This window comes from Ovis aries, chromosome 15 (genome assembly GCF_016772045.2).
Source record: "Ovis aries strain OAR_USU_Benz2616 breed Rambouillet chromosome 15, ARS-UI_Ramb_v3.0, whole genome shotgun sequence".
Lineage (NCBI taxonomy): Eukaryota > Metazoa > Chordata > Mammalia > Artiodactyla > Bovidae > Ovis > Ovis aries.
In genome coordinates this window covers 41,693,761-41,837,418 of record NC_056068.1, presented here as the reverse complement: position 1 = coordinate 41,837,418, position 143,658 = coordinate 41,693,761, and the positions used below count along the sequence as shown (strand labels likewise).

General features: G+C 46.4%; 2 protein-coding genes across 11 annotated transcripts; both read right to left on the bottom strand.

Moving 5' to 3' along the window:
• Positions 1-3,756: 3,756 nt before the first annotated feature.
• On the bottom strand, positions 3,757-18,329 carry LYVE1 (lymphatic vessel endothelial hyaluronan receptor 1). Of its 2 annotated transcripts, XM_015101033.3 has the most exons (6): positions 18,178-18,329; positions 14,383-14,554; positions 14,137-14,276; positions 6,959-7,264; positions 5,721-5,799; positions 3,757-5,179 (listed from the first exon to the last, which is right to left on the bottom strand). In XM_015101033.3, the coding sequence occupies exons 1-6, from the start codon at positions 18,260-18,262 to the stop codon at positions 4,993-4,995; spliced, it is 969 nt and encodes a 322-aa protein (XP_014956519.3). In that variant the 5' UTR covers positions 18,263-18,329; the 3' UTR covers positions 3,757-4,992. The 2 variants fall into 2 exon arrangements, with proteins under 2 accessions (XP_014956519.3, XP_060255893.1); XM_060399910.1 differs by having other exon boundaries at positions 3,757-5,799.
• Positions 18,330-23,490: 5,161 nt separating this feature from the next.
• IRAG1 (inositol 1,4,5-triphosphate receptor associated 1) lies at positions 23,491-142,462 on the bottom strand. Of its 9 annotated transcripts, none has more exons than XM_027979395.3 (21): positions 142,047-142,462; positions 96,529-96,686; positions 81,546-81,646; positions 80,270-80,340; positions 77,653-77,826; positions 76,299-76,376; positions 75,568-75,620; positions 75,318-75,365; positions 73,294-73,911; positions 71,380-71,458; positions 65,010-65,133; positions 57,118-57,148; positions 54,632-54,772; positions 54,042-54,173; positions 51,519-51,660; positions 44,964-45,013; positions 43,825-43,932; positions 42,425-42,489; positions 34,407-34,526; positions 32,940-33,074; positions 23,491-27,035 (listed from the first exon to the last, which is right to left on the bottom strand). In XM_027979395.3, exons 1-21 carry the CDS (start codon positions 142,111-142,113, stop codon positions 26,792-26,794), a joined length of 2,739 nt encoding a protein of 912 aa, XP_027835196.2. In that variant the 5' UTR covers positions 142,114-142,462; the 3' UTR covers positions 23,491-26,791. The 9 variants fall into 9 exon arrangements, 8 of the variants coding, with proteins under 8 accessions (XP_027835196.2, XP_042088994.1, XP_011951164.2 ...); XM_042233060.2 differs by having other exon boundaries at positions 75,318-75,362; XM_012095774.5 differs by having other exon boundaries at positions 141,974-142,097.
• Between the last annotated feature and the right edge of the window lie 1,196 nt (positions 142,463-143,658).

The following is a 143,658-nucleotide window of genomic DNA, read 5'->3' as shown; positions in this document are numbered from 1 at the left end:
AATACAGCCCTGGCTGACGCTGCAGCTCTGAGAGAGCCCTGAAGCAAAGGACCCAGTTGGCCTTGTCCAGATTGCTGACAGACAGCAACTCTAGATAACAAGTGTTACTACTAGTCATTAAGGTTAGGCTTAATACTTTGGCCATGTGATGCGAAGAACCAGCTCATTGGAACAGACCCTGATGCTAGGAGAGATTAAAGGCAGGAGAAGAGGATGACAGAAGATGAGATGGTTGGATGGCATCACTGACTCAATGGACATGAGTTTGAGCAAACTCCAGGAGACAGTAAAGGACAGGGAGGCCTGGCGTGCTACAACCCATAGGGTCTCATGGAGTCGGACATGACTGAGCAACTGAACAATAACAACAACAAGGTTAGGGGTAATTTGTTATGCAGCAACAGATAATAAAAAATACAATTGGGAAAAAAAGCAAAGGTATTTGAAACAGAAGGAACGGCACTTGCACAGATGAGAGGTCATGACGCTAAGTACATTCCTGAATAGCCCTGACCTGCCTCTTGAGAAAATGGGACCGGATGCCATGATCTTCGTTTTCTGAATATTGAGCTTTAAGCCAACTTTTTCACTCTCCTCTTTCACTTTCATCAAGAGGCTTTTTAGCTCCTCTTCACGTTCTGCCATAAGGGTGGTGTCATCTGCATATCTGAGGTTATTGATATTTCTCCTGGCAATCTTGATTCCAGCTTGTGCTTCATCCAGCCCAGCGTTTCTCATGATGTACTCTGCATATAAGTTAAATAAGCAGGATGACAATATACAGCCTTGATGTACTCATTTCCCTATTTGGAACCAGTCTGTTGTTCCATGTCCAGTTCTAACTGTTGCTTCCTGACCTGCATACAGATTTCTCAAATGCCCTGAGGTCAAACCTGACCTTGCATATAGACTGTTATGGGGTAAGCAACTAAATTTTATTTGCATTGAACTAGGAGATTGAACTGACAAATAATTGCTTTTTTTCCTGTTTGGATACCTAAACCTTTTCTTTTCAGTGTGTGAGTGACTCTCCCATTCCTTAGGAAGAGTTTATTTACTTGCATATTATTATTATTGTCTTTAGAAATTTGTTCTCCCCCAGAGCAACTGATTTTGCTTTGGGCACTAGCTAAAGGTCTAGAGAAGTACAATAAAATGTAAAAATGTAGCATTCTTTGGCTTGAAAGTCAATATGGTTCAATTCTGTTCAAGCCAATGGATATTTAGAAACTCCCACTACATGCAAACATGTGCTGGGTCTCAAGCCATCTGCTTTACTCCAGTTTTCTACATCTGGAAATCAGCTTGTCTTCATTGGACCCACATTGGCGTGTTAATATCAGACAGATGGCCTGGACTTTATAAGTAGGCAGTTTTACAGAGGACTCCTTCCCAAGACAGAGTAACTTTGTCCAAAGGGGTGCATCTATAGCATTTGAGCCTGTGAGACAGGCTTGGAGAAGTCATTTCTGGGCAGGGAAATCCTTTGCATCACCTGCAAATGTAATCACATGGCTATCTACCAGCTTCTTTCTAAAACTGGCTTTGGCAGGCTGGCCTGTAGATCTGACATGGGATGCCCCTTCACATTCTTCCAATTTCTCTTTGTTCGGTGGAGAATAAAGAGAATCTGACTAGGAAAGAGGAAACGGCTAGACCAGGATCTACTTCTAGTTGGTTGTGACATTGGGCTCCATTTCTTTTTTTTTTAACTATGGAAAAAGAGTTTAGAGAAGCTTATCTTGGGTCCTTCTGAGCCTTACATTTTCCGACTCTATGAACTGAATCAGGTTAAGTCTTTGCTGAGGTCGGTATCTGCCTCAAGAGAGGAGCAGTTCTCAAAGTCTTTTAGTGCTCCTCTTTTCCCCTTGTTATTGCAATGGATTTTAAGAAAAATTCCCTGAGGTTGGGACAGGAATCCTGAGTTGTTTTTCTTATTTCACTTCTGTGTTTTTTGGCAAGTGACTGATTTCAACCTTGCATGTTGGAATGGTTTACATCCCTACATTGTCATTTGCAAGGCAAGTCCATTGTTGTAGGGGAAGGAGGGTGGGCTCTGTGGTCATTCTGACCTGGAATTGAACCCTACCTTCACCACTTAACTAGGCCTGTGATCTCAGAAAAGCGACTAAACTCCTTTGAAAATCCAACTTCCTAATAATAGGAAATGACAGTAATAATCCTTCTCAGGGAAGATGTGGCAATTAAACAGAACAACATAAGAAAATGACTGTCACTTAGTAGGTGCTCAATAAATGATAGTTTCCTCCCTTCCTCCCTCCCTCCCTTCTTTCTTTTCTTATTTCCTTTCTTCCATAATGGTGGAAATTACACATTTTCATCAGTATTTTTGCAATTGACATTTGGACTAGCAGTTATATGCGGCTGGGTAGAGTTTTAGTCTCTCTTCCTCCCTCCTCCTGAGTAGGACATAGTCTTGTCTAAATTAATACAAGATCCTGTATGGAGAATGGGCCCTGGTGGCTCAGTGGTAAAGAATCCACCTGCCAAGCAGGAGATGTGGGTCCCTGGGTTGAGAAGATTTGATCCCTGGGTTGAGCAGATTCCCTGGAGAAGGAAATGGCAACCCACTCTAGTATTGTTGCCTGGGGAATCCCATGGATAGAGGAGCCTGGTGGGCTATAGTCCATGAGATTGCAAAGAGTTGGACACGACTTAGCAACTAAAGCCACAAGTGTGGTAGGTACTCATGGATGGAAGACCTAGTGTAGAAGAGCTGATTATTTTCCAGCTAAACACCGCAGATGGAAGACCCCCACTGAGGCTTTTCTCCCCTTTCCTTCTTCACTTCTTGTGAACTGGTTGAGGCTGATTAAGCTTTGTCGTTGTTGTTGTTTATTCACTAAGTCGTGTCTGACTCTTCATGACCCTATGGACCCTGGGATTTCCCAGGCAGGAATACTGGAGTGGGTTGCCATGTCCTTCTCCATGATTAAGCTTAAAGACTGACAAACCAGGGTTTTAAATTCGTAGACCTCAGGGCCAGCCAGGCATGTTGTCAATGAATGAAATGGACTGGGTGTGAAAAACAAAAAGGCAAGAATACTATAAGATTCATAGGAAATGGCACCTTTACTTTGGTGCAAGGTTGCAGTCGGGAATGGTGAGGACTGCGGTGAGGTGCAGAGAGCATCATCCACTTAAGGGGCAGCCACAGCTCAGGATCAGCAACTACGGAAACTATAAGGCAGTAAGCATTCTGCAGTTTCAGATCTTGCCAGCTTTCAAGGGAACAGAAGTATAAGCATGAAATCTCTTGATGTTAAATTCTTGGCAATTAAACATAATTTTAAGAGAATACTCTGTGGGCCAACCATAAAAGACTACGCCAACAGGTTATGGTCTCTGAGCTGAAAGGATCATGGAATTGTGGGGTTACTGATGAGGGGAAGAAGATATTAGCAGTCTAAGAGAGAAAGACTGGAGAGAGAGAGAGAGAGAGAGAGAAATTTAGAGACACAGGACAAATGAGAGGTCCTGAATCCCCAGTGTCCTGTGACTCTGAAACATATTGGAATGTAGGACCTGAATACTAAGTAAAGGACTGATTTATGTGTGTATAATTGACCTACTTAAAATAAGCCCATCAGAAGCAAGTAAAGTCCCACATGGTGACGTAGGTTCTATTGGCTTTGCAGATATATTTCAACAACCAAAGTTGTTTACTTTTACAAACAACAGGCTACTTCATTGCATGGAAGGTATAAGGCCTCAGTGTAAATAAGAGAGCAAAGAAACTTTATAAATGCTTTTATTTTTTCAGCACAATTATTTCTGCACCTCCCAGGCTTCTTTTGCTGGAAGAAGGAGAGCTAGCGATACATTTGGTAGTGACATCTAAAAAGCGTATAGAGGTAATGATGTATTTTTCAGGCATGTTAATAATAAATTAAGGCTTAATGGTTGCCATATTAATGAGAAGATAATGAGTAGGTTAGTATCCGAAAAAAATAACTGGGTTTTGGAAGTAGACAAGCTGGGATATTAACAGTGAAAAAATTGTCTTCATATATTCTACTATACAAAAATTTTGGTGAATAATATTCAATTATGGAATGTAAGAACTTGCACAGCACCTGACATAGAGTAGGCATTCAGCAAATGTTTATTAAACTTTACTGCTTTTTAACACAGTAATTTTATTCACTAATAATTTCTGTAATTTGGATTAAAATAGAAATTTGTAAGAGTTTTTTTTTTGGGGGGGAGGCAGGTTCTTAAAACAGTATATTCTTCTAGAGAAACTAGCAGCAGCTCAAGAGAGAAAAGTAAGTGTGTGTAGCTTCTGATAAGTGATTTCAATTCAAATTATTCAGAGATAAACATTTGCTCTGTCTGTATTTATAGTCCCTACTGACAAATGCTCCCAACATCCCCAGCCTCGTTCTTTTTCTCTGTTTATTTTCGCTTTACAGAGATTAGGTCTCACATCATGGGAATCTATGTCTTTTAGTTACTAAACTTTTTCTTCCTTCTCTCACTCTTGCCTGGCTCAGAACATGCCAAGTGGTAAAAGTGTTTCCTTTCCAGAGCTGAAGAAACAATCTGGGTTGTAGAGTCAAATCAATAGACAAAGCCTTGATGTCAGTGGTTTCTTGACTCTCAACTCACCTATTCTCAGGCAGCATAAAAGCCACTTGACAAAAATGTTCTGCTTAGCTGTTTAGGTCCTGGTGTTTTGCACAAGCTCCTTTCTCCCACTGGGATATTATTAGGACGTAACCAGGCTAGAAAGGCTGTAGGAAGCTTTGGAGGTAGGAGGGTAGGATCCAGAAAGGACTGCAGTAAGAAAAAGGGAATTTCCTTTGGTGTACGCCAGAGTTGAAAGGTAGCCCTGAGTTGACTCTAGTCAGGAACCAAGGGTAAACTTGCTTGCTTGGTTCTCTGGTCCTTTTAGGCTCCCCATCTGGGACCAGGATGTGTATCAGGAAGGAAATAAGCCTGAGGTGTGTCCTTTCATTTCTTGCTCATCTAAACTTCGGCTTCCAGGCATCGCACTGTGGTTTTGGGTGGACTCTTGGGCTCCTCTGGTTTTTTATTCATTTTCTTTGATTCCTCATTAGGGTTGCTATCATCGGCCTTCTCCTCTTTTACTACTTTAGTTTCTATCATTTCCTTCTGTTGGTTCTTATTTGTAAAAGGGAATGCCTTCACATACCTGTAGGCATAAACACGAAATTAAAACAAGAGACTTCTATACAACACATAGAACAACAGATAACACTCTGTAAAGACCTACACTGGCATAGTACACTGGGTTCCTTTATTTCAGAGAGATGCTAACACATGCATGCATGCTCAAATACCTTCACCTACCCTGACCCGAATGGATTCACTTAGATGGGATGGTAGGTTCACAGGCCAAACTTTAGCCTGGTCTCAAAACCCTCTCATCAAAAGCAAAGAATTGAAAATCAAATAAAGCATATCCATTTCCTCCTAGATGCCAGTCTTTTCATTTCTTGATATTCAAAGGGACAGCTGTTGAGCTATATCTTCAAGCTGGATAACACGCATGTGCTGGAATAGTAGGGAAGTTTGGGTGGTAGGGAGGACGAGTGAGGTGAGGGGGAACATGTTCAGTGTGTGAGGACTGCCATCTCCATTTGGAAAAGGGAAATGCTAATAGCGACCTTGGATAAACAAAAGATAAAGATGCGACAAAAATGATGAGACCGACCATGTACCAATAACCCCACCTTTTGACGTAGCAGACTGCAAGGCCAGCTGCGGCAGCAAAGAAGAGGAGCGCGAGCACCAGCAGGGCTGTGGGAACACCTGGGGAGACAGAGACAGGGCTTGTCGGTCTTCACACAGACATTGCTGCGGGCTGGTCTTCTCACGACTCACCCGTACACATGATGGAGACCACAGTCAGAGCAGGGGAAGAGCCTCCTCTGTGACCACACAGGGGCCACTTAGGGTGTTAGGCCCACATGCACTTCTTTCTTTCTTGCCTATGGAATCCTTGGTCTTGTCTCTCTCACACTCTCTACTCAGTTGCAATATGACAGAGTCCGATTCCTGTCTGTGGCCTTGAAGATGATAAGTTTGGAGCAAATTAAGTGCAAGACCCTTCCTTTTAAATAGGAAAACCCACTTACTGGTCATAGGCATTTAAGGTGTCTGGATATATTTTTAAAACTTCTGCATATGAATAGATAGTAATTTATTCTGAAAAGTCTTTATATTTTAAAAGTGAAGCTATCTTATTTTATTTTTTTAAATGTAGATTTTTATTACATATCATTCTTGTACATGTATAAGAAGAAAAATAATTGGTTAAGGTCCCCCCAAACCTTCTTCATATTTGGAGTCCATTTGTTTTTCTCAAAATCATTGATATCTGAATATCTCATACAATACAATTCCATGAAAACTTAGGGGATATATATACTTCTTAGAAAAGTGCTTTGCTGTTGTCACTAGAATTTTATTCCAAGCTACTGAAAAGTAAATCTATTTTAGACTCGTGGTGATGGTGGTTTCACTAAGTGGTGTTCAACTCTTCGACCCCATGGACTTTAGCCCCTCAGGCTCCGCTGTCCATGGAATTTTCCAGGCAAGAATACTGAAGTGGGTTACCATTTCTTTCACCATGGGATCTTCCTGACCCAGGAATCAAATCTGCATCTCTTGCAATGCAGGTAGATTCTCTATTGCTGAGTCACCAGGGATTCCCTTTAGACTCATGATTTTTAGTTTAATCATTAACGTTCTCTAGAGACCTCAAGTTCTATGACTACATGAAATTTGAATTTGCGTCAAGATTTTATTTGCATTAATATTTGTCAGGTCCTGAGTGCCTAATCTGGATACAGGCTAGTTTCAATGTATTGTCGGTTATATGTGCGTGCACACAGACACACACAGACACACACAGACACACACACACACACACACACACACATGCACAATACAGACAGAAAGTTTTTACCTCCAAACCCAACAGCTTCATTCTTGAAGGCTGGTCTATTTTGAATATCTGATTCTTTTTCTGTAGCTGTGGTGCTAGTTTCCATAAAAGCTTCTGTTATGCAAATTAATTTTCTTTTCCGGGGAGTAGAAGTGGAAGCCAGAGGGGGAGCCACAGTCGTTGTAACATAGTCAGGACCGTCAGTAGACAATGCTAAGTGTGTACTGTCACTGACCGTCATTTTTGTTGTGTATATTTCAGTTTCAGTGTTGAATAAGGGATCATCGGTGGTGATAATTTCTGGAAAGCATGAGTTAATCCAAGTATCTGTCCAGGGAGGGAAAAGTGAAATAAGAAGTGCATATTGAAATAGCCTCCTAAGTGGTCTGTCTGCATCTAGTCTTAACTTTCCTCCATTCTCTTTATACTGTAACAGGAATGGTCTTACAAAAATGTGAATCGAATCATATCACTTTCTCTTTGGAATCCTTCCCTCACTATACTGCTCGGCCTATGAAGTCCTTCATGACCAGAGCCTGCTGACATGGCCTGCCTCACTTGATCAATCTTTCTCTCATTCCCCTTGCCATAATGGAGTTCCTTCAGTTCTTTGATGTGCTTTTTCTCACAGTCAAGTCTTTGACCAGGATGCTTTCTTCACCTGTAAGAACCCACTTTTTATTAAGCTTTTCTTGTCCTTCAGGTCTCAAACTGACTATTTCTTAGACAGACTTGAAGTCCAGTCTGGATCCCTTGACTTGCAGGCTTGTACCTCCTGGTATTTCCTCTGCCATGGTTCTCTCTCTCTACACTGCTCCCCACTGGACCCATGGTTCTCTCTACACTGCTCCCCACTGGACCCACAGTTCTCACTACACTGCTCCCCACTGGACCCATGGTTCTCTCTACACTGCTCCCACTGGTCCCATGGTTCTCACTACACTGCTCCCCACTGGACCCATGGTTCTCTCTCTCTACACTGCTCCCCACTGGACCCATGGTTCTCTCTCTCTACACTGCTCCCCACTGGACCCATGGTTCTCTCTACACTGCTCCCCACTGGACCCATGGTTCTCACTACACTGCTCCCACTGGACCCATGGTTCTCTCTCACTACACTGCTCCCACTGGACCCATGGTTCTCACTACACTGCTCCCCACTGGACCCATGGTTCTCTCTCACTACACTGCTCCCCACTGGACCCATGGTTCTCACTACACTGCTCCCCACTGGACCCATGGTTCTCACTACACTGCTCCCCACTGGACCCATGGTTCTCTCTCACTACACTGCTCCCCACTGGACCCATGGTTCTCTCTCACTACACTGCTCCCCACTGGACCTGTGGTTCTCTCTACACTGCTCCCACTGGACCCATGGTTCTCTCTACACTGCTCCCCACTGGACCCATGGCTCTCTTTACACTGCTCCCCACTGGACCCATGGTTCTCTCTCACTACACTGCTCCCCACTGGACCCATGGTTCTCTCTCACTACACTGCTCCCACTGGACCCATGGTTCTCTCTCACTACACTGCTCCCCACTGGACCCACTGTTCTCTCTACACTGCTGCCCACTGGACCCATGGTTCTCTCTCACTACACTGCTCCCCCTGGACCCATGGCTCTCTCTACACTGCTCCCCACTGGACCCATGGCTCTCTCTACACTGCTCCCACTGGACCATGAGCTCCTGGAACAGGCCTCCCGTCTGTCCTGGTCACCGTGGTCTGTGCACTCTGCCTGGCACGTAGCACATGCTCAACATTTGATGATTAAAGGAAGGAAGGAAATGTGAAATGAAGGAAGGAGTAGATGGGGAGGCCAGATATGCATACCTGACACCTCTTCAGGACAAAGATCCACTAAAACCAGACTGTTCCTTGGTCATTGAAAAAAAAAATGTTTTTAAAGGAGGTGGGGGACAGAGGAGGGATGTTGGTTTTCTCTCCAATCTGTTGAATGTGGTAGAGAGGAAACTAGCATGTGATGAATATCTTACTCTTGAGTCAACCATGGTACTTCATTTACAATTTTATAAAACCCTCATTTGTATAGGAGAAACTGAAATTCAGAGAAATTGAACACCTTTTAAGTGTTAGAGCCATGCAATATATTCCAACATGCATTTGTATCTCTTAAATCCCTAGTTATTTGTGAGAGTGGGTAGCATGGGCTGGAATTTTAGCCATAAAGGAAAAGTTATTCTATTTTTTTTTTTAAATTAAGTAAAAATTACCAGTCGAGTCTGTGGTGAGTGTGATAAAACATTTTGACCCCACATGCGTTCAGTCAGTGTTTTATACTATTCTTTTTACTTTGAAAAGACCTCTATTCAAATAGGCATCATCCTTGACCTCTGCCCTGGACTTGGGAAGGCAGCTCTGCTCACCACTATACCAGTTATGCTGTCCTGGACTTTAAGCTACATTTTCTATTCTTGAGCACATGCTAAGTTCTTCCTTCAAAAAATGAACATTTTTAAATATCAGGAGGAAAAGCATACTGAACACGATATACTGTGTTTGGAACTGAAAATACAGAATCAAATAAGGGGGGATTCCTGTTTCCTGGAGAGGCATTTTGATGAGAGTAGGGGGAGATAACTGGGGATTCACAGATGAGATGGTATGAACAGCATGTGGAGGGTTAATGTACTCATTCAACAAATATTTAATAAGCTCCAACTCTGTACTAGGCACTAGGGACATAGTGCAAAGAAGACAAAGTGCTTGTTCATAAGGGGCTTATATGTTACTGGAAAGAAGGATATAGATAATAATAAAAAAAAAAACACAAAATAAGCTAGAAATTTCCAAAGATGATAATTGAGAGGATAATTAAACAGGGTCAAACTAGAAGAGGCAGGAATGGGAACAGATACTTTGGATAAGGTGATAAAAGTGAGTCTCCTTGGGGAGGTGATACTTAAGCTGGAACCTGAACGTTAAAAGTAGTGTGTCATTGACGATCTCAGGCAGCAGCATTCCAAGTGAAGAGAACAGGAAGTTCAAGAACCAGAAAGTGAATAATCTCGGCATGTTTGATGATAAGAAGGCCAGTATGGCTGGGATAGAGCTCCAGCTTCTGTAATATGGAAGAGGATATCCCAGTCAGTCAAAATGGCGTGACCCAAGATTCCAGAAATTTGAAAGTGTAGGCATGTCAGAAAATGACAGGGCACACAATGTGGCTGGCGTGCAGGGTGTGTCTATGCTGGGAGCATGAAAGACTGCAAGGGGGAGATGAGACTGGCAAGATAGGCGGGAGAGTATTAAGAGTTAAAACTGCCATGGTGAAGAATTTGGAATTTGTTCCATAGGAGAAGAAATTTTCAACTGGAGTCAGCAAATTTTCCAACTGATAGATGTGCTCATGTACATCCAGTTTTATGTGAAAAAAGTCTTCATAGTTCACATTAGATTCTCAGGTGAAAAGCCAACCCAAAGCTCTGGAGCAGAGGAGGATGTGTGTGGAGGATGAAACAGATGAGAGAGTAAACACGGTCATTGTTACTTAATTTTCAGGAGCCAACAAAGAGGTTATTGCAACTGCACAGAAATAGGAGAATCCAGAGTATCTGGAATTCTAGAACTTATGTCTTAGAGATCTTGGCGAGAGAGACAGTTCTCAACTCTGACTGCAGGTTAGAATTATCTGGGGAACTTTGAAGACATGTTCATTCAAAGGACCCACCCTGGGCCTGGAATGTTACTGTCACGTGGTAATCACCAGGAAAGGTAACGACGAAGTCACCCAAGGCCCAAGATTTAAATCCTAGCTCTGCCCCTTAGAGACTGTTAACACAGCAGAGCACACTTGAGTTACTTCTCCTGGAAAGTGGTAGTGGTACCCTTGTGTGATTCCACCGAGGAGCAGTGAGACAGCAAGTGTGTAGGGCCTAGCATCATCTATGACACGATCTGTAAAATCTATAAGAATTGGTTTCCTTTGACTCCCTGCTCATTAAGGTTAGGCAAAGGCTGCCATGTGAGGGAGCAGCGGCAATCCGGTTCCTTACCGGTTGAGGGCACAGTGTGTCTCACCCGGAAGTGATAGGACCTGGGTCTTCTTCCCTCCAAACAGTAAATATAGTTTCTCTAGAATATGCCAAATCCTTTGATAGATTATTAAACACAGTGTGGTTGGTGTACAAGAGGAAAGATTAGGAATCAGGGGTACAGAAAGTCTTCCTGAAGAAGGAAGTCTTTATTCAGACTTGAACAAAGAATACAAGTCAGTTAGGTGATGAGAGGATAAGCATTGCGGCAGAGGGAACAGCGTGAGCCCATGGTGCATGCCAAGCATTAAAAGCACTTTGGTCTGATTCCCAAAGCTCACAAAGACAGCAGTAAGAAGATAGCGTCCAGAGTCAGGTTTCAGGTTACTCTGATCCTCAGAGCCTGTAAGATAGCAATAAAAAAGAAAGCTACAAAAACAAGGAAGCATAAGATTAATCCAGGTCAGTGGTAAGAGGAGGGCTAGGGTAACTCTAATCCTCACAAAGATGGCAAACAGAAGCAAGTGAACTGAATTTATTTTAAAAGGGTAGCAAATTCTCTCAAGTCACTTGTATATATAATTCTCTGACAGTACATTCTCAGAGAGATACCTTCTGAGGACTAAAAATGCAAATGAACTGCGAATTCCATTCAGTAGGTTTATTATCTTAATAATGTTGTTTTTATAATTTTGAAAATATTATAGGATAAGAAAATATATTAAGATTATTTATTGAAAACAATAATTTTCCATGTAAGAGAAAAAAGATGCCAGTGTGTATACATATGCACATATATATTCCTAGTTGCCCACTAAAAAGGGCTGAGAAGCAATGAAAATGAGAGTATTAATTAGAACAAATTGCATGCAGATTTTGGTTTCGAATTAACCTCCCGCATTAAAAAGGTCTCTTGGAGAAATAGCTATAAATGGCTGATTCCATGTCTAGGATAGAGGAAGTACAAAGTGAACCTGTGACATGTTGTTATGACAGAAAGCAATGACTTGCTCAAATACTAATGGGATGAAGGACACAAAAGTCAGCTAGCAGGGTTTCCACTTGCCAAATGTGGAACAATTTGAGCATCAAAAAGAATAAAGTAATAATAACTGTAAAATTGATGACAACATATTTAACACACAGACTAAGCAAAATGCTATGCATCCATGTGATTACAGTATTAGTACCATATGAATTATAGTATTAGGGGAGGGAGAAGACGTGCGTGTGTGTGAAAGAGAAAGATTCTTCTTTATCAAAGAATGCCAGCTAATAGATGTAGAAGAAAGAATGTATTTAGAAGATTCACATTTTGTAGCCCTGCATCTAACTGATTCCAGCAAGGATCATCAATGTCTGCTTGAACTATTAGGTAAAATGTGATTAGGGGTATGCATGGTGCCAAAATATCACACTAGAGGTTCCTTCCTCATTGCCAAAGGGAAAACAAATCTGAGTTCATTAGGGAGGTCCAGCACTCACCATCTTATTCAGATGATCAAAGCCAGCATGTTAACAGTGCGATATACTGACATTCAGTGCCTTTTGTTAGGATATGATCTAAAGTACACAATATCTAACCTATCAAGTATTTTCGCCCAAACTAGTCACTGTGTGTCTAATCAAGCCTCTATACTTAACTCTAAGAATATAGAAAGCGTAGATAATGGAAGCATAAGTTAAATGAAACCATGAGGAAACACGCAAACCTGAGTCATCTCCCTGGACTTCTTTTCGTTTAGTCCAGAGGACTGGGTGTTTGTTTATCACACTGACAGCTGGCAGGAAGGGCGGGCATTTGAAAGGCCAGGCCCTCTGACAGACGTGCACTGGCTGTCACATAAGCAGGCAAACAAACCACCAATTCCCCAGCCAAAAGTGATAGGTGGATGAGGTGGGGAGAGGAGGATCGCGAAAAAAGTGGTAAGAAGCTTATGCTCTAGTCTTTACATAGCTGGGAGCTCTGACTTTGAACAAGACAAACCTCCATTCTGAGCTAGAGTCATTTTATCTGTGAAGTAAGGGAAGTGAAAAATCTCAAGACTTTTTGAGGCCAAGGCCCCATAGTTCATAGAATCGCTTGGATCTAATTGCTGCCTTTGGGCAACAGAACATTGCTGGTGCAATTTTACCTCCTGGATCTTAGAGAATGACCACTGAGCCACTGACCTTTAGAAGGTCAGATTTATGAGTATGTGTGAAAAGTAATAAACGAGACAGAGGTTCTTATGATAAGTGGAGAACAGTGTTTAGTCAAAAGCTTTCTCAGAAGTTACTTAGGTAAAGCACTTGGGCTAAGGCAGCCAAGGTTTTCCAACAAGGTTAAAGGGATGACCGTGAGCAAATCAGTTCTGTTTTCTAGTTTCAATTCCTTCCTTCATAAAATGAAAATCGGGTCTTGTTCTTAAAAACATCTAATGTAGCATTTGAACTTCCACTCCTGTAAAGGAATGTGGGATAAACAAAGGAGATCTGTGTGTGAGTCTTCATAGTAAGGAAATCTTAGATCATGTACTTACGTCCTCTAACCTAAGCTTTTTCATTTGCAAAATAGGGATGATAAAGCATACCTCCTATGGACATTGTCAAGGTTTAGTGAGATAAATTAGTATATTGCTTTGTCCATTGGGTGTTTCCTTCCCTTCTTCCTGTTTATCTTGTGGGATGAGAGGAGGGGATGGAGCCTCTAGGGGTACCCTCTCCCTATATTGCCAATCTGTCATGTTTCCCCTAAATTTTTCCTCTGAGGGGGACACTGCCACCTCTAGCGTTGTCAAAGAGGCAGTCTTGGGAGGATTCAATGGCCATCACCGAGACTGCCTCTGTAGCCTTGTCAAAGAGGCAGTCTTGGGAGGATTCAGTGGACATCACCGAGACTGCTTCTGCAGCTGCTCAGGCTTACTCTTCTCAGACTGGTCATGGTGGTGGTGGTTTAGTTGCTATCATGTCCAACTCGTGTGACTCCATGGACCGAAGCCTGCCAGGCTCCTCTGTCCATGGGATTTCCCAGGAAAAAATACTGGAGTGAGTTGCCGTTTCCTTTGCCAGGGGATCTTCCCAACCTTGGGATCAAACCTGCGTCTCCTGCTTTGCAGGCAGATTCTTTACCTCTGAGCCACCAGAGAAGTCCTGGTTATAGAGCTACTGAAATCCAGACGAAACACACCATGTGGAGAGACCGCACATCTAACTCACCAGATGAGTTGTGACAATAGGCCCTGTGCCTACTGCCGAGTGAACTTCTCCAAATCACGACGCCTACCCCACTCTTCCCACACTTGGGGTTGGAGATAATTCGAGGGATGACCACGAACTGATTTTTAACCCATCCATAGCTGTAACAGAATATGCAAGAATTGAATGGATACATAGATCTCTTGTTGCTGAACAGGAACACAGAGCCAGCAAAGCTCCCACAGTGATTGTGAGTGTGTTTCTCACCTGCAAGTCTCAAAGCCAAATTTCCGCGCTTCTTCAACCTGGTCTTGGCTGGCCAAAGTGAGTCCCACAAGCCTACAGGCCTGCTGGGCTTCTGTGAAATTCAGAAGCGGCTGTGTCTTTTTGGTCACTAGGGTGACCCCCATGATTCTGCATGGTCCTGAGACGGAAAGTTCTGCAAAGGAATCACAAAGCCCCTCAGTGTGCTGTGTCCTTGTCTCAGCCCTCGGGCTCTCCTTCTGAGTAGAGCCTCACTGTCAATACGGCAGCTGGGACTAGAGTTCAGAAATAACAGGACACAGATAAGGCAGGTAGGTGCTAGCCTGGATCCATGCTGTACCTCTCACCGGGTCCAAGTCCATCCCCCCTCACTGAGCTCAGGTGCCTTGTTCATTACATGGAGACTTTGGCTCCTAGTTCCTGGGCAAAGGCAAGTCTTGGGGATGCAGCTGCTGCAAACCTTTTTGGAGTCTATAAAATGAGGGGTCTGAGACTCTGAGAAAGATGAAATCCAGGGCTCTGCGTAAACACGATAGCAGTACTCCCAACTAGTGTGGGTTGGAGACAGCACTATTTCTGAGATGGGCTGAAACATGTACTTGTTATAATAGAATGTGAGCTTTCTCAGTCCCAGGTCGTCTCTGACCATTGGAGGGCAGGCTTACGCAGAAGTTCCTGGAGGAGTCAGCTCGTAAAGCTTGCATGGCAGAGAAACTAAATAAAGGAAATGGAGTTTTAGAGTCAGACCTGGATTTGAATCTAGCATAGATTGCTTGTCAGCTCTGTGAGTTTAGGCTGGTTACTTCATGTGTTTGAGCCTCAGTTTCCATATTGAGAAAACTGAAAGAACAGTATCTACTGTATAAGGCGGTGGTGGTTTAGACACTAAGTTGTGTCCGACTCTTGTGGCTCCATTGACTGTAGCCCACTAGGCTCCTCTGTCCATGAGATTCTCCAGGCAAGAATGCTGGAGTGAGTGGGTTGCCATTTCTTTCTCCAGGGGATCTTCCCAACCCAGGAATCAAACCTGGGTCTCCTGGATTACAGGCAGATTCTTTACCAACTGAGCTACAAGAGAAGCCCACAACATAAGGTGGTGAAAGTTAAATGAGTTAACTCAAATAAAAGTGCTTAGCACAGTGCCTGTCACATAGTAGGTGCTCAATAAATAATAACATAGTTTCATTATGTCATCTTGAAAGCACTCTAGTTTTAGTTTGCTGATGATTGATCTCCCTAGGGAAGCTGAGGCAGTCGAACAGTTAAGATGTGAATAATATCTTACTCAAAATCTAATGAATCTGAGAGTTCTGTTGATCCCTTTTCTCTGGATTCTGGGATTTATAGACCTGTATGAAGTTGCAAACTTGCATTGCATTCAGGTACTTTATTCCTACTGGGCATCACCCTCGAAAGTTCATGAAAGGGCATTTCCTGAGTAATTACTTAAACACAGATCTGTGCGTTGGATGCCTAGTCAAATGTTTGACCACCGTCTAAGTTGGTGTTTAAAGGAAGTTTCTTCTTGCAAACATGCAAAGAGCATTTCTAAGTACTTCAGGCGAACTTACTGTGGAGCAGGGGACTGGGGGAAAGGAAATTAATATGATGTATGGCATTTGTGGATAACCTTATTTGCTTCCAGACTCTGCTCTTGCGGAAAAGAGAGACTAGAGAGCCAACACCCATTATGAGCGTTTGTGACAGAACAGCTTCTTATGACTGTGTTCACTAATGCTAATACCTATACCAACATTGATATTAATACTAAAGCCAATGTTAATTCCAACTTCTATCATCTGTATATGACACTCTGTGCCAAACCCTGACTCTTCTGACAGAAAATTGAATTTCAGGGAGATAAGCAACTTTCTCAACCCAAGGATATAGAGCATTTAGGTGGAAGTTTGGAGGCACAAATCCAACCATGATTGATACAAAAATCTCAGTTCTTAACTAGGACACTGTTCTGCTTCTCGCTGTGCAATGGGGAGAAGATACACACACACAGAGCTAGAGCTGAACTCTTGCAACACACCATTTGTCCTGGAATTTGGCTCATTTAACTCATAAGCTTGCTTATAGCAGTGTCTTTGGGAATACTTATAGAGAAGGTACTAATTATACTGTAAAGTGGTCTTGATGCTCTCTCATCACACATCATTTTTACTCTAAATATTATTGTTATGAGTAACGACAGTAGACCTAGCTTTGACCATTTCTTCTCTTGCTAATTGGCTGTGTAACCTTGGGGAAGTGTTCTCAGCTGTAAAAGGGGGGTGGTTATATCTTTACAGAATATTTGTCAGAATTTTTAAATATATAACTTGTACCTAGTGGAGGCTGGGTGCATAAGTGGGCAGTTGACAAATATTTGTAGATTTTATGCTTTCCTATGTAAGGACAAAAACAGGGAGCTGGAAACTAAGGGATCCTCCAGTAACCCCTTCCTTAAGTTTTCTTAGAAAATTGCAAGTGTTGTAGAAAGAGTATATACCTAGGAATCAGACAGAGCTGAATTCAGACCCAAGCTTTATTATTTACTGATTTTACGACATTAGGCAAGTTGCTTGGCCTCACTGAGCCAGTTCCTTCATCTATAAAATGTATTCTTAAGAAATATATATGCATAAATTTCTTTTATATATATTTTACATACTGTATACGCAATATACAAAAATAGGCCCTCAAAAATACTAGTGCCCACTCCCATCCACTTACCTTCATCAAGCACCTCCTCTCTAATCATGGCTCTGGATAACTTTCAGTTGTTTACAAAATTTTAATTTCCTTAGGAAAATTTTGCCATTATTGAGGATGGTCCAAAGAGTGTGATGAATCAGGGTCAAAGGACAATTTCCATAATAGTTTGAGTATTAATGGCAGTATTTTGGGGAAAAGTGAAGAGTCTCCCCAGGGGGATGTCAAATAAGTTTGTTACTTTCTAACTTATTTGAAAGTAACATATTCTGGCATTTGAAAAAAAAATCAATCCTATAACTCTAACCTTTATGAAATGGAATGCAACAATATCTAAATCAAGTCTGGAGGTCTGTTCCCAACATATTTTATACTTCAGAACATCTCCCAACAGAGGAACACATAATTTTCCTGTTAAAGTGCTCATATTTTCATTTGCCCAGAGCTGTAATGAGTGATTTGTGGTCAAGTTTTTATTTTTATTTTTTTGCCTACAGTGCAGAGTGAAGTTACCAGTTAGGCATCTCAAAAGCCCAGAAATCATTTAAGTCATTCCTTTGGTAGGGAGCTGATAGCTAACTTTCAAACCTGTATTTTTTTTCAGGTTCTTTTTTGTTGTTGTTAATTTGGTGTTTATTGCATATTAAAGATGTATGCATCCCATGACAGTGTAGTAAAGCTAAAATTAAAACAATCACACTGACACTTCCAAAGACATAAAACAGGCCAATATTCTGTGAAGGTTAACCATTTCCCAGGCTTCATGATTGCTGAAAGGTTTTCACAATCATTCTTTGCTCCTTCAATGAAGCACTTTTAAAATCAAGTGATCTCTCTTCATTGTGTCAAAATATTTTCATTAAAAATATCCCATAGCCAAAAATAAAAGTCAAGATAACATAAAGGTAAGTGAGAATCATTTTGGTGAAGCTGACAATATGGTGAAAACATTTCTGCCAGGACAATCCTACCAATGAGATCTTCTATTGACACCAAGGGCCACCCCCACCCCAGAAATTCAACGAAGAAGTTAGTAGACTTTGGACAATATGCAGCATCTTGCTTTGCCTCAGGCTGGCCATCTAGTAAGAAACCTACCTTCTGAGCGGAGAGAGCCTTGGACCAGGAGCCTTGTGGTCCAGATGGAGGCAAGAAGCAACCCCAGACTGAAGAATTTGGCCATTGTGCCAGCACCTTCAGAGCCAGAGAAGTAGGTCAGATGAGCACTGGTAGTATCAAAGGCAGACAATAATCACGAGTGGATGGAGACTTCTGGAAACATGTGGGGCCCCCACTGCTCTGCTTCATAACCGAGACATCCGGATTTCCCTGCTTTCAAGCTTCTGACTTGTCAAGGTCACTAGGGGGAAATGAGTGACGTCCTTGAAAGCCCAGGCTGTACTTTGTGGAAGGCTTTCTGGAAAATTTAGCTAATGCTGACTCAGAAAACACACAAATGAGGAAGCCAGATAGCACAGGGTGAACTGCTGGAGGTTTCCCCAATTCTCATATCCCCTGCCACCACCCATGTCCCCCACCAGCTCAGTTCCTACCTGGTTCATTGTTACTGTCTGTGTAGCTGCTCATTTATATCCTTGTAGGAATGTCTCTGTCTCTAAAGGGGACAGAACATGAATTATGCTTCTTTTCCTCCTACGATCAGTGGGGTTTTTATTTAATTTTTTTAATCCCCCAACTGCATATCCTTGTGATCTGTAGGGAAATGAGGCTAAGACTCATGAAAACAAATGATTATTTAAATACCAAGGACGGAATCCTCATACTCCCTTTCGAGATTTCTTTATCATTTGAAATGTCTACCCCACCATAGGTGATTCCTGCTTCAAAGAAATCAGACACATTGAAGATTCATACAAAACATGACTAGGGTGGCAATTTATAAAATGAGTAATACTTTACAATAGTAATCACCACAGAGGTCCTGTATATAACTTTCTCTTTAATAACTTCTCGTATTCTGGTAGGTGAAAATTCAACTCAGACTTCCCCTTCTTCGTTTGATGAGTATGAGGCTTTTCTGCATGTGTACGAGCAGTCTGAATGCTCTCTTTTCCCAGCTAGGGTTTCAGTGGTTTGTCTTCCATGGTAATTATGGGATTCTGGTTTGAGGGTAATGCCTTGAGCAAAAGGTTATTAGTTTTCTCCAAAAGGAGTGTCATTTTCAGGAACAGTGTATACGGACGTCCCTGGTGGTTCCAGTGTTTAAGATACCACGCTTCCGATGCAGGGGATGAGGGTTGGATCTTTGGTTGGGGAACTAAGACCCCATGTGACTCGAGTGTGGCAAAAAAAGAAGAGGAGTATATGGGTAACTGCTGAAGCCTGGCTTGGAGAATTTTGAGCATTACTTTACTAGCGTGTGAGATGAGGGCAATTGTGCGGGAGTTTGAGCAGTCTTTGGCATTGCCTTTCTTTGGGATTGGAATGAAAACTGACCTTTTCCAGTCCTGTGGCCACTGCTGAGTTTTCCAAATTTGCTGGCATATTGAGTGCAGCACTTTCACAGCATCATCTTCCAGGATTTGAAATAGCTCAACTGGAATTCCATCACCTCCACTAGGTCTGTTCAGAGTGATGCTTTCTAAGGCCCACTTGACTTCCAATTCCAGGATGTCTGGCTCTAGATTAGTGATCACACCATCATGATTATCTGGGTCGTGAAGCTCTTTTTTGTACAGTTATTCTGTGTATTCTTGCCACCTCTTCTTAATATCTTCTGCTTCTGTTAGGTCCATACCATTTCTGTCCTTTATCAAGCCCATCTTTGCATGAAATGTTCCCTTGGTATCTCTGATTTTCTCGAAGAGATCTCTAGTCTTTCCCATTCTGTTGTTTTTCTCTATTTCTTTGCACTGATCACTGAGGAAGACTTTCTTATCTCTCCTTGCTGTTCTTTGTAACTCTGCATTCAGATGCTTAGAACTGTGAACTTCCAGATGTTCAAGCTGGTTTTAGAAAAGGCAGAGGAACTAGAGATCAAATTGCCAACATCCCCCGGATCACCGAAAAAGCAAGAGAGTTCCAGAAAAACATCTATTTCTGCTTTATTGACTATACCAAAGCTTTTGACTGTGTGGATCACAATAAACTGTGGAAAATTCTGAAAGAGATGGGAATACCAGACCACCTGACCTGCCTCTTGAGAAACCTATATGCAGATCAGGAAGCAACAGTTAGAACTGGACATGGAACAACAGACTGGTTCCAAATAGGAAAGGAGTACGTCAAGGCTGTATATTGTCACCCTGCTTATTTAACTTCTGTGCAGAGTACATCATGAGAAATGCTGGACTGGAAGAAACACAAGCTGGAATCAAGATTGCCAGGAGGAATATCAATAACCTCAGATATGCAGATGACACCACCTTTATGGCAGAAAGTGAAGAGGAACTAAAGAGCTTCTTGATGAAAGTGAAAGAGGAGAGTGAAAAAGTTGGCTTAAAGCTGAACATTCATAAAATGAAGATCATGGCATCTGGTCCCATCACTTCATGGGAAATAGAAGGGGAAACAGTGGAAACAGCGTCAGACTTTATTTTGGGGGGCTCCAAAATCACTGCAGATGGTGATTGCAACCATGAAACTAAAAGACGCTTACTCCTTGGAAGAAAAGTTATGACCAATCTAGATAGTATATTCAAAAGCAGAGATATTACTTTGCCAACAAAAGTCCGTCTAGTCAAGGCTATGGTTTTTCCTGTGGTCATGTATGGATATGAGAGTTGGACTGTGAAGAAGGCTGAGCACCGAAGAATTGATGCTTTTGAACTGTGGTGTTGGAGAAGACTCTTGAGAGTCCCTTGGACTGCAAGGAGATCCAACCAGTCCATTCTAAAGAAGATCAGTCCTGGGTGTTCTTTGGAAGGACTGATGTTGAAGCTGAAACTCCAATACTTTGGCCACCTCATGCAAAGAGCTGACTCATTGGAAAAGACCCTGATGCTGGGAGGGATTGGGGGTAGGAGGAGAAGGGACAACGGAGGATGAGATGGCTGGATGGCATCACTGACTCGATGGACATGAGTTTGAGTGAACACTGGGAGTTGGTGATGGACAGGGAGGCCTGGCATGCTATGATTCATGGGGTCACAAACAGTGGGACACGACTGAGTGACTGAACTGAACTGACATGGGTAACTAGTTCTTTCCTCTACAAATGGTATTGGTCATGAAGTTAGATATTGGTGTGGAAGATACCAATATGAAAGGAGAATCTGCTCTGCACAGGCATAGAGCACTTCTACATAAATAGGGTTTGTTTGTGCTCACTCAGTCATGTTGGACTCTTTGCAGCCCCATGGACTGTAGCCTGCCAGGTTCTTCTGTGCATGGAATTTTCCAGGCAAGAATATTGGGGTGGGTTGCCATGCCTCCTCCAGGGCATCTTCCTGACCCAGGGATCCAACCAGTATCTCTTACATCTCCTGCATTGGCTGGTGGATTCTTTACCACTAGCACCACCTGAGAAGCCCAGAGACCAGGGGACTTACCTTAATACACCTTAAATAGCTGTAGTTTAGACCTCATTACTCGGGTGAGCACAAGACCTACGCTACAGGGACCTCAGAAACAAAATGACTCTATCACCATGGAGCCAGGGAGACAGGAAAACAGGAATTGTGTCCTCTTCATCATTATCCTTAAAGCTAGCATCACACCTGAAAGAGAGTTAGCCTTCAAGCACCTGATAAAGTATTACAAAGAAGAAGGAAGGGAGGAAGACAGGAAAGGAAAAGAGAATTAGGAAAGGATCTCCCCATTCAAGGTCAACTGCACTATGCAAAATAACAGGAGTGATGTCTCACATTCAAAGTTCCGGGGAGTGAGGTGTAGGGGAGGTGCTTTAGACATTCTGTCAACCATAGTTCCCTACCTTCATTTAGATCCTGATTCTGCTTCCTAGGCGAAAGGCCCACGTCCCATGTCCACTGTTCTCTGTAGCTCTTCATTGGATAGAATCTTCCTTGGCCACATTTGTAGTGGGAATTGCAAATTCCTCCAAGGCTTCTTGTGGGTAGCACAGCTTGTACCGTCTGCTTTCTGCTGATGTAAGCTTAGGATGCCAAAAGTTGTTTTCTAACTTAACAATTGAAGGACTTTTTAGTCGTGGCTCGTATCTCTTTGTAAATACTACTCCTTCCCAAACTTAGGATTCTGGTCTATTTGCTTCCGTTTGATTTCATGTGCCAGTAATCATACCCCAAATCCTTTCCCAGTCACAATTCTCAAATGTTTCTTTTTTTTTTTTTTTTATCTCAGCCCCATGCCCCTCTCTAATTTAGTGGTGGCTATTGAAGTTCATTTGAAAGCACAGATGGAAGGACCATATTCTGACTCTGACCTTTACCGTAGGGCTGGTCTGATCTGAATTCAACTGAAAAGTTCTACTTGTTCTTTTTCACTCAAAGCTCTTTTCAGTCTAATTGGGTTTTAGAAGCAGTCAGGGTGTCTAAGTCTTCAGTTTAGGAACTCTGTATCTTTTTCCCTTTCTGTTTCAATTTATCCACTTCTTTCCCAAGTACTTCTTTTTCTTGCAATCTCTCTCAAAAGTTAGCCAAAAAGGGTTCACATACTTCAATACTCTGATTCTTTTCAGCCACTTCTCCTAGAGCTATAGCTTGCCCATGGACTGTCTTTTAAGTTATCATGGGTAAGCCTTTACCTATTATTTTTGTTCTATTCACAGCACAGGTCACCATATTTCCAGTCCCTGATATCAGTGTTCTGGTTTCCTGCCACTTGACTGCTAAGTCAGTGTCTCCTATGTTGAAAATTTGTTCTTGAAGTTCCCTATTTCTGCTTCTGTATGTGTTAGTCAGGGTAGGCTAACTGCTATAACAAACATTCCTGAATTTCTGTGGCTTAATATGCTAAACTCTTATTTCTTGCTTATGTCAGTTGAATTCTGTGAGCGCCCATAAGAAGACTCAGCTTCTACTTAGTGGGGCTGGCAACTTCTTGGACCTCAGGTTCTAAACTGAATGCCCTGAATCTGGCAGGCAGAAAGGGGACTGCAGGGAATGCAAGGTACTAGGCAGGAGAGTCTGTTTAGGAAACTGGATCTGGAAGGTTCACATTGGCCTGCCCCTCGCTGCAAGAAAAGATGAAAAAAGATTGTCTAACCGTAGAAATCAGATTGGTGAAAACGTAGCAGTCTCTATCACAGAAAAATGTATCAAAAAAACCAACACATAGACCAGGAAGATATGGGAAACTAGGGTCAGGAATGAGGATGAGAAGCAGAGGAATTGATTGAGGCCCCTGGAAGGGATCTGGTGACCCAAGGACTGGGGACCTGGGAGGCACTGTCGCCCAAGGTAGATTCTAGTTCAGGGTTGGGCAAGGTTCTGACTCAGCTCCACAAAATGAGGAGGCATTCGGCTGCTGCCAAAGGTTTGGAAATGTGCTTTTATTTTCAAACTCAGGTACGTGACACTCTATAGTTCAATGCTAGCACACCTGTGTGAGGTTTAACAACATTAGGAACTGCCAGCCAGTGATACATAAACCCCGCGTCTCCCTCTCCTCTTACTCCGCCAGGCTGTACGCGGGAGTGACACAGAAAGTGAAGGTCCTTTAGGAGGGGACATCGCGGCACCAACAACAGAGTCCTAGGGCCAAGCAGAAATGTCAGACCCCAGAGGCATGGTGAAGGAAGGGAGCTTTATTTCTGATCAATATCACTCACTGTTGGACATACAGGGCCTGTTTCTCTCCATTTCACTGCTGCTTTGGCAACAGTTCCAATTGCATTAGGTCCATCTTTGCTTTTAAGAAATACCGAGGAGTCCTGCTTCAGGAATGCCCTTGGTAATGTGATTACTCGTTTGCTCCTTCTGGTCACTTCTTGTCCTTGACCTCCCTTACTCATAAAGTCGTCTGGCTGAGGGCCTGATCTGGAAGCATTCTTGCAGGCCTTTCTATGAAGCAGCTGGGGGCTCAAGAGCTCACTGCAGCTCCTCTCCTGGCCTTTGTCTCAACTGGAAACAAAGGTGGGAACCCTGTGGCCAAGCGGGCAATGGGTCAGCTTGGCCCAGTCCTTCTTCAAGGCAGGCTGAGACTGGCCAGCCCAGAGTCCTGCGGCACAGCCACACTCTCCAGAGCTCTGTTTACACCCTGCCTTTGGCTCTGAGGGCCTAAAGCTCCTTCGTGTGTCTGCTCCCCCTTGAAGAGGTAGGGCAGATCATCCATCCGTGAATCCAATGTCTGTCTGCCTTGATCTGCGCCTCTTTACCTTAATGGCACATCCTTGGTCAACCCTGGCTTGGACTTCTCTTGCAGTAGTTTTCTTGCCACTGAAAAGGGTGCCACCTTCCCCGCTCCAAAAAAAAAAAAAAAAAAATCAAGCTGTTTTACCAGGGGTCCTGATCTAAGTCGGTCTTTCTGAAAGAAGTGATTGCTTCAAGCCCAACCCTTTAGTTTGGAAATGATGTTGTTAGGTCACAGAGTAGATTGAAAAAATAATAGAATAAGTTGAGGCTAATAAAGATGTGATTTCTCTCACTCACCATTTGAGATGGTGGTGGTGAGGATGCTGGTGCTGGGAAGTATGCAAAACGTCAGCTGTTCCCAGACTGCTCTCCACCACCTTGCACACTCATTCTTCTGACCAACATTAAATGACACCCTCCCAAGCATCAGCCACCATGCTAGGCACTTACCCAGAGAATGGGTAAGACATGGTTCTTGTCTTTGAGGAAAAACGCTTGGAAAGACAGACACATAAATAAGTTATTAATATTATGATACACTATAGTAGTAATGTTCATTAGTAGTAGTAATGAAAATGTTTTAAAAGTGCTGGAAAGTACAGAGAAGGGTATGACCTATTAATGTGGTCTGGTGTGGAGTTGGAGGGAGGCCACTAAAGCTGCATGGAGCGGGTGATTTTTGCACTTGGTCCTGAAGAGTGACTGGAAGGAAAGAGGATTGCAGCAGAAGAAAAATGAGCGTGAGAAAGCAGTCTGGTTTGGGAACCAGAAATGACTTGGAGTAGCTGAAGGGCTACCTGGAGGTGTGGGGCTGAAACAGAACATGTCTAGATAGAAGACCTTTGGAAAAGGCAATTTAGCGGAGGGTTAAGAGCATAGCCTCTGGGACCAGCCTGGCTGGGTTTACCTTCCAACCCCATGGGTATCCTTGGCAAGTTACTTGTGTTTTTGTGCTTCAGTTTCCTTATGTGAAAATGGGCAGAGTCATAGCTTTTTCCTTTTTCTTGAGGACACAGTAAATGAATCCTTATATAATACCAGTGTTTGGCTCATAGTAAGTTCTACATAGGGTCAGCAACAAAAGCAAAGAAACCACCATAAACGCCACACAGAAACCAGCACTCCCCAGATCTGATGTGGTAAGAAGGCAGGCAGTGGCTATCCAGGGGGAGCAAGAAGTCAAGCTGCAGGTGGGATTTGCTGTTTTCTGCTAAATAATGGGAAAGCTCCAAGACCTTCACTTGCATTGGGAATCCCACCAAAACTGGAGCCTTGTGGAAGAGATGCACGCTTGCACGTGGGCACAGCGAAGTTGAAGCACACCCTGTTTCCTCCTTTCCCAGAGAGAGCAAAGTGGGGGTAGACCATGCCGTAAGCATGCACGTGCGCTCAGCTGTGTCTGACTCTCTGTGACCCCATGGAGTATAGCCTGCAGGCTCCTCTGTCCATGGGATTTTCCAGGCAAGAATACTGGAGTGGGTTGCCATTTCCTCCTCCAGGGGGTCTTCCCAACCCAGGGATTGAACCTGTGTCTCCTGCATCGGCAGGTGGATTCTTTACCACTGAGTCACCTGGGAAGCCCCCACCATGCTGTATAGCAGCTTAGAATTAACACTGGAAATGGAGACCAGCAAGTTCACCACGCAAGTCATGAGTTTTCAGTGTTTCTCAAACATCGTAAATCCATGTGGAGAGCTCACTGAATAGGTAAGTGCCTGGTGACTGCCCCACACGTGAAAATCTGTGGGTTGGCTTTATGCCCAACACACACCCAGAGCACACAGTTGGAGAACAGTTGACTTCATGCACGTGTGTGCTTTGTGTGTGTGGATCTCTGTGTGTGTATGTGTCTGTGTGTGTGTGTTGCATGTGTACAGAGGCATATGTATTAATTTACATCTTCCCATTTCATTTCAAGCACTGAGCTAAAATCAGCCTAAATATTTTTCTGAGAAACCTTTCCATCTTCTGTAAAGAGCAACTGTGATTGCAATGAGGAGGCAGCGAGGCTGAAGGAGAGTCAGTAAGAATGAGATGTGAAATGGGAAGATACTCATGTTGCTATTCCAAATTCCAGGTCTGATCCTCAGGGCAGAGTTAGCCCTTAGGCACAGTCGTGCCTGATTTCCGATCAGTTGTAGAGAGGAAAACCAGGGAGAGTGGGCTTTTCATGTTTGCCTGTGAGGAAGGTATTTTGTTTCTCCCCAGCCATCCGAACTGGCGCGGCCGCATTCCCTTCTTCTCTTCAAGTCCCCTGGTGATGGCTACTTCTTTGTCCACTGATGCTTTTTGTCGATCCTCCAGGAACATCAGCTACTGTGTGTGAATAGCTCCCGCAGGGGTGCCGAGTGTGAAGGAACCCCTGCTTGCTCCCCTGATGGCAGCAGTGGCATGCCCACGCCCAGGCCTGACGCATCTCGCTTGAGGAAAGGGCGACAGGCTGTGTGCTGGAGCAGGGCACGGCCTGAGTGTTGGGTTTTCTACTGCTCTGTAGGCTGCTCATGCTGGAGTCCCGAGCTCCACCAGGAGTCCCGCTGGGCTGCCGAGCATGTGGATTTCCCAAGGGACCCATCGGCCTGCTCTACGCAAGAGCTGTGGGAACCGTAGAGCCCCAGCACGACAGTCAAGACCAGCATCGCCGCGGCCATCATCCAGATGACTTGCCAATGCTGACACAGTTTGGGATACATGACTTGTAAGAAACGAACCAGTTCTTCAAGTTTGCTGTCAAATGAAAAAAACAGGTGGCGGGTTTAGTATATTGGACACATATAAGATGCCCCGACCCATACTTCTGTCTGGAATACTTTCCAAGTTGTCTTGAGCCGTGGTTCTCAAACTTACCCGTGCAGAATTGCTTAGCAGTAATTATTCAAAATACCCCAGGACTACAGACTAAGAATCTTCAAAGCTACGGTCTAAGAGTCCACTGTTTAAACATTTCCCCAGGTGATTCTGATGCTAACCGTCCACATGCCCTCATCCATTCATGAGATGGCCATTGACATCTGAGCTCCCCCAGGGCCCGAGATCCAGGCTGGCTGACCCAGACTCCCATGCATCCATGCGGGCCCAGCATCTTTTCTGTACTTGGTGTCACAACCTGTCCCCTGCCTCCATGTTCAGAGGCATAATTTGTTGTGCTCAGTTCCACATGTGACCATGTCCAGAGTGGAAGGACTGTGACGAACTCCTAGAAGACTCCTGACGTTGAATAATAAACGACACAGAACCAGGAACCTCAAGAGCTCACTTCAGACCATCCCAGGGGCTTCCAGAGAACTCCTAGCTCTGGCAACCTCAGGGTGACTTATTCAAGTATTTTCTCAGTCCTAGTAATCCTCCTTCCCAGTAAAATAGAGAGCCAACAGAATTTGCTGTATGGCGCAGGAGACTCAAATGGGGACTCTGTATCAACCTAGAGGAGTGGGATGGGGAGATGAGAGGGGATACATGTATACCTATGGCTGATTCATGTTGAGGTTTGACAGAAAACAACAAAATTCTACAAAGAAATTATCCTTCAATTAAAAAAATATATATATAAATTTAAAATAAATCTTCCTTCCCAAATATCTCTTCCTCCACTTTCTCTGGTCTCTCCACACTTTTCTCTCTTCTCTCCTTGCCATTCATCCCCTCACCTCTGCTTCTTGCCTGTGTCCCCCCACCCTGCACCCTTGGCTTCCCAGGTAGCTCAGACGGTAAAGCATCTGCCTGCAGTGCGGGAGACCCGGGTTCAATCCCTGGGTTGGGAAGCTCCCCTGGAGAAGGAAATGTCAACCCACTCCAGTACTCTTGCCTGGAAAATTCCATGGACGGAGGAGCCTGGTAGGCTACAGTCCATTGGGTTGGAAAGAGTTGGACACGACTGAGTGATTGAATTGAAAAGACATTTGGTCAGATGGTCCACTTGGCAGAGTCCCTTCTTAAAGCTCTCTGGAGAAGCCCCGGACGCATTCATTAAGCTAGAATTTCTTCCCACCTCCCCTTTCTTCCCCCCACCCTACCTTTTCCTTCTTCTTTTCCTGACTGCCTTTCAACTTTTCCACTCTTTTTGTGGCACAGTTAAAAGATGATTGAATGGCATCACTGACTCGATGGACCTGAGTTTAAGCAAGCCCTGGGAGTTGGTGATGGACAGGGAAATCTGGCGTGCTGCAGTCTATGGGGTCGCAAAGAGTTGGACATGACTGAGTGACTGTACTGAAAAGACATTTGGTCAGATGGCCCACTTGGAAGAGTCCATTCTTAAAGCTCTCTGGAGAAGCCCGGACACGTTCATTAAGCTGGAATTTCTTCCTGTTTCTAATCCCAGATTGATTGATTGATCGATTGATCTAAAACTGAGAATACTGAACATCACCAAATGGAGGAGGTGAGAAGTGGCAGGAGGGCCTTCTCCAGATCCTGAGGCTCACATAGACCCTCACATAGCAAGTGGCCTTGCTGAGAAGTAGACAGTTCTAGACGTCTTACAATGGGTAAGAAGATTAAACAAATACCCTCTGTACAAAGGGATTAGATGCTCAGAGTATCTGTCTTGGATGTTAAAGCATTGGTTGATTTCTTTTCCACATGGGAAACCACTGATAATTGTTTCAGAAGCAGTTAAGCAAAGCAAAACAGTGAGCACATGAGCCAAGGTGGAAAATTATTGGCTACTTTCATAACTGTAGGGGGAGAGAGAATTTGGAAATGGAAGCTTGTTTTCTTTTGGCACCATTTTGATTCTTTAACTTCTATTTAGATACAGTTAGATGCTATGGCACAGTCTTTCTTTTGGGCTGTATTTTTCTGGGCCCCAGAACAAGCTGCTGGAGCTGGAAGAATCCCACTCTCACTCCATCCTTTAGAGGGGTTGGGAAGGAGGAGGGTAAGATAGGCTTTGTGACCCTCAGCTGGTTACCCATTTAAAGTCTATAAAAATGGTTAGAAATAGAATTATTGATTAGAAATAGAATTCCTTCGGAAATCAATTTTTGGTTGTTCTGAGTTCTGCCTACTCCTCCACTGGGAGGAGTGAGGTTGCTCCCCGTCACCTAGGCCAGGAGATGCTCAGTACCTTGCCATTTGGGCACATGGTGAGTGGGCTGATGTGCGACCCCCACCTGAGGGATCTGAAGAATGAGAAGCTTGCGGAACTGCTTGATGCCATCAGAACATGGGGCCATGAGACCGAGAACCGTCCTCCCACCACTAGTGGGCCAGAGATGCGTATTTCACTTTGACTGGGCATAGGCAGGAGAGGGAGAGCTGGCGCAGGGTGGCATAGACCTGGAAACGCTGCCCAGAAGCTGAGCACAGAGGTACACTTCCAGCTGCCCAAGGACTGAGAGAGAGATTGTAAGCAGCTAGCCAGAAGAGCTGCATTTGACCTCACAAAGGGAATTGCAGTTGAGAGATCCTCAGTAATGGTGTGGGTGTGTGTGGGGGGTGGGGAGGGTGGTGTGGGATTCTCTGAAGGTTCCATACAACACCACACTGAACAAAACCAGAGAGTCAGGGGACTTCCCTTGTCCAGTGGCTAAGATCCTGAGCTCCCGATGCAGGGGGCCCGGGTTCAATTGCTGGTCCAGGAAACAGATCCCACATGCCACAATTAAGACCTGGCACAACCAAATAAATTAGTAAAAATAAATTTTAAAAAATCAGCCTTAAATCCCTGCTAAGGCCTGGAGCCCGCTCACAAGAAGACCAGCGAGTTAATACCTTTCCTACCCTTAATCTCTGTCCCCTTTCCCAGCCCTGGAGAGGTCAGGTGCTGCATTAACTAAGCTCAGTGGAGGGCATGAGTGACAGAGAGCAAGAAGTAGTCAACTCTGTCCCCACTATCGGCTTCCTTCCTGAGGCAGAGCCAAGCTGACTGGAGGCAGGAAAGGATGGGTAGAAAGTTGAACTTTTTAAGTTCGGGATTTTGACTATTTCAGGGATCTAGCCATTTACACGGAGAAGGCACTGGCACCACACTCCAGTACTCTTGCCTGGAAACTCCCATGGACAGAGGAGCCTGGTGGGCTGCAGTCTGTGGGGTTGCTAAGAGTAGGACACAACTGAGCAACTTCGCTTTCACTTTAAACTTTGATGCATTGGAGGAGAAAATGGCAACCCACTCCAGTGTTCTTGTCTGGAGAATCCCAGGGGTGGAGGAGCCTGATGGGCTGCTGTCTATGGGGTCACACAGAGTCGGACACGACTGAAGCGACTTAGCAGCAGCAGCAGCAGCAGCCATTTACATGACTGAAATGAGGTTATCCTTGGGACTTAAAATTGACCAGAAGACTTCTATTTTCTGAGAGTTATTGGAAAAGTAAAGGAGTCTGCCTAATATCATCTTAACCCCATGGAGCAGTTCTGAAGACACACTGGGAGCCAAGACAATAGTTTTCTGTCCCATCTTATGAGTCTCATTCAGTGCATTACGTAAATGTCAGAAGAGCTATGTTCTCTCTTTTAATATAGTTAAGATCTTGGGTTGATTCACCCAATAAGTTCATTGAAGCTGATCCTCCAGAAAGTAATATTGAGAACAGATTATATTATTATAATAGAGGAGAGATTCAGTGTTTGAGGTTGAATGTCTTCAATAAAGGGTTGGCTGCTGGGGTGATCCTAGTGTTTTTCAAATGCGCTAAATAGGACATGGAACTTTTCACAACTTCAGACCTTGCTTGTTAGTGAGATGCCAAAATTTCATGGTGGGAATTGTGGTTGAGTAGAGGTGCCTGCAGGCAACTGTGTGTGTTAGGGACTTGGGGATGAATGGATTGTCTGGCATTCAAGACAATGGCTCTTGGGATTGGTCTGGGTTGGGTGACGGGTGAGGAAGGGATCCTGTGACTGTGAGTGGGCAGTTTCTCTGAGAACAGTGTCAGTCGTTATGGAGAAGATGATGCCACACTGCTGAGCCTGAACAAGTGAAGCTGTACCATGTGCTAAGGACCCTTCTGAGGGTGTGCTGATGCCTGGTATCCATCCCCTGAGGTCCAGGCATGTTCTTAAGATCAGAAAGTGAATCTAGAGGGAGCAGGGATTGGGAGAGAGAACAAGGCCTTTCAGGATCAGTAGGACCGAGAACACTCTTGGACAATGGATGTGAAGGGCAACCATTGCCACGCACTGCTGACCAAGAGCTGGACAGACGGAGAGCTGGGCACAGCCTCTCTTCTGCTGGGATTCCATGAATTAGGAGGGAGCTGCCAATGGCCCAAGATCAAACCAGCTAGATAAGGATTCTAGCCCTGTACTTTGTAAACCAGTGTGTTTATATTCCATGTACTCTCTGTGTTCTGTTCCTTTTGTTCTTTCCTGGTGTTTGGAAGGGTTAGAAGTCCCAGCCTGTCTTTTTTTTGAAGGGAGCCAAAGAAAGGGCTGTTGTCAGGCCTGGGCTTGACTGCGTTAAAGGAGAGGAGATAGAGTGGTGGCCCACAAAATGAGAGCAGAGGACCCCCAGGAGAGCCAGAAGACCGAGAAAGACAGGACCCAGTCGCTCAGGGCAGGGACTGTGCTTTGATTGTGAACACTGGGCTTCTCTCCCTAGCAGAGGTAGTGCATCCTAGCACACATTTGTTTCCAACTGTGAAACACTTTCTCTTCCCATGAACACTGGACTTGACTCATGCAGGCTAACGCCTCTTACTCTGGTTGAATCTGCCAACTGGGCTCTGCTGCTTGTTCTTATGTGCTTTGAAGCATATCCATCTCACTTCGAATCTGCATTTTATTACATGATTCATTGCATGCATATGGTTTCCAGAGTCTGCTAGCAATGAGGCATAGACAACATACCCCATCCCAAATGAAGCAGCTGATTAGATTAATTGATCATTTTTGACTAAAGTCATTCTGGACTAAAGGTAGCCTGGGAGTCTAAAAGCAGTAATTTTGGTGAAGTGTTCCAAGTTAGCTGTAACTACATTTTAAAAATCCAAAACTCAAGACTTCTAGTTTAAATGTGCTAATAGAGATAATAGGGCTGGATATACAAAATTGGGGCCCTCTGTTAAAATCCAGGATGTCAATTTGTCACTAGATCCATAGGGCACAGGTAGGGCAAAATGCCGGATCTATATTACCTTTATCTGCATGTTACATAGGTTTTTCAGGATTTTGTGGAAAATGCACTTAAAATATGAAGTATATTTAAAAAGAAAAATCTGAGTATTTCCAGTCCAAAGTAAAAACAATGTCCAGACGACCAAATTTGTTTGGTCACCATGGAAGGAACCTTTTGGAGACTCATGTTTGCCACAAAGTTGAGTTGTCCCCTATCTCCACGTGTTCCTCCACCCTCATCCTCCTCTAGGGCTTCAGGCCAACTCCCTTGACCTTGGATCTCTCATGGGGATGGCTGGGCAGTGAGTTAACTGTGGTCCCTTGCATTTTCCCAGCTCTTAGGAACTCCTGACCCCACCCTTGGCCATCACTGACCCCTAAACCCTTGCAAACAGCCCCTTGTTAACTACTTGGACTCTTGGGGATTCCCTCTGCTTCCTCCTCCGACATGAGTTCCCTCTTGGTTTCTGTTGGCTGCTCACTTGGGCCCTGGACGCCTTGGACTGGCCCCTCCAGGGATGCTGTGCAGTGAAAGAGACTGAGGCCCATGTTAGCAACTGTGAGGGCTACAACCTGCTTCTCCGCTCCTTCTCCTCTTCCTCAGTTTCTGCCACCTCTTCCGGCTCCTCCGGGCTCTCACTCTTCTGTTCTTCTTCCTCCTCCTTCAGGTCTTGAAGCTCCTTGGTTTTCTTTAGACCTTCCTGGTATCTGGAAGGCAACAATGAACAACTGAGTCTGGAAAGGCCAGCAGATGCAGAGCATCCTTCCCCAAGTTGCTAGAGGAGGGGCTCTGAGCACTTGCTGGGATTCTGCACTCACTTCCTGTGGCTCCACACAATAGGGAAAAGCCACCACATCCCACGGCGGCTCATATCAGGACGATTTCCCTTCACCCCCAGTCATCCTTCCTGTTTATGTGAAAGTGTGACAAAACAGATGGGGAAAAAAATGTGGGTGCAGTCTCCTGGCTAGATTCTTCTCCAACAAACCATTTGGGAGGGCTAAGGACTGCGTCTGCTCTCTGTGTGGCCTTGGAGCCTCGGCCACTCCCCTGTGAGAAGGAGGGGCTGGCACCCATTGCACAGGTGATGGAACATTTTGAGAAAGTGACAAGAGTATAGCTTGGCCTAGGGAAGGTGGGGCTCATACACAGGCTTGTTGGGAAGCTTTGTGGAAGTGAAATGCACACAAGTTCTCTGTAAATGGTCGCAAAGCCAATGGAAGCATTCACTCCCCTCCATTCTAAGTACAGAGGACAGGCATGGGTGAAAAGACAGGCTTTTCAAGAGAAATCTTCTGACTTCCTTCTCCCTGGATTGATATTACCCTGAGCATACTTTTTGCTCGTCTAACAACCGAGTGTTTAAGGCCAGCACAGTTGGGCCGGGGCAAACCCCGCTATGGTTGTAGGTACCACCACACCAAAGCCCATAGGTTCCATGTCAGAGAGAGGCTGCAGCTCCCTCAGGGGCTACAGGGCAAGAAGCCCAGGATGCAGTGCCTGGTCAGAGGTAATTCTTTACCTGGCTGGGCAGGGGCCCTGCTCAGTATTCTGCCCCATCAGTGACTGACAACAGGCCAAAGGTGCTACTGAAGCTCAACTGGAGAAGGGAGTGGCTAGAAGTTGAGGGGACTCCTGCGGCAAGAAGAAGGGATGACTGAAGCAGTTTTGGGAAGTGGGGCTGCAGCTGCTCCAGAACACTGCTGGCAGCGGCGTGACTGCTCTGGGCATGTGTCAGGAAGCCTCAGGCACCACCAAGAGGAACCCACCCAGGGCCTTTGACTTCCAGATCATTCTGGTGGCTTTATGCCTAAAAAGAGGGCAGTCTGGTTATTATCTAACCACACCCTTCTGCCCCATTTCCTCCTGTCTTTCCTGTGGAACAGTACTGCTCTTTCCTATGTAATTCCTTACTCAGGCAAGGAGGTCCTGGGGCCAAGAGTTGCTTCCCTAAATCCTTTAAGAAACAGGAAAGGTCTGTGGGAAGGTATCTTGTGAGACATACCAGGTGACCTCAGGGCTGCTGACAGCTGACTCACCCCTTGTTGTAAGCTTCTTCCTCCATCCTGGCCTTAGCATCCTGGCTGATCCCCTCCAGGCAGCTTGGAGTCAGCACAGAAGCAGAGGCTTCACAATCTGGGTCCCCATTTGTCTTTCCACTAGTGAGAAGACAAGTACAGGACATCCTTTCAGGGACAGATAGGGCATCTGAAAACCAAACCATGTCTTTGGCCTGTTCCTGCACAGAAGTGAGGAAGCTCATTCTGGTTGAATCTATTTCAATCTTTCTATCTTGAGATAAGATTCTTTTTTTTTTTTTTACAGGCTCTGGTCCATGAATCCTCCCTAGACCACCCCCAAACATCCAGTACTGTACCAGTTCCCCTTTTCCCTCCTGCTCTCAAACCCACTTTCGTTCTTATTCCAGGAGATGCTGTGAGTAGACAGACAGCTATTGGGAGCTCCAGGGCACTAAGAGGAAGGAGATGGGGGTGGACCAAATGTTCAGAGTCATCCCATCCCTGTGGTCCATCTTCTGCTTCATTCATTTAAATATCTACCCAGGATTAAGTCACAGGCACCTTGTAATGTGCTGGGGAGACATTAGGAAACAAAAGAAAAGTCTTAGCCAACATGGAGCACAGCAGGAGAAAATGCCCAAAAAAGTCAAGGAAAAATATTAAATTAATTACAAATTGTGATGACTTTTATGAGAGAAATAAACTCTGTGCAATGACAGAAAATAACAAGGGAAGAATCTGCTTAGATTGAATGGCTACAAAAGACCTCTTGGAAATGGAATAACAGACCTGAAAGATGAGAAGCCAGCCACATCTATGGCAGAGGGAAGATCATCCCAGGTAGAGGATTCAGATGTGTGAAGACCTTGAGGTACAAAAGACGTGAAGTTTGAGGGACTGAAGAGAGGCAATGAAGTAAGAGTTAACTTCTGGATAAGATGTATCTTTGATGCCTGCAAGGTTATCCAGCTGGAGATGCCAAGTTGGCAGTTGCATGTACCGTAGTGCGTAAGAGGAGAACTCTAGACTGGAGACATTCAGGAGGAAGCTGGGGTTTAATGCCAGAGGAGTGGGAAAGAATGTCTGGGGACAAGTGTGAGGGAAGATGAGAAGATGACCCAGGACCGAGCCACGTGCATGTCCACCCTTAGCTCAGGTGGAGAAGGAGGAGCCTGCGGAGGAGCTGAGAAGTAGCAGGCAGAGAGGTGAGAGGAGAACCAGAGAGTGAGGAGTCCTGGGAGCTGAGAAAATGTAAGCAGCTCTTTGTGGGAAACCTCCTTCAGAAGGAAGCCCCTTCCTTGCCACTTTAGCAAAGCTATATTGAAACTAACCATTCATTCATGCCATACAGCATATAGGATCTTAGTTCCTTGACCAGGAATCAACCTACTTCACTCCACCCCACCCCACCCCATCCCACCCTGTGTTGGAAGCTCAGAGTCTTAACTACTGGTCTGCCAAGAAAGTCCCTGTAACTAATTTTTAAACCAGGCACCACCATGCTCTACTTATCTCTGGCGCAAGCACAACTTGCCTAACTTTCTGGTTCCTCCTATAGATCAAAAAGGTAGAAATGAAGAATAAGTTAACAGATGACCAGGTCTATTCCCTAGCTCCCCATTCAGTCATCTCCCAGACAAACCATGTGACCAAACTGTGTGAACAATATAACATCTAGAGTCAATGAGACTACACGCAGTGGGGGGACAGTGACAACTCTGACCTGCATCCCATTGATTAACTGAGATGACTTCCCTCCTTCTGCTTAAAGGTTTCCTGGCCATGCAGGATCTTTGGAGGTGGTTTTGGGGGACAGTGAGTCCACCATCTTCACAGACTACCAGCATTCCAATTAAAGGAATTTTCCTTTCTACCACTTTATTGATTTTATAAGCAGCGAGCAATAGGACCCTCTGCCCCTGCCTGCCCCGAACATGGAAAGCGTGTCAAGGAGGGAGCATTGTCTCACATACGCACAAACTTCTGAGAATCTGACTCAGATGTGTATAGGAGAAGTGACTCTTGGACTGGATACCGTGGAGGTCAAGAAGAGCTCTGGTGACACGGCCGGAGCCAAAGACAGATTGGAAAGGGCTGAGTGAAGACTGGGAGGTGAGAAAGGTGAAGACATAGACACAGGAAACTGACAAGGACAGGGAGTGGGGGAATGTGCAGCTGAAGCAGTGGGTCAAAGGACAGAAGCACACGTTAATGTGCATAGAATGGTTCAGTGGCGGGGATGAGAGGAAAGGGAGGACCGAAGAAATACACCCTTTGAAAAGGAAAGTAGGGGCAGACCTTAGAAAGGTAGAGAAACTTCTCCTTAGTCATAACAAAGGCAGGAAGGCGATGGAGATGGGGGGCTGGGAATCTGGCAAAGGAAGATGAGAGGAATCTTCTCATCCAAGAGCTTAAATTTTCTTTATAAAATGGAAAAACAAGGTCATCTACTAAAAGTGAGAAGTAGGGAGGCTAGGCAATCTTGAGGAGGGAAGAGGAGGCGTACGCATCATGAGGTGGAGGTAAGGGGGCCAAACGTGCTAGATTAAAGCAGGATAGCTGATGGTGCCAGGAGTCCATTTGAGGTATGAAATCACGAGTTGAAAGGAAATAGCCTGATGGCCGTGCCTTCCCTATGTATCCTGCAGCTCACCTAGGGGCCTGGAATTCCAATGAGAGTCTTGTCATGGAGGAGACCACAAACAAGGCAGACCAGTGACTAGAGCTTTGCAGCCAGGACTCTGAAGCTCACAGCAGCTACCCCCACTGACCTCTCAGCCCTGACCACCTCATAAGTGAGTCTCCTCATTCTCAGCATCAGTTTCCTTGTTTTAGTTTCCTTCAGGCCTTGTAAAATTTACATTTCATCAGGTTGGAAACCAAAACCCATCGTGAACAAGAAAGAACACTCTAAAAATATCAGCTATTCATAACATTTCTCCTTTTTAAAATCACATTATCCCCTCCCTTCTATGTGACCTCTGCCGAATGTACAATTTTCTTATTTTTCCAAATGATTGGAAAAAGAGCAGAAAAACAGAGCGACAGCCCAGGGCAGGGAAAGCCATTCTTGTACAAAATGTGGTGGTGGTGTAGTTACTGAGTCGTGTCCGACTCTTGCGACCCCATGGACTGTAGCCCACCAGGCTCCTCTGTCCATGGAATTCTTCAGGCAAGAATACTGGAGTGGGTTGCCATTTCCCTCTCCAGGGGATCTTCCCAACCCAGGAATTGAACCCAGGTCTCTGCATTGCAGGCAGATTATTTACTGACTGAGCTATGGGAAGACTTTACAAAATATGGTAGGGTGTAAAATGTTTGCAGTTATTTCCTGACCCCTAGACTGAGCCTGTGTGTGTGTTAGTTGCTCATTTGTGTCTGACTCTTTGCAACCCCATGGACTGTTGCCCACCAGGCTCCTCTGTCCATAGAATTCTCCAAGCAAGAATACTGGAGCGGGTAGCCATTTGTTTCTCCGGGGGTTCTTCTCAACTCAGAGATTGAACCCAGGTTTCTTTCACTGCAGACAGATTTTTTACCATCTGAGCCACCAGGGAAGCCCCTAGACTGAGCTTATAGTTCCTAAAATATCTTCTCCAACTATCTGGAATCTTCTCCCCATGCACTTCAAAGGATTTGTTCAAATATATTTTCCTCTGTGGAACTCTTGCTAATGTTTTCCTCTCTCTCACACCCTCTGGTTAAAGTTGATCTCTCCCTTTATATTCTCAGGAAACCTCTTTTACAGCATAACTCAGAGCTATGGCACTTTATACACATGCTCTTCCTTCTGTATGACTGTGATTGCAGAGAAAGGCTGTGTTTCAGTTTGAATGATGCTTAGCACATGGGAAGTGCCTTTAAGTGTTTGCTGAGCTGTATTGCCTTCTCTGTGGCTCATCCCCTACCGGTTAATCTTACAAAATGGGCAGGTCCTCTATGTAAATGACTCTTTCCTGAGAAGTCAGTGTTTGGACTGAGCTGAAGGAACCCCTATGCATGGTTGTAAACTTGGAGCTGAGCACAGCCAGTGCCCACCTTGAGATTTCTGGGCCAGACACTCATGGATCTTGGCATCTGTCCCCAGTTCATAATCTTGTGTGCTTTCTTCCTGAGATGACTGATTAGAATGAGGCTCATTGTTCTCTCACGTCCACTGGGTCAAAAATGTTTGTCATTGTGCTTAGCTCAGTAATGTGAAGAGATATTTAGTCAAAATGTGTTGTTTGACCTGCAGATATATTAGATTCTATTTTTCCCACGTGGTCAACAGTATTTGAAGGCGACTCCAGTGCTTTCCCATGGACAGATCTTACCTTCTCGGGCTCAGCTATGTCTGAAAGCCACCCCCATTACCAAGGTTCCCTCAGACAAGTCCAGCCTGGGGGACCTTGGCTACAAGAACTCCCTTAGTCTCGGTTACTCAGTCCCAGGTTCCTGGAGTTTACTAATAGGTTGCTTGAGGGCTAATCTATTTCAGAATACTATCAGCAAAGGGGAACTGTTTCACTACATATATTTAATGTGATATAAAACCTTTAAGCAATTATCTTGACTGCTTCAAAAATGTAGAAAATGGTTATTTTACAGATTAAAGAGGAAATTGCTCTGTGCTATAGCAATCTAATGGCCCCTTTTATGAAACCAGCCCTGTGCACCATCCGCATTTATGATGGTGCTGATCCTTCAGTGAACGGCTCTGTGTGCACTTTGCACCCCCATCCACTCCACCCTCCACTCCACGCCCGGTCACCAAGTTCTTTCACAATAGCTCACAGGAGCTTTTTCAAAAATAGCTCTTAAATCCACTCTCTTCTTTCGTGTCACACTGAATGTCTTCCCATTTTTCCAGCTGGAGTGTCTATTAAGAGGTTAAGCGCATGAGATTTATTATCTACTAGCTGTATATCCTCAGGCATGTGATGGTTTCTCTGAGTTTCAGTGTCCCCATCTATAAGACAAAAATATTCATAGTATACCTTCCTCATGGTATTATTATAAGGATTAAAGGAGATCATTAATGCAAAGCAATTAGAACAGAACTTGGCATCAAGTAAGCATGCAGTAAATAATAAGAGTAATTCTCATTATCTTCAATATTATTCCTTGATTACTCCATACTTTATTGCCTTAGTGCCTGGAATGTTATTAACCTCCTAGTTACCTGGTTAACTATTATAACCTTCAGGTTTCACTTTTAACATAAATTGCTAGAGGAAATGTTTGCTAAGCAACCCCAATTACCAAAACTGGGTGATGTGCTCATTTTCTTGTGTGTTGTTTGCTTATAACCTGTTCTTCCTTCTGATATCACTCATCACACTATATTACAATAGGCTGTTTTCCATCTGTCTTTCCCATTATACTGTGAGCTCGTTGAGTGCATTCCAGGTGCCTGGGTCTTGGTCATTAATTGGTGAAGAAATGAAAGACTATGAATAAATAGATTTTTCAAGTTAAACTGAAACTGTTTCAAGTTAAAATGAAACTGTTCTTGAGCCTTATTCTATTTTAATCTTTAATACTAATTTAAAATATTACTCTATTTTTCTCTCAGTCTACAGGTTCCTAGACCCTTGTTGAGTGAAAAACGGGTTTCTATGAAGTCATCTGGAAGAACAAGGCTCAGAATTCTTTCAAGTTATTATCGGGAGTGCAGTCTGTGATCAGGTATTTGCTTGTGAACTATCCACAGGCAATATGATATTCTCATCATCTTTCTTGTGCTTAGCCAACTCCCTTCCTGCTCAATCACTGTATGCTTAGGGAAATGTGAGATCATTTAAACACAACAATCTAGGTAGTAATACCTATGAACTGATAATGCATTGTTTCTCTTTAACAGTATGGAAAAGGCAGTTATAAACAACCATGTTTCTGTTAGAATGGAAATTATGAATTCATTTTCACTCACAGATTGTCTCATTGCCGATCTCTTGGCAATCTATCAGATATTTCCAGTTCCATAAATTTAGATCAAAATTACTTTGCATCTTTTAGAAATCCAGAATGGAGAGTTGTTGTTAATCTGAATCCCTCCTCCTTTGAATAGACCCTCCCCTTTTTGCAGTCATCTTTATAGACTGGGTGTATTCCCAACAGGCAAGTCAACCACAGCATGGGTAATGTATCACGGTGGTCTTTTTGAATAGCCCATAAGAATGAGCAGCATGCAGTTGCTTCTTTAGGGTTTCTTGCTCGACGAGGTTCAGTCCTCACTCTGTCTGGGTCTCTCTTGGTTCTATACCCTTGGAGTGGTGCTGCCACCATCGATCCTCATTCGTTGCCGCTCCTGATTCAGGGCTGCTGCCTACTGTCCCAGTTTTGTACCTCACTTTCTCCTGCTTAAGGATAGTTGAGATCCTTGATGATCTCTGATGCCTCAGATGGAAGCTGTCAGCTGGCCTGAGCATTCGTTCTACAGAGTACAGGCCCTGCCGCGTCCTGAAAGTCTGCTGGGGAGAAAGGGGATATAGATCTTCTGCCTTGACTGGCTCTACAGGCTGAGGGTTGAGAATGGAGCCTTGTCAGGGCCCTCTTGGAAAAGGGGTTGGTGTGTCCTAAGGTGGGACCTGGGGGGAGAATTTTAGCATGCTTCTCACTCAGGGCATCAGATGACCGTTTCTGGAGAGATTCAGAGACCATGGCCTGGACACTATGACTCTAGGGACTTGGCAAGATTCTGTAGGCTCTGTTAGCTCCACATGGTTGTGAGTCTATCACCCCTTTACAATGTCCCTGAAGTGATCAAAAAAACAAGGAAACAAACAAAACACCCTACTCAACATGAAGGATCTCTAAGCTTTCTCTGGGTAAGGTGGCAAGGTGAAGAATTGCTAGCCAACTTCAAGATTAATGGGCAGAGAATGAATCACTGAGTGATAGGTTGGTGGCTGCATATACTGAGAAGTGAGGAAAACAGGCTGAGTCTGGGGTGAGGAGCTGGGAGCTTGCCTGTACTAAAAAAAGGCACACGACACAGACCTTCCTTGCCAGGTCAAACAAAACTATTCTAATAGCAATGAAAAATGAAGTACTAAAGCTGTCTCAAGGCAAGGAAGAAGGAAGAATAGAGGTGTATGTTCTACCAAATGAAGAAAGACACAGGGGAAAGCTCTGAGAGGTGGCAGCTGTGATCCAGATGTTTCCAGCAAGTAAATGAAAGAATTGGAAAAGCAAGTTATAAACTTCTCTGAGTATGTAGAAATAGCCTGCCTTGCTTCAGCTAAGGATGAAAAGAACTGCAAATAGCATAGATGCCTAGAAAAGTTACATGTAGCAGAAACTGTTTGTTGCCAACCCATTATTCATTCTTCCTCCTGTTTCCTAACAGCAACGTGATTTATGCCTGGGAATTTACTCTTCTTCATGGATCCATTTGCTCCATGGGAAGCTGATCTTCTCTTCCCATCTCCAGGGTATAGTTTAAAGCTATGATGACAGTCTCATTGTCAATCACATCGCCTGTGATTGGTTTAGAAAGGGACCATATTCCAAATCTGCTAACAAGATAAAAAGGAAGACTGAAAGGCTGGTCCCTAAGAAACAAGCATGGGACAAGATGGTCCCTTTCTTCCTCAAGATGTTGTCATGTCTGGATGAAACACCTGGCATTAGCCATTTGTCACAAATCTGCTGATGAAGTCAACATGCAAAGTGGGGAGAGACAAGGAAACTATAGAGGCTGAGCTGGGGCCCTGCCATACCAGGAAAAGCCTCACCTACTATTTAAACACCTTTGATTTGGGGCTTTCTTGTACCTGTAGCTCAAAGGATCCTAATGAATAAAGAAGGCTTCTGTCTCCTCTGGGCTCTTCTAGGATTGAGGCACACTTGCACTCATCTACAGCATCTTCCTTGTCCAGAAATTTTGCAAACTGGGTCTGAAATCTTTGTGGGTCTCAGAGTACCATTCATTTTCCCCTAGAACTTAATTTGCCTCCCACTGCATTTTGTGAGTGAGGATGGGAGGAAAGTGAGCTGGAGAACTTTTCCTCCGAGATCCCCAAAGTTAAGAAGAAAATGGACATACTCACTTTTCCAAAAGTGCAGGCAGTGCTGAGGAGACAGGTGGGTTGCCTTTTCCATTGGATGATTCTGACTGAATGGAAAACAGGAGATATTGAATTGAGGATGAGCTAGGAAGGGAGAAGCCAGGGCTGACCAGTCTCTGAATCCTGGGGTAGGGCCTAGGCATTGAATGTTCTAGAAGCATCCTGTGTGATTTTGATGGACAGCCCTGATTGCCAATCCCTTTAGTATAGTTTGTGAAATAGTCTCTGTTAAAACATACTAATTAGTACTCCTGAAGCTCCTTTTCAAAAATTTTTTTTCAAATTGCTTTATTTTAGTGAGTGATTTGGGAGTTTACAGTGATCTCATGGATGATTGAAATGCTCAAGATCGGAAGTGAAAGAAGTTTTAGAGTTATTTCTACCTATTAGTACAGTAAAGCTTTTTATTGCTTATACAGTCAGATGGGCTCTTTGTAGAATGGTGCTGATCATGAACAGGGCATAGAGAAACAACTGGAGAAATAATTAAAGAGTTTTAAATAGGATTAACCAGATTCACAAAGTTCTGGGAACAGTTTATAGGAGCTGTTTATAGGAACAGTCTTTGTTTTAAAAAAATTGAAATGAATTTTTTTCTAATTATAAGTAATACAGCTTTACTATAGACATATAAAAAGGGATCAAAAAATTAAAATTACCTGGGTTTTTCCCACTGCCCGGAAATAAATATTAGTAGTAGTTCCATAGATATTATTTCAGAATATTCTATGTCTACACATAGATATTCTATGTCTACACTTTTTTAAAACTAAAAAACAGAGTTACACTGTAAATACTGGGGTTTTGCTTTTTGTTTGTAATAAATTATGGACTTTCTTCATGCCAATAAATAAAAATTTACATTTTAATCATTATATTTAGCAACTGCACAGAAACTCCTTATTGGGCTATTCATAATTTACTTAAATAGATCTCTTATTAATGGAAATCCTGGTTATGTCCAGTCTTTCAATGTTGTAAACAGTGCAGTAATGAATCAAGGCAGGGTAACATCAGGCTGAAGAACTCGGGCTCTGGAATCAGAGTACCTAGGGTTCAAAGCTCAGCTTACCACTTACTCCACACTGCAACTTTCAGCTGTTTAAACACACTGTAGAGTGGAGGGTTCTGGTTTAAGCATGAAGAGAGATACACTTTGTAAGGAACACTCTCTGAGTGGCCAGCACCTTGTTCAGGGATACTATGTCTTCTTCTCTGGGCAGTGCAATACATGGGGCCTGGTCTATGCTGAGGTTTCTCAGCCTATAGCTATAGCACGGAATCTGTGCTGTGAATTTCCCCACTTCTTTGATGCTGCCCCATCCAGGTCACCCCCACAGTTGTGAGCCTGAGGCCTGGGAGGCAAGCATCATGATACTCACCAGGGCTGGTAAGGAGGGGATGGGGGATGAGCTGGCTGACTGGCCCGGCAGGTTCAGGATATTAAACTTGGGCACCACGGCAACGCTGACCCTCCGGCGGGGCATGTTCTGTGGGAAGAGAATGGATCCACTGTCACAGAGGAAGCACCTAAAGTTCAGGAAGGCCTGGGAAATGCCTACTAATTCCTAATGCTGTATTCATTGGCTATTCTGGCTTTAAGGTAATGATGGTGGAGGTTGGGGTGGAGAGAGTGGCCCAAATTAACACATTTCTTTATTAGTGAGGAGTGATTTCTCAACATCTTCTGATTTTTTAAAGGTTTTCTTTTTTAATGTGAATCATTTCTAAAGTCTTCATTGAATTTGTTACAATATTGATTCAGTTTCATGATTTGTTTTTTTTGACCATGAGGCATGTGGGTTCTTGGCTCCCTGAAAAGTGAAAGTGTTTCAGTTGTGTCTGACTCTTTGTGACCCCATGGACTAAATAGTCCATGGAATTCTCCAGGCCAGAATACTGGGATGAGTAGTCTTTCCCTTCTCCAGGGGATCTTCCCAACCCAGGGATCGAACTCAGGTCTCCTGCATTGCAGGCAGATTCTTTACCAGCTGAGCCACAAGGGAAGCCCAGGAACACTGGAGTGGGTAGCCTTTCCCTTTTCCAGGGGATCTTCCCAACCCAGGAATTGACCTGGGGTCTCCTGCATTGCAGGCAGATTCTTTACCAACTGAGCTATGAGGGAACCAGGGATCAAATCCACACCCTCTGCACTGGAAGGCGGTTTCCCAACCACTGGACTGCCAGGGAAGTCCCAATTCTGATTTTAATCAATCAGATCCTAAAGAAGTGGAACAAAAATGACCTGTAGTCATTGGACAGTGTATGAAACCTGACTAGCACAAGAGAACTATCTATGACAATAGCAAAGTGCATGCATCATTTCATGTTCCTTAAAGAGGTGGTACAGTCTGGGAAGCCACAAGCAAGGGAAGGTTGCAGGGTGAGCTAGCAAGTGTGGGAAGTTGCATGAGAGGCTCTGTCCAGAGGTTCTCTGGCACCTGCGGATCCGAGAATGAATGATTTCCTGGTTGACTGTAGACATTTCTGTCTCTCCCCAGTTTTCCTTGAATATGCATACCTTTCCCAGCGAGAGGGACATGGATCGCGCTGTGCGAGGGACTCCATCTTCTGCAGGAGGAGGAAACAGAAGAGAAGCCAGGTAAGTTTTCAGAGTAGGCTCCAGCAGGAAGAAGATCACAGAAACGGAGCCAAGGTATCTATGGACCAGAACTGACCCTCAAGGGATTCCCCAAGGGCCTAGGTGCCGAGGTCATTGACTTTGACACTTGACTCTTTGAGACAGTCACCTGCAGAGAGGGGTTTCTAGGGGACAGAACCTTCATCCTAACGCCTCTGGACACTATGAGAAGTCTCGGTCTGGCCCCTCTGGTCTCCACCGACTGCACCACCTCTGGATTACGCCCTGGTGAGTGTGTGAGGATTCCTCATAGCAATACCAGGGTTTATTGGATCATCTTGCTCATTTAAGGGGTGAACAGTCAAGGAAATTATGAGCAAGGAAGGTGTGGTGTCAATAAAAAATGGAAACTTGACAACAGTAATTTTAATATGTCATCTACAAAATAATTTTGAACAAAGGAAACCAGCATACTCAGATTTTCTTCTGCTTAGTACATGTATTAAGTGATAAAATTTGTGTTAAATATTTAGCACCACATATGGATAATACCTAGATAGTATATTCAAAAGCAGAGACATTACTTTGCTGACTAAGGTCCATCTAGTCAAGGCTATGGTTTTTCCTGTGGTCACGTATGGATGTGAGAGTTGGACTGTGAAGAAGGCTGAGCGCTGAAGAATTGATGCTTTTGAACTGTGGTGTTGGAGAAGACTCTTGAGAGTCCCTTGGACTGCAAGGAGATCCAACCAGTCCATTCTGAAGGAGATCAGTCCTGGGATTTCTTTGGAAGGAATGATGCTAAAGCTGAAACTCCAGTACTTTGGCCACCTCATGTGAAGAGTTGACTCACTGGAAAAGACTCTGATCTGAGAGGGATTGGGGTCAGGAGGAGAAGGGGACGACTGAGGATGAGATGGCTGGATGGCATCACAGACTTGATGGACGTGAATCTGAGTGAACTCCAGGAGACGGTGATGAACAGGGAGGCCTGGCGTGCTGTGATTCATGGGGTCGCAAAGAGTCGGACACGACTGAGCGACTGGACTGAACTGAACTGAACTGATGGATAATACTGCCACTAGAAAACACAAATATGTGTAGAGAAAGGTTTTCAACAGCTCAGTTCAGTTTGCTTCAGCTTGTATGGTTGTCTATTTCTCACATTCATGTATTTTAGGTGTGTCTCTTGAAAAGCACATAATTAAACACATTTTTCTTAATCTAATCTGAGGTTTTCTATTAACCAACAGTTCTAAGCTGTTTATATTTCTTGCAGTTGATATATGTCTACCACCTTATTTTGTATTTTCTAAATGCCTTGCTTCATAAATCAAATTTATTCTAACTGCCCCCTCCCTAAAATTGATTTGGAATTTATATATTTTAGTTGTAACCTTTAGTGTGCCCCCTTAAATTTTTAACATGTTATTTGACTTTAGATTTAAATAAATCAAGATCTCTATTCTTCCTGAATTGTCCTTAAAACAGCAATCGTGCCTTCAAATCTTATATTGGTTTTCAATATTTTTACTTCACTCTGTTTTTGTCATCTCAAGTTATTGTGACCGTTGTTCTACATAGTGGCTATTTGTTTAGATTTAGTTCAGTGCAGTGGCTCAGTCGTGTCCATCTCTTCGCGACCCCATGAATCGCAGCGCGCCTTTGGTTACCATCTCTTCTTGCAGCCAACCTTCTTTCGATCTCAATTTTTCAGTCGTTCTTTTGGTAAGGGGCTGTGAGAGGTAAATTTTCTCAGTTTTTCTCATAAAGTGTCTTTCCATAGCCCTTATGCTTGCATGACACTTTAGCTGGTAGTATTATCTCTAGGCTAAGAGTTATTTTCTCTCAGCTCTTTCAATACTTTACTTCATTGTCTCCTGGTGCTGGTGGTGGTTGTGGGAACTGTCACTCCTTTGTGGATAATCTGTCTTCTCTCTCTGGTTACTTTTAAGATCTTCATTTTGCCCTTGGGGTTCTAAAGTTTCTCTTTGATGTGTTTTTCTTTCTTTTGCTTGGGATTCTCTGTACTTTCTAAATGCAATGATTCGTGTCTTTCTTTAGTTCTGAAAAATTCTCTGTTCCTGGGAAATTCCTTTGAATATTTTCTCTCCTGATGTATATCCTAACAAGTGTATTTCAAATCTTTTTAAATTTTATATCCTATGTCACATATAACATTTTTTCATATTTTAAATTAATGTATCCCTCTGAACCACACGGTGGCTGACTTCCTCAAATCTGCATTCTGGTTAACAAATTTTTTCCTCAACTATTCCTAATCTGATGTAAATGTTATACCAATCAGGATAAGCAAGGTTATGCTACAATAATAAACAACCACAAAGTCTCAGTGGCTTATAACAACTAAGAGTAATTACTTGCTTTTGCTACATTGCTTATGAGTCAGCAACAGGCTCTGCTCTGCATTTCCTCACTCAGGACTCAGGCTGATGGAGCTTCTACTATTCTGGAGCAGGGATGATTATCAAGTCTGGTGGAAGGAGACACAGGGCAAATTGCAGACTAGTCTTAGGGATCTCAGATCAAATGTGATACACGTCCTTCCACTGACATTTAACGCCAAATCACGTTGCTCACCTAACTTCAAGGGGATGGAGAAGTGTGCCCAGGAGGAGATGTGAATACTGAGAAACAGCTTCAACTATAGGAACTACCAAAGAGTCCAACTACCAAAGAGCCGTACACCACTGAGCAACTGAACAGCTGAACTAAAAGGAACCACCGCTCCTAAACAACTGAGTTTTATTTTCATGCCTCTATTCCTCATATCTAGGATTATATTTTTTATAATTGTATTCTTTATTTGCATATTTTTTTATTTTTTTATGCTTCTAATTTTATACACATCTTGAAAAAATAAGATTGCTTTATTATCTGCTGTGTTTAGGATACAGTCCTATTGTTTGGGTGTCTGATGATTCTCATTGATGGTAGACTGTTTAATTTTATAATTCTATATTGTCAACTCATCTCCTGTGAAGTTTTACTTAGAGGATTCTGTGTCTCCTGGGCACAGGGTGTGTCTCTCCAGAGTGGTTTATACTTATTTCCAATAGTGTTCCTAGTAACACCATTGTGATGTTCTTTTCAGAATCTCTGTGTATTGCATCATCTCTTCTGTTATAGCATGTACTTTGTGGGTTTGCAGTTTTCCTATGAGGAAGGAGAAAGTTTTTTTTCTATCAGAGTCCAGGGCGAAGCAGATAAACTTCCTTGATTTGTTCCATTGTGACTTGGTGATTGTATCAAAGATGCAGTCCTTGAAAAGTCTTCACTTGCTATAGGAGGCTCAGAGTCAGCTCCCTGCCTTGGGGCCTCTGAGGCCTCATCTCACATTGCGTGCGAGTGCAAAAGCCCAGAGTCCAGAGAGCTGAGGCTGACTCTTATCCCCAAGGAAGCTGCAGGGTCAGCTTGGTTTCAGTTCTCTTTTCTTTTCTTGTATCTGAGTATTTCCATTTCTTTTCTTGTGGATTCAGCTATTCCTTTAGGCTAATGTTTGATTCACTTTATCCAGCAGAAATTTCTAAGTATTTGTAGTCAAAGGATTTTCAAGTTTTCCAGTCAGCCAAAATAGCAGCACCAGAAAATATTCTTTGTATATGAAGAGTTCATGCAATTAATGAAATACCAATCTCACAAGAGGGGCAAAGAATTAAAGAATTTACACAAGTAGAAATACAAAGGCCCAACAAACATTTGAAAATGGCTGTCAAGAAATACAAATTAAAACTATGAGAAGAGGTACAATATTGGTTCAAAGTCAAAAATATTTTTAAAAAGAAAAGAAAAAAAAAGACAGGACTGTCCATGGTATGATAAATTGAGCATTACTGTTACCCATTAAATGGAAATATCGATGAGTTATCTGGAGATAATTTGCTTTAAGAGCCTTTTAAATATTCCTTTCCCCTGAGCCAGTATTTACACTTCTGGAAATCTACCTTAATCCAAAATGCAGACAACTGTCATGTTTCACACTCAGAAAAAAATAGATGTTATTTTTCTCTTTTGAATGTGTATCAGCTTTCTTGAAATTCGAGATATTTTTCTTGCCCTGTAGTCTTCAGAGTCTCAGGCACAGAGAAGGATTACATATGTAACAAAGAAGTCATATAAAAGCTTAAGGAACAAGCGCCATCAGGGAATGGTCACGGGGCAGCTGATGGGCACGTCTGGCCCCTCTGTACCAGCCCAAACTGAAGTGTAGCTTGGAGAAACAGTGGAGTGGAACCAGATTGTGAAAACCGCACATTCACCATTCAGCGCTCAGCCACCCGCTCCCGTCTTAATGTAAGCACTTCCTTGTGTCCCCAGGCTGAACGTGGGACTCTGCCATGTGCGCCCCGTAAAGTCTGCTTCCTTCGGTCATGGCACCACTTACGCCGCCCTGCCTCACCCCAGGTTGGGAGCTCCCTTGGGTCAGGCACAGGCTTCCCGTCACCTCTCTAGTCCAGTATCACAAGGCACACATCTGAGGTGCTCAGTTAATGTCTGTAGAACTAACGGCTGAGACTCATGGGCAGCTGTGCTCGTTCCACAAATCGTGGGTAAGGTGGCATGCAAGAGGCCCTGCTCCTTGCAGAACAATAACGCAAAAGCCCGCGTGTTAGGATGTCTTTGGTGGCAGCTTCTCTAACTTCTAACTCTGACAGAGAGAGGTTTGTTAGAGGCCCAGATGCATGTGGGTCAGAAGCCTTGCTGCCAAGATCCAAAACAGACGGTCTGGAGTGAGTGTGCGCTGCCTTCGGACTCTGGGAAGTATCACTGATATTCCCCAGGAAACTTGTGAAACCTCCTGTTTATAAAGGTTTCTCCATCTGTTATACTTTCCCTCCTCCTGCTCTTGGTAATACGGATGTTTGCATTCCCTAGGGATTCCTGTCACTGAAAGGTCTGTTTTCTCCGGCTAACACCACCCTCATCAGCCAGAGCTCAAACCCTGGCAGCTCCCAAGGACAGATCCTGGCCCAAAGCACCATCCTCCTCCCCGTGGACTGCGGCAAAGCCTCCAAACGCATCTCTCCACTCCTAATACATCATCCACTCTGAAGGCAGAGCAATGTTCTAAAACTAAGGTCTGACTGTGGCAGCTGGGGTGAACTCACTGGTGTTTCCTCACTGCCCGTGGGGCAGGCGCCCAGATTGCTCTCAGGGCCTGGCGCGTGGCCCTGGCCTCACAAGGCTTACCTTCAGCCCGTCACTGTCACGCTCCAACCCCGCAACCAAACGGAAGACAGTTTGTTTCAGAGTCTTCTCACCCCAACCTCCACATCTTTGCACATGCTGTTTCCTCCACCTGGGATGTATTTCCCCCTCTAGTCTGGAAAACTCCTATTCTTACTTTAAAACATAGCAACTCTCTTACTGCATAGCACAGGGAACTACATTCAAAATCCTGTGATAAACCATAGTGGAAAAGAAAACGGAAAGGAATGTGTGTACGTATGTATGCAAACTGAGTCACTTTGCTGTACAGCAGTAATGAACACAACATTGTGTATTAACTGTACTTCAATGAAAGATAAAAAAACACACTGCAGTTCAGTATCAAGTGAAATCAGCTGGCCCTCTCTCTGGTTCTATAGAAATCTCTCTAGAACTTAAAATTTAAAAAAAAAAAAAAAAAGAGTCTTTCTTTAAAGCACTTGTCTTGCCCACAGTTCTGCTGGTTATCTTAGCAGTAACTCCTTTAGCCAGGCTCTCACTCCACCCCCACTGCCCGGACTCCCCCACTCATCTGGACTCCTGTAATAGCCGGCTCGTGGGTTTCCCTGCCTCTGTCTTTACCCCAGTGATGTAACTGTCACACTATTGCCAGAGGGAATCTTCTGAACTATATATGATGATGGCAATGCCCTGATTAAAATCTTTGGTTGGACCCCTAATGCTTTCCAGAATGAAAATGCAAATCCCTTAGCGTGTGCTGCCCAAAGTGGGGACCCCAAAGCACCAAGCTGTAAGGTCTGGGGTCTGTCTCATGTGAGGTGAAAGTCGCTCAGTCGTGTCCAACTCTTTGCGACCCCGTGGACTAAACAGTCCATGGAATTCTCCGGGCCAGAATACTGGAGTGGGTAGCCTTTCCCTTCTCCAGGGGATCTTTCCAACCCAGGGATCAAACCCAGGTCTCCTGCATTGCAGCCAGGATTCTTTACCAGCTGAGCCACCAGCCAGTCTCATAAAGGAGGTTAAATTCTTGCAGCCTATGGGCTCTGCATCACTAGTCAGCTTCTCTGGTTATTTTTATTAGGAGTTGCTTGGGGGCCATTCATGCTTTCCGGTTCCAGGCGCCCGGGGCTCACGGGAGCAGTGGCTGCAAGGCCCCTGTGGGCAGCACTGGGTGGGGCAGCAAGCCTTGCTCACCCTGACATAGGCCCTGGGACTGCCCCATAGGTGTGATCCTAGCCGGGATCCATCAGGGACCCATAATTACAGGGCCAAGGTGGGGCAGTGGGCAGGAGTCCAGTTCCTTACCAGAGGGGCCACAGCTGCGGCTCGAATTTTGATTTGCAAGTTTTTTAAACTCCATGAGCTCTGCATGGTCCTTCTCATACGTCCTCTTTAGGTTCTCCACATACTGCATCATCACTTCTGTTGCTTTCGACATGCGTTTTTCCTGCAGGGACGGAGAGGAAAAGCTCATCAGCCCTGCTTGCTCTGAGCCAGGATCTGGGCTGTGGGATTCGAAAGGTTACAGGGATATGACTTTACTCTCTGAGAGTTTGCTATGTGGGGTGTGAGCTGAAACAGGGGCTCAGGCACCTGCCCTCGAGGAGAACAAGAACAAGCCCAGCCATAAAGCCTCAGGAGATGAAAAAGGAACAGAGTCCTCCCTGCAGAGAATGGGTCGGGGAAGGCTTCACGAAACTGGCTGAAGTGGTGTAGGGCATGGGCAGCATCTGGGCATGTAGCTATGGGCATGAGAGACAAAGAGCATTCAGCCAGGGGACTCTAAGAGCCACGGTCTAGAGGCAGGACATTACCAGGCTTGTATCAAGGTGAGAATTCCCCTTCCAGACAGAATCCTTTGGAGAGTAAAGAGGATGCCTTCAGGAATCGTGGGCTTCCCTGGTGGCTCAGACAGTAAAGAATCTGCCTTTAATGCAGGAGACCCAGTTTCGATCCCTGGGTTGGGAAGATCCCCTGGAGAAGGAAATAGCAATCCACTCCAGTATTCTTGCCTGGAGAATTCCATGGACAGAGGAGCCTGGCGGGCTACAGTCCATGGGGTTGCAAAGAGTCAGACACAACTGAGTGACTTTCACTTACTTATCAGGAATTGTGCTGGGGCAATAGGCATATACCAGAACTGTCTGGAAAGCCAGGAATGCACAGGTCGTCCTGCTTATGTAGGAATCAGCAAATGGTTGGGTTTGTTCACAAGATGAAAAGGTGAGTTAGAGCTGAACTGAGTGCTTTGGACTCATTCTGAAGGAAGAGGGGAGCCACTGAAGGTCTTAAAGGAGTGTCATAATCAGTTCACCAGTGGAGACTGCTCTGAAGGAAACAAGGTGAGTGGCAGCTAGAGCAACAAGGAAAATGAGGGTGAGTGCCTGAGCCAGTCCAGTGGGGCCAGAGAGGACTCGGAGGACTGAGACAAGGAAGCCACTTGGAGAAGGGGGAAGGCTGGAGTGAGCAGCCCATGCACGGAGAAGCACGCCCGCAAGGACTGTGCAAAGCGAAGAGTCTTCTCTGCTGACACCGCTCCAGTCCCTCAGAGAGCCCACCACCTGCCGGTCTGCGGAGGGGCATGCTCAGCGACCAAACCCTGGACAAAGTCCCTGCAGCCCTGAGCCGAGACCAGTCACTTCCCTAAAGCTCTCCCCCTGTGCTGCTCCCAGCTGGAAGAGCTTTCTGGGTGCTGCCACCCAGGAAAGTTGGGTGACTTTTCCCTGGAAGAACACAGGTGGGACAGCCCTGTGGTTTGTTCTTCTTTCATTCTATGAGGGCCGCCCAGGGCTGGGCCCCAGGAACACCCCTGTCATGCAGTCCACGAGTCGGGACACGTGGTACACAGATCCATGGTAGCAGCAACAGTGACAACAACATCCAGGTGCTTTACAAGCGTCTCAGCAGCCTTGTATGGCAGATACTGCATTTTACAGTTGGAGCAGCTGGCGCGCAGAGAGCTTGTTAACTGAACCAAGGCCACACAGTGAACCCTGGTACAATCAGAATGAAAACTCGGGCCATCTGACCCCGCAACACCATGATGGGTTGGGGCAGTACCTTGTGTGCCTCGGGGCTTCAAAGTGGCTGCAAGGGAGCCACACTTGGGCTTGCATCCCAGGTTTGCCCATCACTAGTGCTATTCTGAGACTTCACATCTTTATTGAGGAATATCTTTCCAAGGTTACTGGAAGGATTAATGAAACAAAGCGGGTTTTCCTAAAGAGTGTTTTGCCAAACACTAATTTCATGGGAGTTGAGTAGGTATTTTATAGGGAGAAAAAAAAAAGAAGGAAGGGTTGGTTCTTTACTCAAAAACATTTGAGAAATACATAGGTAACGTTAAACAGGATTTTTCATTACAGGACTTCTCAAAGCCTTGCTTATGCCAACATGCATTAGAAATCTCCAAGGAAGGTAGCACGCAGCAGTTCCCCCACAGTAGGTGTCCATGCGTGCATGCTAAGTTGATTCCGTTGTGTCTGACTTTTTGTGACCCCGTGGACTGTAGCCTGCCAGGCTCCTCTGTCCTTAGGCTTCTCCAGGCAAGAATACTGGAGTGCCCTCCTTCAGGAGATCTTTGCAACCCAGGGACTGAACCATCATCTCTCACATCTCCTGCACTGGCAGGCAGGTTCTTAACCACTGGCATAAAAGTTTTTTCTGGGGGAGCACCTCAAGGGTTTAGTGGTCTGCCAAAAATACTCTGAAACAATTGCAATTGGGGACATAGGATGTCTGGCCCAGAGGAAGGCATCAGTCAGTGGTGTTTGCAGTTGTCAGTGCCTACGCTGCAGCCCCAGTTACCAGAGGCAGAGCAGAGCTCACCTGGCGGACGGCCCCCACCATCTCGGCACGGCTAGAGAGGCGGGCAGCCAGGCGGTGCAGGACAGCAATGTCCTCCAGCAGCTTCTGGTAGGTCTCCCGGTGCTCACAGTGGTGCCAGAGGGAAGCTGAGGACTGGGGAGGGAGAAGGAATATCACCTGGGGTCCTCGCAGACCAAGACTTGACTTGTGCTGTCCTGACCGAGAGGAGAGGCCTCTGTAGGCCACCAGCTGCAGCTGTTTCTGGGATTGGAGAAGCCCAGTGTGGACACTATATACCTGGCCAGGCCAGAGGAAGGCAATCACATCCGGGTCTCTGGTCTCCAAGGTGCTCCCTCTGCCATCCCAGGTCACCCAGCCCCCTTCCTGAAAAGCTGCTGAGGGCTCAAAGGCCTTACACACAGCCCTGAGGTAACCAGGTTTTCAGGATCTCAGTCTCGGCTCTCTGAAGAAGATTCTGCTTGGCTAAGGGCCTCAGCCCCATTTCTCATTTCATGAGACTTTTCTTGGTGACTAAGAAAAGCAGGACACCTGGCCCAGTCCTGGGGGACAGTCCCTCCTGCAAGGGTTCTCCAGTCAGGCTTTGCAATTACCGTAATGGAAGCTTTGAAGTTTTCCAGTTCCTTCTCTGTGTTTTCCTCTGTCAGGTTGCGTTCCCTTTCTGCCTGGTTAATTCTAGATTCCAGGGTGTAGCTGTCATTTCTAAAGGCCAAGGACAGTTGTACAAACACGTTCTGTTGGGAACAAGAATGTGGAAGAAGCGCTAGGAGGAGGTACTGGAGGGAGCAAAGCTGCCGGTGAGGTTTTGCATGAACATTTACATCACCTTGTGGAACCAGCCCACCCAAAGCAGCCAAGTACAAGTGAGACTCTCCCTTCATGGAGCAAACTGCACAAAAGATGGTGAGATAGCAACCTGAGATCTGTACTAGTTCCTTCTCAGGACCAGAAGACCAAACACATTTTACTGATAAACAATAAGAGAGTAACACTTTGCTTTTTCCTAAATGTCAAGAAAATAACATCCTGTATTTGGGTTTAGATAAACTCGGGCCAACGTAGCTGACTGTGTAAGCAATTTGGATTCATGCTAAGATTTATGGCACGTGAGTTTTGGAGGTTTTGCATGAAACTACCATATTTAAAGAAACCCCACTTGAGATGTAAGCCTGCTAATCCAAAGCACATTTCAATCAGCATCTTACCTGAATATTCCAAATCCTACATTGAAAGCAGCTCTTAGAAGCTGCCAGGAGATTAAAAAAAAAACAGGTATGATTGTGTTAGGAGAAGCTTTTTGGAAACAGTATTCCATGCCAAAAGTGCAGCCTGCGTGAATGAACTTTGAAAGGTGGGGTTCATCACACATGGAATTCCTGGGCTAGTAGGAAACTGCTGGAGAGGAGAGACAGACAGATGGACTCCACACGGGAAATAAACAATGGCCTTCATGTGCCTTGCCTGCATCAAGTGGTAGCAGATTTCCATTTCAGGCGAGCTGATTCTGCCTGAGCATCTGCGGTTCATGTAACATGGTCCACGGTGGGTAGACCTCTCCAGATGGAGAACCAAAAACCCTGAGCCACTCAATGAGATGATGAGAGCAACACTGAAGTCTTCTCTGTATCAAACGTCTGCTCTGCGCCAGCACGGCCAGGCCTTTCATGCACCTTAGCTCATTCATCCCTCAACCACATCCTGTTGTCAGGAACTGCTGTGTCCACTTTATGGGTAAAGAGACGGAGACCGAGAGAGGTCATTAACTGGCTCAATGGGCCACCGGGGCATAGCAGAGACAGGATTCAGCCTCAGACTCTCTGACTGCAAAGCCTGTGTTCTTTCCACTGTGCTGACCACAGGTTGTGTCAGTACACACCGAGGACAGGAGAGCACTGTTAACCAAACCACCCATGGCCATCGCCACCAACGTGAGTGGGTGGGGATTTTCTGTCCTGCCCAAACCTCAATCAAGTTTATCAGTAATGGTCAATGTTTTGTTCTCTATACCTGGGTTATCCCCTTGAAAGGCAGTGCAATATAAAGTGCCCTAAATTCAGTCAGAAGATGAGGATCCAAATATTGGTTCTGCTAAGCACTGGGTCTGGGATCTCAGATGAGTCATTTAATCCCTTAGTTTCCTCCTTTGTTCTGCTTCCTACTCTACCTGTTTCTCAGAGCTGATGAGAGGGTCAGTTGAAAGCATGACATGTGTGTGTCATGGGCTGTAAGCGCCCTGTCTGTGTGCCAGGCAATTGTTACTATCTGTGCCAAATTTCACATTGTCTCTCTCTCTGCTTATGTGGTCCACGGAGTCTCAGGAAGGGTATGTTCGCTTTCTTGTTATCAGGGGTAAACCATGCTATAAGACTGTAAAACCTGCCATCCTCCTGACCTGCAGTGAAAAGATTCTGGAATCATCTATGTTCTTGCTCCCTTCCGTCAGCACCGACATAATTGTCATGGAAACAAACTACTGCTGGTGTTGGAGGTCCTCGCTGTCTCACCTCTGATGCATTTTCTTTGTCCATCTACCCCTTCACCAGGATGAAATGCCTCTCAGCTCTCTCGCCGCCCCCACTGGGACAGCATCTTGACAGAGATGAGGAGGCCCTGGGGGGATCAGTCGAGGTGAGAGCTGCCCTCACAGTCTCTCACCATGGCTGAACTGGCTTCCTTATGTCTGAAACACTTAGAAGGAAAGCACCTTCATCTTCCAAAGTTTGAAACATGAAATCTGACCTTATTTTAATAATTTAAAAATTTGATTCACTCAGCAGCCTCCCAGCTGACTTTGTGTACCTAAGTCATGCTTTTAAAGAAAACAATCTTTGAAGAAATGTGGGACTTCCGATTACCTTCTTATCCCTGACCAAAGTTGTTAAAATCTTCCATTAACTGGGGTGGGGTCGGGAGGATGGCTGGTTCAATGTGTCTGATCACAGTGCCCATATTTCCTCCAGGGTCACTTGTTCTCATGTGTGTGTGAAAATGTCAGGAGTAGAGGCTGGAGAAGGAAATGTTTTGAATAAACCCACTCATGCCCAAGTACTCAATTTCATAAAGCACTGGAATTACTTACCTCGACTTCCTTTTCAGTAAGCGGAGGGGCACTGTGAAAAAGAAAAAGACACCGAAATGAACTTTGTCCAACCCATGAAATAAACCCAAAGGTGCCTTTGACCAACCAGCAGACCAGGTGTTTCCAGTAATTGGAGTAAGCAGGGCTGGCGAGATGGAGAAGATGCAGGGTGCACTTTGCGTGAGTTCTATAACCTGCGAGACTGCCCGGACGCTGACTCCTACAGAGGAAGTGTGCTGGAAAATATTAGGTTCTGGGCTCAGTGCTCTCCAAGTGCCTCCACGAACAGTGACTTTGGGTGAGCTCTTCAATCTAAGTTTGCTCATCTATAAAATGGGAATAATATCTATCTTGCAGGAATCTTATAAGGAATACATGTATGTATGTAAATATATATATACAATAAATGCATATATATGTGGGTTTATATTCATACATACATGACATCTACACAATTGTTTATGTGTATGTATGTATACAAGCATATGCATGTATGTATGTATATGTATGTGTACATGTGTGTATCTACATGTGATGTCTACACGTGGTGGGCACTCAGGAGATGTTGACTACTACTATGACTAACAGGCGTGTTGTGAAGTCTTAATGAGCAAATACACAAGCTATGTAGTTTATGAGCTGTACACATCTGAACAGCCATTGTCATTTTTCTGGGGCTGCTCAGGCCTGTAAAGCCTGGCCCTTCTCTTGCCCCTGAGGACTGTGACAAGGGAGAATGTGAGTCAGAGAATGAATGGCAGGAAAGAGTGGCCGAGCTCTTCTCCCTACCCAGGGCCTCCTCTGATGGCTGGAATCAGATCAGGCGAGAAAGTCCCAGCTGGTGCAGAAGGCGTGGTTCCCCCAGCAAGCACCCTCCACTCTGCACGCTCACTCAGCCACCACTCTGGCCGGTGACTGCAGCTAGCCCAGCTCAGAAACCTGGACAACGTAAATAACACATGGGCCCTTTCCTGTGCTGGGGAGGGAGGACGAGGAGGGGTCCCACGGGCGTCACAGGACTTGGCAACACAGTGTGCCATCGATAAGGCTCTCAGGAAACACAGCTTCCTCCCTTTGACGGGTGTGGAGGGACCCTGAGAGCAAAGGTAGGGGTCAGCAGTCTCTGCAAGGGGCTGGTTCTCACCCCTGACAAGGGACTATGAGAACCTTCCTGTCAGGATGAGACAACAAGACCCCATGGCCATCCAGTCAGCAGAGTACAGAGCATGAGATAAACAAGTGCAAAGATGTTGGATGCTTGCAATTCTTGCCACAGCCCCATCCGTCAGGCCCTTTCCTCTGGGGGCCAGCCAACAATCTCAACTCTCCTATAGAGCATGCACGTCTTGCTTAAATGGTGTAACAAAACTTATTGAGCTTACCTTTGACTCTTGACTTTGAACATTATGTGAAAATTACAGATTTTCATCAATTATTAACCAAACTTATTTTTCAACCTTGATTACTCATTGGCTGCTTTTTTTTTTTTTTTTGTGGCTATAGAACACATTTTTTTTTTTTTTTAATGTACAAGGCCTTGAGGGCTCACAGAGGTGTTATTTAGGTAACGAAACTGCATGACAAGGCCAGCTCCCAAAGCAGAGAGCTCTACCTCATGAACTGTCACTGGCAGGCAAGGGGGCAAAGCCATTACCCTCCAAAAAGGTGGTGACGTATGAGGAGACAAGTTTGGGTATCATAGTGTGCCTCAGAATTCAAACTGCCTTAAAAGGCCTTAGAGTAAAATCAAGGGCCTCTGTGAACTGTCCCCTACCAGACTGTCTTTCTCAGCCATGAGGGCTGCTTCCTCTTCAAACGCGCTCATCTCATGTGGCCCCAGGGCCTTTGCATTCATGTTCTTCCCTCTTTTTCATTCTCTTACATGTGTAATTCAGTAGTTTTAGTATATTCATAGAACTGTACAAACATCATTACAGTCGACCTTAGAACTTTTTAATCACCCCCAAGAGGAACTCTGAACCAGTTAGCAGTCAGTCTCCCAACCCCTATCCTGAGCCCTAGACAACCACTAATCTGCTTTGCCTCTATGGATGTCCCTATCCTGGATATCTCATATAAATGGAGTCATACAACACGTGACTTCTTTCACTTACCATAGTGTTTTCAAAGTTCATCCACCTGGTAGCATACACAAATACTTCATTTTTATGGCTGAATAGTATTCTATTCTACAGATATATCAGATGTTACTTATCTGTTTATTAGCTGATAGGCATTTGGTTTGCTTCCATTTTTAGCTATTATGAAAAGTACTTGTTGCTGAACATTCACATTCCAGTTTTTGTGTGGGCACATATTTTCATCTCTGCTGTATATGTAGGACTGGAATTGCTGGGGCATATGATAACTGTATGTTTAACTTTTCGAGGAATTGTTATTCAAAGTGGCTATACCATTTTACTGAGAATTTCAATTCTTCCACGTCCTCACCAACACTTGCTGCTGCCCATGTTTTTTATTGGGCTTCCCTGGTGGCACAGTCGATAAGGAATCGGCCTGCGATGTGGGAGACCTGGGTTCGATTCCTGGGTTGGGAAAATCCCCTGGAGGAGGGCATGGCAACCCACTCCAGTATTCTTTCCTGGAAAATCTCTGTGGACAGAGGAGCCTGGAGGTCTGCAGTCCATGGGGTCGCAAAGAGTTGGACACGACTGAGCGACTAAACACAGCATGGCACGTGTTTTCTATCACAACTATTCTAGAGATTTAAAATTGTATCTCATTTTAGCCATTTATAATTAATGGTAAATCATTCATTTAATGAAGTTATTATTCGTGATAAACCGTCTGAATTTGCACTTCCCTAATGACTGAAAGGTGAGGAAAGGCAGGCACCCAAAAGACGGCAGAGCAGAAGGAAGTGCGTGTACCCTCTCCTCTGAGAACTCCAAGATCGCAGCGAACGGCTGAACAGCCATTGACGGGAGAATGGTGGAGCCTACGCAAAAAAGACCCCGCATCCAAGGGCAAAGGAGAACCTCGAAAACGGTAGGAGGGGAAAAACCGCATTTAGAATCAAAGCCCATACCTTCCAGAGATGCTCGGAGGGCTGAAACAAAACCTTGTGCATGCCAGGACCCAGGGACCCCACAAGAGACTGAGCCAGACTTGCCTTTGAGTGTGTGAGTGCCTCCTCTGGAGGCACAGGTCAGCAGTGGCCTGCAGCGGGGACAGGGACTCTGCCAGCAGCAGACCAGGGAAGCATGTTGTATGAGCCCCACCATAGAGCCACCGAGCAGACAAACCCACAAACTGGAGCAATGACCCCACAAGGGACTGAGCCAGACTTGCCTGAGTGTCCAGGAGTCTCCAGTGGAGGCATGGGTAGACAGTGGCCTTCCGTGGGGTCAGGGGCACTGAATATGAGTCCTGGCATAAGTCCTTTTGAAGGAGGACCCCCAAACATGGTTTGGCCTCAGGCCAAACTACAGAGAGAGAACACAGCCCCACCCGTCAACAGAAAATTGGGTTAAAGATTTATTTCGTATGGCCCTGCCCATCAGAGCAAGACCAGGATTCCCCCACAGCCAGTCCCTACCATCAGAAGTTTCCACAAACCTCTTGTCCTTATCCATCAGAGGGCAGACAGAATGGAAACTACAGTTATAGAAAACTAACCAAACCGGTCACTTGGATCACAGCCTTCTCTAACTCAGTGAAACTATGAGCCATGAAACTACGCAGGGCCACCCAAGATGGATGGGCCGTGGTGGAGAGTTCTGACAAGACGTGGTCCACTGGGGAAGGGAATGGCCAACCAACTTCAGTGTTCTTCCCTTGAGAACCCCATTAACATTGTGAAACATCAAATAAGGTACACGTCAAAGAAGTGTCACTGAAAGATGAACTCCCCAGGCTGGTGGGTGCCCAATATGCTACTGGAGAAGAGTGGAGAAATAATTCCAGAAAGAATGAAGAGGCTGAGCCAAAGTGAAAACAGCACCCAGTTGTGGTTGTGACTGGTGATGGAAGACTGGTGATGGAAGCAAAGTCAGATACTGTAAGGAACAATATTACATAGGAACCTGGAATGTTAGGTCCACGAATCAAGGTAAATTGGAAGTGGTCAAACAGGAGATGGCAAGAGTGAGCAACAATATTTTAGGAATTAGTGGACTAAAATGGACTGAAATGGGCAAATTTAATTCAGAAGATCATTATATCTACTACCGTGGGCAAGAATCCCTTGGAAGAAATGGAGTAGCCCTCATAGTCAACAAAAGAGTCCGAAATGCAGTACTTGGGTACAATCTCAAAAATGACAGAATGATCTCTGTTTCCACGGCAAACCTTTCAATATCACAGTGATCCAAGCCTATGCCCCAACCACTAATACTGAAGAAGCTGAAGTTCGAAGGTTCTATGAAGACCTACAAGACCTTCTAGAACTAACACCAGAAAAAAGATGTCCTTTTTATTATAGAGGATTGGAATGCAAAAGTAGGAGGTCAAGAGGTACCTGGAATAACAGGAAAGTTTGGTCTTGGAGTACAAAACGAAGCAAGGCAAAGGCTGACAGAGATTTGCCTGATCATAGCAAACAGCCTCTTCCAACAACACAAGAGATGACTCTACACGTGGACATCACCAGATGGTCAATACCGAAATCAGATTGATTATGTTCTCTGTAACCAAAGATGGAGAAGCTCTCTACAGTCAGCAAAAACAAGACCAGGAGCTGACTGTGGCTCAGATCATGATCTCCTTATTGCAAAATTCAGACTTAAACGGAAGAAAGTATGGAAAACCAGTAGACCATTCAGGTATGACCTAAATCAAATCCCTGCAATTATACAGTGGAAGCAACAAATAGATTCAAGCGTTTAGATCTGATACATAGAGTGCCTGAAGAACTATGGACCAAGGTTCAGAACACTGTACAGGAGGTGGTAATCAAAACCATTCCCAAGAAGAAGTGCAAAAACACAAAATCATTGTCTGAGGAGGCCTTACAAGTAGCTGAGAAAAGAAGAGAAGCAAAAGGCAAAGGAGAAAAGGAAAGATAGATCCATCTGAATGCAGAGTTCCAAAGAATAGCAAGGAGAGATAAGAAAGCCTTCCTCAGTGATCAATGCAAAGAAATAGAGGACAACAATAAAATGGGAAAGACTAGAGATCTCCTCAAGAAAATTAGAGATACCAGGGGAACATTTTATGTAAAGATGGGCACAATAAAGGACAGAAACAGTATGGACCTAACAGAAGCAGAAGATATGGAGAACAGGTGGCAAGAATACACTGAAGACCTACACAAAAAAGGTCTTAATGACCCAGATAACCAGATGGTCAATACCGAAATCAGATTGATTCTATTCTCTGTAACCAAAGATGGAGAAGCTCTCTACAGTCAGCAAAAACAAGACCAGGAGCTGACTGTGGCTCAGATCATGATCTCCTTATTGCAAAATTCAATGGTGTGATCACTCACCTAGAACCAGACATCCTGGAATGTGACATCAAGTGGGCCTTAGGGAGCATCACTACAAAGAAAGCTAGTGGAGGTGATGGTCCAGCTAAGCTATTTCAAATCCTCAGAGATGATGGTGTGAAAGTGCTGCACTCAATATGCTGGTGAATTTGGAAAACTCAGCAGTGGCCACAGGACTGGAAAAGGTCAGTTTTCATTCCAATCCCAAAGAAAGGCAATGCCAAAGAATGCTCAAACTACTGCACAGTTGCACTCATCTCACACGTTAGCAAAGTAATGCTCAAAATTCTCCAAGCCAGGCTTCAACAGTACTTGAGTTGAGAACTTTCAGGTGTTCAAGTTGGATTTAGTAAAGGCAGAGGAACCAGAGATCAAATTGCCAACATCCGTTGGATCATAGAAAAAGCAAGAGAATTTCAGAAAATCATCTACCTCTGCTTCATTAACTATACTAAAACCTTTGACTGTATGGATCACAGCAAACTGTGGAAAATTCTTCAAGAGATGGGAATACCAGACCACCTTTCCTGCCTCCTGAGAAATCTGTGTGCAGGTCAAGAAGCAACAGTTAGAACCAGAACATGGAACAATGGACTGGTTCCAAATTGGGAAAGGAGCACGTCAAGGCTGTATATTGTCACCCTACTTATTTAACTTATCTGCAGAGTAAATCATGCGATATGCCAGATTGGATAAAGCGCAAGCTGAAATCAAGACTGCTGGGAGAAATAGCAACAACCTCAGATAATGCAAATGATACCACCCTTATGGCAGAAAGCGAAGAGGAACTAAAAAGGCTCTTGATGAAAGTGAAAGAGGAGAGTGAAAAAGCTGGCTTAAAACTCAACATTCAGAAAACTAAAGTCATGGCATCTGGTCCCATCACTTCATGGCAAATAGATGGGGAAACAATGGAAAGAGCGAGAGACTATTTTCTTGGTCTCCAGAATCATTGCAGATAGTGACTGCAGCCATGAAATTGAAAGGTGCCTGCTCCCTGGAAGAAAAACTATGACAAACCTAGACAGCATATTAAAAAGCAGAGGCATTACTTTACCAACAAAGGTCCATCTAGTCGAGGCTATTTTTTTTCCAGTAGTCATGTATGGATGTTAGAGTTGGACCATAAAGAAAGCCAAACGCCGAAGAATTGATGCTTTTGAACTGTGGTGTTGGAGAAGACTCTTGAGAGTCCCTTGGACTGCAAGGAGATCCAACCAGTCCATCCTAAAGGAAATCAGTCCTGAATATTCATTGGAAGGACTGATGCTGAAGCTCCAATATTTTGGTCACTTGATGCAAAGAGCTGACTCATTTGAAAAGACCCTAAAGCTGGGAAAGATTGAAGGCAGAAGGAGAAGGGGACAACAGAGGATGCGATGGTTGGATGGCATCATCAACTTGATGGACATGAGTTTGAGCAAGCTCCGGGAGTTAGTGATGGACAGGGAGGCCTGGTGTGCTGCAGTCCATGCGATCACAGAGTCAGACATGACTAAGCGACTGAACTGAATGACTAATGATGCCGAGCATATTTTCATGTGTTCATTGACCCCTCATACACATTCTTTGAAGAAATGCCTATTTAAATCTTTCGTCCACCTAAAGATATTAGTTGTCAATACTACTCAGCCATAAAAAATGAAATTGAAATTTTGCCATTTGCAGCAACATAGATGGACTTGGAGGGCATTATGCTAGGTAAAATACGCCAGACAGAGAAAGACAAATATTGCATGATCTCACTTTTGTGGAATCTGAAAAAATACAGCAAGCTAGTAAATATAACAGAAAAGAAACAGACTTACAGATATAGGTTACCAGTGGGGAGAAGGAAAGAGGAAGGAAGAAGGGCAATACAGGAATAGGGGATTAAGAGGTACAAACTATAGTAAAAAAAAAAAAAAAAAAAAGGCTGTAAATATATATTGTACAAAAACAGGGAATATAGTCAGTATTTTATGATGACTATAAATGGCATACAACCTTTTAAAGTTGTGAGTCATTATATTGCATATATGTAACATATAATATTGTACAACTATATTTCAATAAAAAATTTTAAATTATTTTTAAAATTTAACAAATGTTGTGTTATTGAATTATAAGTTCTTTATATGTTATAGAAAGAAGCCCCTTATCATATACGTGCTTTGCAAATATTTCCTCCTGTTCTGAGGGTTGTCTCTTCACCTTCTCGATGGCACTGTTTGCATTACAAAAAGAATGTTCGCTTATGAACCTTACCTACTCTCTGAGTTGGAACCACCTCACCAGACCCTTTATTATTCTGTTTGTTTTGGGTACATTAGCCCTGCCTGGACTATTGGACTTTGACCTTTCTGGGGTCAAAACTCAAGTCTGGTGCTCTTGTGTTCCATCCAGAATCGAACACAGAGGCCACCCAGTGTGGGCTCTTGTGCAGCCCATGCCCCGATTTTACCTTCCAGGGAGGGACTTGTGGACCCGCAGTTTGCGAAGCAGCACATCAGAAATATTGGGCATGACATCCAGCCCGCCCTTTGACTCTTCTTCCTCAATAGTTGAGGAGAGTTCAGAAGGGTGTCCTGGAAGAACAGAAAAAAGTATTTAACTTCTAAAACGTCTGTTTGAAATCACAGTAATATTCTTGGCAATTTGTTTCAGGGGGTAAGGAAGAACTTTAACATTTATTAGAACCTGGTTATATGCCAGGGGCTTCATAATTGTTATTTTATCCTTACAATAACCCAATGAGCTAGACTTTAATCATCCCATTTTACAGGAGGGTAAACCAAGACTCAGCAAGATTAATATTGCGTTGGCCAAAAAGTTCATTTGGGTATATCCAAACGAACTCTTTGGCCAACCCAGTAACTTGCTTATGGTCACAGAACTGGTAAATGGCATGGACTACAAACAGTTCTATCTGCTCCAAGTTCCCTGTTCTACCCACTGCTCCCCACAGTACCAAGCAGTCTCTTTTGTTTGGGGTCTGAGATTGGTTTTTGGCAATTGGAAGCTGGTTGGTCTGTAATGTTTAGAAAAGTCCCCTCTGTTTGGCAGGCTTCTCAGGAGGCTGGCTGCCCAACTAATCTTCCTCAAGTGAATTCCATCATCTGTGTCCCACTTAGAAATAAGCATTTTCTTCCATATTCCCACAGACAGGAGTAGAAACAGGGTTTTTCCAGAGTAAGGCTAAGGTCATTAGATCCTTGATCTTTTGTGGATCTCTGAAATAGTTGCCTGTGAGTTAGTGGTCCTGAGTTGCCTCAGGACCAATAAAAAGCTTTTTTTTTTTTTTTTTCCCCAAATATCTCCTAAACCTTTCCTTGGTCTGTGCTCTGAAGGCAGAAATAACAAGTTAAGTGTTCTCTTTCCCACAAATTTTTCTCATGTTCACAGACAGCTCCAAAGCTTCCTTTCTCCATTTTCCCAGCTGTTCAATGTGGCCTCTAGACACATCCCATGGCCCCACATTCTGGCTGTTGCTACCCCAGAGGCTCCAATGTGCTCCATCAAGCTCTTATCTCTGGAGCATGTTGGCAATGTCCTTTGCATTGACCTCAGTTACTCATTTGGCATAGACTCGCTCTGCCCTACGGGCTCATAGCACACTTCGAATTAAAAGTCTCAAATCTCTTTAACTTGAGCTAAATCAAATATCTATGTCTCATACAATGCTTACTTTCCATTGCAGGACTTTATAGTTATCCATCTCTTACCATCTTTCATGGATTTGGGCCCAGTAGATTTCCAGAACTATAGTCAAGACCTGAGATCAGGACTATGGGCAAGGTTGTGGTAGCCATCTAAATGGAGCTAAGATTGGGAATCATGAATTAGAAGCCTCCTCAAGCGAGATCACGTGGTGAGATGATTAGATATACTTTGGCTCTAGGTGAAGAATGTTTACATACTTAGATCTTTCCAACAACTGAACAGCGTTGATGATGTTCCTGGCCCTCAAGGCACCCAACAAAGTCTGGAGAATAATCTGTCAGAGCCAAGGCAGCCAGCAATCCCTCTTGGGATCTGAGATTCTACTCATATCAGGTAGCTACTTCTCTTAGCTACCCGTCACCTCTTGAGTTCTGCCCTGGCACTTGCTGCTCTCTGACATTTCCATGTGACAGAGGCCTCACTCTGCCTTTATGTATCCCCACTGCACCCAGCAGAGAGATAATGAAGAAGTGGGCTCCTGAGAAATCTGCAGGATTGACAGAGCTATACAAGATCTAATAATCATAGGGAAGTCATATGAGGGGGTTTTTGCCTGGAAAAGTCCCCTAGGTAGAACCCCATCCATTAAAATGGCTGTCTTAAGAGTGATCCCGTTGGATTTCCCTGGTAGTCCGGTGGCTAAGACTCTGGGTTTCCAATGCGGGGGTCCCAGGTTCGATCCCTGATCAGGGAAAGACACCCCACACGCGTCAACTAAAGATCTCACATGCCACAATGAAGATCTAAAATCCTGCATGCTGCAACTAAGAACAGGCACAGCCAAATAAATAAGCAAATATCATTTTTTAAAATGGTGATCCTAGAACTAGTGGCTCTCAGAACCAGCCACCCTCCTGATTGCAACCAAATTGACAACAAAGCCAGCAAAAAATTTTAAAGTCAGCTAAAAATATATCACAACTCTCAAATACAGGAAATGATAATAATCTTTAAAAATAATGGCCAGAGAAAAAATTTCCTAGAAATAAATGTAGAGCTCCCAACCTTGTTAACCCTTTCTTCCTCCCCTCAAAGAATCCGTCCTGAGAGGAAGACGTCAGAGGTAACGGTAAGGTTGTGATAAACTTTTGTAGTCACTTTTGTGACTGCAGAGCCAGAAGAGAACAGGACCAGGGGATGAGTGGGCAGATGCAGAGGTGTTCAGAAAGTTTCTCTGCAGTAGAAAGATCTCCGCCCCACCAAACAACACTCCAACAAGATGAAAAATGGCCTGTGCGGCTGTTTGTTTTTCATACTGAGGACAAGAGGAAAAGAAAGGAAAAGCAGAATGATAGCATGGTATTCTACCAGAGCTGATAATCTCAAACAATATAAAGGGATTTACCAGAAAGGAAGATACATGTGAAAATAAATCAAACAAGTCCCTCTGATGGAGTGAGTGGCAGAAGACACATGGAAAACCCCAGCTGAAAACTGACCCACCCATCCTGCACTTCTGAGAAATAGCAGAGTGACCAAACTCTCTGAATTTTGTCTGTCTTTTCCTTCCTTTCTCTGGCAGAAGAGTGAGAGTAGCTGCTGGCAATGGATGGGTCAAGTGTGGGAAATAAACACCCGGGCAGATTGTCCCTATAATTCTACCCTGAATTGGTGAAATAATCTATGCCTTACTACTGCCCACCCAAGGGAATAAGATATACCCCCACTTTGGTGTAATAAATTCAAGTGCTATGGTACAAAGTTATAGAAAAAGAGCAGAAACCAACCCACAACCACCACTACCCACAGCTCCATCTGAACTTCCTCTTTTCCCCATTCTCCAGGCAGTGACCAAGCAGACACGAAATACCCAATCCTCAACTAAGCACTGCCAGGAGGACAGAGATCTCAGGAAAGGTAGGAAGAAGTCAATGAAAATTGATCTACCCAATATATCCGGGTCAAGAGAAACTTCAAGTAGAAATGTTCTTATCAAAAATAAATTACATGAAAACAAATGTCATGGCAACTACACAAAAATAGTCAAAAGAGGAAGGAAAGTAGGGAGGAAGGTGTAAAGGAAAGAAGAAAGGAAACATGCAGGACACAGATGTCAGGATGGAAACAGAGATGCAAGAAATGCGTCAAAAATGCATTTTTGTGTAAAGTGTGTGCCACAAGTGCTTTGACTCAGGAGAAATTAGAACCCCCCCCCAATGAAAAAAAAGAATCAGAGGTGAAATTAGAGGATGGCATAAAAATGGAAGAAGATTACAATATAAGAAAATAAACTGAAGACCAAAACTAATGAAGCAAAGCAAAAAATTCTAAAAATATAGATCTAACCAATATGTTGGCAATATGAAGAAACAAAAACAAAGCTGAGTTAGTGGAGGAAACTGAGATGAGCACAAGGAATAAACAGGGAAAGAAAGATTAAAGTATTGAGAGGTAGAATAATGGATAGTTATTATAGTTCCAGATAGTTCCAGATTATGGTGGCTCTGAAGCAGGGAGAAAACCAAAGGAACAAAGAACAGAGTCAAAGGCATGAGCGAAGAAAAAATTTCCTCCATGGAGAGAAAAGCCAAATTTTCAGACTGAAAAAGCACACCACTACAGAAAAAAAAATACGTGTATATATAATCTTATTCTTTCTGTGTATGTAGATATATCTTATATAGATCTGTCTCTATATATCTTCTCCAACTACCCTCCCAGAAAGAGTAAGCCACCTACAGGGAAAGGTGAGGATTGAGAGGTGCTGTAAAGCAGCTGGTCTTAGACTTCTTGGCAACACTGAATGCAGGGTAGCATTTATAAAGCTCTGGGGAAAAGAGAGATCCAGAAATGTATAACCATCCAAGCTCTCTTTCCAGGGACTTCCTTCCCTGGTGGCTCAGTGGTAAAGAATCCACCTGCCAATGCAGGAAGGCGTGTTCAGTCTCTGGGTCGGGAAGATCCCCTGGAGAAGGGAATGACAGCCCACTCCAGTATTCTTGCCTGGGAAATTTCATGGACAGAGGCGGCTGGGGGGCTACAGTCCATGGGGTCACAAAGAGATGGACATGAGTTAGTGCCTAAATAGACAACAGCAACGGTACCTCAATGATCTTTTAGAAGTGTTTATATTTCTTGTTATTTCATGGCTTAGATAATCATACACCGCATTCTTTTTAAATGTATATCAAAGACTGGTTCTGGGCCCTTGATTCTGTTTTATTCTGATAAGTACTGTACCACTTTAATTACTTCTGCCTTATAATATGTTCTAAGTGTATAGTCAGTTACTTCTCCCCTCTTGCTGTTTTTTTTTTTAAGAGTATTCATTATATTTTAGATATAAAGATTCAGTGAGAATTAATAGAAAGAGCAACTAGAGAAGAATTCAGGAAACTGGACTTCATGGCCAAATACCACTTAATAGTGTCTGGTGTCTTTCAATGTGTCTGGTGTCTTTGCGACCCTATGGACTGTAGCCCGCCAGGCCCCTCTGTCCATAGGATTCTCTAGGCAAGAATACTGGAGTAGGTTGCCATGCCCTCCTCCAGGGGATCTTCCCGACCCAGGCATCAAATCTGCATCCCCTCCTGGGCAGGGAGTTTCTTTACCATTGAGTCACCTGGGAAGCCCAATCTTTGAGGTAACAGAATCTTAAATCTTCAGATATGTATATCTTATTAAATAAAACAAAATTCAGAAGTATTAGTAAGATAAATACAAATATAACTATATATAAACTGCTGGAAAACATATTTGCTACCCCAATTAGGGAGAAACAATTGGGCTTCCCTGGTGGCTCAGATAGTAAAGAATCCACTTGCAATGTAGGAGACCTGAGTTTGATCCCTGGGTCAGGAAGATCCCCTGGAGAAGGGAATGGCTACCCACTCCAGTATTCTTGCCTGGAGAATCCCACAGACAGAGTAGTCTGGTGGGCTATAGTCCATGGACTTGCAAAGAATTGGACACAACTGAATGACTAACACATATACACTGGAGAGAATAAAAAGTTGTTGCTTTTAAAGAATTTATGCGGTTGTGGGTAAAATTTCAAGATAAATCTTTTCCTAGGGTTTTAGATCTGCTTTAATAAAGAAGTTAGAAATTAAAAGTAGAGATTATATCATATTTTTTCCAAAGATCTCATCGAAAGATGATTTTTTAAAAATTAGTTCTTTTAAAAATTACTGGATATTTTACTTCTGTGAATCTTCTTGTCAATGCTGAATAGGTAGGTGTTAGTTATTATACATCAGACTGTGTGCTAAGTTGCTTCAATCGTGTCCGACTCTTTGCAACCCCGTGGGCTGTAGCCTGCCAGGCTCCTCTGTCCGCGAGAATTCCCAGACAAGGACACTGGAGTGTATTCCCATGCCCTTCCCCAGGGGTCTTCCTGACCCAGGGATTGAATCCATGTCTCTTACGCCTCCTGTATTGGCAGGGAGGTTCCTTACTACTAGCGCCACCTGGGAAACCCCTATGTCAGACTGGGGGCTTCCAACACGGTTGGTGGCACCATGGACATGAACACACAGCAATCCTCAAGCAGAAGGCTTCTGTGCTGAGAATGACTGAATGAGCCATCAGCCGTCCGGAGAGGTAAGTCAGGAGAGGGAGCTTGGGGTGGAGGGGAGGAAAGACCCCTCCCTCCCAAGTCTCCCTTTCTGAAGATAAGTCTGGCAAGAGGGTGGGTGGGGCCTTGCAGTCCCCAGGCAGGAGGGGCTGGGGTCTGGACTCTGTGGTGACTGCAGATTAGAAAGCAAGTGATGACTCTAATGTCTCAAAAAGAGGAACTGTTCTAGTTGGTGACATCCTGGGTGTGAGAGGAAAAGGAAAAGGAAGCATCAAAAGGTCAGGCCTGGGTCACGGTTCCAGACCCACTAGGTGCTAATGAGACTCAGGGAGGACTGGCAGGATCTGGAACAGGGGCTGGTTGGAAGGAGGCAAGTTTAGAGGTTCTTTGAGGGAGCAGGAAACACCATCTGATTCATTCATTCACCCATCTGCAAATATTTAGCAAGGGCCTGCTCGGCGTCCGGCCCACACTGGCCACCGGGGCGGACAAAGGCCCTGACAGGAAGTGCGGTGTTTACACGTTCAGCTTCTTTGATCCGGAGAAAATGAACCCAGCCCTAGCCTGAGGAGAGTGTCTCTTCAATCCCACCTACCTTTCTCCTGCTCGGCCGCTTCACTAAGTTCTGGAAGCTTGAGCCCCACTAAGTTCTGATTTCTCAGCAGGATGTGCTCCTTTTTAGGGAAAGACAGACAGCATTTCAGACGGTGACCTCAGGCTGGACCCCTCCCGCTCCATGCTCTGTGCCTGCTCGGTCTCACGGAGCAGACCCTGGGAACATGGGTAGTCAGGACACATGCGGGGCAGTAGGAAGACTGCTTCCCTCCCGGCCTGTGAAGGTGCTAGAAACCCCAGCTTCAGCTCCCCTTTCCCTGAGTCAGGAATTGTCCTTGGTGTGGCTGCCTTTTAAAATCGGCCTGTGAGCTTCAGGGCGAGAGAGCTGCCAGCCACACAGTGGCTGAAGGCTGGAGGACAAACAGAAGCAGAGCCCGGGGCTCTGGGGAAAGGAAGGTCCCCTGGGTGTATACGGAGCTGCCAAAGATGGAAACAATCTCTGTGATCTCATGGCTGTGCTCTGAGCTGGCTGGAGCCTCCTGCCTTGTTGTTCTTGGGCAGTGAGTGCCCACTTCTGGGACTTGTGTCCTCTCCTGCCCCCAGCTCCTCAGTGGCCTGTGATGGCACCTCTTGAGATGTTAAAACTCTCCAGACAAGTGAGGACTGCCGATTGCCACCCCAAGGCAGCAAGCCAGCAGCCCCTGCTGCTGGGGGCCTCACCAGAGGAGCTGGGGAGAGATGGGGCTGCTGACTCCAGGTATGTCACAGAAGGCCTCACACTTGTACCAAGTCCAAGACCAGCGCCCCGAAGAGGAATTACCAGACAGGGCTCCTTGGCCCTGGGACTTGTGCTTTCTAAGAGGGTTTTCAGTGTCCCTGTAGCAGAGGCCGCTTGGGCGGTTTGCCTCCTGGATGAAGGAGAGGAAGAGGCCAGCAGAGGGAGCTCTGGCCCAGATGGAAGCCACAGGCCAGCGCCCTTTACCTGTTTCTTTAGCCAGCCGCCCACAACCAAGCAACTCTCAGGACCCTGGCTTGGGGCAGTGGTGGGGGCTGGGGATGAGGTCAGAGGCAGGGCAGTGGTTAGTGAAATGAGGCTTCCAGATTCTTTCTACTTTGCTGCAGAGAGAAACATGCAGGGGTCTGGGGATGGCCTGTTGCCTGGGCCTGGCCTCTGACGCCCAGAAGCCCAAGAAGGCAAATGCCTGACCGTTTGGCTTCCTTGGTGTCACTCCACCCTGTGGAGTCCTGGCTGCCTTGGCCTGTGGTCTGGGTTGGCCCTCTGGGGAAGGAGGGCTCAGGAAAGGATTTCTTTTAGTAACCTCTTTTCTTCCTCACATCCAGGGCTCTCTCCCCCCATCTCTGGATACCCCCCAGTCATTCCCTGGTTAGGGCGGCAGCCTCATGACAGACAGTTGTGTCTGGTTTGATAGCCAGTGAAAGCTGGGGACATGATGGATATTGGAAGAAATTCACCAAGAGGGAGTAGCCCTTCCTGGCTGGGAATGTTGGATTTGAGGCCCTTTTTTTTAACAAGCACCAGGGAGGAAAGCTTGGGGGCATGACGGAAAGAAAAGCCATCCCATCTTTGTCTGTGACAGGGCGCTCCATCAAAGGCTCCTTGCTCATAAGGCATCAGCTCTGGCTGGAGCGGGGAAACACAGTCCAGCACTGAGGGGCCATGTGCCCTTCCATACACCCACTTTCCCCTCAAAATGTGGCTTTGTGTGGCAGCTACTTCCCAACTGACCTCACCCAAGTGAGCGGGTAAATGCCCTCAAAGATGCTATTTACGCCGAGTGCACAGCCCAGTGGGCCTGGCTTATCAGGGTGAGGACATCTAGGGCTCTACAAGGCCCACGTCTGGGCCAGAGCCACCCCAGCTCAGCCCAGTGGTCCTCAGCCCAGGGTGGGGACCTGCATGCACAGCCCACCCCAGGAGGCCCCAGAAACCCACCTCACGAAGCTTGGTCAGTTTCTGCATCCGCACAGGCTGCACTTGTATCTGAAAGTCTTTGAGTCCGGGCGCCTTGGCCAGCTTGCTGCCAGCTTTGCCTGTAAAACGCTTCTCTTCCTCAGCCAGCGGCAGCTTGGCCAGCACTTTCTGCAGCCGGGGGCCGGGTTCTTCGGGGCCGCTGTCCCAGGACACTCCCCGCAGCAGGGGTGGCCGGGACGTCGGGGGCCACAGCTCAGCTTTGGAGCCAACCTTGGACCCTGTGGGCTCTCCGACTGTACTCTTCCCCTGGGGGGCCTGGGGAGCCACCCCCCCAGGGCCCTGGGTTGGACCTCTGGGCAGAGGGTTGCCCTCCTTGGCTGTCTTTGCCAGTGGCTTTCCCAGCTCGCTCTCCACAGGGCCAGGCTGGGCGCTGTTAAGGGCCATCTTCCCACCACTGCCTGGGCCAGAAGCTGGGCCCTTGGGTATGGCCTCCGGGCACTGGAGGGGATCGAAGTTTTCCTTCTGTTCTATTGCAATTTCTCTGGACTTCTCAACTGTGGGAGAGCGGGGAGTCAGCCTGCCCTGAGACAGTTTCCTCTGGTCATTCTGCTTCCGGTCAGCTAGCCCTTTGAGGACGTTCTGAAAGAGACAAGGTAAATTTGGGACCCCGGAGGCAGGCTGGAGAGAAGAAGGGCGAGTTCGCTCTACCCCACAGACCCTGCTAAGGGGACTACATGTAGGGGGTGGGCTGGGTAGAAAGGGAGGACTGCAAAGTCACATCTGAGCCAGTAAAGAGAACCTACAAACAAGCCTGAGGTTTATAAAACAGACAGGACAAGGGACCTGCCTTTCAAAACCTGCCAAGAACTTCTCGAGGGTTATGAGCTGCAGAGGACAGTGGAACGGAGGGCAGCATGGGGGCAGTCACAAGTTCTGGCTTTGACTCAACTGCCCCAGATTCTAGCCCTGACTCTGCCTGGCAAGGCCCTTAACTGGCAAGGCCCTTAACTCTTAGGGCCTCAGATTTCCCATCAGGTTTGTAAAGAGAGAAAGCGGAGTTGCTCAGTCGTGTCTGACTCTTTATGACCCTATGGACCTTAGCCTACCAGGTTCCTCCATCCATGGGATCTTCCAGGCAATAGTACTGGAGTGGGTTGCCATTTCCTTCTCCAGGGGATCTTCCTGACCCAGGGATTGAACCTAGGTCTCACGCAGTGTAGACAGACGCTTTACCATCTGAGCCACCAGGGAAGTCCTAAATTGCCTGAAATTTTATGCAAATGTATATGTGCTGTTCATGGGCTGTATATATTTCTTCTGGGAAGAGAATCCGCAGCTTTCAACAATTTCTCAGAGTTCTATGAACCCAAAGAGGCTATAGATCATGAATGAGGTGATTCTTGCAAAGCTGATATTTTACTGTTCAGAAGTTCTCAGATTCTATATTCTTTCATTTCCCAGGGAAAGCTGCTTTGTGAGGCGCATGTGGGTCTGTGTGGGTATTTGTGTGGCTGTCCTGTGTGTGCGCTAACACTCTAATAGAGGACTCTATCCCAGACCCAGTTCTATTAATAGATGAGATTATATTCTCTTCTGCCCTTGACACCACCTTGAGCAGTTGACTCTGAGCAGGTGTGGGACTCTTCTTTTGCTCACCAGCCAAGATGAAATTTTCCAGGTGACCCCCAAAAAGAGCCCCAACTAGGGGCTGGAGCTTCCTTGCAATTTTCATGCAAGCTGACTGGAACAGCAGACTTGCCTGGCTTTTGCTGGGTCCAGCAGTCCCCCGGGTCTCTGGCAGCAGCCTGACTGGGGGTCTAGGGCTATGAGCAGGACCACCACAGAAATCATTCCCACTAAATCCCACCTCCTCACCCCCTTCTCCTCAGAATTCTAGTCAACGCAGGGCAGAGGAAACTTCTAGCCTCCTCAGCCTGGACCTTCTACTCACGCACACCCACTGGCAGGCTGCCCAGGGCCTAGCCTTCTGGAACACTGTGTCTCCCACACTCAAATCATCCCAGTTGGGCAGAGCTCAAACTCACAGACTCGCCAAGGTGAGGTGAAGGGACTTCGGCCTCATCCCCCTTCTGCTGGAGAAATTAAACACGAGTCAGCCAGCCACGTGAAGAGACCCTATCTCCTGTTGAAACACCCTCAAGGAGACCCTAGGGTGGTGTCGATGCCTCCCCCGCCCAACAGCCCCACCTCCAGGGGGTCACCAGGTGCCTCTCAGGAGCTAAGGGGTAAGAGAAGAGACTAGCTGGTGTAGAAACCCCACAGCAGCCCTATTACCTGCGGTGGTGCTCCAGGCAGAGGGGACGGTGGGCCACTGCACACATCCAAACCTACAATAGTCCAGACGCTGGTGAGTGACTCCCAGCGCCCCCAGACTCTCAGCTGTCCTCCCCAGAAGGCCCTCCCTTAGGTCCCTCAGGCCTGGAGCCCGTGTTTGTTGAATACCCCTCACAATGCTGCTCCGCAGGGAGCCCTCATCTAATCATCACAGAAACCGCGTAAACAGGTTGGGGCAGAGGGAGAGAAGGCCACACAGCCCAGAGGGTCAGCACTGGGCTCTGAACCCAGATTGCCTGGCCTGAGCCTGATCTTGCCCTGCGCCTCTGACCAGGGCAAGCTGCTCTCCTGGGCACCTCACTCCTTCCCTGGCTGAGCTGCAGTTATGGCTCTGAACGCAGCCTCGTGAAGGGAAGCAGTCAAAATAGAAATTGTGGCCCGGAGGCCTTTGCAGTAAGCTCTGAGGTCACCTTTCTCCGAGGCCTCTTTGGACAAGGGGCCCCGGTCACAGCTCGCTCCCACCACCTTGCACGCCTCCTCACCCTGGGCCAGGCCCACTTCCCCACGCTAGCTCAAAGCCCTGAAAGCAAGCATATCTTCCTCCTCTGAGGCCGCCCAGCCAGGCCTCAGGGGAAGGGGCCAAGAGGGGTCCCGACTGGGAAGCCCACAGGATGGAAGCCCTGGGGCCAGGGAGGAACCAGGGCAGGCGATGTCGGGGGACTGGACCTCACCGGGCGGCGTGGGGACAGTGAGGGAGTTGCTCTGAGAGGATGCAGGAGAAGCTCCGGGGCTGAGGTTTGGCGAAACAGCTGTGGAGACACACAGATTGGCCAGCATTCGTGAAGGCTCAGGACTTCAGTCTGACAAAGACATCCTTTCAGGTTGTCTCACCCTTGGGGTCTGCCTCGTCGGGTTCACAGGCTGATTCTAGACTCTATACAAGGCTCCTGCCACAGCCTAACTCCTCCCTGCCCCAACAGAGGGGGTACTAAGGTCACTTAGGGGTGACAGATAGCAATTTGGATCTTACTCCTCGGTCTGCCTGGCCTCAACCCAAAGTACCTTCTAGAAACAGAGGGCCTGGCATCACTTGGCAGGTATAGCTCCAAAGGCTGTACATCTTAGGCTTGCCAGGATGGCCCTGATTTTAATTGCACCCCTTGTCTCCTAAGTACATTCAGACTTGTCTAATTGCCCCAAATTTTTGTTCAAGAAAAAAGAGTGACTTTAGCCAAAGGGTTAACAGGAGGATTTCAGGGTCCAGGAAAACCTTCTAATTCAGAAATTTCATAAAAACACCGAAGACCACCTTCCCTTCCCCTTAGTAGCTAGGATCCTTCCCGGGGTCTCCAGCTGGAGGTCAAGGAGAGGGAGCCCAGTGCCGGCCTCTCCTGACCTTTGCAGAGGAGGTGCCCATAGAGCAGGGCCTCCTGGGGATGGTGAGATGCCACGCAGACCTGACTTGCAGGGTGGCCTAGGGGTCCGTGCACACTGGCATCACACAAAGGGTTTCTCTTCTTTCAGGGTGCAGGGACTGGGGAGCCCAGGTCAAGTTCACGGGTATCATACGGGCTAGTATTTCTTGGCAAAGCAGGAGGACACAATGGTAACACATAGTCCCCCAAAACTGAAAGGTAAAAGAGTTTTCTGGGCTGCTAAGCTAAGTCACTTCAGTCGTGTCCGACTCTGTGTGACCCCATAGAGGGCAGCCTACCAGGCTCCCCGGTCCCAGGGATTCTCCAGGCAAGAACACTGGAGAGGATTGCCATTTCCTTCTCCAATGCTTGAAAGTGAAAAGGGAAAGTGAAGTCACTCAGTCTTGTCCGACTCTTAGCAACCCCATGGACTGCAGCCCACCAGGCTCCTCCGTCCATGGGATTTTCCAGGCAAGAGTACTAGAGTGAGGTGCCATAGAGTTGGGTATTTCAGAGCTTCTGATATGGGGCAAGATGCCCTCCCCTCACAGGATCCTCTTCATGAGGCTCAGTCCTCCTGGGGGCAGGCGCATTGAGGGCACTTCTCAGAACCAAGGCTCCTGCTGCGACTGATGCCCGGGCCTCCCCACCCCTCAGAGGGGCCTCCTACCTGGTGAGGACTCTCCGGGACTGCTCCTGGACTTCCTTCCACGGCGGGTCAGGAACCGCTCGCTCACCGACTTGGCTTCCTCCAGTAGCGCCAGGTTTTTCTTCTTGTCCTCCTCTGAGATGCTGATGTCCGGCAGCTGGTCATTGACCAGGTCAATGACGTGCCCTGCAGGGTCTGCAGAGGCAAGTGAGCGCTAGGTGAGACCCATGGAATCCTTGGTCCCTCAGGGCCTCAGCCCTGCCCCCAACCCCCAGCCCCCAGCCCACGGATGCTGCCCAGAGTGGACTCGGCCAGCCAAACCCTGGCCCAATTCTGGGCCCTGGAGAGGGCTACGTGGGGACAGACAGGCTCCCTCAGCAGGCCTAGCCCCACCGGCCCATGGCTATGGCATGCCTTCTGTCACAAGTGATCATGAAATCCCCCATGAACCGTCAGTAGAGTCTGCTCCCCTAGTGTTCTTCCTTGGGTCTCTGTTCCTTTAACGAGCCAAGGACACAATTTCATGGCCACCTTCCATCGTTTTCCCCTCTATTCACACTGTTCACCCCTGTGCTGTGCTAAGTCACTTCAGTGGTGTCCGACTCTGTGACTCGATGGACTGTAGCCCACCAGGCTCCTCTGTCCATGGGATTCTCCAGGCAAGAATGCTGGAGTGGGTTCCCTTGCCCTCCTCCAGGGGATCTCCCTGACCCAGGGATTGAGCCTGTGTCTCTTACGTCTCCTGCATTGGCAGGTGGGTTCTTACCACTAGCGCCACCTGGGAAGCCCCTCTATCCTTATTCTAGTGAAGTGAAGTTGCTCAGTCGTGTCCAACTCTTTGCGACCCCATGGACTGTAGCCCACCAGGCTCCTCCCTCCATAGGATTCTCCAGGCAAGAGTACTGAAGTGGGTTGCCATTGCCTTCTCCAGGGGATCTTCCTGACCCAGGGATCGAACCCGGGTCTCCTGCATTCCAGGCAGACGCTTTAACCTCTGAGCCACCAGCTGCCCCTTCTCCAGGAGACTTTCCCTGGGTGAGTGGCACCACCTCTCACCCAGCTGCTCAGAAACATGGGAGTCACTCCACACTCTTTCTTCTGTCTCAGTCCACCCAGGTCCCCCCAACTCATCATTAAGTAAATGTCCCTGGAACCTGGGCCTCATCTCCATTTTTGCTCATCAGCTGTAACTTACTTGCTCAATTACATCAGCACCTCCCAGGTCCTTTCCACCTCCAGGTTACTTGCACTATCCCATCCTCCACTGCCTGTCAGAATGACCATCCTGAGAGCCTCCTCTGACCATGCAGTTCTCCTGCCTCAGCTCAGCAGGATTCCTCACGGTCCCCAGGGTGACATCAGATGCCCAGCTGGGCCCAGCCGCTCTTCCTGATCCCACACACTCCTCTCCTCCAAGCCCTCCATGGTGAACGGCTTCCGCTGTGCCTCTCCAGCCTCCTTTCCTCCTTCTTCTGGTCAGAGCACCCCAGTCTCCACTGGGTGAAGCTCACTGGAGTCTCAGTCATGTTGGGAAATTAGGAAGGAGCTAAACCCTGTTGCCCATCTCGTCTCATGTACCAGTAATGGAACTTGTACCATCCTCAGCCAGCCAACGAGCTCAGTCCCCCTGGGTGGCTGGCTCAGGGATGGCCAGGCGAGGCAGTGAGAGGCAATTCTGAGAAAGGTGTTGGGTATATGGGAAAGAGGAACTCTTTTTTCACTGAAGGGGTATAAGTTCATAGACATTTATTTGCCCAGAAGGAAACCAACACACAAGAGAGGAGACTTGGGAAAGGAAATGAGATGATTGCTCATGACTCAGCGTGAGCACCTGGGGTTAGCACACCCCGAAAACACAGACCCTGGCTTTTATTTTTATTTTTTGGCATGAGGTTTTGTAAGCTGAGTTTCTATGATGTGAGAGTCCTGATTAATACACACAGCAAAGCATTCAGTTGCTCTGTTAAGGCTCCTGCTCCCCAGCAATGTTGCTTCTTCCATCCGGATGACCTTTCCTCCCTCTTGTCCACCTCTCTAAGGCACAACTCAGACACTCTCCCGTCTGGAATACCTATCCAGCCTTCCCTGTCTCTAGCCAGAACTGCTCCCCTGCTTGACTCAGTTTCCCTAACACTTCTGTGAAGGACCTTGCCACACAGTGTCTTGATTCTATCTGTTCGCTTGTCAGTCTCCTCACCCACAGTGGCATGCAAGCAGAGACCACGCCTGCATTTGTGTTCTGATGGTCCAGAGCAGGCTCTGAGATACACTGGGGAAGGAGAAGGTGGTTGGGGCAGCCAGCCTTGCAGCTAAGCATACACCTACCTGGATGTGGGCCTTTCTAGGTGGGGGCGGAGGGCCTCACCCAGCCGTTCCGTCTCCCTTTGCCTCATCTTCCTCTGTATGCCCAGGACTTGTCTTTTTACCAAAACAAACTAAAATCAGATATTATATTTCTGGGCTCAAACACAGAGGGCTCATCGATTTTGCCCTGTTGGGCTTCTAGGGACGGACTTATCCGAGACACAGGAGTGGGGAAGAGGCCAAGCTGCCAGACCTCAGTCTTCCTACTCAAACACACCTTCAGCTGGACTCTACTTCTGGTTGCAGAAATAAGAGAAATCAGCCCAGCCCTTACCCACAGAAGTCAGCGAAGCAGTGGAAACCTTCAAGTGTCGGTGAGAAAGCCTCCTGTGGGGACTGTGGGCTCTGAAAGACAGGACAGAATCACGTTGTTAAGAAAATTGGTCCATGGAGCATGTAAATAGGTGTCTAGATGCTTGCCTATGCTCAAAGTTCATCCTAGAGCATGGCTTTCAATCTCATCTAAGCTTGGGATTTGTTAGAAACACACATTCTCAGGCCCCACCCACCAACAGGATCAGAAACTCTGGGGATGGGGTCCCACACTGATTGATTGAACAATTCCCACCCCCAACAACCAGGTGCTTCTGATGCTCGCTAAACCACTTCCCTGAGGAGATGTTCAGACTCTGAGCATCTAACTTGCAGAAAACTCATAAAATGTGAATAATTGCCTGGTAGAGATGCAGATGATTTCTGTTGAGGAAAAAGGATTAAAAAAATAAGGCTTCATTGTTCCATGAAACATTAAACCTATTTTATATCTAACTTAAGCAATCTTATTCCAGCTTTCTTGTCCTCCTCACTGATTATATTAAGTATGTCCATTTCTTGCATCCTCTTTTGAACCAGCTTTGTATTCCTGTTGGTCCCCCCACCCCGTTAATGAGTTAAATAAATCTTTGACACATAAATCTTTGACACATGCTCATTACATATCTGTATTAGGGTCATCTTTGTAACTTTTTGGAAATTATACTTAGGCCATCTCATTCTAGCTGGACGAATGCATGAGCTAGTGCTGTGTAAGACTGAGGCAGTGACATCTCTGTGCCTGTGAGCCAGTATTCCTACCACGAGGTCATCTGCCACACAGGCAGAATACTAGTCAAGAATCCACATCGTTCAGGCCTGTTTGCAAATATATGGGCAGATATTATAGGAAACTCCCCTGCTATGATTTGTGCTTTTCTTTAAGGTTCAGTTCAGTTCAGTTCAGTTCAGTCACTCAGTCGTGTCCAACTCTTTGCGACCCCATGAATCGCAGCACGCCAGGCCTCCCTGTCCATCACCAACTCCCGGAGTTCACTCAGACTCACGTTAGCCAAGTACAAAGATCCGAATCCAGGAGAGAAAATAACATGAGGGAAGGGGAGATAATGGGAAAATGCCATGCTCGCTCTCTCACGTTGAAAAACCGTTTGATTTTATTTCATCAATAAAATCATCAAGAAAGAAGAAAAGATTTATAAAAAAAAAATAGAGTTGTCTAATCCCACATGCTAGGAAACAGTGCCCTTTATTGCATAGATTAGGCACAGAGGATGTACCTGTTGACCGGGTTTTTGTCAGTTTCTCCTTCTGGTGAACTGGCATCCCCAGTCAGGATGATGGTGGGTGGACTGCAAGATATTCCTGTGGAGGCAGGGTCCTGGTGATTTAGAACAAGAACACAGATGGAGTTAAGCTTCCAGGAGCTGGAACCTTTATTCCAGCATCATGATACCAGAGCCTTCTTGAAATGGGCCAAAGGCAGTTTATTTGGATTATCCAGAAAAAAGAAAAAGAAAAAAAGTTTCTCCTTCATTCACCTAGCTTAGCTTGGTCTATCTTTTATGCACTAAGATTAGGAAACCACAAAGCCATCCCTGGTTATTCCTCACTAACACTGTATTAATAGGAAAAGAACAGTGGAGTCCTCAGGCTGCAAGCAGCCTGCTTGGGGAAGGATGCAGGCCAGCAGAAAACGTGGCGACACCCATGTTCCTGACACCCAGCGACAGTCCTCCATGTGGCTAATGGTGACATGTCAAGAAAGCGATTTGTCCCATGGGTACTGGAACATGGCTTTTAACTTTTATAACTTTGTGAAAATGTTTATCTAAATAAACAAACATTTCTGAAATAATAACAAAGATTACAGGCCAATCCTTAAATTTTTGAGATAGTTTGCAACTAGTAAGCAAAATAGAACAAAACTTCTAACCATCAAAATGAAAGTTATTACACTGTAGATTGGAGCAGCTGTAGTGAAAATGGTATACTGTTATGCTGCTAATGCCTGTGTGAGTGGTAAAACCCTACGTATACAAATGTAACAACAAATGTGTATGTTACAAATCTGTATAATAAATATTTGTTGAGTGAGTAAATGAATGAATGGAATGAAAGCATGCTGTATAGGATATACAACAAAATTCCTAAAGATGCACGTCAACCTGTGTTTTTCCATATCTAAGTGGACTGGAGATAGAAATAGGACCAATGAACAGGAGCAGTAGTGTCTTTGACTTTTCTGCCGCCTGTTGTCCCAGTGTATCCATCTCAGAATTGTTCCCAGTTATATCTGGGAGACTCTCTGGGGATCCTCTTTATGACCCGTCATCATTTTCCTTCTCCTTGCCCTGCTCTCCCATACTGGTGTGTGCTGTTCTAGCCCTCTGTGAATGCCCTACTCTCCCATCCAAAGGCCTGTCTCCCCATGCTCCTGAGCATGTCACACCACCTATCAGTGCAGCTTCCTAGAGCTTCACAACAGTGGGTCCCCACAGCCACTTTCTGTGGAGGTCATGTCCTTCTGGAGCCCCTGGGCATTAGTGCTCTTACCTCTACTGGCCTCAATGAAGCCATGGCCGGGGGCCTGCCCTCATAGAGCCAGGCTGAGCTGTGTTCTTAAGTCCTTGGTATGCAGGAGTTGGCTCTTAGCAAGGTGGGGAGGCCTCTCTCCTTTTCACATTATTCTTTCTTGTCAAGTGGGTACTATACAGAGTCATCTGGACTTCTTGATTCCCACAACTTTTAGTGAAACCAGCTCTTCCATTTTCATCTGCCTCTATTCCCTCCCTTGGCCTCAAACATGAGGCCAGGTGAGCTGGGGAAGAGTCTCTGAGTGCACCCAGGGAACGCCAGATCCCTGTGTTCCACGATCTTTCAGCAGGAGGGAGCTGTAGCGACGAGACAGGGGGAAGCCCTCAGAATCCCTGAGCACATGGAAGGAAACTTCGGACAAGGACTCTGGCTGGGTAGGAGTAGGAAGCAGCACTGCCTTTTTCCTTTTCCTTTGGAAGAATCACACCCTCAAATTTCTGCTCATCATCCACTAGCTGTGTGTCCTCGGCAAGCTACTTAACCTCTCTATGCCCCATGACAACTCACAAGGCTGATGTGAGGATTAAAAATAATGTTGAGAAAGTACCTTAGCACAAGACTGATATATCAATAAACAGTCATACCACCGTCAAATCACTTTTCTCTCTCACTCAACACATTTTAGTTACGCATCATGTGCCAGAAGCAGTTTGAGATACAAAGACCCTCATGAGCTCACAGACAAGCAAGGGATACAGAGAAGTAATTCATCAGTAATTCACTGATAATACATATAAGGTGATAAGGGATGAACCACACTCTTCGAAAGCTCCAAGAAAGCAAAGCAAACTCTCTTATGAGGGGAGCTGGAGAAGACTCTCCAGAGGAGGGGACATTTAAGCTAGCTCTTGAGGGATGAATATGAGTTTGCAATACAAAGATATTAGAGGAGGGACTGCCCTGGTGGTCCAGTGGTTAAGAATCCACCTTGTAATGCAAAGGGCGGGGGTTTGATCCTTGATCAGGGAACATAAGGTCCTACATGCCACGGAGCAACTAAGCCCACAAGCCGCAACTAGAGAGTCTGTGTGCTGCAACGAAAGATCCCACATGACAGTGAAGATCCTGGGCTGCAGCTAAGACCCGACCCAACCAAATTTAATTAATTAAAAGTAAGAATTAGGGGGGAGGTTTTGGGCAAAGGAAACAGCATTAGTAAAAGGCGTAACAGCACTAAGGATTCATGAGTGTAGGTGGAGCATAGACTATGGAGTAGGTGAAATAACTTGCTTACTCTCCCGCCACCCCTTTCCCTCTCTCCCTCTCTCTCTTCTTCCCCCCAACCCAGCTTAGTCTTCAGCCCCATTCATGGTGTAGACTGTTTTACCCTCCCTTTTTTTAAGATTGACACAAAAGTTTTCAAAAGTCTTAGAGTCTAAGAGAGCGGCCAGTCTGTAAACTTTTGCACATTATTACACTTTATTCTGTCTATTCATCCAGCAAACATTTATTGAATGCCTACTACGTGCTAGGGCCTACGCAGACAAAGGCGAACCAGGAGGACCTCTGAAATACTACCCCCCGCCTCCTGGCTAGCACAGTGGGAGGGGAGTGAGGTAGAAGTAGCCTCCCTCCCACCGCTACCCATCCCAGGTAGGGTCCCGCCGGTCCTGCAGGTCCGGTCCAGTCGGGTGCCGTCAAGGTTGACGCTGTGAGGTAACTGGTCTGCAAGGCACTGGAGGAACTGTTTTCCAGTGGAGTTTTCCCTGACTCCTGGCGAAAGTGATGAATATGAGTCACTATCCAGAGGTGACTGTCATCCATGGGGTTGCTGGTACCCTTACCCAGAGGAAGGTCAAGGGCCAAGATTCCCACACAGAAAGGCAGAAACGAGCCCCTGGTGGCGAGTGCCAAGCACGTAAATACAGACACACACACACAATTTGAAGTTGCTTAAAAGCCAGGAGGCACAAAGCAATCAGGGAGAAATCCTCTAATCCCCTGATGGAATGCCCTGGAATGTCCTCCTGCTCTCCTTCCAAAGTGTACAAAATATACACTAATAAAATCAAATTGTTCTCTCCTTAATCAGCTCACAGAAAGCTCCAGGCAATATCTAATTTCCTGCAAAACTGTTTTTGTGGGGAACATTTAGTCTTGTGCTGGCTGGGTTTCACTTTAACGGGGAATCAGGAGAGAGTGTGGGAAGATTCCAAGGGCCCTCCGGGTGAATTCTGCCAGGTTTTAATGCCGTGTAAATACTCATCCTTGCTCCGGCTCTGAGCTGCCAAAACAGAAGGCAGGGCCTCAAGAAAGCTTGTTGGGCGGTGCATTCAAACAGAATCCACCAGGCAAGTTCCTGGCTCCAGGACTTCAGGACTCAGGCTCTGGAGCCACACTAATTCACGATACAGCTTTTCACATTAGTTGTGTGACCTTGGGCAAGTGACCTCTCCTCTCTGTGCCTCATCTATAAAATAGCTATCTCACAGCGTAGTTACAACAATTCCACAGACTGATGTAGAAATAGGATTGCCGGATAAGATACAGGATACCCTATTACATTTGAGCTTTAAATAAACAACAATTACGTTTTTAGTGTAAGTAGGTCCCGAATACTTACTTACGCTAAAGTATTCAGTGTAAAGGAGCTCTGAAGGTGAAGACTCTGCCATCAGTGCAGGAGACCAGGGTTCGATCTCTGGGTGGGGAAGATCCTCTGGAGAAGGGAATGGCAACCCACTCCAGTATTCTTGCCTGGATAATCCCATAGACAAAGGAGATTTGCAGGCTACATTCCATGGGGTAGCAAAGAGTCAGACATGACTGAGTGACTAACACACATGTCCCAAATATTGCTTGAACATAACTGTTTCATTTGCTAAGTGTGGCAGCTCCAGATGGTAAGCTTGTAGAAGAGCACCCGGCTGCTAGTAAATGCTCAATAAGTGTCAGATGTTATAGTCTGTTATTGGTACCATTGGGGCTAAATTAATGACTTTGGAATTTGGTTTGGAGAAGATTGTTGTTCTTAGTTTTGCATCTACACAACCTTCTGGAGTTCAGTTAGGAGGACCTTGCACTTCTGGTCATGGAGCCATGGAATATCTTCCGTGGGACACCCAGCCACAGAAGTCCAAGTAATCAAGGACTCCCAGGGAAGTCTACATCCAAGGCCTCCTTCACCTGGCTCCACCCCCTCTCTCACCACCTGCGTCTCAGACAAGGTAGAGATGACTCTTACCTGCAGGAGAAGCAACGAAACAAACATGGGTAGAAGGAAGTGACATTTAGTCCCACCTACTGCCTGCAGGGCCCTGGCCCAGGCACTTCCTGTGTGTGTTCTCTTAATCGTTCCAGCAGCTCTGAGGATGAACCTCAGGACACCCATGAACAACGTGGGGTGAGAATGTCTCCTGATCTCACAGAGTCGTGCAGGGGAGATGAGAAGATGAAAGCAAAAGCCCTGAGTGTGAAATAGGGGATTAATATATTTCTTTTCTTTCCCCTTTTTTCACATTTCAATTTCCACTTAACCAACAACAAAAACCAGACTGTCCAGGGTTGCAAAACCCTGGGGAAGAAACAGATACCAGGCCTGTTGGCCTTCCTGTCACACACGCTGGCTGTACAAGTTGTCTCCAGGTCTTGGGTCTCGCCTTCCCTGATTTCTGGTGCCCTGCAGGCCTCTGACGTGCCTCTCTTATTCTTCCAAACTGTACCTTACCCAGTAAGCCCCTTCCTCCAGGAAGCCCTTCAGGCTGAATACACAGCTGGAGGAAAGATAGCAGGGGCACCCTTCTCACCTTCCAGGGCCCAGCCTCCCCAGGGATCCGTTCCCCTTCCCTGGAGTCAGCCGAGCACTGCGGGAGCTGGGCCATCTCCCAGCAAGCTTGCCCTTTAATAAGCCAGCAGGTCACATTTTGTTCTCTTTAAATAAGCCTTATAGAAACATTTAAATGTTTATTTCGCTCATAAATTCCCAAGAATGCACCACAGTTTCCTAACTGCCTGGGTGCAGGGATAAATATAGGCCAGTGTCACAGACGGGAATATTAGCTTCCTTTCCCCCATGTCACGTGGCGAGCCCTGGTTCAGAAGCTCTGAGCAGCAGACCAGCCCCAGCCCAGGCAGGAGTGGGGAGTTTAGCTCCTGCACTGGGACCCTGGCAGCCGTTCTGGGAGAAGACTGTGCAGGCAGGCAGTGTGGGGTGGTGAAGTCGGGAGGTCTACACTGCTCGGTGACCTCGGGCAAGTCACTTAACTTCCCTGGGCTTCCTGTTCTCAAACATTAGTTGGAGCAAATAATCCCCATTTTTCAGGCCGGTTTTGAGGGTGACAGTGACAGTGAGGATAGTGACAGAGGGCGGGCACTGCTATAGCTGTATCCCCAGGTCTCTCTCTCACAGCCCGAAGGGCAAATAAGGACTGTCTCTGGAGAGGACAGCCCTGGCCGCAAAGAGGCTTAGCACTCTCGTGGCAGGATAAAAGGATTCTCTGGGGACTTCAGAGAAAATGATTATTCCAGCAATGAGTCCTAAGAGCATGGGAGAGAGCAGAAGTGCCTCTGCTGAGCTCGGCTGGACCTGGGGCTCCTCCCTGCCAAACGTGGAGGATCAGATCCTGGCTCCCGGAAGGCTCCCCGTTGCCCGCCGTGTGGATTACCCCGTCACTCGCGGCCTGCCCTGCCTCTGTAGATCCTCTTTCCGGCCATTGTCCAGTCTACTCCTAGCAGTCTGGGGATCGTGGCTTAGTTGCTATGTCGTGTCCGACTCTTTGCGACCCCACGGACTGTAGCCCGCCAGGCTCCTCTGTCCATGGGATTTCCCAGGCAAGCATTCGGGAGTGGGTTGCCATTTCCTTCTCCAGGGGAATCTTCCCAAACCAGGGATTGGGAACTCCTGCATGGGCAGGCGAGTTCTTTATGGCCGAGCCACCAGGGAAGCCCCAGTCAGGGGTCACCCATCCCCAGATTATCCTACCTTCTTCGTCACTGTTTTTACTCTCATGCCATCAGCCTTTGAAGTGTGAAAGTGCATAGAGTGTCTGTTAGCCTTCCTCTGTCGGGGAGGAGGGTATCACTCAACCAGTTGGCCGTTCATCCATGATTATCTTCTAAACTCTCCTCATCCTTCCTGTCCATCTCCTCCCTTGGGTCCAGGCATTTAATCATCCATACAGGCAATTATGCGCCCAGCCTATCACACAACCATACATCCCTAAGCTCTTGCATGTGCAAGAGCCTATGCTGAGGCTTGGAGATACACATATCACCCCTGACCCTAAAGGAATGCAACCTGACAGGGTACTCAGAGAAATTAAAAAAAGACAAGCTACATCCATGGGCTTATAATAAGACCAATAACTGTAGTGTACATTCCTGACCATCTGTAATAATCCACATTTCTAAACCACATTCTGCTCTGTCCTGGACAGTTGCACAGCTATAACCTCACAGCTCTTACTCTCTGACCCAAACCATTAGAAGCCATCCTGATAGAACAGTCCTCTTGACTCTGTCTGAGCTTCCCTTCCATAGAGGATGGGGCATCAAGCACCTACCTCCCATGCCTGGGGTTTCTGGTGTCCAAGACACTGGATTTACTGCTGGGTGGCACCAGGGAAGGAGGCAAAGGTGGTGGGAACACCTCAACAGAAATGGGTTTGAATCTCCACTCAGCCATGACACTCCATGTGGCCTTTGACAATTATGTAATCTCTTCTACAAAATACAGATGATAGTAATGTCTACTTTGGGAGTTCCCAATAGATATCTCCAATATCTTATACATCAGACTCTAATGCTTTACTGACAGTTTATTTGAAGATACTTCACTGAAGATCTGAACAGAGCCTGTTCCTGCAAAGGGCAGGATGAGATAAGGATGAATTCAAAATCTTCAAGTGGAGTATTCAAGGTACTCCTCAGCTTCTGGTGGTTAGAGTGTACTTCCTTGCCTCAGTTTTCTCATCTGTAAAATGGGTAATAATCATACTGATCTCCTAGAATTGTTGGTGTAAAATGCTTAGAGCACTGTCAGTCACATAGGAAGCACAGTAAGTAAGACGGTTCTCATAGGGTTAGTTGGGAGGGTTGGGAGGGTGGTCTCCCCACTCTGCACAGTCATTACCAGTTTCCAAGGACTTAACACACACTATGCTTCTCCTTCATCTCATTCCTGACAGAGGATTGATTCTTTTGAGTCCTGAACCCTTTTCCCACCACGGTAGAGCACGCGTTTCTCCAGGGGCTTCCACTGGGGTATAGATGGAGCCCTAGCCCACTGACAAGTGATCACAGGGTCTCAACAGCCAAGGGGAGGCGAAGTGGAGAGTGAAGCTGGCAATCCACCTTACCCAGTCTCATGTGTTAAGGTCTAGATATTTCTGGGGATGGCATAGAACAAAGATCCGCCAGTTCCTGATCAGAGAAGGTCATGAGAGCAAATCAGATCAGAGAGACCTGTCATTCAGCTGTAAATCCACAAGGAAGTGAACTCCCTGAGAGTGGGACTTTGGTGGGTTAGAGCTCAATAAATGCTTGGTGAATGAATTCAATAAACATTTATTGAGTAAATTAAACTCAGTTCTATCTTTGCTGAGTACCTACCACACATCAGTGAACTGCCATCCATTTCCTGTGTGCTCAAACTCCACTGCATTGCAATGGGGTGTTTTCTGGACTAGAAAGAAGAAAAACCATCATTCTAGGCCTGTTTTTCAGCTACAAGCCATGAGGCAGCGAAATTCAGGCCTTGTTACTTCTTCATTATGTGACTTTGGACAACTGGCTTAACCTCTCCAGGACTTACTTTCCTAATCTATAAAAAAGGTACAGGCATTGCTAACTTACAGGGCATTGTAAAGGTCATCTGAGATCATGAGTACAAAGAGCTTAGCCTAGAACACAGTAGGAGCCTCACATGTTGGTTTCTCTCCTTGCATCCAACTATAATACCTACATGCTCTGAGCGTCTCCAGCCATAATACCTACATGCTCTGAGCTTTCCAGTTTCCTGGGGCTGATGATCTCTGTCCCCGCAGTGGCATTAGAAGACCAACAGCAGGGATACCTGTGAAAACTTTTTAGTGTACCATTTTGTGCTGTGCGAGGGACTGAGAACTTTGTTGAACACTGAGTAAAGCTGAGTGCTTTGCTTAGCACTGGCTATATGTTATTCTGGTAAAGTCAGGTTGCCTGGGTTTGAGTCTAGGCTCTTACAATCTAACCCCTTAGCTGTGTTGCCTAGTGAACCTTACTTTCTTTTCTGTGCTTAAATTCTTCATCTATAAATGGGAATAGCAATAATACTGACCTCACAGCGTTAGTGTGAAAACTAAATGAGAAAATATAGACAGAAACCTAGCATCGTGCCTGGAATTGCCTTAAAATTTAGCTGGTGTGAGCAGTTATTACTGGAACACTCAGTTTACAGATAAGGAAGCTGAGGCATGATGAATAACCCACCCAGGGTCACACTCAGGGATGAAGCGCAGGCCCCCTTCACTCTGCCACGTGGCTCATGTTTCATGTTCCTATGAAACAGAAGCATTTCCTGTGCCTTCCAGAACTCCCTGGCTGCTTGGGGAACCCTGCTTGGAATTCTTCTCTTCTAACAGGACAGCCGTGCGGGATGATGGTAGCGAGTCTGGATGTGCCTCTTACTACACTAAGCAGGGAGAAAGTTCCAGGTTGGTTATGGTGGCGGCCACCATGCTATCCAGTTCTGGGCCAAAAGATGGGGAGGCCCCGCAGCTTCATGGTCAGAGGTTCTAGGAGCTCCACAAACAGACCCTTTCCTGTTAGGGCTGGATGCAGAGGGCTGCTTTTCAAAAAAACACTCCAACCTCATTTTCAGTTAAGTAATAATTGGGGTAGGGGTCGGGGTGGGAGCAAGGATGCTGATGGTTAGTTGGGTGCTTCAGTGAGCATGTCAACCAGACGCTGCTGTATGTGAGGGCTGAACATCAGTTTCTGTCTAGAGGACCAGAAAGTGCAGTACAGTAAGTGCCCTACATACGAACCTTCAAGCTGTGAAATTTCAAAGATGGGAACGTGAATTTGCATGTAAAGTCACGTTATTTCACGCATCTAGTGTGCTTGTCTCACGCACACATCCTCTCCAGGCAGCTGTGTTTTGTGTACTTTACCGCACAGTACTGTATAGAGTGCGGGAGTACAGTCTCTTTATTTCAAGCCCAGGATGTCCAAAGGTATAAAAGCTCACTATGTTCTGTGCTTTTTTATGTCTTACTTGTGTGAAAAGTATTATAAACCTATTACAGTGCAGTAGTCTACAGCTGATTGTGTTAGCTGGGTACCTAGGCTAACTTTGTTGGACCTATGAACAAATTAGACTTACAAATGCATTCTCGAAACAGAACTCCTTCGTATGTAGGGGACTTATTGGATCAAGTAGATGCTCAGGGAGGCCTGGAGTGAGAGGAACACGTGTGTGTGGCCTGAAGCAGGAACAGCACGGTGGCCTGGGTTTCTAGGGCTCAAGACACACCCAAGCGTGCTGTTTTATTGGGACCACAGCTGTGGCACTTCAGATTTATAAGGTGGTAAGTTCTACGGGGCCCAGGTTGGCTGTCTCTGACAAGCGGTTTTGGGAGCAGAGGACAGCATTCCCTTGGTCCTAGCACCTCTCACAGAGGCCCCAGTGCCAAAGCTGAGAGAGCTCAGTGCAGGGCATAGACCAAGAATGTGGGCTCTGGGGCCAGGCTGCCTGGGTGCAAATCCTGGGCCTTTCACTTACAAGCTGTGTGACCCTGGAGCAAGGCACTTAACTACTCTGTGCCTCAGTCTGCTCAGCTATGAGATGGAACTGATGATGGATGCCTACCTCATAAAGGGACTTGAAAGTTAACTGAGTTAATAGAGTAGTAACCCCAACAAGGTCCATGTGGTCAAAGCTATGGTTTTTCCAGTAGTCATGTACAGATGTGAAAGCTGGACCATAAAGAAGACTGAGTACCAAGGAATCAATGCTTTTGAATTGTGGTGATGGAGAAACTCTTGAGAGTCCCTTGGACAGCAAGGAGATCAAACCAGTCAACCCTAAAGGAAATCAACTCTGAATATTCCTTGGAAAGACTGATGCTAAAGTTGAAGCTCCAGTACTTTGGTCACCTGATATAAAGAATGGATTCATTGGGAAAGACCCTGATGCTGGGAAAGATGGAAGGCGAAAGAGAAGGGGGCGGCAGAGGATGAGATGGTTGGATAGCACCATCGGCTCAAAGGACATAAATCTGAGCAAACTCCAGGAGATAATGAAGGACAGAGAAGCTTGGTGTGCTGCAGTCCATGGAGTTGCAAAGAGTCAGACACACTTAGCAGCTGAACAACAATGAAAATTGTGGCACCTGGCAGCACAAGGTTAGCAGTTATTAGTGGCTTTATGGATAATGGAGAAGTGGGGTAAGGCAGTGGTTAGAGAACAGTGGTCAGAGTGATGCCGGAGGAGATGACGTGAAAGATGACGTCAGCTTATGAGCTCACACTGACCTGCCCCTGGGGCCTTCCAAAACCCCTGGAGGGGGAGAGGGGTGAGATCCAGTGAGAACTGGGCTCTTATAGTTAATATGACTGTCTCCATACTTTGAGGTTTGGAAGGCCCCTCTGAGGAGGCCATGCAGTTCCAGTGAGTGGAGTTGCTAATACGGCTGCTGGTTACAGGCCTGGAAAGGGCTGATGTCCTGGTCACACCGCCTGTAGGGCCTGGGGCCAGGTCTGGTGCCCCACAGTGAGGCGGAGACAGGCTGGTATGTGTGGGGAGGGGTGGAGGAGGCTCTGAAACGTGCCATGGCATCAAAGCCTGGAGGAACTGGAGGCAGAGAGGCTCTAGGAAGACGCAGAAACCTCCTTCATGCGTCTGTGGGTCTTCACCCACAACAGGCCGCTGTGACGACAGAACTGAGGGAGTCGGGGGAGGCAGGCTCCAGCCTGACCAGGAAGCAGAGCTGCCAATCATGCGCGGGTCCACACCCAGAGGCTTTGGTCCAGCGGGTGGAGGTTGGCAGAGGAATCCAGGGGTAACAAGCTCCCAGGTGACTTAGACCAGGCAGGATTTTGCCTGTCTTTAGAGGAAGGGGCTTAGATGTGACCTGAGATCTGGTCAGTGACCTACTGTCAGTCTGTGATCCCATAAGGTCGCGGGCTTATATCCTCACAGCTTCTGCTCCTACCAGAGCCTCTTGGCTACCAGCCTCATCCCTTTCGGCCCTTCCCTGTTCAAAGGCCAACCCAGGAAACACTGCTCAGGACACAGCCTCACCAGAGGGCGTTGTCAGGAGGCTTTAGTTCTTTGTGCATTTTGATTATAGCTTCTGCTTGGGATCTTAAACAGTATATCTCTTTATCTGTCCAAGTCTGTGCGTGTCTGAAAGTGTGTTTAGGTCTGGCATGTGTATGAGTGTTCGTGTGCTTATGACTGTGTTTGTGTGTGTGTGTGTGTGTGTGCGTGAGCAGAAAGAAAAACAGGATCTTTTGTGTTTTTGTGTGAGACGGCCTCAGCTAGTGCCTCAGTCAGCGATGGCAAGTGGGGGCTGGGGCCTGAGGAACCAGAAGTAGGGCTGGACCGCAGGGAGCCGTAAACTCAGAAGGATGGTCTGTTTATTGCCTGTTTCACAGAGTGGAATTCACACGGCACCAGGAGTTCCAGCCCAGTCTTCCTGGCCAACCTTGCTTCCCTGGCCTCTGCTGCTCTGAGCGACTCAGGCTCCAGCCCCCAAGGCTCCAGTCTAACTCTCAAGACCTAACTGTCCCCTGAGGCTGCAGCTGCCGGAGGAGCCCCATGTGGGTTGTCTGATGGGCACTGCAGAGGAAGATGCTCTTTACTTAGGATGCCTGTGGGCTTCTGGAGGACTCAGGAAGGCCCAGGGCCTGTCAGTCAGGGCAGAGAATAAAAGGATACTGAATCTGATGTGGCCTTCAGCCTGGGTCTAACCTGTCCCAGCTCCACAGTCCCTCAGGCCAAAGCAGGCCCTCAAGGGCTGGGCTGAACAGACAGGGTCCAAGAGGCAGCCACTAACACTTGCCCTGGGGAAGAGATGAGGAACCAGAGGTATGGAAAAGTTAACAGACTCAACACCAGGTCTCTTGACCAGCATATGGAAGAGTTATGACTTCAGCCCAGGTTGGCCTCACTCCAGAGTCTCAGTTCTGAAATCCTGCACTAATGTGCCTCTCACAGGATCCGGGCATCCTGGCTCCAGCTCACCCAGGTTCCTCATGGGTCCTTCTCCTGATAGACTCTGGCACTGCAGAGGCTATTGAGGCCCACAAACAGTCTCTTTATTTTTTCATCTCCCCATGAGCACATGGAGGACCTTCAGAGACCCTGAGGGCCCAGGGTGTTTGTTATAGAAGTCTGGTTTGGGAAAGTGAGTTTGTGGGGGCTGGAATCTGGAGTTTCTGCTGCTCAGCTGGGGCTCTCTGACCCTCAGCTGTGTAGTGAGCTCCTGGCACCCTATCCCTGCTTAGTTATCCCTAGAAATTCACCCTCACCTCTGACCCAGTGAAGTTACACCTATGTGTGATTTGAAGCCATGATGGGGAAAAAGGCCAGCAGGCTTTTGTACTATCTGGTCTTGCGTCTCGGTGGAGGTTTGAAGTGTCTTTTAATTAGAGAGGTTTGAAACCAAGAGGAACTGAACTCAATGTGAAAAAGATCTCTTCACCGAGGATGGAGCTGTGTCTCTGCCCATCTTTCGTTAATTTATTTTTTTAGGAGCACTTGAATACTTGGGGATCAGGGCGTGGCAGCCATTCAGGGTAGTTGCCCAGGATTCAGGAGCTAGATTTTACATCACAACCTGTCTTAAGGGCACTATCATTGTGAGTAAAGTGGATAGGGTCAGGGATGACCACAGCAAGAAGTGATCCAGGACTGAGGGGTGGAGATGCTAAGGGGATAGAACCTGGGAAAGGGAATGACTTGAGGACTGGGGGCAGTGACATTGCAATCCAGATGTGTTTTAGTCTAGCTTTCTAGGTGGCTCAGTGGTAAAGAATCTGCCTGCCAGTGAAGGAGATGCAGGCAATAAGGGTTCGATCCCTGGGTCAGGAAGAGCCCCTGGAGGAGGAAATGGCAACCTGCTCCAGTATTCTTGCCTGGAAAATTCCACGGACAGAGGAGCCTGGTAGGCCACAGTCCAGGGTCACGAAAGAGTCGGACATGACTGACCACACACACAAGTGTTTTATTCTGTGTTGTACTTCCTTTCTTTAAACCCCAAGATTTCAGTAGATTAGCAAACTTTTTGTTGGGTAAACCTTACAGTCACTGTCGGTAACACTTTGGGGGAATTGTCCGCACGTGATTAGGAGCAGCAGCAGGAGAGGGGCAACAGCAGAGCACAGTGTGGGGAAGGCTAGATGTCACCTGCGGAGGAGTAGAGGAACCCTTTGGAGCCACTGAAAGGAGCTGGACAGCATCATCCCCATAGCCCAGGACACTCCTGGGAGTGGGGCTCAGTAAAGCCCAGAGCTGGTGCCTACGGCCAAGGGCATGGGGCTTGGCTCACTGGAATTTAGAAATTCAAGGGCTCTCCAAGGCTGCCAAGTTCTACAGGATCTCAGTCCCATGAGCTTGGGGCTGAGAGGCTGTTCTTTTCCAATTATCTGTTCTTTTTATTATCTTAGTTCCCACAGTCACGATGTGAAAAGAAAACAAATGTCATTATAACATGAAACTATTCACTAAGAGTCTGCCCACTTTTCAAATGTATCAAATTAATGCCAGCTCATATAACCTTCCCTCACTTAACGAGTGTCTCTCCCTCAGTCTCAGGGACATTTGGAGAACTGTCAGGTACAACAAGATGTATAAGTTCAGTGCAAATCAACTGCAAAGTTCATCAGGTTCAAAACGCCACGTCGGAGAATTTCACATACAAGATCTTAGATCAACGAACGAGGAGCTCATGGAGTTAGACCAGTTAACAGATGAATTCAAAATTATGAGGATGATGGAAAGATAGGTTCTTCATGAGGGAATATTGAGGGACTGAAAGAGGTCCTTAGGAAAATGAATGAAGCCCTTAAATATCAAACAAGCAGAATCTCTTAATGAAGGTGCTTATTATAAAGTAAAATGTAAAGGTGTGACATCATGTGAACAGATCGCTTCATTGGCATAAAAAATATGTAATACAAAAATCAACATACTTGATTAATTCTCTGTTCATTCTAAAAATTAACGTATATTTTTATACGTTATTTTTGCAATATGTACGGTTAAAAATTTATCTTCACGATATCATTTGTACAGTTAAACCTCAATGGAACCTTTCAATTTACTTTCATCATTGCCTTTTTTATAATAAAATCTGACTGAAACCCTTTTCCACTATTTACTAAGAAACTTCGATCTTCATTTTAAGAGGATTCGGCTTAAGTGACCTTAGGCTGGTGCCCACAGTGCTGACAGGACAGGGCCCTCCATGCTGGGGGTTCTCCTCCAGGTACCTCCCCATCCTAGGAGGGCAGTGTGACTTCCCAGGAGACCTCAGTCAGACACAGCCCAGGAGGTTCCACTCTCAGGGTGTGTGGGGGCCAACTCAAATGACCTTTGGATATGTATTCCTTGGTGTGGAAGCCACACACCTTCCCCAGCCCCACTGCCGCCTGCAAAGGCTGGTGGCACACCCTACGGCCTCAGCCCAGGGCGCTCGGCGTGGCCCCGGCCAGGCAAGCTGCAGGAAGGGAGGCACTTACTTGGCCGGCGGGGCTCTGGGCTGCCTGTGGCTCTCCGGGGGGCTCCTCGTCCTCGGGAGTGTGGGGCATGGCAGCCTCCTGGCGGGAGTGACTGCGTGTGCCCGGAACCTCCGCTGCGTCAGCCCCAAAGATGCTCCAAGAGGCCTGGGCTCCACAGGCTGAGGAGACGCCAAAAGGACAAGTCAAATCCAGTCCCATCCCTGACCCACGCCGGGTCCCGTTTCCAGGAGCCGCAAACCGCAGAGAGAGCCTGCTTGAGTTTACAGCAACAAGGGCTAAAATAGGCGAGCAGAGGGCATTTGGAATTGCATTTCCTCCTGCTCTTTCGCTCTGTTTACAAAGTCAGAGGTGACCTTAGAGATTTTGCATCTAATTTAGGCTGTACAGGAAACAGCCATCCCAGAAGGGTGCCTCGAACTCCTTGAAGCCATAACCGATGGAAGATTCTCCAATGGGAGCCAGACTTGTGTTTGTCAGCCATTTATTGAGCAGCTACTGGGTGTTAGGCATTATCTAGGAACATTACAAACATCACCTAGTTTAATCCTCACGCTGTAGGCATTACTATTTGCATTTTATAGATAAGAGAACTGTTTGGAGAGTGGAAGCCACTTGCCCAAATCATACAAAGACCAAGCATTTGAATCAAAATCTTTCTGATTTGGAGGCCACTATACCGTACAACCTTGCTTGGCCAGATGCAGGAGGAGGAAGGGATGGTGTCTCCTGAGTTCCTGCCCCATGCCTCACCTCATGCCCTTCAGCAGCAACTCTGACCCTCAGTTGAGGAACAGCCCTCACTGGACCTGCCAGGACTCTGCTGAAGTCATGGTTCTGGAGGTTCAGCCAGGGTGGAGCTTGTGTGCCTTGTGCAGTACACACCACAGCAACCTTGGGTTGCTGCCCCAAAGCCACACTTAACCCTCCCCTTTTCTTTCAGTTCTCTGAAAAAATAAATAAATAAATAAATAAAAGAAATTTTAAAAATAAAGAAAGCTGAGCGCCGAAGAATTGATGCTTTTGAACTGTGGTGTTGGAGAAGACTCTCAAGAATCCCTTGGACTGCAAGGAGATCAAACCAGTCTATCATGAAGGAAATCAGTCCTGAATATTCATTGGAAGGACTGATGCTGAAGCTGAAACTCCAATACTTTGGCCATCTGATGTGAAGAACTGACTCATTAGAAAAGACCCTGATGCTGGGAAAGATTGAAGGTGGGAGGAGAAGGGGACGACAGAGGATGAGATGGTTGGACGGCATCACTAACTCGATGGACATGAGTTTGAGCAAGTTCCGGGAGTTGGTGATGGACAGGGAAGCCTGGAGTGCTGCAGTCCATGGGGGTCACAAAGAGCTGGACACGACTGAGTGATTGAACTGAACTGAGCCCTCTTCCATGGAGTAGCAGCCTTGAGACCTGGTTGGGGTTGGCGCCAGTCAGCATAATCTCATCCATGTCACCAGAGACTGGCTCAGGGCTAGACAATAGATCCAGACTGAGCCAAGGAGCACACGGCAGTGATCTGGGACCCGGATGCCCTGTCTTACTCTGGGTGGTGGAGTGTGCAGGTCTGGTGCTATGGATGCCATTCTGCCTCCATGAGGAAGGCCAGACTGAGGAGAAAACTGGACACCCAGAGGAGAGCAGAGCCAGGAGGTCTGCAGAGGAACGGAGCTGGAGCCCTGGTCAAAGCTCACCTGCAGCCGGAACTATTTCTTAGTTATCCAGTCACACAAAGAATTAAGTCTCGAGTGTTTAAATCAGTTTGAGTTGGGGTTACTTTTAACTACTAACTACTGTTACTTCTAAGTACTAACTGCACTTTCACATTTCCTGGCTGTTAAGAGGTGTAGGACCAAGATCTGGCAATAAACCTGAGGCCATGGGTCTGGCTCCTCTGATTCCTCTTAGAAAAGGGGACCAGTCATGTCAGGTCTCCATCTGGAGAGGCAGGACAGCAAGGTAGAAGGAACACTGGCTGGGAACCAGATATCCAGATCTGAGGCTCCACTCTGCCCCTCACTGGCTGCTTAGCCTGGAAGCCTGGCTTCACCTCTGAGCCTTGGTTTCCTCATCAGGGAACAGAGACAAGAATGCCTCCCATGCAGAATAGTCCCAAGATGAAAAGCCAGCTCACTTAGCACGGAGTTCACAGAGGCCACCTGCAAGCTGGTCTGCAGTCCAGAAGCTTGGCTTGAGCCCAGGGGCCTCTGCCTGACCTCTTCTCATCCCTAAACACCTGGAGGGTGAAGAATGACTCCAGGGACCCGAAGCACCAACAACCATTCTGATTATACTACTTCGGGTGTTCCTTGAAGCAGCTGCTCTGGGGGACAGCAGATGAAAACCACCAGAGGCAGATGTCATCCTGAGACCCTGGCCAAGGCCACAGCCAGGAGCTGCTGGGACACACAGGGGAAAATGGAAGACACCATCGTTTACTGAGTACCTACTATGTGCCAGGCCCTATGCAAGCTGCTGTCTGCTGGAGACTACTGGGGAAGGAGCCAGAAAGCCCTGCCACCGCCCACAATACCAGGAGTTCTTCTTGACCCACCTGTCCCAAGAAAGGGCTCAGGAAGGTGCTAGAGTTACTGAGCTATGGGGTGGCTCAGATGTGGCATCAGCCACAGCTCTTACTGATGCCCCCCACCCAACAGACACCTCTAAACCAAGCTTCCTGAGGCAGGCAAGGTGGTCACAGATACCCAGATCACGATACCACAGGTATCAATTGATCACAGATACCCAGAAATCCATGTTGACTTATATTTTAAGAATTGGAGAACTTTTTCTCTGGGAGTTTTAGTCCTTGTGACCACCATCTCGACATTTGTTATTCTCTACAGTGCACAGGGAACCCCATTCAACTCTGAAACAGTTGGGGTGACCCCTGCTGGTCGGCTCAAGAAATCTCAAGTAGAGGACCTGTGAGCTGACCTCCTTCACCACTCTCACATCTACTCTACCGTGAAGATGAAGAAGATGTGGTCTTGGCCCCAAAGGAGCATGGAGTCCAGTGGGGGCGGGGAGACAGCCAGCAAACAAGATAAAGAGGGTAAACACTTTGAAAGTGAGATGCTTTCCCAGAAAAGGGTCCCTAACTCGGGAAATTGGGATGAGTGGAATACCGTTTTAAGGAAGATTTCTCTTTAGAAGTGGTGTTTAGACCGAGCCATAAATAGAAATGCTGGTGGGATTTCTCTGAACAGAGTAGCTGGAGAAGGTAAGACAGGAAGGTGGGTCACGGCCAAGAGGACAGATTTAACCTGACTTTTGGGAACGAGAGCTACGGGACCAGGGTATGCTGTGCCTCCCAGCCCTAATGGTTTCTGTGTAAGTAAATTGAGCAACAGGTGTGCCCAAAGGTGAGCTCTCTGATGAATTTCCATCACCCCGACTTGGGTGTCAGCATCAGGGGCAACAGCACTGTGGGGTGCTTAGTCGCTCAGTCGCATCCGACTCTTTGCGACCCCATGGACTGCAGGCCGCCAGGCTCCTCTGTCCGTGGGGACTCCCCAGGCAAGAACACTGGAGTGTGTTTGCATGCCCTCCTCAGGGGATCTTCCGAACCCAGGAATCGAACCCCGGTCTCCCACGTTGCAGGTGGATTCTTCACCATCTGAGGCGCCAGGGAAGCCCAGGGACAGCGGTGGTGCTGGGTAAGTATAGGGTAGCAGGGTTTGAGGGCAGCAGAAAAATATCCACACACCCCAGTTCTACCCGCAAAGTGGACTACATGTCCCAAGAAAACTTTTTAAATGATATGCCATGTGTGTGCATGTCTCCAGGCTGTCTTAACAGTATAGTTTCCAAACAGGGGAGGTAAACAGTTTCACTTTTCTTTTGTCTTAATCTACATGAGGTGTATTGTGCTCTGCATGCCAAGAGAGATTCAGACAATGCGGGGCATGTTCAAAAAAAGGGAAGCAGGACAAGAATTTGTGTTTAAAGAATTAAAGGTACTTCTCTGGCGGTTCAGGGATTCAGACTTCACCTTCCATGCAAAGGGTCGCATGTCTGATCCTTGGTTGGGGAGTTAAGATCCCACAAGCCTAGTGGCCAAAAAAACCAAAACATAGACCAGAAGCAATATTTTAACAAATTCAGCAAAGACTTTAAAAGTGGTCCACATTTAAAAAGTCATTAAAAAAAGAACTAATGACCTTAGCCTGGAAAAGAGCTGGTGCAGGAAAAAATAAGATCTATTTGCAGATATCTGAAAGCCATTCATGTAGTTCTATTGTCTCAGAAGGGCAGATGGCCAGTGACGGAAAGGTGAGATCAAGGCAAGGAAAAGCTTCCTAGTAGATGGAACCATCAGAACGTGAAATGGGCTGCTCTTTACAATAGTGAGCCCCGCATTCCTGGGAGAGTCTCATCAAAGGCTGGGGCAAGGGTCATAGGGTTTCTAACCTACTACAGGGGCTTTCTCCAACCCTAGGAGTCCCTGAAATCCTGAACTCCTCCTAATCACAGCAAACCACAGACCTGAGGGACCCATCCCATAGGATTCTAGGGCCATAGTATTCCAAAGTTGCGTCAGAAATATCTCCACTTCCTTTCCTTTACCTCCCGCTCCTAAAGACCTTCAGTCAGTCCCTGGGTCAGAAAGCAAAGTAAAACAGAAGCAAACTGAGACAAGCACCAAGAGGCGCCAGCTGCTGCAGGACAAAGCAGACAGGAGGCTGGCTGAGGTTCCACACTTGACGGGATGGAGCCTTGAGTTCTCCAGGGGGAGCCCCAGCAGCCCTGTCCACTCAGACCGTTCCCACGCTGCTCCTGCCCCGTTGCTTTCTCTCCCATCCATTATTATAAACTCGCTGCTTAAAATAGCAAGGTAAAAGCAGAGTCCCTCCCTCAGGGTGACATCTGGGTTCCGTTGGAGCTCGTGGGCACGCGGACCTCGCATCCATCACAGCAAGTTTAGAATATAATCTCCAGGAAGTGGTGATCTAGAGCACCAACCCAAAAAAGGAAAAAATATTCAGTAATGTTTGGTCTCTGAGCAGTTCCTTCTTTAACCCGTTTTCAGGACCATTCTTGCTGCCTCTCCAACCTGGTCAGTAAAAGGTTAGGTGGATCATTGCCAAAAACCATCAGCTCTTTTGATTCTTTCAGCCCCCAGATGTTGCTTAACTATGTAGCTTGGCCCATTTTACAGGAAGGAAAACTGAGGTGCAATGAAGTGAAGCAACTTGACTGGTCTAGCTACCTTTGTAACTGGTGCAAATTATCTAAGTCTCTGCAGGAATAAATATACAATCATTGCATAACCAAAAAAATAAAAATTCTCGAAACCTCATTTAAATATGTTAATTTTCCCCTGGCTATTCATTAAAGAAAGCAAACTAATATAATTTTATTCCTTCTTATTCATTAGACATGTCTAGGTTGTCTGCTGAGTACTGGACGCTATGTTAGGTGTATTTCAGATGCTGTCTTGTTTATTATTTCCATCTTATGTATTAAGGAACTAAGGATCAGAGAGGTGCAGCAACTTGCTCAAGATCACACAGCTAATAAGTGGCAGGCTAAGGATTATAACCCAGGCAAGTTTGAGTTGAAGGCCCCTCATCTGTTTCCTCTTCTACTTGGTCTCCTCCATCAGGAGTTCTGCTAGAGTGTAGCCGTCAAACCCAGCATGGGCACACTGCCCTGCAGGGGAGAGATGGGGAGCGCATTCCCAGCGGGGATAAGATAAGACAGCGGAAGCCACTGGTTGTCAGGCCAGGGGTCTTATGAGGCCAAAAGACTGGGCCCACTGTTAGAGGTTCTATGACCCCTCACTGTGTAGGGTGGCCCTTTCGCCCATCCATCAGTCTGTGGGTCCATGTGCTCACCCATTCATATTCTTAATCTTCTACTTATACAACTGTCTATTAGTTCGTTCATCCAACCTAGGAAGGCCCACATTTGTTAGGTGAGCAGTATAGACTCTGCCCCTGAGAATGGTTACTGCAGGCTGCAGGGAGAGGGCAGGAGGGGGCTTCTCTGACAGAGTGGCCATAAGGCACAGTCCTGCCACCCACAACTGGCAGAAGACCTCCATCCTGCACATGTCAGCCATGGGAGGAGGGTGGCTTCCTATGGGGCTGCCTATGTGCCAGCAGGCATCGGGCCCACTGTCAGGAGGAGTAATTTCACAAGGGCCTTTACAACCTCTTTGCTGTTCTTAGCAGCCCTTGAGGTCGGTAATGTATATACTATTATTATTAACATCATGATTGGTCCTATTTTGCAGATAAATAAACAGAGGCTCAAAGATTGGCCAACATCACGTCCCCCATGAGCGGCAGTGCTCAAGTCAACCACAGGTCTGTCTGACTCCCCAGCTCCCTGCGGGGTCACGTCCGCTGGATTATGGGCTCTTGGTAAGTATGACCTCTTTACAATGGCCCCTGGGCTGCCTCTCCCTGAGCCTGGTGACCAGACCCGCAGAGACCAAAGCCCTCTCTGAGACCACAGTATCCCAGGAGCACAGCCTGCAAACTGAGTGGCTCTAACATTCCCTCAGTTAATCTCTGGGTGTAGGAAGAGCCAGAGGCACTTCTGGGAAACAACGGGTTAACCTAGACTCCACTGACCTTTCTGGAGTGACTCAGAACTCTCAGAAGGGAGGGGTTTTTTTTTTTGTTGTTCTTCTTCCAGCTTTGAATTTTTGCTTTCATTTTAGCAGCACAAAGAATTTGAAAGAGATTAGGTTGCTATTAATACCGCTGGTCTATCTCTAGATGAAGAATTCGATGGAGGGAACTGTTTGGGGTGGCTGCACACACATCCCTCTCAGTTCTCTGCAAACTCAGAGGATGACGGAGAGGCCACTGGAGAAGCACCAGTCCTGTCCTTGCTCCCATCCGACAAACCCACACAGGGGCAGGGACTTGACCAAAACCACAGCTGTGGGTGAGGAGCAGCCAGAGAAGGTCCCAGAACCCCTGCCCCTCAGCCCTAGCACGCACATCAGCCTTCTGGCCTCTTATGTTGAAGGTTTGCTTTTAGTAAATAATAAGTCGGTGTGTCTCTGCCGTGAAAGCAGGAGTCTCCTGGCAGTGCCTCTGATCTTGGGAGAGTGAAGATGCCCCCAGTTCCCAGCATTTGCCCCCAGCAGTCCTGGACACACTTGGAAAGTCTCCTTGGGCATCAGAGATCAGCTCAAAATACTGAGAGGTGCCTCTGTGGGTCCCTAGACCTGGCCAACTGCAGAGTTAGGTCCTGTGCTTGCTAACTTGCTTCAGTCATGTCTGACTCTTTTGTGACCCCGTGGACTATAGCCCAGCAGGCTCCTCTGTCCATGGGATTTCTCAGGCAAGAATACTGGAGTGGGTTGCCATGCCTTATTCCAGGGGATCTTCCCAACCCAGGGATCGAACCCGTGTCTCTTACATCTCCTGCACTGGTAGGCAGGTTCTTTACCTCTAGTGCCACCTGGGAAGCCCCTGGGTCCTGTATCCTGAGTAAGTGAGGGCAAGTTGGGGGTCTCGCCAGGATAGTTCCATCCTGCTTCCTAACCTCAGGATGCTGCGAGAGGGCTTTGGACCTTGGCAGACTAGATTGTAATTCTCCCTCTGCCTCTTTCTTGCTGGATTAGTTTCCTCTTGGCCTCAATTTTCTCATCAGTAAAATGGAGGGAACAGGACCTACCTCTTCAAGTTGTTGAAAGGATTAAATTAGGAAATACACATGGTACCCACACAGAGTATACACTCAGTGAGTTCCTTTCTCATTCTCTGAGTTGGACAGCTGAGTTCCCTAAGTTGCAACATCACCAAAACCCAATCAAGGCCCAGAGAGTCTGGTGTTCATCCTGGGAGGCAGAGTTCCCAGCTCTGTCCCTGGCAGATAGAGGAGACAGAGCCCTGGCCTGGACAGGGCTTCTCCTCCGTCCTGACACATAGATAGCAATCAGACCCTCAGGGGCTGTGCACTCTGGTGATGCTGACATTTTTCTCTGTTCTTGGGCAGCAGTGGTGGGTTTACAGAAAGAGTGTGCAGTACTGTGGTTGTCCGAGCTCTGGCTGTGGTCAGTCCTGAGTCTATCTGATTCCAAAGGAAGTACATGCTCAGTTATGCCCAACTCTTTTCGACCCCATGGACTGTAGCCTGCCAGTCTCCTCTGTCCATGGGATTCTCCAGGCAAGAATACTAGAGTGGGTTGCTGTGTCCTCTCCAGGGGATCTTCCCAAGCCAGCGATTGAACCCACATCTCCTGCAGATTGGCAGGCAGGTTCTTTACCACTGAGCCCTCTGGGAAGCCCATATCTGGTTCCAAAGCCCCAGACTTTTCGGCCACCCCGGTGCTGACTCCCAAAGTACAGAGGTTGTCATTCTGCAAGGGAGAGATGACACCTGGCTTGAGAACTGGAGCAGCTGCTCAGGCTACACAGGGTAAATAAGAGAACGGATGGCTGAACAGGGCACAGCCCTCAGCAAGTCAGCAGGGGCCCCAGGTTTCCATCCTGGAGGCAGATCTGGATTGAAAGGAGGAGTGGCGAGCTAAGGTTGGGTGTAGAAGGGTAGAAGCAAGAGGCCTTGTGGGCAACAGAGAAGAGAGGACGAGGAACTGGAAGGGACACCCTCAGTTACTTCTCATCCTCACCACAACCCTTCTGCCCCAGGGACTAGGAGCAAAGGGGTCTCGGCCTAGCAGTGTTTGGGCAAGAGGGCCCTGAGCACTCCTGACACTCCCTGGGGTCTGGCTGTGCTGTCTAGCCCAGAAGATCTTTTATGGGCCCATTTGGCTGGGGATGCCTTCCTCCCCTAATTCAGACACCAATCTAGTCCTGAGAGTGAGCCAGCATCTGCTGAGACCAGTGCCAGCACCACATCCAGGAGTGGGGGCGGGGCCAGTCCCCGGAGGAAGAGTACCTGAGTGAGGCTGATGCTCGGCTGACAGGGGCCGGGATGGGCGGGAAAGGAGGGCCACAGAAGATAGATGGCACATCTGGAATCATAACAGACTCCTCATTTCCCTTCACATCTCCTTTCCCCTACTGCCTTTCCCCTCCAGTAAACAGTGAGGCCCTTCTGTGCCCATTGCTTGGGAAGGGGGTCTGGGGAGAGGGGGCTCGTGGTGGCAGCAGGAGGTAGAGAAAAGGGAGTCTGTCTCTGCCTTATGTGTCACAAAGGGCTAGCCCTTAGGGAAACTGGAAGGGCTGGATAAACATTTCTGCCAAGACACATAAAAGGCCACCAGGTACATAAACAGATGTTCAACATCAAGAGTCACTAGGGAAATGCAAATTAAAACAACAATGAGATATCATCTCACACCTGTTAGAATGGCTATCATCAGAAAGACAAGAGCTGACAAATGCTGGTGAAGGCAAATTTGTGTCCTATTTGATGAGATTGTATTTTGGTACAGCTGCTATGGTTCTCCATGGTATGTGTGTGTGCTCAGAAAAAAAAAAAAATTGCGGCAAAAACATTCTAAGGTTAAGTCTCTCTCCACTTAAGACCGTGAAGATGATGGGGTGAGGGGAAGACAGGGGAGGTGGAGTAGGAGCAGCGAGAAGTTAGGCTCTGGTGAGTCCCTGAGAAAGGGGACTGTGCCCTTCCTCCCCAGGGAGGTGAGCAAAGATCCCCAAATCTGAGAACCGAGAGGTTTGGGCCGCATTCCCCAGACACCTCAGAAAAGAAGAGATGGCTGTTTGCTGTGACTTGCTCGATGAGGCCTTTAGACATCGTCACTGGATTTTTTACATCCCTGGGGGTGGGGTGGGGGGCATGGGGTAGAGAGCACAGTGATTTCTGCGCACCTAGGAGCAGAGTTGCCAAACCCGAAGATGCCTTGAGAAGGCGGATCAGAAGTTACTCCTAAGCAAGGACTGAAAGCAGGGGGCTGTCTTGTTAAATGACAGGTGCCCTCCTCACGCGGGAAGCCTCTTGGAACTCAGATGCTGCTCAGGAAGAAGTGGAGGGTTGGAGACCCATCAGTGCCTGGCATCCAGCTTCTACACCCCTAAAAAGTGGTCGAGTCACAGCCAGACCTCTATCCACCTGCCCCCACCCCCCACTCCCTGCCCCAGCTAGGACAGGAAGTTAGCCAGAGCATCTCCCCAGCTTGCTGCTCCAGCTTGTTCACTTCAGCAATTCTTTCTTTAAAAATAAGTCCACTTGAAAAAATTTTTTTTCTTGGAAATATGTACAATTGCTTCATCAGAGGCAGTTCAAAGGTACCGGGAACAGCAGAAAAATATCCGAGTCTTGCATTGAGCTCCCAGGAGATAAATCTCGCTCAGTTCTCTTTGTTCCAGGCCGCCCAGCAGCCTCTTCCCTGAGTCACTCACTCGAGTGACGTGAGTCATCGTTCTGGGGCTAAGGACCACACGGTGTTCCCAGGGCTGCAGGGCTGGCCAGGGCATAGAAGGGCCAGCAGGGAGAGCCGAAGCTGCCTCCAGTCAATGGAGGACCAGAAACTGCCTCAGAGATCTCGGACCTGGTTCTACCCTCCTCAAGTGTGTGACCTCGGGGAGTCGCTCAGGCTGTCTGGGAAGGAGGTGTCTTTCCAGGCTCTTCCATCCTGTGTTTCATGGGAACATCTCCAGTGCTGTGCTGGTGCCTGCTAGTATGGGCTCGTAAGAGCCGAGTGTAAAATTGTCAAGTGTTTGGTGAGCTGGTCATTAAACACAGATATTATGAAAAATTAAATTACCTTGGAAACAAAGGAAATAAATACCCACAATAATGATGTCTTGATTGTTTGACTACGTTTTACCATTATCTGTGCTCTTGAGATGACTCTTTCCTAGTGTACCTCTATGGAGGGAACACTGTCTAACGGCCTGCTACTGTGTACCTCTTCCCAGCCCCATGTTCAGTGATGTTGAATTAATAGCTTAAAATTGGTCATGATGGGAGTAGCTTTACCGCAGGAATCAGCAAACGTTATATATCAAAGTCTTATTTCCCTAGAGAGCCAGGTGTTAAACACTTCCCAGGACACCACTGAGCCCCTCAGTCCCAAGCCCCCTGCTCCTCACCTCTTGCCAGGAGCAGAGGGGATGCAGATGACTTGAACATCGCCCCAGAGAGCAGGATTATGGACTTGTGATTGCCAACTGCCTCTGGACAACTCTTCCCACAGGTACTGTGGGCCCTGCACACTCACTATGCCCCAAACAGAACCCATCATTCTTCCTGCCCCCAGCCCTGCCCTCCCACAAGCCCACTCCTGTGACCTAGAGAACAGACTCAAGCTCAAAGCCCAGCCATCATCTCTCCTCCCTCTGCATCACTCCCCTCATTCAGTTAGACTCTGAGTCTTGTCAATCCTAGTTCATGTGTCTTTGGTCACTTGCCTTCTTCCCGTGGCCGCCATCCTTGCCATGGCTCCGTGGGACCTGAGTCACTGCGGCAGTCTCATTGGTCTCCTTGCCTCTGGTCTGGCCCCTCCCAAACACCCTCCCCAAACTGCCAGAGCAGTCTCTCTAAAACATAATTTGGGTCGCCCTTTTCTTTCTTTTAATCCTTGAGATGAAAAATCTTGATTTAGAACTGGTCCCTTTTCCCAGGGGACAAGATCTAAGGTGAGATTCCAACCCCTCTCACTGGCCTCATCTCTTATTTCAGCTGTCATACATCTTATGATCCAACAACAATGGACCAGCAGCTAACCTCCAAACACGCCCTGCTTTTTTACACCTTTTGCACAATTCTTTTCCCTATGCGTAGGCTGCCTTTCATCCCCTTTCTATACCTGATGAGCTCCTATTCATTCAGTTCAAACAGTCCTTCATTCACCCCAGAAAAAAATTCTCCCTTCGTATATTAGTATTATGGTTCCTGTGACAAATTATCAAAAACTTGGTCTCTTAAAAGAACACAGATTTATTATCTTACTGTTCTGGAGGTCAGAAGTCCCAACTCAGTCTCAGAGACTAAAGTCATACCAGCAGACTGTGTTCCTTCTGCAGGGTCTAGGGGAGAATCCATCTCCTTGCTTTTTCCGCTTCTAGATGCTGCCTGCACTCCTTGGCTGGTGGCCCTTTTTCCATCTTCAAAGCCAACAGTGCAGCATCTTTTCTCTTCTCTGACCTCTGCTTTCATTCTCACATTTCCTTCTTGTCTGACTTTGTCCTGCCTCATTCTTATAAGGACCCTTGGAATTACACTGGGCCCACACAGATAATGCAGGATGATCTCCAAATCTAAGGAAACTTAATCTAATCATATCTGCAAAAGTCCTTTTTCCATTTAAGGTAACATATTCAGGGTCCAGGGATTAGGGCACAGACCTCTTGGCGGGGAGCAGGGGAGGAGTGTTCAGTTTACCACATTTCTCTCTGTTCTCCCTGAGCGATTGGCACTGGCCTCAACTCAGCTAGAATTTGAGCACCTCAACAGCAGGGACTATACCTTAGTCATATTTTTGTGACTGTCTTTAATAAGTCTTCATACTTTTATGACCCACATCCAGGGTGAAACCCAGAATGGCTACCCACTAAATGTTGATTGAATGAATGAATGAAACCATATTATTAATAAACAGATTAAGAAGGTTTGCTTTAACTGGCACCTAGCTTCTGTGAAAATAGGACTCATGCAAAGGTGGCAGATTGAGATCCTCCAGGGGCCAGGCAGCTGAGATGAAAGAGAGCCATCACAGTGAGTGGCCAACCACAGAGCTCAGGTACCATCTAACCGTGACAGTTACTGCTACTCAACTGGCGGAGGTGGGTCATGAAAAAATATCCATCTTCATTGGCTGGATCTCCCAGTTTTTCAAGAAAAGCCCAAATCCCAGATGTATAAATATTAAGTCTCCCCAATTTATAAATGTTTGTCAAAACAAACACATCCCTGGTCAAGATTCGTCTGCAGCCACAAATGATCACCTCTGATTTATATCCTGCAAACTTGTTCCCCTTGACTTTTCCTGCTAGTTAACCTAATTCAAATCAAGTCCAATAAGCAGTGCCAACCACGAGCACCATCTGAGAAGACCAGCCAGCTAAGTGGAGACTGGCGCTTCCTAAAGACTGATGAGGCTCCATCCCATGGGTTCTTTGGGTGATTTGTGAGTCTATGGGTCTCTCTTTGCTGTCTAGGCCCTGGAGTTGCTGCTGGAGGAGACAGCTCTCTGCCTGGCCTCAGACCTTGATGGAGGCGAAGGCCTGCTCCATGCAGAAGCATCTCCCCAGTCCAGTGGCCCTGCCTCTGGCAAGGACATCAAACCAAACCCAGCTCAGGACTGGCAGCGAACATGAGATGCGGTACATCAAGAAGAGTTGGGATTTAGGGGTGAAACTGACCAGAGGTTCCACTGCAGCTCTGAAACTCACAGCTCAGTGGCTCTTGACAAAGCAATGAACTTCGATGGGATCAGACTGCTGTTTGTAACACGGAATTAAGATACTCCTCTCAAACTGTTGTTATGAGATTTAAGTACAATTGGCATGTAAAGTATCCAGGACACAGTAAATACTTAAGAAATGCTCATTTACTCACCTCTGAGAGAGAAAATATTGATAACACTAATCACCCATATCTCATGGAACAGAGGGTTTGACTTCAAACCTACATGAGCTCCTCTGCAGGCTTGGCTTTCTGGCTTTCCAGGTCACGCAGATCAACAACAGTGAGAAGACACAACGGACCACGAGGAGGGCAGCAGCCAAGGAGCAGACAAGCACTCTGTGTGGCCCAGACCCGGAGCCACTGGGTCTGGGCCTGCCTTGGCCTTCCAGGCCCTGTGAGTCCCTGGTGGCGCAGATGGTGAAGAATCTGCTTGCAACGAGGGAGACCTGGGTTCAGTTCCCGGGTCAGAAGAGCCCCTGCAGAAGGGAATGGCAACCCACTCCAGTATTCTCAGAGAATTCCATGGGCAGAGGACCCTCGAGCAGCCCATGGGGTTGCAAAGAGTCGGACACAACTGAGCAACCAACACATCCCCTGTGCTCAGCCCTGCTACAGAGCTAGAGTGTCCACAGTGAGTACGGATGAAGCAGAACTCGCATCTGGCTCCTTGGGAAAGACTGGAGAAGAAGTTCCATTTTAGAACATTCTGTCCAAATGGTTCAAAGGCATAAAAGTTTGATGGTTTGGACATTGTTTGTTTGTAAAATATTGACTGGGGGTGTATGTTGGGGGGAACAGGAGGCATGATTCTACTTTTATTTTAAAATCATATATATTTTTATGTATATACCTTTTTTGTGAAATATATCTAGATAGAAATATGACTCTATCTATTCATGAGGGTGGGGAGGAGAAGTCAAGAAGATTAAAACCCAAACGTTAAAAACAGTTATCTTCAAGTAGGATGGGCTTCCCTTGTGGTTCAGATGGCAAAGAATCTGCCTGCAATGCAAGAGACCTGGGTTTGTTTCCTGGGTGGGGAAGATACCCTGGAGAAGGGAATGGCAACCCACCCCAGTATGCTTGCTTGGGAAATCCCATGGACGAAGGGAGCCTGGCAGGCTATAGTCTATAGCGTCTCAAAGACTCAGACATGACTGACTGACTAACACTTTCAAGTAGAATCATGAATAAATTCAATCTAACATCTGATGCTGGGAGGGATTGGGGGCAGGAGGAGAAGGGGACGACAGAGGATGAGATGGCTGGATGGCATCACTGACTCGATGGACATGAATCTGAGTGAACTCCGGGAGTCGGTGATGGACAGGGAGGCCTGGCATGCTGCAATTCATGGGGTCGCAAAGAGTTGGACACGACTGAGCAACTGAACTGAACATCTTTAAATATTTATGTGTATATTTTCCCATTTTTTTTCTACACTGAACCTGACTTGCCTGGATAATAAATAATGGAATTGTTAAAGGAAGAAAAGATACTCTCTTTGGTGTCCTGAGAAATTAAAGGAAACCACCAGCAGTAACCTGTCTGAAAAGCCAGGAACAGCATGCTACCACCATGGGAATTTTGTTCCAAACAAAAATAAAATTTCTTGGGATTTCCCTGGTGGCCCAGAGGTTAGGACTCCGAACTTTCACTACCAAGGGCCCAGGTTTGATCCCTGGTTGAGGATCTAAGATCTCACAATCTGAATGATGTGGCCAAAAAAAAAATAATAATAAAAGAAAACAAAATTTATTCCTCAACTCAGCAACACCCCTGTCCCCAAACAAAAATAATTAGTGAATGTCCAGGTCCCAGCTTGCTTCTCTTTGCCATTCTTCCCTCCATGGCCCCTTCTTCCTCTCCCTTCCCAGCTTTGTTCTGGGGAGTGACCATCAGGGACTACATGCAGGAACTGGTTTGGGAAAGTCAGAAGGAAAATATGGGCTGCATGGTGCCTGTCTAAATCATTCATTCATTCAGGAAACGCCGTGGGAGTGCCTGCTCAGTGTCAGTGCCATGCTGGGCACTGGGGCTCCAAGCGCGTCCTTCACGGCTGCCTCCCCAGGAAGCCGTCCTGGCCTCTCCCAGATGCTGTGTGCCCTCTGGTCCATGACAGCGCTGTGCAGCTGCCCCCATCTGCCGCGCAGTGGTTCCCTGCATCCTGGCCGCAGCTGCCAAGCCTGAAGGCAGAGAGCTCCCATCTGTGCCCCAGCTGTGGGAATCAGCAGGGTCCAGGGCTCAGTACCTGGTGGATCCTCCTTTTGAAAGAAAGGACTCTAGGAATCAAACCTTGTTTTTCATCTGGCACCCTCCACACACAGCACACTATGTCAATGTTATTTATTAGCGTTTGAACCCTCTCGGCTCTGTGAGGAAGGGTTTTACCTTTCCATTTCACAAATGAGAAAATAGAGTCTCAGAGGGGTAAAGTGACTTGTGCTGGGTCACACCACTGCGGTGCAGAGTCAGGACCAAAACCTGGGCCTCCTGTGCCCAAAATGGGGTACTTTTTTTTCTCAAGAGCAAAGTCACTTCTGTCTCTCTGTAACCTCAACGGAGACAGACAAGAGCACTGGGAGAGGTTTCCAGACAAGGGCTCTGGATTGTTCCAGGTCACAGCCCTACCTCAGGGCCAGCAAGGGCAACCCTAGCTGAGGTGCAGAACTAAAAGTCCTCCTCACAGCATCCCCCTGGGGAGATAGGAAGTAGCTGTACAACCCGCGGCAGACAGAAGACATAGCTCTACCTGTCCCCCATGTATCTCCACGTTAGGAATCCCAGTTCTCAGAAGCTGTGGGAACAGGCCTGATTGCCTGGCCTGAGCTGCGTGGCAGAGCCAGGCTCCGTAAGTGCTTCAGAAGGCCAAAGGAAGGAATTACGATGGGTTGGTGAAGGAGCCTTCTGGGAGAATGGAGAGCTGACTGACGTCCCCAGCCTGTGTGGGGATGGATTCCTTCAGCACTCAGCCCTCAGTCTCCCCATTGCAGTACAGGGTCTGATTATGTTGCTGGACTGTGCCCCACGATTTTGGGGTCCATGGAGCCTATTGAGAGCAATCAGACAACCAGTGATGAGGGGTCTTAACCGGCAACCTCAGAGCAGAGGCAGTCTGAGGCCATCTTTGTATCACTTCCCTTATTACAGTGATGGGTTCAAGGGTGAGCATGTGACCAGCCAGAGCCAACGAGATACAGTAAGACTTTGCTGGTCATTCTGGGATGAGATTCTTAAGTGCAGACCTTGAGTGTAAGAGGGTGAAAACAGAGTTCTCATTGTGAAGGTAAAGAATTTGTCTAAGAATGGAATCAGTGTGAAAGAAAGCACAGCAAAGATCCAGAAAGAAACTAAGTTCTAAGGCTATCATCTAAGGCCCTGATCAGGCCATGCCTGATATCCCTGGCCTTTTATGTTTCAAGAACTGATGAATACCCCTTTCTGCTTAAACTGGCTTATGTTGACTTTTTTGTCTCTTGCTAAAAAGAGTTCCAACTGGGACACACAGCTGAGTCTTGGCTGTACAGGGTCTCTCTCGACACCAAAGGCTTCTCTCTTCTTATTGTTCTGCTGCCTACACGGGAGTTTGATCTGAAAAACTCAGATCTGGAGCAAATGCATTTGCCCTAAGTTATTCTGTGACTAAACTTATTACCATGCCCCTTTCCTCAGAACCTGCTCCTCATTCTGCATTCCCTGCCCTCACTGATGGGCTCAGCACCCTCCCAAAACCCCCAGCCCAAAGCCCTCCTGCACAAGGCCTGTCTCCCACCCTACCTCCTACTACACACACACACACACACACTCTCTCTCTCTCTCTCTCTCTCTCTCTCTCTCTCTCAAACTCAGGCTCCAGAGGTTCGAGGGACCAGGTTTGAGCAGCAAGCATGTTCTTGCCTAAAAGATGGCATGATGAACATAAAAACATGTTTGAATCAAATTTCATGATTTTCTTTTTTTTTTTTGACACATTTTAAACTTTTTTTTAATGTTGGAATTTAGCTGATTAACAATAATGTGAGAGTTTCAGGTGGACAGCAAAGCAACTGAGCCATACACATACATGTATCCATTCTCCCCCAAGCTCCCCTCCCAACTAGGCTGCCACATAGCATTGAGCAGAGGTCCCTGCACTATACAGTAGGTTGGGTATCCATTTTGACATGTACAGCAGTGTGTCATATCAAACGTGATTGCCTCCTGTGTTTGACCACCAGGACCTTCCCCCACCCACTCCTCAGCTCAGAGTCAGATGGGATCTGACTGCTAACCCTCCCCAGGAGAGCAGATCCCAAGGCCTCAGCAATACAATTCCCACCCTCTGCCCTGGACCCCAGTCCTATAGTTTGGGATGAGGACCCCAGTTTGCTGGACAAGGAAGAAGCTCACACCTCTCATTCACTGAGGCCTGTGGAGGAGACAGGAGTAGTTCTGGATCTTGGCTGGGGTCTTATCTTCACTAAGAGAATCTGAATCAAACTGCATTTGCAGTTTGGTCAACTCCAAAGATGCCCTTTGGGTGGGGGCTGTGGCCACAAGAAGCCATGTGCTTAAGTCAAATGCAGCAATTCCCTTGGTGTCCAGATCTATGCAAATAGCTGTGGGATTTGAGTCTTCAAGCACAGCTTGAGAACAGACTATGGTAAACAGTGATGTGAATTGGCCTGGGAGGCTGGGGGTGGGGAGGGCAAGGGCAGGAGCCTGGGAATGGCTATCCCAGTAGCAAACTTTGGTGGCCTGCGGCACATGGATTTCATTGTGCTGCTACTTGAACAGGCATGAGCAACAACAGCTGCTTAATGATCTGAGACAGGAAGGACCATAAAGGATTTCTCTCCAGGGGAGTTGTCATCTTCCCACAGTGGAAAGATGGCAAGCGCATGACAACAATATGAAGGCATCAGCAGAAAAGAACATACATTTGTTGCACGAGGTGCTCTTCCTGGCTCTTTACATCCTTTAAAAAGTCCTTACATCACCCCTGCATGGTCTTGTTATTCCCATTTTACAGATGGGAAGCTCAGAAAGGCTAAGCAATTTGCTCCATGCATTGCAAGCACTGTAAGTAGAGTTTGAGCTCAGAATAGTCTGGCTCCAAGCCCAGGGTTCTGTTCAATACACCATGATGAGGGCATTACAGAACCCAGCAGCGGTGGTGGCACAAAAGAAACACCAGTGCTGGAGCAGAAGAGATTTTTCTGGCCAAGGATTCACCGATTCATCATGGAGAAGGTGTCATCCTTAATGTCAGATTCACATAGCTTCTGTCTGTTAAATTGCAGTTGGTTAAGTCCTTAAGTTAACAGGTAAGTAGCATAGAGTTCAATGCAGAGTTTAAGCTGAGTCATTCTTAAGAAGCTTCTGGAAATTTCTCATCTGCACTTCCAGGTAAGAGAAACTGATAACGAATCAGAAAATGGACCTCGAGAGGGTTGGCTCCCATATTATGATGACACTTCTCAAACTCAGGATTCAGTGAACTAACTCTAACCCACTGACTTTATTTGTAAATAAAATTGTATTGAAACACAGCCATTCATTTTTGCCTTGCCTATAGGTGTTTTTGCACTCCAAGGACAGAGTCGAGTAGGTAAGACATATACTGTTATATCTGACTTACAAAGCCTAAAATGTTTACTATTTGGCTTTTTACAAAAGCTGACCAACCCTGCTCTAACACAATTCCAGTTATTTGTTTTCAAGTTGGTCTCCCCGACTTCACTGACTCTGTGGGTTTCCTGGCAGACTCCTAGTCATCCTTCAAAGCCCAGTCTCCTCATCTGTGCATCCCCAGCAACAGATACAGATATAATTAGGATATGGCAAGAGTTGAGCTCAGTCAAATAATTCTTTAACCCAGATTAATGCATACATCTCCTGAAAACTCCAAGGAGAAAGGGGACAAGACTTCTGGGAAGGTCAGAGATGTGCGACTTGAGGAAACCAGGGCCACCTGGGGAGTAAAATCAGGCGTTCTGAATTTTTCCTCATGGTCCTGCTTCTGAGCCTGATTCTCCCGCCTTAGGCAGGGGTGGCCCTGCTCTCAGGGCACCCACAGATGGTCTCACCGACTTCCATCACCCAATTCCAGCACCCTGGGCCTTGCAGTTAGAATATTTTCCTTGATGGAAGGAGAGGAGAAGCTCTTTCTAGGAAATTTTCTTTTCAAAGTTAGTACACTCTCATTATCCAAGAGGGCAGAAATGGTTGGTCCAAATTGCCCCTTACAGTGGACAATTTGATATATTCTTTTTAAATAATAAATGAACTAGCTGATATTTTCTCTTTCTAGTCTTCTCTTTTAGTGCTGACTGCTTATGAGTTTGCATTTCCTGACCAAAGTTCCTTTTGCGAAGAAAATTAGGATTTCAAAGCAGAGAGGCCATTTCTTTGTGACCTTGTTATGAAACCACTCTCTGACCTTGGCCAGTCATGCCTTTCGCTGGGCCTAGCTTTCAGCTTCTGCCCAATAACATTTCAGACTTTTGACTCCCTGGGCAGGGACGGAAAGCAGTGGCCTGACAACAGACAGCTCCATAGAACTTCTTTCTTCTTTCCCGCCTCTGTGCTACAGTAACCTCCACTGCCTTCTCCCCACTCCCCAGCAAATCCAGCAGTTCATTCCTACTGCCCTTTCTTGAGGCTTAAAGAAGATACTTTAGCTCTGAAGCTGATCCTTGGAAGATAAGAAAATGCCACTGATGTGGTTGGGAAAATCTGAGCTAAATGAAATGGAAACACAGAGCTTTCCCTGGAGGCCAGATGAGAAGAGGATGGAGAGAGGCCAAAGTCCATCCCTTCCTTGAGCTTCTGGGAGCTGGCTGCCCACCTCCTGTTTCAGACCACAAAGTACCCCTTACCCCTCACCCTCCTTGCAGATTCCCCCATGGGCTTAACTCCTGAGCCTGCAGAATCCTGGTTATCTGGGAGCAAATCAGTCTTACTATGGATTGAGCTGGATTTTATTGATTTTCCTGTGGGTGATTTATAACTGCCTGCTTCTTAAAATGGAGTGTGGCCAGATGTCAATAAAAACAAACAAAGGGTAAGAGAGTTAAAAATAAAAGGCTGAAAAAGAGAGCAGAGGAAAGAGGGGATAATTTCACCAGTCAAGTTTGGGATATGTCTTCCGTTCAGATGACTTGGAGAGAAAGCTTGATTTTCAGTTTTTATAGACATAACTAATTTTGCTTTGGGCTACTATAAGAATTAAAGAGCAAAGACATAAAGACCAAAGAATAGTTAACATCTTGAACTTTCAGAACTGACTCTTGCTCAAAAAAGAAAAAAATTAGAGTGAGCTTTTGCATTTCAGAACTTTGAAGTTCATTTCACAGGAGTCTTTCCATTTAAGAACTTCAAATTTCACTCCACAAAAGGACTCCTTCTTCAAATATGTCATCATGCTGCTACACAGCAGGATCTGGAATTACTTTTTTTTTAAGCAGGCAGTATAAATAGAGGTTCTAGGTGTTATATGCATGTGTGAGTTTGATGGCTGGTCACTGACTGTCCTTGACGTGGCTCTGGGGTAAACTGGCTAAAATGAGCTCAGGGAACATCCAGGACCACAGGTGAGGGTCCTTTAACTCAGGGACTAGAGGGAGTGCCTCTTAATTCTTGCTGCAGGTCCTGTCATTTGGTGGTCTTGTGAAGGGGTCATTTAAACAAATTCTGGCTTCGCTAGTTGCAACTAACTGGAAATCAGATGACTCAGAAAAAAATTAATAAGGGTATTGTTATTGGTTGAACTGTGTCCTCAAAATTTCATATATTGAAGCCTTAGCTCCTAGCACCTCAGAATGGGACTGTATCTGGAGATAGTGTCTTCAAAGAGGTGAGGGCATCAAAATGAAGCCATTAGGACTTTATTCAGTCTGACTTGCATCCTTATAGGAAGAGGAAATTTGGACACACAGAGAGACACCAGGGCTGTACATGCACAGAGGAAGGACCATGGAGGGCACAGCAAGAAAGCGGCCTTGTGCCAGCCAAGGAGAGACCACAGGAGAAACCTCGCCTGCTGACACCTAGAGCTGTGAGAAAATACGTGTCTGTTGTTCAAGTCACCTAATCTTTGGTATTTTGTTATGCGAGACCTAGCAAAGTAATACAGCTATTGACAGGATTTCTTAGTCATGTCAGGTTTGAAGTCAATTATTTTTCAAACAGCAAGTCTTTGGTATCAATGAAATTTAGGGGAATAATTGCTTTAGCACGTTTCTAGGCCAGTCACAAATGTCCTTTCAGGATTCTCTAATAAAATTAAAATGCTCTGAAGTAGGCCCAAAGAATTCCAGCTTTAAAGAAGTAAAACTATCACTATTCACAGAAGACACAATCTTATATGTAGAAAATCCTGAGAAATCCACTAAAAAATCTATTAGAATTAATAAACACATCCAGCAAGTTTGCAGGATACAAGATTGATGTACAAAAGTCAACTATATATTTCTATACACTAGCAGTGGACAATCTGAAAATGTGAAAGCATAAAATAATTGGGAACATACTCGATAAAAGAAATGAAAAACATATACTCTGAAAACAACGAACATTGTTGAAAGAAATTAAAGAAGACCTGAATAAGCAGGATGCCATCTCATATTCACAGATCAGAAGACTAAATACTAAGATGGAATAGTCCCCCAGTTGAGATATATGTATATATATATAAAACAATCCCTATCAACATCCAACAAGTAGATCCTAAATTTCATATGGAAATGCAAGGGTCCAAGAATAATCAAAACAATCTCAAAAAAAAGAAGGGAGAAAATAAGTAATCCACACTTTTTAATTTCAAAGCTTAATATATAAAACTACAGTAAGACAGTGTGATATCAGATGCTACACAAAAATAGACATAAAGGTGAATGAAACAGAATTGAGAGTTCATAAATAAACCTTTATATTTATAGCTAATTGATTTCAACAAAGGTGCTTAGATAATTCAATGGGGGAAAGAATAATCTCTATAACAAATATTCCTGAAACAAGTGAATATCCACATTCAAAATAATAAAGTCAGACCTGTTCCTTATACCATATGTAAAAATTAACTTGAAATAAATCAAACACCTAAGTGGAAGAGAGAAAACTATAGAACTCCTATAAAAATATACGAATAAACCTTCGTGTCCTTGGGTTAGGCAATACCTTCTTAAATACAATACCAAAAACACAGTCAATAAAAGAAAATATAAATAACTTGGACTTCCTCAAAATTAAAACTTTTTGCACTGCAAATGATACGATCAAGAAAGTGAAAATACAACCAATAGAATAGAAGAAATATTTGCAACTAACATATCTAATAAGGGACTTGTATCCAGAATATACAAAGAACTCTTACAAATCAATAATAAAAAGACAAAAATCAATTTTAAAGTAAACAAAATATTTGAATAGGCATTTCTCCAAAGAAGATATACAAACGGCCAATAAACATGTAAAAGGGGTCCAACATAATTAGCCACCAGAGAGTACAAATCAAAAGAACAATGAGATACCACTTCATACCCATTAGGATGACTAAAATGAAACAGACAGATAAGAACAAGTATTGGCAAAGATGTGGAGAAATAGGAACACTTACACATTGCTAGTGGAAATGTAAAATGATACAGCCACTGTGGAAAATACATTAGCAGTTCCTTGAAAGATTAAACATCTATTTGCCATATAATCTGCCAGTTCCACTCCTAGGTATATACTCAAGAGAAATGAAGACTTACAGCTACACAAAAACACGTGCACAGGGTTCATAGCAGTATTATTCATTACAGTCAGAAAGTGGAAATAAACCAAATGTCCAGCTGATTAACAGATTAATAAAATATGGTATATCTAGACAATGGGATATTATTTAGCCATAAAAAGGAATGAAGTACTGATCCATGCTAAAATATGGACAGACCTTGAAAACTTTATGCTAAGTGAAAGGAGCCAGCCACAAAAGACCATATATTATGTGACTGCAGTCATACGAAACAGCAAGAATAGAGAAATCTATAGAGGCAGAAAGTAGATAAGCGGTGGCTTAGGGCTCACAGGATGTGGGAGGATGGGAAGTAACTATTAGAAGGTACAAATTCCTTTTTGAGTGGTGAAAATTTTCTGGAATTTTAAAATAGTGGTGATGGCTGCACAATTCTCTGAACATATAAAAAAATTGGAATTGTATCTTTTATTTATTTACACTTTGTTTGGGTGAATTACACGATATAGGAAGTATATCTTAATAAAGCTGTTAAAAAAATAAAACTTTGGCCAAAAAAAGAAAAGAAAAAACAAAGAATTTAAGACAACAGATTGAGGAAAACAGATGGAATATCTGTTTGTGTATGGGGCTAAGTGTGGAGAAATAAAGGAGAAAGAGACAACAAAATGATGATAAGAAACAGGAGAGGACGGAGGGGCCAGAGACACGCGCTGAGAGAGACAGACACGTGGAGACGGGGAGACAAGACTACACCTAAAAGAGAGAGAACCCCAAGGTGCATGTGCAGATCGTCCGTCGATTCTTCCATCTAGCAGGTATTTACTGCGCACCTACAAAGCCAAGCTCTGTATATATCTAGTAAACCAGGTAGAGCAAGTCACTGAGTTCCGTGGTTAGAGACAGAGCCTCCGTCAGGCACTCGCAGGCATCGATGGTGAAAGCTGGGGTGCGGTCCACCGGTCCACAGACATTTACACATACTCACTCCAAACCACATCAACACATGCCAAATTCCCCAAAGTCCAATCATCCTGCCCTGTACATCGTTTCTCACCTGAAGCATTTAAGATTCTGCTAACAAGGACATTCAAATATTCAAATATGTTGAACTTTTACAAGCACAGGCACAAATGGGAATGGCGTCTTTTATTCTCTTCCTAAAGTTTCTATAAAAGAGTCTCAAGGACAGGATTCATCGCAGTCAGGAGCTTCCTTGTACTCTTCGCCTTCATCTGTAAGGACTGGCTTTGGAAACAGAGAGGAATATGAACTGTAACAAGTACACCAGGACTGCTCCTCTGGGCTTGCAGCTGGAAAGTTCCCAGAACACGTTGTTAGAATTGTCCTTTCATCCATTCAGATTTAGCCTGATAAAGACATTCATGTTGCCCATTCTCCTGTCTCCTGTCCCCTCTACTGCTGACAAGCGCGTGAGAGGAGATCTCAGCTCGTCAGGAAATGTGACTGTTCCCTCCACAGACTCTGCTCCCTGCCTGATTTAGAAAGGAAGGCAGGGAAGTTTCTGGATGTCTCTGGCTCTGATCCCTTTTCTCCTAAGTTAGCCAGAGTCCAAGCCGCATAACGTCCCTGAAATAGTCTTGAGTCATCCTAAATTGGTAGTTCATTCCCCCTCCCTTTTTTTTTTTTAAGATTTTTTTGGTGTGGACCATGTTTCAAGTCTTTATTGAATTTCTTACAATATTGCTTCTGCTTTAAGTTTTGGGGGTTTTTTGGCCCTGAAGCATATGAGATCTTAGTTCCCCAACTAGGGATCGAATCCATACCTCCTGCAATGGAAGGCCAAGTCTTAACCACTGGTCCATCAGGGAAGTCCCATCCATCCTTTTGCATTAGTGTGTGAAGAATTCTCTTTGGAAGATTTGGTATTCAGTGCTTTGGGCACTGTGTACAGGCAGAGAAGTAGGAAATTCATAAAACCCAGGGCATGGGGGAAGCGGACACTGGCCCGCAGACTCTGGGCAGGTTGAACCAGAGCTGTGCTGGGAAACAGCGCTTGGTTCCCTGAAGGCCTCCTCAGCTGGCCACCATTTGGAACGGTAGTGAATTAATGTGGTCCAGGCTCCAAAAATAGTATTCAGAGCATCTAAAATTGCCTTCCACCCGGGGCTGGGCCAGTCCCCTGGGGATGTCAGTATTTCTAGAATGTCTCCATTCACCCAGAGTGCCTTGTGTCAGACCCGAGTGGGGATCTGGGCAACCGTTAAGGTCTGCTGGTTGGGTTCACTCTTGCCCAGGCCTTCTCAATGCTACATCACTTGTCCTGCTTCCCAAACAGGAAATGCCCTAGATTTATGCTGCTTGCTGCCACCAGGTCAAAGGCCTTTAACCAGGCACATGGCTCGGAAGGGCAGAAAGTGGCCTGGCTGACTCTCTGTCATTGTTTAGCCACTAAGTTGTGTCCAACTCTTTGCGACCCCATGACCTGCAGCGAGCCAGGCTCTGCTGTCCTTCACTATCTCCCAGAGTTTGCTCAAACTCATGTCCATTGAGCCAGTGATGCCATCCAACCATCTCATCCTCTGCCATCCCCTTCTCCTCCTGCCCTTCCAGTGAGTCAGCTCTTCACATCAGGTGGCCAGAGAATTGGAACTTCAGCTTTAGCATCAGTCCTTCCAATGAATATTAAGGGTTGCTTTCCTTTGGGATTGACTGGTTTGATCTCCCTGCTGTCCAAGAGACTCTCAAGAGTCTTCTCCAATGCCACAATTCAAAAAGCATCAATTCTTTGGCATTCAGCCTTCTTTATGGTCCAACTCTCACATCTGGACTTGACTAATGAAAAAACCATAGCTTTGAGTATGTCATTAGCTGTGAATTAATTCCAAACTAATTCCTAAAAATGAAGACCAGGAAAGCAGAATCACTTGGTAGGGGGCAGAGCTTCTGGCTTGATGCTGATGCCAAAGAAAGACATTTCCATGACAGCCTATCTCTCAGAATGATTCTGGGTCCCCAGGGAACTTTATTATCAGAAAGACTTGTCATACCAAGCGTGTCTCAGTGCCTCTGTATATCCTCTGCTCTAAGTATGAATGTCCTTTACCCCCTCTTCCCTGCCTGACAAATGCCCCATTGCCCTCTCCTGCAATGTCTTGCTGAGGACTGGGAAGCCACGGTGCACGTGAAGTTTGTCTGCGATGAATGCTTCTGAATCACCGCCAGGTTGTACTCCATGTCTAGAGATGCACACCCCAGACTTGCCCACCTCTCGATCAACAGGGATTCCCAGTTGCCTTGCCCCCAGGACAGGAGGGACACAGGGAATGGGCATCTCCAACAACTGGACTGACCTCCAGTCTTCCAAAAATGAAGTGGTCAGGCTCTCCAACACTGCATGAGCTGCCTGATCGAACGCAGCCTGAGTGTCTCAGCTTAAATATCATGTGTTTACTTCTCATTCTCTTGGCTGTCAGCCTCCTTAGTGGCTCCACATTGCCTCCTTAAGAGATGCCCACGTGGCACAGAGCAGAGAAAGTGCTTGGGGAGTGGGGAGGGAGGACAAGTTAGCCTATGTCTCTGTTTCCTCTTCTGCAAAAGGAAGATCACTGATTCCACCTTAGGATGGTTACTTGGATGAAATGAGATGTGTAAACAACTTGGCTCAGAGTTGCTACTTTGAGGGACAGCTGCAAATTATGCCCTTTGTTGCAGCAAGTCCCTCTTCTTCTGGTAGCAACAATAGCATCATCATCCCTTTGCTAGGGGACGGATGAGGCCAGGCTCATCAGAGCACCGCATGCCCCTGGCCCTGGCAGTTCACTGAGGGAGGAACATCAATGGGTCAGAATGAGCCAATACTGGAGGAAGAAACAGTGTCCTATCCACAGACACCAAATACACACTCCCACCTGGGCTTACCTGTGTCTGCACACTAATTGTCCTACTGTGAATGAATGTATTGTAATTATTTTTATGAATAGCTTTGAGGAAAAAAATATCATTGCACATTTTAAAATGAAAGTGTTTAACTGTTACTACCATGGACATTCTTAAAATCCTTTCTGTACTAAGGAAAAATAAAATGAATTTCCCTTGCAGAAAATAAAGAAAAGGAATGGGCCAATAAATTCAACTTGGTGACTTTCATTGGAAGGATTGGGGGAGTCCTTGCTGCTGGGGGTTCTGAAAGTGAAGTGAAGTGAAAGTTGCTCAGTCGTGTTCAACACTTTGCGACCCCATGGACTATACAGTCCATGGAATTCTCTAGGCCAGAATATTGGAGTGGGTAGCCTTTCCCTTCTCCAGGGGATCTTTCTGACCCAGGAATCAAACAGGGGTCTCCTGCATTGCAGGCGGATTCTTTACCAACTGAGGTATAAGGGAAGGTTCTGAGAGGAGGATATAAGCTGGGAACTGCAAGCACCACGGTGCCACTGAGAGGCAGAGGCTGCCTGAGAAGAGAGGTCCCTTACTGAAGGCAGTTGGGAGATGGAGGGAATGAGCCCCATGGGTCCAGTCATTTCTGGAACTGCCCTAGACATCTCAGTTATGTGACCAGGAAAATTCTGGTTCTTGTCTAATCTAATTCAAATGCCTTTCTGTTCCATGCAAACAAGAATCTTGGCTAATGCGGAGCTCACCAGATTTGGTTTGACCATGACCCCTTGCCATTGCTCGGGGTGCAGTGAGGGGCTCTTTGAGGCCAGCAGAGCTAATACCACAGCCCACCTTCTCGTCCTAGCCTCCTTCTCTTCAGTCCATCAGCCACCACCCTGACCATTCTGGAACACGGGCTTAGTCCTGTTATTCCCCGCTTAGAAGGCTCCTTCCCGGCCCGCGCCCCACCACTGTGTAGAGAGCAAGTCGCCACTTCCCCAGCTCTACCTGCAAAGCCCTCTACAGTCTGACCCAATTCCCTCTCAGGACCCTCTCCCCTGCCACCCCACCTGCTGCTTTACAGATATTGTGCCTGATCCATAGCTGCCAGCTCCCCACTCTGAAATGCTCCCCCGCACCCTCCCACACACCCTGTGCTCTTCCCTGGAAAACCTTCCCCTTCTCACCAATCTGCCAACATTCCACCTCCTCAGCTATCTTCTCTTCTGAGAAACCTGCCCAGATGACCCGGGCAGAGTGAATGTCTCACTGCCCTGCCCTTCCTCCCTGCTTATACATTGTACTTGTCAGTCTGTCCTTAAGTGAGAATAACGTGTATACACTTTGAGAGCAGGAAGCATGTCATGTTGATAAGGGTCCCCCCGGGGCCCCCACACAAGGATTGCCTGCCATATGCTCTTGGTAAACTTGTTGACAAGATCTGAGCTTCTAGCTGACAAGCTCTGAGGCCCCTGCCCCTCCTCTCAACCACACTCTAGGAGAAGGGAATGTAGCCTTGGGGTCACATTTCCTCTTTACCGGGAAACTTTTTTTAATTGTGGTAAAATAAGTATAAAATAAGTTGTAAATTTAAACCATCTTAAAGTATGCAGTTTGGTGGTATTAAGTGCCATCACAATGCTGGGCACCTGTCACCATGATCCGGTTCCAGAACTTTTCAGCACCCAAATGGAAACCTCATACCTGCTAGGCAGTCCCCTCCCATTCCTCCGCTCCCCCCGCCAGGCCTGTCAACCACTAGTCTGCTTTCTGTCTGTATGGATTTGCCTGTCCTGGGCATCTCCTGTACACGGACTCATACAGTATGTGGTCTTTGTGTCTGGCTTCTTTCACTTAGCATCGTGTTTTCAAGATTCATCCCTGCTGTAGCATATGTTACTACTTCATTCCTTCTAATGACCAAATGATACTTCACCGCACGGTTATATCACATTTTGTTTATCTGTTCATCAGTTGATGGATATTAGGTTGTTTCCACATTTTGGCTATTGTGAACAGTGCTACTATAAACATTACTGTAAAGTTTTTGTTTGAACACCTGTTTTCAAGTTTGGGGTATATACCTCAGAGTGAAATTTCTGGGTCACATGGTAATTCTACATCTCCTGGGAAGCCTCTCACACTTGCCATCTTTAATTTCACCGATATCCTGAGTCTGCTTAACTGAGTTTACTTCTGGAGAGTCCGTCAGCTTTTTAAAAGTAAGCTATTTCGTCTTTATGACTGTCTCCTGACAGCAATCCTTACGGGGTGTTCCCAGTTTTTAGAGTTAACCTTCTGCTGTTTTGAGTTTTCTATTGTCTAAGCTGTTCAGGTCCACTTGTCTCATTTGTGCATCACAGAAATGCTGCAGGGTAGATATTATGATGTCTGTTTTTCAGATGAAGAGGCTGAGTTTCAGTGGAGGGATGTGACTCGACAAGGTTCACAACCATAGGGGACCAGCTGTGATTGATGCCCAGTGCCAAGCCCTTTCCATACAACCACAGTGTCCCTCTCTGTCCAAGGTCTTTTTTGAAATAATGTGTTCTGAATATCTGAAATGTATTCTCAGATCCATTACTGTTAAAGACGCCCCTTGCTAGGTGACTGGTCAGTGCTGGCACAGACTTCACACACTCTGCCAGTTGGCACCTCATTTATAATCAGAACTTCTTCCCTGGGGCCAATTCTGCCTGTAGCAAGAAGATCAACTTTTTCCTTTTCTGGGTCTTCTGGGACCTGCTGCAATCCTGGGTTAATACTCCCTTTTGATGTTGAGCTGAAGCTAAATGTGAGGGTGTCCCTCAGCTCAATCTGACATTTCCTCCCCATTCTTTTATCCAACTCAAGTTCAACCCAAGAGCATCCTCTTCCCCTTCTCAGGAGGAAACTCTCTCTTGGACTGAGGAGTCCCGTGATCTCTTTGGAGCAGAGAAGAGGCGCAGCCATGCTTGGAAGCCTCCAACCCTAGTATCCTATTTCCCCGTGGAACCGCACGGAAGACTGTAAAGCAAAATAGACGACGGACGGCAATGACAACACTCACATTCATCAGAGCATACCGTGCCCCCGATGCTTCAGGTCTGTTGGCTCACACTGTCCCCCAGCTGCGCCTGAAGGAGGGTGTCCTTCAGCGGGTGAGGAAGCTGAGACTCAGCGCCCTGTGGTGATTCCTCCAGAGCAGCAGGGCTGAGGGTGGCCGGGCAGGTGGACACCAGCAGAGCCCACGCTGTCCCGCATCCTGGTCGCCACCTGCCTCCCAGGGAGAGGCTTTGGGAGTGGGACTGGCCCTGCCCTGTCAGTCCTGAAAGTGCCTGTGGGATCTGCCTCACCGCAACTCAGCCACACGCGTTCCGAGCCAGCTTCGCCCAAGTTATGGCCTCTGGAACCCTGGTGCTCCGGGGTGAAAACAGGAGCTCTGAAAATAAAGGCTCCACATTTTGATACGCTTGGGGCTATCACTATGAGGCAGGTTTCAGCCTTCTCAGCCCTTAAGAGGCAAAATAGCCCTGGGACTTGCCTGGCAGTCCAGGGGTTAAGACTTTGCACTGCCAATGCAGAGGGTGTGGGTTCGATCCCTGTTCCTGGAACGAAGATCCCACATAACTTACAGTGTGGCCCAAAGATTTAGATAAATAGACAAATAAACAGACCCAGACATGGAGAACAGTGGACAGAGCAGGGGTAGGAGAGAGTGGGGCGAGCTGAGAGAGTAGCGCAGGTACATAGGCATTACCACATGTAAAATGGACGGGGACAGCTGGTGGGGGTTTGCTGCATGATGCTGGGGGCTCAGCCAGGCGTTCTACGACTACCTAGAGTGGTGCCAGGAGTGGGAAGGGGTGGTGGGTGGGAGGGAGGTTCAAGAAGGAGGAGACCTGTATGCCTGTGACGGATTTATGTTGACCTATGGCAGAAACAAGAGCAACATTATAAAGCAATAATCCTCCAATTAAAAATGTTTAAAAATAAAATAATAAGTAAAATACAAGGAGGAAAACTTTAAAAACACTATTAAGAAAGGATATTTAGATAGCCTTAAATTTATTTGATTATGGGATGTCAAACAGAATATCTCCTTTTTCAAGAAGTGGCTCAATGTGTCTTCCTCAAAGCCCTGATCAGAGATGCCCCTGAGCCCTCTAATTAGTGGGTATCCAGAACTGAGGGAGCATGATGGCTGTGCCCTGGGCTCTGAAGCCAGGCTGTCTGGGATCACATCCCAGCCCTGCTGCGTAGTAGCTGCATGAACCTCAGGCAAGTTACTTCATCTATCTGTACTTCAATTTCTGCATTTGTAAAACATGGATGATGATAACAATGTAAATTATACTCTACATGTTAGCTTCTTAGAACAATGTTCAGCACATAGCACTCACTAGATGCCAAGTGGCATTTTCAATCCTTCTTGAGCTCTGCAAGTCAGAGTCTACACCTGGCCTCCCTGCCCCCAGGCCAACAGTAGCATTTTTTTGTTGTTTTATAAAGCCTCTCAGTGAAGATGATGCAAAGCCAATTAAAAGACAGCTCCCTGGGAATAATCCTTCCTATCCTTGATGGCTGTGAAAGCTCCTTTTATTTCTACGTGATATTTTTCTCACTCACAGACAGGCACAGAAGAATGAGAAGACCAAGATTCTGCACGCTACTTATTTATTTTTCCAGCGGGATCTTGAGTTTCCTTCCCAACAACATGGAACATAACAAGCCTCTAAACCAAGGGTAAGGCACAGAGTGGGTGGGGTTACAGCAGGCAGAGGCTGGATGGCCAAGCCACAGAGGACAGCACCGGTGACAGGTGGTGTGTGTCTTTCCCTTTGGGGGAAGTGGGAGACGGGGAATATGACAAGTGGACTTGGATACTAAAATAGGAGAATTCACAGTAACTGCTGCAACAGACCTAAAATCTTAGTGGTGTTGCATGTACACCTTGGGGACAAAGTGTAACACAAGTTGCGATGCCCACCTCCACTAGCAAGAAGTCCTAGAAGAGACCAGTCTATATGGAATACATGGCCAGCATTAAGTGGGTATGTGAATACCAAGAATTCCTGGATGACTTTGGCTGCCAAAACCTTTTTCTGTTGCTCGGCTGATGCTCTCCTCCCTCTTATTGGAGAAGCAAGACCTTGAGGGAGAGCATGTGTTAATTCTCTCAGCTTTTAAAAGTCTTCTCTGCAAGTCTGAGTCTCTAGAGGCCTACATCCCAGGTTATCAAATTCTTGCCTCTGGGAGGCCTCAGGCTGTGCAGTAGCTGTCGCTTGCCCCACTGACTTCACCTGGAGCAGAGATGGCCCATACTGTCTGCATACGTCCGTGCCCGCCCGCATTTCCCAGCTTCCCTTGCAGTTTACTGGGGCCGTATGACTATCTCTGCCCAAGAGACCAGGTGTCACCTCTGAGTTGAGGTGCCAAGGGCAGGGCCTCCTACCTCTGCCCCTGTCAAGATGGCTCCAGAGGCCAGGAGCTTCACAGAAGAGCTGGCAGAACCAACTCAGAAGCAGGCGCACCCCCTCCTCCTGGGTCTGCCTTCTCCACTGAGAGTGTGTGAGCGGGGAGGGGAAAAGAGGGGCCCTCACCTACTCAATGGACATGAGTTTGGGCAAGCCCTGGGAGATGGTGAAGGACAGAGAAGGCTGGCGTGCTTCAGTCCATGGGGTCACAGAGTGTTGGACATGACAGAGTGACTGAACAGCGACAGCTGGCTAAGAAAGGAGCACAGTGTTTGCCCACAGGGCCGTCCAGGAATTCCTGGCATTTACACAGCCATTTAGCGCTAGATGCACCTTCCTAGTGGGCTTTCTGTGACTAAGCTTCTCGCTGTAATTTGGGGGAACAGTGTGACCTGTGATTCTGATATACCAGCGGTACCATGGGACAGTGTGGCAGACGGCATGCCGCAGACTACAATATACACACAAATGACCCAGGGGTCTCGTTAAGCTGCAGATTCTGATTCAGTAATTCTGCGGCAGCACTCAGAAGCCTGCATTTCTAACAAGCTCCCAGGTCACTAGACTATGTTCTGAACAGGAAGGTGAGGGGGTAGGGCTGACTCATCCATTACATATGGTAGGAAGAGAGCCTAGGGCCCTTGAAAATGTTTTAATCACTTTAAAAAAATCAGAAAAAAAAAAGCTTTTAGGTCAAAGAAAATGTTTTAATACATTACATTTAACATATTTATCTTTACACCAACAGAGATATAGATTTTGTAAGCAAGAAGGGGCTCACGGGGACTTCCTCGGCCATCTAGTGGTTAAGACTCCGTGCTTCCACTGCAGTGCGGCATGAGTTTGATTCCTGGTCAAGGAAATACGATGCCTCAAGGTACAGCAAAAAAGTAAAAGTAAATAAGTAGTTGTTTTTTTAAAAAAAAAAAAAAAAAGAAGAAGAAGAAGAAGAAAGGCCTCATTAAGGCAAAAATGCCTAGACCCCACCAAAATCCTACACAGGGCAGGGGGGCAGTGGGAGGGGCTATGCCATCTATAATGTGTATGAGTGTGCATATTCGACTCTTAGTAACCCCATGGACTGTAGCCTGCCAGGCTCCTCTGTCCATGGGATTTCCCAGGCAACAGTATTGGAGTGGGTTGCCATTTCCTCCTCCAGGGAATCTTCCTGACCGAGGGAAGGACAGAGAAGCCTGGCATGCTTCAGTCCATTGCAGATGGATTCTTTACTTGATGAGCCATCAGTGAAACCCCTCTATAGTACATAAAATTGTGAAATCTTGAGCAGTCATGAAAGGTGACACAGATAAAATGGCTCTGTGGTCCTCTCAGTGGGGAGGATCATAGGAGATACAGTATAAGAACATGTTACTAGGCAACAGAGAATGGCAGCCAAGCTCATCCAGAAATTCTTGGCATCCATACTCACTTAATGTTGATTCCTTTTAGGATGGTCTCTTCTAGAACTTCTTGCCACAAGATGGAGGTGGGCATCCCAATTTGCATTAGACTTAGTCACCAAGATGCAGTTAGTTGTTTGAACCATTTTTCTGAGTGTCCTCAGGTTCTCAAGATCTCCACTTAGGGAGCTCTGAGGGGTACCCAATGCCTCCTGGTGGCCCTCAAATTCCAGTGTCCCAAAGTCTTCCAAGAGACTTCCAGTCTTTTTTCCCCTGCTCCCCATGGCATAGGACACACCCATGTGCTCCCACAGCTGGGGGGCTTGGAGCAGCTGGCCCTGTAGTGAAAGGGAAGAAGGACCCGGCTCCAGAGGCATTTTTTGTTAGTGACGAGCACAAGACCATCATCTCTAATCTAAGCAGCAAACATTCAAAGCACGAGTCAAACGCCTTGTGACAGGAAAGAGAATGAATAAGCATTCCCTTCAGCAGTAAATGTTTCCTTAATAACGCAGCCATCCATTTGGACCTGATGCCAGGTCTGACTGTCCCCAAAAGCACTGCATTTACTTTGAGAGACTGGACAATAATAGCTGACTCTAACACACCTGCGATCCTCCTTTGTCGCAGATGCGTCTGCCACAATTATTGCTCTTGCTTGGCCTCAGTCATGTACCTACTGGGGTGAACCATTGGGCCTTGGTTGGTGTACTGTTCATGGATGAGGAAACTAAGGTCCCAGAAGAGAGATGTCATCTGTTCAAGGGCACAAAATGAATTAGAAGCAGAGCCATGCCTAGCACCTGGGACCACTGCTTATATATGCAGTCTTCATTTCAGCACCAGGGATGGATATTGGAATACTGCCTTCAAACTTTTACTGTTTTCAAACTTGGGAAGATTCATTCTTTCATTCACTCACTGTCTACTGAAAACCACCATAAACCTGCCATGGTTCTAGCTTCCCTTAATACATCTCAATAAAATCATAATGATCTAACCTTTTGAAGAGTCTTACTGGCCCAGCCTCTATGTCCTCCAGCCTGATAGTTCCAATCTGTTTCTATCTGTTGATGGGCTGTATATGTTTTGCAGCAAGGGCACTCTAACCTTGACCTTTCCACTTTCCACTGTGTAAACCCGAGTGAACTAGCAAAACTCAAAGCCTCAATTTCTCATCAGTAAAATAGAGATATTATTATTACCTATCTCACAAGGTGCAAAAATGTTATAATATGTGTAAAGCATTTAACACACTATGTAGCTGGTGCTCAGTCAATGACAGCTGTGATAGTAATGATCATAAGTACATCATTATTCCCTTGCTCTTGTCAAGTGAGACATGCTCCTGGGGATTTCAGCAAGTGGAACCTCCCCACCCAGAATGCTGAAAAGCCAGGCTTTCTTTGTTCACGTGCGTGCACAGCTTCTGTGGTTTACAAACTATAGGACTCATGACAGAGGGACAACTTGCAAGTGTTTCTGGGTCTAATGTACCAGATCCTTGAAGTCATCACCATGTCCATCTTCATCTGCCGAACCCAGCTGACCGGAGAAACAGTCTGCCCCAACCAGCGGAAGGCCCTGTGAACCCCAGCATTGTTGGAAATGTTGGCTGTACGTGGGGACAACTGCAGAGGAAACAAGGCTGCCCTCTGATGTACAACCGTGTGAAAAACCACATGCAATGGATATGATTAGTCATCTGTGGAAGTAACCCAAGAAATTGTCTGTAAATGTGGCTGAAGAGACGGGAGGCTTGACCAGGATCTCCGGAGGGCAGGACAGAAAGACAATTATAAGCGTGTGACGACACCTTTTGGAGAGAACTTTGCTCTCAGCGATTTCCCCTTCTCTACGAGGATCCCTTACATACTGAGGAATGGCTCCTTATGGCCACATCTATATCCCACGATCCTGTCACCTGATCATGGCTGATTGATATTGACCCAACCAAACTGGGCCTATCAGGGTCTCTCCCCTGAGACCACGGACAGAGCCATGGAACCTGGTTAAGATAGGAGTTGAGCCCTAGTGTGGTGGTCTTCCAGGTCGGGGTTGCATACCCCAGGAATATCCAAGATGATCTGTGGAACACGGGAAGACAGTCGGGAACTATCACTTATTTCATTTCATTAATATTAAATAAGCAGACGGGCAACGATGCCTTCATTCAAGTCACCGGTCGAAAGGTCACTGTCACATCCAGTTTCTGAGATGTCCTGGGGGAACACAGGAAATTCTACAATGCTAAGGGACTGACGTCACACCCTCAAGTATTCATTTGCTTTCAGGGACATATGACACAGTTTATATGTGATCAAGTGGATTCGTGAAACATATCTAGTTTTAAGCAAACCAATCATCATAAAATGGACAAGTGGCTTAAATGTCTCCTGCAAATATGTGGAGTAAGTATACTATAACTACTAATAATACCACAAGCAACTCTCAAAAGTTTCTACAACCTAGTGGATCACACTAAAGAAGTTCAGTTACAATTCTGTAAGTAAGGACAGTTTTCTTCTACATCAGCTGTCTGAGCTGGCTATCCTTCGCCTGCTCTCTCTCTCTCCTTGCCCTGCCCCAGGATTCATCCTCTCTGCTCTGGGCTCCCGGATGACACCTATAAGACTGGATGCAGGCTTCCATGCTTGCTGAGTTTGGCCAACGGACCAGTAGGAGGTAGGGGGTAGGGGGAGAGGTTGGGCATTTCCTTCCCTGCACCCTTCTCGCTTCAGTGTTACATCTCTGGCAGTGGCTGTGACCCTCCTTAATAACAGCTCAACCTGGATGCTCCCGCCTCCACGGCTCCAGGTGTCACTGGCTTCCAATCACACTATTTTCTCCTCTCGCCCCTCCTGGCTAGAAGTGGTAATGGCTCCCTGCTGTTGCTAGTTTGAGGGAGTACCTGGGCACCATCCCTCGTGGTTTCTAAACCTCTATAAATGGTTCTTTCTTTTGTTAAATCTCTTGAGCCAACTCAGTTAAACTTGGTTCCTCACCGGGAGACTGGTACGTGTCTCATGTAGTCATGACAGTTATTAAAGCCAGAGGTTATCCAAAGTGCTGAGATCTTAAAACATAATGAGGCATAAGTAATCACATTTCTCTTAGTAAAGAATACGCTTTTAAGGAAAACAAAACAAAACAAGTCACTGGCACTGGTAAAAACACAAAGCAAGATTTTTAAATAGTGTTTTCTCTTTCTTATCTCTTAAAAATTTCTATTTTCATTAATTTTATAAAATAACTTGCATATCGCCAGTGGTAAAGAATCCAACTGCCAGTGGAGACACAGTGCAGGAGACACAAGAGACGCAGGTTTGATCCCTGGGTTGGAAAGATCCCCTGAAGTAGGAAATGGTAACCCACTCCAGTATTCTTGCCTAGAAAATTACATGAACAGAAGAGTCTGGAGGGCGACAGTCCATGGGGTCGCAAAAGACTCGGACAAGACTGCACACAAGCACAACATGAATGCAGTGGCTCATGAACACAACTGAAAACGGAGACATACACATAAATTAGAGATGCATTCTAAAAATATTTTAATTGATGAGATGAACCATCAAAACCCTCTGCTGTAGAGAAGACCTCTGCTCTAAAGAAAACACTGGCAAGTTCCTGCAGCCCGGGGCCTGCGTTCCTGGGGAAAGTCTCCTCCTTCCTTTGATTCTCTGAACTCTGTTGCAACAAATCCCATCTTCCTACAGAAGACAAAGGGAATTCCAAAGAGAAATGCTTATCTAAATTTCTCAGGGGACAGACCCATCCTGTGCTCTGGGGGAGTATCTTTATTATAAGCAGAGATGGCTATCAGGCCATCTTATGGCTCACATGAAATACTCCTTAGAACTTTCCACCTTCTGAGCTAAATCTCCATCTCCCAGGCATTTTGGTCACTGGAAGGGTAATCCTTTCCCATACATTAGCGCACAGGCATTCAGAATCACATACTTCACTCTCTTGTGAGTTTGATTATCATGAGTCAGTCTCCATATACATAATTAACTCCAGGCCACAGACCAGGACCCTGGAATACCCCCAAGATCATGCTCCTTAGGGAGTCCTCTTGGCATCCAGTCTACATTCCTCCTGACAATATTCAGCTTCATCATCATCACCTTCCATCAGGGACCAGTTGGATCTCAACTGGGAAACAAGAAAGATGTTTAAGGTAAGAAGTCCAGAAGGGCATCACAGTCTTTCTACCAGGGAACCAAACCCCAAACAAGTGGAAAATATCATGATAAGACAGCCCTTAGTGAAACCTGACCACCTAGAGCCACAAAACTCTAGGTGTTTCCTGTGCTTGATGTTAATCTAAGCTTAAATAACAGTTATTATTTATTGAGTACTTATACACATATAAGTACTATGGATACAGCAGTCCATTTCATTTTCATAAAACCTCTTTGAGCAAGTTAAATTATTATCATCTTCAGCCTCATCTTACAGGTAAGAAAAGTAGTTAGATTCTTTCCCCCAAAGTCACACGGTAAGTTGCAGAGGGATTTGAATTCAGGTCATTTGTTTGAACACCTGAGGTCCCAACCATACTCCATGCTGCCTCCGTAGCAGATTGCGTGGCCTTGGCGTGTCTAGGAACTTTTCGGGCATAAACCTTGGTGGGTCAGAGGGAATGACTCAGGCCTCATGACACAGGACATGGCATTTCCTGCTAATAGAAAGCTCATGGTTCTAGACTTTTATTTTCCTACTAAACAGAAGATAAGGTCTTGCTCATGGACAAGGTAATGAGACCTGATAGAGACTGCCACATACTGGGAGTTCCCTGGCTGTCCAGTGGTTAAGAATTCACCTTCCAATGCAAAGGATGAGAGTTCAATCCCTGGTAAGGAAACTAAGATCTGAGAACTAACTACTGAGCATGAAGGCCACAACGAAAAATCCCACATGCCACAACTAAGACCTGACCCAGAAGGGTGGGAAGGGAGGGGGTCGCTGAGAGCAGACACCAAGCTGAGGGATTTAACCCCACGAAGCCGACACCATCATTATCCCTGTTTTACAGGAGAGGGAACTGAGACTCGGAGAGGTTAGCTGTGGCTCAAGGTGTAGAGCTGGTCAGTGGTGGAGTCACGTGGTCACTCCAGGGCCTGCGCTCTCCACCAAGCAAGGTGCTAATTCCAGCTCCAGCCACCAGCTTCCACTGTGACTGTGAGAGAAGAGCGGGTCAAAGCTGAGCCCTCCTCCCAACTCAGAGCCGGCGCTCTTTTGACCACATCTGTATGAGCAAAATCAAGGGTGTCTTCGGGCTTTCTTTCTCTTCTGATGAACCAGGAACCTTGGGCTCTCTGGAAACATGCTCCAGTTAGCTTGTGGGTAGCCTCCAGTAGCCTCTGTGTGTCTCTTCCTGGAGTGACCACCATGCCCTCTGCACCATGTCCCAGCCCTGCACCCCTGCTGCAACCACCGGATGGCCCCGTCCCTTCCAACCTCTTCTGGGCCCGTTGGCTCCTAATTTTCACTTAGTTCCCTCTGCCCCATCTTATACTCACTGATACGCCTGCTCACAGAACCTGTGTTTCCTAAACCCGAGTCATCTACACCCCACCCTCACACGTTCTCTCCTATATATTTAGTGATTTAATTTTTTTCATTTGATTAGCAAGGCGCCAGGATTGCTCTCTTGGCTGGGCCATCTACCAGCTCTGTGTTGTTGGTCAAGTTATTTACCCTCTCTGGCCCTCAGTTTCCTCATCTGTACAATACAGCGAACAGTTGTAACTACTTCAGGGGGCTGCTATGAGGATGAAATGAGGTCCTGCAGGGAAAACAATAGAATATCGCTAAGCACATGAGAAGTGCCTGGTGTGCTAGCCTCCCTTGTCGTCACACTTATTTTAAAAGGGAACTGTATATCCCTACCATCCATGGAAAAGTCAGTACCATTTGTAACACAAATAGAGAGGACTTAGTTGTAAAAATAAACTTAATGAAAACAGTTATTAAATTCTAACTATTCCTGACGAAGTCTCCAAGCCCAAGACTTGCTCTCATTTTTGTCAAGAAGAGAGACAGGAAAGCATTGGAAAGACGTTGAAGGCACACTAGGCACAAAGCCGGGGGAACAACTTGCCCCGATTTGCCTGGGACGTCTGGTTTTAGTACTGCCAGTCCTGCACACCCGCGCTCCTGGGCTGCCGCAGATAGACGGGAAAGAACATAAAAGGCAATTCTGACGTGAATCCGTGTGTTTAGAGCTGAGTCAATATCCCACTCACTAGCATCTTGCAGAAAAAAACTCACACCCTAGAGCCACACCAAACAAGCCCACCTGGGAGCACGGAGTTCCCAAACGCCACACATGGATGGAAAAGCCGTCATGTGTGTGCCACTGAGGCGCGCCCCAAAGAAAAACCACACTTGTAAATGCCCAGTGGGAGGAACGATGATTTAACTGTTGCACGGCAGAATTACTCGGTCGCATACAACCATGTTTTGCATACAACCATATTTTGCATACAATCACGTTTTGAAGTATCTTTCATGACATGAGAAAATAATCAAGATAGAATGTTTGGTTAAAAAAAGACTACTACTCAGACATTAAAAAAAGAAAGAATGAAATCTTGCCATTTGCAATAACGTGGACAGACTTGGAGGGTATTATGCTTAGTGAAATGTCAGACAAAGAAAGACAAATACCTTATGATATCACTTATGTGGAATCTAAAAAACAAACTAGTGAATATAACAAAAAAAGAAAGAGATTCACAAATAACTCTAGTGGTTACCAGTGGGGAAAGGGAATCAGGAGGGGTAGGATAAGAGTAAGGGATTAAAATTTGCAAAGTGTTACGCACAAAATAAATGATCTATGAGGATATAATGTAAAACATAGGGAACACAGCCAACATTCTGAAACTATATAAGGAGTATAACCTTTAAAAATTGTGAATCAGTTAGAACTGATGCTGGAGCTGAAACTCCAATACTTTGGCCACCTGATGCTAAGAACTAACTCATTTGAAAAGACTCTGATGCTGAGAAAGGTGAGAGGAGAAGGGGACGACAGAGAATGAAATGGTTGGATGGCATCACTGACTCAACGGATATGAGTTTGAGTAAGCTCCGGGAGTTGGTGATGGACAGGGAGGCCTGGCGTGCTGCAATCTATGGGGTCGCAAAGAGTCAGACACGACTGAGTGACTGAACTGAACTGAATGTTATAAGCTGTAACATATAATATTGCACATCATTGATACTTCAGTTTTTTAAAAATTGGGGGGAAGAAAAGCCAAAGATGTCCTTCAGTAGGAGAATGGATAAATTGTGGTGCATCTAGGTAACGGAATGTTATTCAGTGCTAAAAAGAAATGAGCTATCAAGCCATGAAAAGACATAGAAGAATCTTAAATGCTTGTTACTGTGTGAAAGAAGCCAGTCTGGAAAGGCTCCATAGTGTGTGATTGCAACTGTATGGCATTCTGGAAAAGGTGAAACTACGGAGACAGTAATAAAGATCTGTGATTGCTAGAGGTTGGGGTTATCGGAGAAGGATGAATAGATGGAGCACAGAGGATTTTTAGGCAAGTGAAAATACTCCGTATAATACTATCATGGTGCAAACATGTCATTATGCAATTTTTCCAAACCCACAGAATGTACAACACCAAGAGTGACCCCTAAGGTAAACCATGGACTTTGGGTGACTATGATTGTTAATGCAGGTTCATCAGTTGTAACAAATGTATTACCCTGGTGGAGCTGTTACCTGGCAGAGGCTATGGTGTGTGGGGGTGGGGAGGAGCTGGGAAATTTCTGTGCACACTTTCCTCTCAACTTTGCTGTGACCCTAAAACTGCTCTGAAAAAATAGTCTTAAAAATTTTTTTTATTTTGGCTGTGCCGTGTGGTTTGCAGGATCTTAGTTCCCCGACAAGAGACTGAACCTGGGCCACTGCAGTGAAAGCGCTGAGTCCGAAACACTGGACCACCAGGGAGTTCCTTTAAAACAATTTTGTTTTTAAGCAGACTATAAAACCCGTATGGTAAGACCCTAGTTTCATAAAATATACAGAAATGTAAAGGAAGAGACACACCATATTAACAATAGTTTTGGGGACTTCCCTGACGGTCCAGTGCTTAAAACTCCACTCTTCCAATGCAGGGGGCACAAGTTCCATCCCTGGTCAGCGAACTAAGATCCCCCATGCTGTGCAGCCTGGACAAAAACAAAAACCCAGTATTTATCTCTGAATGATGCAATTCCACAGAGATCTTTCACTTATTTATATTTGTTTCTGAATTTCTTGTTTATACTTTCCAAGAAAGTTTAGCAAAGAATACACATTGCTTTTATTACTAGGGAAAAAATCTGAATAAGAATTATATTATATTATCTGAATAAGATGAAATGGGGTGGGGGGTGGGAGGGGGGTTCATGTTTGGGAGCTCATGTACACCCGTGGTGGATTCATGTCAATGTATGGCAAAACCAATACAGTACTGTAAAGTAAAATAAAGTAAAAATCTTTAAAAAAATTATAAATTTAAAAAGTACTGGGGTGGAAAGAAAGTAACCAGAGCAGATTACGCCCCAGCCTTCGCGAACCCTTTTTTCACATCTGTGGCTTATTAGCTGAGAGGCAGAAGAGGTTTTCTGTCCGGCTGGCTGACTGTCACCTGCTTGCCTTCTTCCATGGGGAAGGCCCTCACAGAGAAGTCAGGGCATGCCCAAGGTCACGGACTCATGTTGCCTCTGCACCTCATCCAGTGAGGCTGCCCTGGGCTCTCACCTGGACTCAGGGTCTGGCCTCCAAGGTCCACAGGGCAAAAGGAGTCCCCTTGGCCTTCCCATCGCCTGGACTGTGGCACTGTAACTGACCGAGACCCTGGTCACTAACTAGAGGCGGCATGGCATCTAGCCCCGCAGGCGCCCGCTTTGGACCACCCTGGCCTGAGCTGGAGCCCTTGCTCACCGCCCACCAACTGTGTTCCCTTGGGCATGCTGCTTCACCTCTCTCAACCACAACATTCTCATCTCGACCACAGGATTAAATGAAATAACAGTTCTAGCACAGACCCTGGCACAAAGTCAATTCATATCCATTTTCTCTCCTCCTTCCTTTTACATTTGCTACAGGAGAACTCAGTTCTCTATCTCTGTCCCCCTGTCTCCAAGAGCTCAAAGAACAGAATCTGGAGGCTCCTAGATCTCTCCTCCCAACCCTTCTGGGCCTCTGCTCCTCCTCACTCATCAAACAGTCCCTCTGCCAAGCCACAGAGAGGGCAGCTGAGAGGTACTCCAGAAGCTACATGCGGCTACCCAGGAGAGGTGGCAGGATAAGGAGGGGGTGGATAACTTGAGACACCCCTCCACACACACACCTTGCATTCTCTCAAGATACACCAGAAGAATCTGATCATCCGGCACACATATGTAGTAAACCCAGGGCCCTGTTTAACCAGAAACCACATCATAAACATTATGTCCATTTCTTCATTAGAAAAAAAATCGCTCCTGAGAACTTTGTATTGATGTACTCTTGGCATTATTCTGAGTGTAGGACACACTCTACAGAATGAGACGGGGTCTCTGCCCTAAGAGAGCTCAGTATCCACTCCTGCTGAAGCTGTAGGCACATCCCTCCACCTTTGTTACTAATAGGACAGAGGCAAGGATTGTTTGGGAAGCTGAGAATCCATATGTGAGGTTCAGACCACCAGGCAAGGAATCTGGCTTCCTCACACAGAGACTCACAGAACCAACCCCTCATCCTGAAGTTATGAGCCTACTGGTCCACCTGAGAGTTAGTTTCAAGTAGAAGAGATCCCATGGCCTTAACTATTTTCACCCAGGATACGAAGTCTCCTGCTTGTCACTTGGTGACTGGATGGCCTTGGACAGGTCATGGAACATCCCCCGGTTCTAGTGTCCGCCTATGAAACTGCAGTGAAGACACACCCCCTTTAGCGCTGCTGGCGAGAGCACATGAAATCACGTATGGAAAGTCTGCCACTCAGTGTTGGAAGAGAGTCGGTGCTTCCCCAAGACCCGCTCAGAAGCGGCGCCAGCCAGAGATGAACAGGGCATGGTGGTTAGAGCAGAGCCTATGGAGATGGGCTGCCTGGGGTCACAGGCCAGCACCACCTGTCACCAGCTGTGTTTCCTCTCTGGGCTAAAACGTCCCATCTACATGCTGAGGACAATAATAACCTGTGCTTTGTAGGGTTGTGGAGGTCTGAATTACTACAGGCAAGTGCTTAGAGCAGTGTTCCATGCATAGTAAGAATGGCATGTTTGCTTTTTTTTTCCTTCTAGAAAACATGTTTATGGGGATCACTGATCATGGTGTAGTCATTTATACAGGATTATACCTCCCAATCTTACATGGTATGCAAGAACATCCTGCTTACTACCAAGCACAGAGGAAGGTGCATCAGCCGCGAATACAAACAGCCACTTTCAACACACCTATAGACTTGTGCACCCACACACAAACACCACTGAATCATGGACAAAACGAACGTGACAATGACGATTGTAATATCCATTAGGGACAAAAAGCCCAAGACGCTCCCCAAGGCGAAGCATACCCTCATACTCCCGGTTGTGTTGAGCATTGCGGCTGGACTCTACGGACTCGGCTCTGACTCCTAGCTCTCCCAGCTCCGCTCCTCCTCAGTGGTCTGACCCTAGACAAGTCACTTAATCTGAGTTTCCTCCCCATAAAAGCCTTGGGGTGAAGCTGAGGGGAGTTCACGCCACCTGGTGGGGACAACAGAAGCTCCGCAGGCTCCGCCTCCCTAGTGGGAAGCAACTGCCTTTTCCTGCACGAGATCCATAGGCTGCTTGAGTCCCCCCACACGGAGACCCTCAATGAGCAGCCTGAAAAGTGGGTGTTAAGAGGGCAGCTGCTGCTGAACTCTGGGAGATGGGAGCACCGGCCAGGGGTCGCTGACAATCCCACACTGTGTTTACTCAATCTGCAGAGCATCTCCAGGCTTTTATAGCCGTTTACTGGACAGGAGGGAACAGTCAGCTGGGCCCCTCTCTGGCCTCTGGCTTCTACTGGCCTTTACTTTGGAAAAAGGCAGCCTGAGTGCCTTCCACTCTAGGAATAGCTCTGATTCCAAGCTTCTGGAGGTGTGCAGGCTCAGCGGACAGGCCAGGCACACACAACCCCTTGAGCGTGCAGGGAAAGGTCACAGGGGGGCAAAGCTGGAGGCAGGAGAGATGGGGACAGGGGTAAAAACAGGGGCTGCCACCAGGACACAGGATAGAAAGTGCAGGGACAGACACAGGGGCAGGTCAAGGAGGGAGACAGACAGGGCTGGGCCAGCACAAGGGCCAGAGTGGACAGGAGGCGAGAGTGTTGGGGGGTGGGGGTGGCGGTGGCAGAGAGAGACACAAGTGCTCACAGAGCAGGGCTAGGGCAGCAGGCAGTGCACGAAGAACCCTGCCCAGTGGGCTTACGTAATCTGGGGACCCTCTATTACTCCAAAGTGGTCCACAGGAAATCTGGGGATGGGGATCCCCAGTCAGAACCCACGTTTTCACCCTAACCTGTGCATGCTTTCCAACAGCAAGCAAAAGAGACACAATTTAGTTAAGTTAGGACGGGCTAAGATTCACTTCTTATTTTAAAATGATGACAGCAACAATAAAAATACTCGGCTGAAATGCCGTTCAACCAAGCCAGCTCCCCTAGAAAGTTAAAGTCAGGCGCCCCCATCCCAGCACACCCTGTACCTTTAAGGAGGAGAAGAGTTCCCTTGCTCCCAGCTGAAGAGGCAGGTTATTCTTGGAGACAGAGACGACTTACCTAAAACTGAGTTATTCCACTTTCCTCCTCCGGCCAGCCTCTCTTCACTCTGGGGAGCTTTTACCATTTAAGGTCAATGTTACATCTGGCTCCGGAGCTTGGAGCTGAGAAGCCTCTGGCTGCTGAGCTCCACTGCCCGCCTCCTCGGAGAGGGGCTGGGACTTAGCCCGGAGCTCCTTGGGGACCCCTCTGGCCCGACTCAGGGGGCAAACGGCAGGGAAGCTGGCCAGGCCATCCGAGGCTCAGCGCAGGCTGGGCCTGAGAGGCAGTGGCTGGCCCTGGGCCCCTCCCACGGGCACCCACACAGTGGAGGGCAGTGCCCACAGGCAGCTCATGCTGCTGGGCATGTCCTGGCCAGGCAGGGACCAAGAGAACTCGGCCGATCTGCCTCCCAGCCTGGAGTCTCCAGCGAGCATGTGAGCCTGGACAAGACCCTGGCCCAGCGCCAGCGAGACTGGGAACATTTCCTGTCCCAGGGATTGGGAGATGGGGGTTGCTCCCACCTTAAGCCCTCGGGATTAGCAGAGAGAAGGGCCTGGAAGATTCAGCTAATCCCAGACCTGGCACCAGCCCCAGGGCTTCAGTCCTTGCTCCTCCACTGAGTAGCCCTGTGGTCTTAACCTCATGGAGCCTCAGTCTCCTCATCTCTAAAGTGGGAATCATTGGGATCACAATGCCTAACTCCTCGGGTTGCAGGAGGATTTGATGAGATGATACAGAAAGGCTTAGCACAGTGCTAGCATCTCAGACTTGCTGATCAACACCAGCGAGTTTCCTGCCCCTGCTCAGACACAGGTGAGGAAAAGCTGCTCTCTCCCGAAGTCCACACCTTGCCCTTACTTGCTCCTCACCAGTTTGGGTGCATCATGGTGCTGTGGGCCCTGGCCAATCACATGGGGGCTCCAGCCCTTTTCAGCAGTTAGAGGCAGCTCAGAGAAACCCTGAGTAGGACTGCCAGATAGAATGCAGGACACCTACTTAGACTTGAATTTCAGATAACACATATCTATTTTAGTATAAGTATGTCCCAAATATTGCACAGGACATTCTTACACACACACACACACACACACACACACACACATATGCTGTGTTGAATTATTCAGTAGTATCTGACTCTGTGACCCTACGGACTGTAACCCACAAGGTTCCTCTGTCCATGGGGATTCTCCAGGTAAAAATACTGGAGTGGCCTCTTGCCATGCCCTCTTCCAGGGCATCTGCCCAACCTAGGGATTAAGCCTAGGCCTGCCACATTTCAAGTGGATTCTTTAACATCTAAGCCACCAGGGAAGCCCAAGAATACTGGAGTGGGTAGCCTATTCCTTCTCCAGGGGATTTTCCCAACTCAGGAATCAAACTGGCATCTCCTGCATTGCAGGTGAATTCTTTACCAGCTGACCTACCAGGGAAGCCTCTTATATATGTGCATGTATGTGTATATATACATATATATATATATATATATATATATATATATAATCTGAAATTCTAATTTAATGAAATTTAATGGCTCATCCTGTATTTTCATTTGCTAAATCTGGCAACTCTAGTCGTGGGCCATCACTTACCGCCTCAGAAAGTGCTCGCCAGTCATGCTGAGAGCTCTAAG

Excerpts from the sequence above, each read along its gene's own strand:
- LYVE1 (XM_060399910.1), bottom strand. The coding sequence starts at position 18,262 with ATGGCCAAATTCTTCAGTCTGGGGTTGCTTCTTGCCTCCATCTGGACC. Across the intron at positions 14,555-18,177 it reads AGGCTCTCTCCGCTCAGAAG|AACTTTCCGTCTCAGGACCA; the intron begins GTAGGTTTCTTA and ends ATTCCTTTGCAG. Across the intron at positions 5,800-6,958 it reads TGAAGCTGTTGGGTTTGGAG|GTGTTCCCACAGCCCTGCTG; the intron begins GTAAAAACTTTC and ends CTGTCTCCCCAG.
- IRAG1 (XM_027979395.3), bottom strand. The coding sequence starts at position 142,113 with ATGGTAAAAGCTCCCCAGAGTGAAGAGAGGCTGGCCGGAGGAGGAAAG. Across the intron at positions 73,912-75,317 it reads CACCTCACCTTGGCGAGTCT|AACGTCCTCAAAGGGCTAGC; the intron begins GTGAGTTTGAGC and ends TGTCTCTTTCAG. Across the intron at positions 34,527-42,424 it reads CTGCCTGCACTTTTGGAAAA|TGGAAAGACAAATGGGGACC; the intron begins GTGAGTATGTCC and ends TCTTCTCACTAG.